The sequence below is a fragment of the Epithele typhae genome, assembly GCF_022376455.1.
Source record: "Epithele typhae strain CBS 203.58 chromosome Unknown BXZ73scaffold_29, whole genome shotgun sequence".
Lineage (NCBI taxonomy): Eukaryota > Fungi > Basidiomycota > Agaricomycetes > Polyporales > Epitheliaceae > Epithele > Epithele typhae.
In genome coordinates this window covers 1-130,110 of record NW_025954220.1, presented here as the reverse complement: position 1 = coordinate 130,110, position 130,110 = coordinate 1, and the positions used below count along the sequence as shown (strand labels likewise).

Below are 130,110 nucleotides of genomic sequence, written 5' to 3'. Positions count from 1 at the left end.
ACTTGAAAAACGCATAGGGTAATGGTAGAACAGTGTCTTATTTCATGGCGGAAGCATGAGCAAGGAGACGGCTCACTCTCGTGGGCCCGGGGCCCCAGCATCTAGGCCCAGGATGCGTCCAGGAGAGTACAGCGCCCGGGCCAGGCCGCGCGCTTGTGACACGTACCTCTTGCCCAGAGTCCGTGCGTCGACCTGCCCAGGTCTGGTCTGGTCCAGCCGGCACCTGACATCGATGCCTCCCAGCACCGACGAGCTCGACAGGGGCGCTTGCCGCTCTAAGTGCGCATATAACGTCTGCTCTCGCCACTCATCGAGCCATCACCACCATGGGCGTGCTGCACTCCACGCCCTCGAGGTTGGTCGACGATCTGGCTCGTTTGAATGGAACTCTCGTCACTTCAACCGCTGAAGACGCACTGGACCAAGACAAAGGCGGAGGCTACGATTATGTGATTGTCGGTGGTGGTCAGTCTCCATATTGAATATACGAGCTTCTGCTGAGACCTGAGGTCCTCCGAGCGCTGTAGGCACTGCGGGTTGCGTCCTAGCGTCCCGCATCTCCGAAGACCCTGGCGTTTCCGTTCTCCTGGTTGAGGCAGGCGCAAGGCAAGTCTTTGCCACAGTGACATCTGTTAGAGATTGGATTGACTCTGATACCCTCCTCCAGTCATGGGAAGAATATATTGAGTAACATGCCAATGGGCGCCACAATGCTCTGGCACACGGAGGCAGATTGGGACTTTCACACAACGTCAGTCGTTCTGTAACAGTTCTCCCGACATCGCAGAAGGCTAATATTTTGTTTCATGCTCCAGTCCCCAGCCTCAGCTAGACGACAGAAGCATCCACTGGCCCAGAGGCAAAATCCTAGGAGGATCGGGGTCCGTACATATGGCACATTTCACCTCTTTCGACGCCCTTGGATGCTTACAATGATGTGTTCCAGTTCAATCAACTACATGGTCTTCCACCACTGCGATCCAGCAGGTAAGCTCAACACCACCAAGCATCGGGCATATCTTCACACCTCTGGCCGCTGATGACAGATTTCGACGCTTGGGAGCGTCTGGGGGCAAAGGGGTGGGGATACGAATCTCTCGAGAAGTGTGGCCATGGATAGGGCTTGACCTACTTCTGTTCTGACAAACTGGCAGGTACTTCATCAAGTCGGAGAGACATATTCCCCGTCGTCCCGGAAGCACAGCTAAACGTGGGCAAGATGGCCCTATCGTCTGTCGAACACCCCTATACCCTGTAAGCGGCTTCCATGCATTCAACGAACGGTGTGAGAGCTCCGATTGATATTTCCCAGCCGATCCAAGATGTTATTGTTAATGCCGGCGCAAACATGGGCATATCTCCTAACCAGTAAGTAGAGCGGCAAGATTGTCCGCATCGTATTCGATGTCGTCCTTGTCAGGTGTTTCAACACATCCGAGGGTACTTCCGGCGCGGGAAACTTCGAGGGCTGTGTTGACGAGAGAGGTGTTCGTGAGTGTCGACCATACTTCAGTCTCTAGGTGGCTAGAAACTGACTTCCGATGGAAATCAGGACACTCGACCGCAGCTGCCTATCTCACTCCCGAAGTTATGCAACGTCCAAATCTCACGGTAGCTATTCAAGCGATGACGGAGAAGATCCTCTTCGCGGCGACTGCCGACGAACTACCCACGGCGGTTGGAGTGCTGCTTTGCAAAGACGCAAATGGACCTCGCTACATGGTGAGGGCACGCAAAGAGGTGATCATCACGTCGGGCGCCATAGGAACTCCCCATCTCCTGCTGCTGTCAGGCGTAGGACCGCGCTCCCAGCTGTCTCAGTTTGGCATTCCACTCGTCTGTGACCTCCCTCAAGTCGGAGAACATCTACTGGATGTAAGTGGTCCTCCCGCTAGTCATGATTTGAGTCTGATGTCCTTGCGCTCCAACCAGCATTTCCTGCCAGGCTCCATGAACTTCCGGATGAAGCCCGGCCATTCCTGGGATCCTCACTACTACGAGTCCTTGCCAAGTCTGTTGGCATTAATTCGGTACCAGATGTTTGGTACGGGCCCCTTGGCAGGTCTGCCAGTTCCAACCGCAATTTTCGTACGTTCAGGCGACCCCAAGTCAGTCCAAGCTCGTCTAGCACTTCCTTGCGATAAATCTCAACGACAATTTTCTCAGGCTCAGCTCCTTGTTCGGCACTCCTCTTCCAGTCGCAGATATGGCATCCGGCCCGCGCGCACCAGATATGGAATTAGGCAACGGTTCTGCATGTGCGACGGAGAACGGCACGAAGCCACCCTACGGAGCGCGTGGGATCGCTACAGTACGCATATATATATTGCTCTCAAAAACTTACTGATGCTGCGATTACTATAGGGCTGCGTGGTACTCAAACCGCAGAGCAAGGGCACTGTCAAATTACGCTCTGGGAGGATTTTCGATCATCCCGAGATCAACCCCAAGTGAGTCTGTGCGTGGCCACGATCGGCGAATCTTGCTTCTGAGTTAACCTTGCAGCTACCTTTCCACGGAGAGCGATTGGAACATGGCCATTATGATGAACAAACTACTCCTTCGACTTTTCCGGACGTCCCCTCTATCAGAACTCGCAGATCTGCGCAACAGCGAGGAGTCTGTCGACGATTTCTTCTGGCCGGGAGACGCCAATCCGGACAAGGTATACGCAACTCTGGCGCAGTATCTAGGGACTCGGCCGCTCACCGGTAACATATTCTAGTTTTCCGACGACGACATGCGAGACTTTATCCGCAAGCATGGTCGTACGGCGTGGCACCCGGTGAGGCCTGCGGAGTTGAGTGCATTTAGGCAGTCTTCTGATCACATCACTTAGACTTCCACTGCGCGGATCGGCACGACGGCGGACAACAGCGTGGTGGACTCCAACCTACGAGTGCACGGGGTTCGCAATCTGCGAGTCTGTGACGCTTCAGTGTTTCCAGACCAAGTGTCAGGCCATCCTTTTGCTGTAATTGTCGCGATGGCGGAGAGGGCAGCGGATTTGATCAAGGGGATGTCATAATGTGCGCTCGTGTAATAGAGATCCGGCGTGCACAACATCTCCGACCCCACTACGTTAAATGATTCCTGGGCTCACTACGCCGCGTCGCCGGTGGAGTAGTCCTCCTGGCGTCCGCCCTCCTGCAAGAAGAGCTCCCAGCGTGCCTTGGCCGACGCCGGGGCGTCGGGGCTGATCATCGCCTCCATGTTGTCCTCCGCCACCTTCGCCCACTGCGCCGCCGCGGCGAACATCCTCTTCTCCCAGTTCGCCACCGCAGTCTCCCGCTCCGCGTCCGACGCCCCCTCGTTGACCGCCTTCGAGATCACGAGCCCGAGCTCAAGCCCGTCGAGCATCGAGATGTTCGCGCCCGCGCCCGCGTACGGCGTCATGACGTGCGCCGCGTCCCCAATGAGCGTCACCCCGCGGACGTGCGCCCAGCTGTGTCCGACGGGGAGCTGGTACAGCGGCCGGCGGTCGGTCAGGTCCGGCTCGCAGTGCTCGATGAGCTTCACGAGCACGGGCGACCAGCCCTTGTACACCTCGCGCAGCTCCTCGCGGAGCGCCTCGATGCCCCCAGGCGGCGCCGTCCAGAGCTCGGGCGCGCGGAAGTGCGCGTTCCCGCGCACGCGCCCGTCGCTCGTCAGCTGCGCGTTCAGCTCCCGGTCGTCGTCCTGCGCGACCATGAGGCCCTTGCCGATGAGCGCGCGGAGGTCCGCCATGTCCTCGCGCTCGATTACCCCTGGGGCGAGCGAGAGGTCGGGGCCGTTGAGGCCGACGTAGCGCGCGCGCTCGGTGGAGACGAGTGGGCGGACGCGCGAGTGCGCGCCGTCGGCGCCGATGAGGATGTCGACGACAGCTGTCGTGCCGTTTCCGAAGGCGAGCTGGTGCGTACCGTCGCCGAGGGACTTGGCGGAGGTGAGGGTGTACCTCCACTTGATGAGCTCCGAGGGGACGGCGTCGAGCATGATCTGCCGGAGGCGAGGGCGGTCGATCTCGGGGCGGAGGTCGTCCTTGGGAACGTCCTCGAAGTTGCTGTAGACGAGGAGGTTTCCTTGGGAGTCGAGCATGCGGTACTCGTGACCTTCGACGCGGGAGTTGGCTGTGAACGCGTCCTGCAGGCCGTTCTCGCGCAGGGCACGCTGGCCTGAGGTCCAGCCGAGGTCGAGAGGGCCGGAGGGGAGGCCCCGTTCGGAGGCATGGGAATCGCGTTCGTAAATCGTGGCGGGGATGCCGCGATTGTGAAGAGTGAGGAGGAGAACAAGCCCTGCAGGACCTGCGCCGATGATGGCAATGCGGGGCTGAGTTGTGGCCATGAGAGAAGTCCGCTGCTGCTGAACACCAAGAATGAAGGTCAAGTACTGCAAATAGCATACCGGATATGTGGCTCTCACCTGATGGGAGAGACGAGGGGGGAATTGGGGTCGCTGATCCACTCGGTGAATGACACATCCTTCATATGACCGCCCCCTCCGTACCAGCGACTCGCACTGTTTACCGTTCGTCGGCCGATACACCGCTCGGAGCCACCACCGAGTGAGTAACAAGGTCCGACAGCTCTGACGAGAACTTGTAAGCCATGAACATAGCGCTGCATACATTATAATTTTTAGTCGGATGTTCGCTGGCTCACCAAGAACTGAAGCACCGACGTTGGAGGGCAATGTGCGCTTGATGGCCGCCTCGAATGGCAGTGAGGTGGTAAGAAGGATATCGTTGCATCTGCTCCTCCGAGTTGCCGAGATTTTTCGCATATTAGGGATGCTGGGCGTGTTGAATACGGTGCCGATTCCAAACTTGTTGCTCCACTGCTGGGCACGGAGTTTGTGTAAGGCGAAATAAAGATGACGTCAAATTATGGTGCAGACCTGTGAACATCGGATCTCAGTCGACGTTCGCCGTTCCAAATCGCAGAGACTCAGTGGTTGATAAAAGCCTGCAGCGCCTACTCCAAAAGGAAAATGAGCCGGGCTCGGCCGCGGCGGCGCGCGCTCCGGAAGCGTTCACCAATTCCCTCGTCGGACATGTTACCCGTGCAGCAAGAGATCAAGGTCAACCTCGATATGGACGTAGACGTCAACGGAATCGTCGAGCAAGGCTATGCGCTCGTCGACGCGATTCTTTCTCGACGGTCGCTGCCCGAGATCAAAGCCCTAGTCGCGGACGGCGCTCCAGTCTGGTATCAGGACGACGAAGGGACTTCACCGTTGCACGCTGCGGCATACGTTGAGAACAATGAACTGGTCAAGTTCCTCATCGGAGAGGGCGCGCTATGGAACGCTGGTGAGTTTCTTTCTACTCTGAAGCGAGCAAGTCCGGCGAACGTTCCTCTTTGCGGATGCTCAGTGGACAAACTGCACAACACCGCCGGAGACATCGCACTGTCTCTGAACAACGAAACGGCTTACACCATCATTCGCGACGCCGGCATTCGCTCTGGTGAGCACTTACTCACGTCCCACTCCACATCCATCTGTCCCGCGTACCTTTGCTTTGTGGTGTTGATGACAGTTTGCATCGCTTCAGAACTTTTGCTGAGAGTGCTTGCTAAACATTCGCCGGCTGCCAACTCTCCCCTGGCCCTGATTCTTAAAGCGACCGACAATACGGCGGCAGGCTCGACGGACACCTTTTTGGCCACGAAGCTGCAGTACGTCACCGACGAGCAGGGGCAGGAGATTTGCGTGGTAAAAGTTGGCGATGAAGAAGAGGTCGGAGTTATGATGGGATGGGAGAGGGGCATCAGTGAGTTTCGTAATCTCTGTTGGTCTCCGTGGATATATGGGCTTAGTGAGCTAGTGTCAAGTGCAAGACACCGTGCGTAACTTGTGCACCGGTCACCCAGAACTAGCCAACGGCTTGAAGATTCTCAATGTTGGATTTGGGCTTGGGATTGTGAGTATTATTTTCACGCTGCGTATGCGTATGGTCCTGATAGTATGCTCCCAGGTGGATACTCTTTTCCAGGAGATCACATCCAAACCGGCGGTGCATGTGATCATTGAACCACATCCTGATGTTTTGCATCACATGCGAGAACAAGGGTGGTATGACAAGGAAGGCGTCAAGATCCTTGAGGGCAAATGGCAAGACTTTGTGGAAAGCGACGAGCTGTTGAGCGTCGGCGGCTTCGATGTCATCTACACAGACACATTCTCCGAGGACTATGCCGGTGGGTTGCACCCGCGCGTTTACAGTCAGAGACAGGTTGCTCACGGCTCATTCGACCAGAGTTGCACCGATTCTTTGGTCATATGCCGGACCTACTTGCGGGTCCCGATTCACGCTTTGGCTTCTTCAATGGGCTGGGCGCCACCAGTACGTCTTGCGCTGCGTCCATTAATTCAGGTGGAGCTGACAAGGCCAACTACAGATGCTCTGTTCTACGACGTCTACACCCACGTCTCGGAGTTGCATCTGGCAGATGTGGGTATGGATGTTGGGTGGAGCGACGTTGATGTCTTTGAGGGCGACGCGGACAGATGGGGGAAGACCCGGGAGTACTTCGCGATGCGGACCTATCGCCTCCCCATCGCCAAAATGAGGGCACTGTGAGTGCTAGTTATTCATAGTTGTTTGTACGCCGCCATCGTGGTCTGAGAGTATGTATGATGCACCACCTCGGCAAGACTGACATTGTCCATTAGTGTCGGTGACTGCGCAACTGACGAGAATAAGTACGGGGCGGTTGTAATAATAGTAAGGCTGCGCCCGTGGGCCAGGCGAAGGGCGCGGAGAAGACGGTCACCATGGAGGCCACGGCCGTGCCCGTCGTGCCCGTCGTAGGCGCCGTCCCCTTCCGCTGGAGACGCCGGTCGAGGCTGTGGATATACGCTCTTGCCCTGCGCCCCTGCGTTTCTTCGCCCTCTTCCAGCTCCTCCTCCGTGTCCGCGACGCTTCCTCCCTTCCCGTCGACAGGCTCGACGTCTTGTACTGTCCGCTCTTCTTCACTGTATTCTTACTCGTCCGCTTGCTGCTTGACGCACACTTGCCACTTGTCTCCCTTATCCACCCGTTCTACCCACACGCTTTCACTCGCTTGAAGCCGTTCCCGGTGAACTCCTTTAGAGCCGCAAGCACGGTCACCAGTCCAAGAACACGCTATTCACGATGTCCGGACCAGCACCGCTGTACCTCGTTCAGGGCAATCCGATGCAGACGATGGCTCTGGTGCGTCCTTTCTCGTCTGCTGATCACGCAATCTCACATTACCTTTGCTTGCTTGCGTAGCGTTTGAACCCAGACCACGGCCCCAGTGACTCTATCCCTCACGAGCTTCAGAAATACGTGAGTAGTGCTGCTCTTTGTGGCGCATCTACCTGCCCTGTGCCGCCGAATCGGCGTTGATCGTGCTCCTCGACTCTACAGTACTCGCCCGATGTTTGGGTCGCCCGGCAGCGCGCCGTCATGACCAAGGGTGGTCGCTACCTCAAGCCCCGCTTCGATATCGCTTTCGCTGTCTTCATGTTCATGTGAGTAGATTCCGAGCGACCTCTACTTCGTGAGCACGTACAAGACGCTCACCTGCTACCATGTTCCCGCAGCGGTGCCCTTGCTCTTCCCATCGCCATCTACTATGTTGCTCTTCATGCCCTCCCGAACAAGGAAAAGGTCTTCCAAGAGGCCAACGGCCGCGTGCTCGTCGAAGATGACAGGTTCTGGGAGGCTCGTGCAATTAGCGGCGCGTCGTTGATCGGGTTCCTCCTGCTTGGCTGGGGGCCATTCTTCTTCTGGAAAGCACAGGTGTGTAATTTCCTTGTAACGCCTTTGATGAAGACCGTCTGAGTCATAAGTGCAGGGCAAGCGTCAGGTCAATCAGATGCTCCAGAGGTTCCGTGCTGAGGACGCAGCTATGGCTGGGCCCAACGCGACCATTCCCGAGTGGACAATGAATATGCCTAGCATGGGAAGCAAGGCCCTCGTATGTCCATCGCTATCGCCCTCCGGGTCTCATACATCTGACATGTGGTTCACAGCACGTCATGATCACCTACCCTCGCCCACCGATGATGACTGCCTTCCAAGTTGGTGTCCAGCTTCCTCCCTACATCGTCAACCAGCCCGTCGACCCCAACGGGGCTCGGTACTACCAGCAGTATGCGCCCCCCGCTGGTGCGCCCCCCGGCCGCCGCACGTCCACTGGCTCCGCGGGCTCGATCCCACTGTACGGTTCGCACAACGAGAAGATCCCCGACTACTCGGGCCCGACCTCGAACGCGTACATGCCGCGCGACGAGAAGGACGGCTTCGACGACATCCGCGTCTAAGTCCGCATACCCGTTCGGGACGCAGGATGAGGCCCGCCGGTGCACGAGGCCTCCATGTCCTAGACGGGTGCTGGTCCCCTCCCTGACCGTGACGACAACCCGAGCGTATGTGCTGGTGTTCGCAGTGCTCGACTCCCTCCCTTCTTTTCCATACCTTTTCAAGTGCCGCCCTACGAACTGTGTTTGTCTGGCCCGGCAAGCGGACCTTTGCTGTTTCCATTCTGTGCACAAGGACTGTTCTACGTCCCTCTCGATAAGCAGTGTAGCTATTGTAACCGCAGCGAACCGTACAAGATGTCTTTCCTACGGCGGAATAGAGGAGTTTTTGGAGCTGGAGCCATTGGTTGTGTGTTGTGTGCTGCGAGTTCTGCATCTCTGCTGTCGTCAACGAAGACCGTCTCCAATAGGGGGCGTCCCCAGTGGCTTAACCATGTGTGACTGTAATTCATGTTCCAGTGCTGGACAATGCAGATGATACAAGTGATAGGGGTTGCGTGCAACAATACTCCCAAGAGCAGTGTGGAGTCTACGAATAAAAAGGATCTTGTTATGGTACGTGTGCGAATGCGCGAGAGAGGTGCAAGATGGACAGAAAGCAGTGGCACAGATCGAGAGGAGGAGGGACGGGGTGATGCTGGTGTGGTCGGAGATGAAACCGTATAATGGGAGTATCAGTGGAACGGCGGACCAAAGAGCGCTGCAGAAGACTGGACCATGTGTACATCCGCCGAGCGTGGAGACGAGCGCGTGCACGACCCCAATGGCGCGAACACGACACCAACAACCTCCTCTAAAGCTTCGGCCGCTTGGAGTCTGGGGAGTCTGGGGGAGAAGTGGGCGAGGTCGCCGCGGTCAAAGCCTGAGTGTCGGCCGCGCCCGGGGTTCTAGGACGCGGAACCCTGGAACTGCGTTCCCCCTTGCGCTTCCTCGAATCCTTCGGCGTGCTGCTCTGTCCGACCGCGTCGTCCTGCGGGACGTCACGCGCAAGTGGTGACGGCGCGCCCGACCCCGCCCGACTGCCTTTTGGTGTCAACCGCTTGCCAGGAACAAGGACGGCGTGGTCCAAATTCACCCTAAGGCTCCTCAAGCTGTCTTTCTCGCGTTGTTTGAGAGCCAGCTTGAATTGATCGTCTGACTTCTGTGACTCTAGGTCTGTGGTTCCACCGTGCAACAACAAAACCTCCACCAGTTGTTCAGGACTGGCGAGGAAACCTGTCACTATAGAAGGATCGTCACTAGATGCAGGATTGGTGTCCACGGCGGTCGAAGAGGGATCGGTGGTGGTAGAGCGACTTCCTGAGGCGGGGAGCGGCTCGGTAGGGCTTGGATGAGGAGGGGCTGTCAGCTGCGAATCTTCATGAATCTGGGCTTTCGTGGCGTCCAGGCTCATCAATCTGGAAGGCTTCACGGTCTTCTGTGTTAAGGCGGTGTTGGACTGCTTGTTTCCGGCAGGTGAGCTCTTTATACCGTAAGCGGCTTTCATGCGAGCCTCGTCGATGACTCGGTAGGATTCGTAGCAGCCCTTCGCAAGGGCCTTGAGTAGGTTCTTCAGTCCGTCGTCACCGACATCATCCGGCCGCGGTTCTCCTTTTGGCATCTGGTGGCCTTTCATTTTCCGCCTACCGCCGACAGAAATGCCGTCTACCAGCTTCGATACCTCATAGATGTCTTTGACGGTTGCAATGAGGCTGTCCTCCTCGACAGGGTGATACCGGTAAACGAGATAACGATAGGCGTGGACGAAGGATTCGAGGTCGTCCGAAAACCTATACGGCTTGAAGGGATACAGCAACGACAGAGCGGATCGGAAGTACCACGTCCCCTGCGCGAGCCAGTTCAGAACGTGAGCTACACACAAGCTTGACGCACTCACCGTACGATCAGGTTCCACCTTCCCTTTTTCCAACTCACACACAAATAGGCAGAGGTCAAAATCGATCAGGTACCCCCTCCTGGTCTCGGGATGTATCATGATATTCGCTACGCTGATATCCCGATGAAGGACCTGTCCGGTGCTGTACGCAAACCAGTGTGCTAACACAAACAACAGTCAGTATTGTGCAAATACGCGTGCAAAGGCAGGACATACTCATGATCGTGTTCGCCATCACTACGGAAAGCTCGTTGAAGCTCGTGAAATCTGTAAGCGGTAACAGCACTTCCTCGAGCACGATGCGGTAGTGCACTCGTGGAGCCGGCACCCAATCACCACCGTCCGAATGGGCCGTCCGAAGATAGTCCTGAACGATGGTCTTCTGAGCGAGCGAGCCGCCCACGTCACCACCGCACACCAGGGTTGGAATGCCACTAGAGATGTTCTCGTCCTCGAGGCCGTGAAGATGCAAGTAGACAGAATGCTCTGGCCGAGTGCGCCCAGGCACGAGCGGCCGCCACGACGTCTTGACTATGACCAGCCGGCCTGTTTTGACGTCTTGAGCCAAGTGCGTCTTCGTCGCCCTCCCCGTGATATCGTTCGACGTGGACATCGGTGCACCGACCAAGAACTGGCGTGGATCTTCCAGGTTACTCGCTGGCTGGTCTGTATCGCAGTACGGCATCGTATCGGAGCAGTGACCGGCGGGGGTGACGACGAGCTTATAGACGGGATAGTCGGCCTTGGTCGCCTGCACAATGAGCGATTTCAAGCTGGCGGTCGCGCCGGTCGCGAGATCCCTGAACTGCTTCTCGTCGTCGTCGGAGGCGAACGTTGCCGTCGGATCCAACCCCAATGCCGCGAGGTCGCCGCTTCGAGCGATCCTCCAGATGAAGTCATGAAGGTGGGAATCCTTGTTGAGCCACTGGAACGGCCGTGTCACCAACACCCCGACGCGATCGAAGTAGAGAATGCGGGCGACGTCGTGGACGATGTAGATCATGTAGGCGAAAAGGCGGTGTTGGTAGTTGAAGATGTTCAGCATGTACTCCAGGAGTTGGGCGAGGTGAGGCATTCCTTCTTTGGAATTCCGTATGAAAGGAGGGACCGTGGTGGGAATGGCCATTTGTACAGCTGGAGAATTCGGTGTCCCTGCATGAGAGCTCGACGACTCGGCCAGAGTAAAGGTTGAATCCGCTTCAGTCGACTGGGCACCTGAGCCCTCCGTCCCTGCGACGGAATCAGAGACGGGTTCGTCCTCCGTCGCGGAGCCTTCCTTGCTATAGAAAGCTGACCGCTCATACTTGAGTTTGACTTCGATCGGGATTAATTGATGGTGCCACGAGCAACGATCCTCGTCAATTTTATCGAGCTTGGTAGCCTTTTTGGATCGCTCTTCGGAAAGGTAGATGCCGAGGTCACAGCGTGTGGCGTGGCGATTTTCCGATGACTCATTTTGAGTTGGTGTCGTCAGAACACGGAGGCTCAGAGGCGTAGCTGCCGAGGATGAGGATGAGGAAGGAGGTGCGGGGTCTGGGATAGGAGGACGTGATGAGGCCAGCGAGATAGGTTCGAGGGCGGATGCTGTAGAGTTGGAAGTGAATGAAGTGGAATTGGAGGTAGACGCAGCCGGAGGCGAGTGTGCGGCCAGAAGCACGGATCTTATCACTTCATTCTGGACGATACAGGGCGTGAGAATGGGCCACGAGTACATTGCACCAACTTACCACGACAGGATACATGTCTTTCTCCTTTTGCATCGGTTTGCCTTCGGGGCCCGTCAAGTTTCCTTCCAGAAAGCTTTGTCTCTGGTCTGCTGAGGGTGCTTCCCCGCCGACAATGTTCAAGAGTCTCTTTGGATCGATGAGACACATGCGGGTCATGGTCGGCGTTTGTCTGTTCACGCACTCAGCAATGTGCGTGCCGCGCTGCCCCCCTATGGACGGTACGAATGTTCACTGGAGTTTTTCCTCGGAGATTCGCGGAGGACTCACCGTGAGGCGACACTAGTAGGCCGCAGGTGTGTGGGGTGCGGCAGGGCGCGGGCGGCACTGGGCTGGGATCGTTGATCGTCAGCGACGCAAGCTGACTGCGGACTCTGTCACTGGCTGTGGGTGGTGGGTGGCGTCCACATATGGCAATGAGAGGGGACGCGGGGAGGGCGAGGCCGGAGTGAACGAGTAGGCTTCTTCAACGATAGTCGAGCGGCAGCGAAACGCGGTTTTCGCGGGGGTGAACACAAGCCGAGGCTAGCCTCAAACGTATCACAAGGAATGCAGAGTGAGAAGTCGTCGTCTCCGTCGGATAAGATTACAGCTCACCGGTACCTGTGACCGCGCCGACCGTACTATGGCGCACTCGGCCCTATCCTGTCGAAATCAATTGCGGCGAGTGGAATAGAGTGGCGTCAAGTCGGCCGAGGGGTAAGTGTGAGGGTGAGTACTTGAGTGTGAGGAGTGAGTGTGAGGTTGAGTGCGATCCAGCCCACATGAGACCGGGCCGGAGGGGGCCAATTAGGAGATTACCCCACATTAATATCATTCCATGCATCCACATACCATCGGCTCCTTAGAGTCAGTGTGACAGTGAAGGTCTGGGAAATCACAAGGGTTCAAATTCCGATGAACACGAACACTTTCATGCTCAATCCAGAATATCAGTGATAAAGGCCGGTTTCTCCCAGTGTGAACAACGAGTCTAATATTGTCGGATGAAAAGTCCCCAGATACGCATGGCGGGAAAGAGGGCCGTGTTGCCGTGCTGAGCACTGAGTCCTGGTAAGAACATGCAGAAGTTCTCCCCTTGGGTTACAAGGACTGGGCAATTCACAGTGTATGTACGTACTGTTCATGAACACGCGCGTTTCCATCTCCCCCCATCCGCTACATCTGCCTCTGGGACACGCTACTGGAATATAGTGAGCCCGCGGACAAGCCGGTCGGTGGTAAGCCGGAAGTACTCGTTATCGATCCCCCGCTCCCGCGAGTCCATGTCCACGAGTGGATTGCGCACGACGTACTCCAGGAACGGGCCAGCGTAAAGTTGGCGGAGGACAAAACGGAGGGAGTCGGCAGTGGGGTCGGAGAGCATGACGAACTTGTAACCAGACAGGGTTTCGTATAGATGGAGCTTGTAAGTCGAGGTCTGGTAGTTGACAAACTGTTCGTCTCTGCCGGCGAGGGGAAGGGAGGAGGTGAACAAGCGCATGCGTGCGCGAAGGGTAGATGGACGCATGGGTATAGATAATGGTGGAGCCAGATGTCGGCACAGAGAAGGATTTCGAAGGAGATGGTTGCATGAGCAGCAGCAGAGCGGAAAGAGCATGGAGACAGCAGCACATGGCAACAGAAAGACAAAGAACGCACTTTCCGGACAACTTCTTGACCATATTCCGCAACGAAAGTACGACACCGTAAACTAGCTTGGCCTCCTCGTCGAACGGCAGTGCCGCGGTGGGCGGTGGAGGCATCGGGGCAATCGGGCTTGGGGCATGCTGCAGAAGCGGGGTCTGGGCTGGGGCGGTTGAATCGCCCGACTCATTGACGGCAACGACGACGCCCGAGGTCGCGAGGGATCCGCGCTGGTTATAAAGCGAGTCGGGAGTCGCAGCGGGGTAGACGGCGGCGTAGACGGCGGGGAGCATACCGCCTTCAACGGCGCCTTTGGGGCGCACGGTTCGATGCCAGTCCTGATAGTACACGCAGGCGCAATGTCTGTAAGCACGGCGCGCAGCCTCAGTGACGATCCGGAAAACGGCATTAGCAGTGAAGGCGTACCTATCGAAGATGTACAAGCTGTAGATCGTCATGGCCGCCGAGATCCAAGGATAGGGCAAGATGCTGGACTACCGCGCAGCGATGTGCAGTGGGAGACAGTCTGGGACGGTGTGATGGGTGCGGAATGGGGTTGGAGGACGGGTATGTATGTGGCTCGCGTCGAAAGAGAGAGACAAGGCGGGACTTGGGCGCCCGTTGCACAACTTTGCTCCTCTCGCTCTCCTCCATTCACTCTGGACAAAATCCGACAGGGTGCATTCCAAGAATATGTATGTGAGAAATGGAAGGTGAATATGAAAGAATACAGGATATGTGTTGCACATCCCCAGTCTCGTCTATGCCCACACAATCATCGCCCAGGTGCACATTTCAGTGCGTTCGACCGTAGCCTGATTCCTACACTTTACTACGTCTCACTTGCTTCTTCGCCCCAATGCGTATTCGCCCGGCTTGATCTACAGAGGTTTGAACGCTTTAGTTTGTGTCCTGTCTGTCTTTTCTGCCTGCACTCTACCAGTTATATTGGGACGACCCGTCTTCCCCCAGCTCTTCGCCTCATTTGCGATGTCTCAGGGCGCCACTGGGCCCTGCGACTCGCACTCCTCTGCTTCTTGCTCGGCGGTGCTATCGGCACTGGTGACCAAAGTATGGCCGCAGTTCTTGCCGCTGGTATCGGTGCAGCGGGGATGAGGACCTTACGTTTAGCTCAGTGATCTGCCCGATTTAGACCCCCAGCTTCTCATATGTGCTCTTCAGATGGTTCGTTGGCCCACTCACCATCCATTGCCCCTTCTCCCAGCCCACCTCGCGCGTCGCCGTCGCCTCCGCGCTCGCCATCTTCTCTAGTTCGCTCTGCGGCACGGTCGACCTCGCACAGTGCGGCGCGACACCCAACACCGGGTGGAAAGTGGTGGGGATATCGATATGCATGGAGAACCCTGGCGGTCCCGCGCACCAGACTGAGTGGGGCCTCACTGGGAGGGCCGCAAGGTGGCTATATGGGATCTAGGAGACATACATTCGAGACTCTGATAGACTTGGAGAAACCACGTAGCAACACGCTCGATTTCGCACCAAAAGCACCAGGCTCTATCTACCGTACAACCTTGCAAGTCTACGCCAATCTACGGTGAACCCAGTTCGCGCGCGTCAGAGTTCGTCTCCCCGCACCCCGTCGCGCGCCCTCAGTTTGTCCAAGTCCTCAATCGCCTTGATCGCCATCGCCGTCGTGTACCCCTGCTCCCGATCTTCATCCCCGAGATCCCATACCTGTATATCCAGCCGATCTCCCACCCCCCGTCCTCCTCCTGCAGCGGCAGCAGCGCGCGCATGTCCATCTCGTTCCGCACCCCGAGGCTCGCGCACGTCACGACCCGGAACGCGAGCGCGATCGCGTCCCCGGGCGCGCCGACGAGCTCGCGCACGCGGTCCACGAGCAGCTCGCGCAGGGTGCCCTGGAGGTGCGCGTCCCCGGGCGCGGCCTCGAGCAGGCGCGCGACGAAGAAGAGGAAGCACTCGCGGAAGTAGTAGCGCGTGCCGTCGAAGTAGGCGCGGTGGAGGAGCATGCGGTGCACGGAGGCGAGCGCGCCGGGGAGCTCGTGCCCGCGGCCGTGGGTGTAGAAGAGGTGGAGGACGTTTATGGCCACGACGGGGTCGAGGCGCGGGCACTCGCGGTCGAAGTAGGTCTGCGGGGAAGGGACGTCAGGCCTCCAGGTGCGAGGGCACCGGGGCACCAGGGGGCGGAGGAGAGGGGGACGTACGTAGGGGAGGCCGTCGTCGCTGAGGAGGGTGAGCATCTCGTCCATGATGGAGTGGACGTGCTCCTTTGGGGGCTTCATGGTGACGAGGCCGAGCGAGGTCGTGTCGAGGTCGTCGGGGAAGTTCTCGTGCGTGAGGATGCCCTTGCCTTGGAAGTAGTTCCAGTACCGTTCGGGCTCCTTGAGCGTGACGAGACTCCTGCGACGGTCGTCAGAAACATGCACGCAGAGCAACTCTGAGCTCACTCGCCTGTCCCCAGTCGCTTCCAAGATCAGAAGCTGGCCGAAGTTCTCCATGATGGACACCCCAGGCCTGTCCGCATCGCACGCAAGCTTGCCAGCGTTCGCGCGCAGGTACTCCCACCCGCGCTTCACGGGGTCACCGACGAGGTTCCGCAGCTCCCTCCGCGCCGCCTTGAAGTCCGCAAGCAAGATCCCGTGTGCGCCAAACGACTTCGCCGTCACGACGTCGTCCGCGTCGTGGCCCACGTACACCGTGTCGCGCGCCGCGAGCCCCGCGTTCGCGTCCTCGAACACGCGCCGGAAGAACCCAGGGTGGGGCATGCGGATCCCGAGCTCGTGCGAGGCGAACACCCCGTCGAGCGCGTCCCACGCGTCCCCGCCCGCGGCGCGGAACGCGGCGTAGTCCTCGCGCGGGACGTTGAACGCGCCGAAGACGCGCACGCCGGGGTGCGCACGGAGCTCGCGCACGAGCGCGAGCATCTCCGCGTCCGGCTTGAGCTGGGCGGTGACGTACGCCCACGCGGCCTCGAGCACGGCGGGGTCCGTGTTGAACTGCGCGCCGAGCGCGGCGAAGCACTCGGCGCGGGAGGTGTGGCCGGACTCGTGCTCGAACCAGTTGCGGGAGACGAGGCAGGCGCGGAGCGCCTTGCGGTCGATGGGACAGGTGAGGTCCTTGGGCCAGGTGGCAAGCACGTCGGAGAGATCGAAGACGTAGTCCTTGTAGCCGCGTTTCATGAACATGGTCGCGATTCGTGCGGGGGAGAGGTAGAGGGAGGTGTGCTGGATTTCGGCGGCGCATGCTCGCCTAGAGTGCTTTATAGCATTGCGAGACGGGCTCGTACCACTTGGGAAGGCTGCGTTGCGATGTTGTCACCTTCGGACAAGGCGCTCCGAACAGTGTGCCAGAGAAGAGTATGGATGACTGGTCGCCATACCCGTATGAGACAAGCAATCCATCAGGTAGACCCATGCACCCACCATGGATGGAACCGAGAGCTCGCATGGCGTATTCCCGAGGAGTTATGGGTTTCTTCATTCCCCCAGGGCTTGGAGGCTCACAGCACGACCACGGTTCGAGATGAGTCGTGCGAGCCTCCTGCGCGCTTATACGGCCATGGTACGATGCGAGGGCCGGAAGCTGACGACGATGTCCAACTCGTAGGCGTCCGCGCGTGGAGCCCGACGACGACCGGCGACGCTCACTCAAGCCAACGAGTCAGATTGGAGGTCTTGCACGAGTGACCATGCGAAAGATAGCGATCACAGCTAGGACAGTGGATACTACAGTGCATGAATAGATACAAGCGACACCGATGCGAACCTTTGCTGTTTCCATTCTGTACACCTCCGTCCCTCTCGATCAGCAGTGTAGCTATTGTAACCGCAGTGAACCGTACAAGATGTCTTTCCTACGGCGGAATACAGGAGTTTTTGACGCTGGAGCCGTTGGTTGTGTGTTGTGTGCTGCGAGTTCTGGATCTCTGCGCTGTCGTCAACGAAGGCCGTCTCCAATAGGAGGCGTCCCCAGTGGCTTAACCATGTGTGACTGTAATCCATGTTCCAGTGTTGGACAATGCGGATGATACAAGTGATATGGGTTGCGTGCAACAATACTCCCAAGAGCAGTGTGGAGTCTACGAGTAAAAAGGATCTTGTTATGGTACGTGTGCGAATGCGCGAGAGAGGTACAAGATGGACAGAAAGCAGTGGCCCGGATCGAGAGGAAGAGGGACGGGGTGATGCTGGTGTGGTCGGAGATGAAACCGTATACTGGGGGTATCGGCGGAACGGCGGGCCAAAGAGCGCTGCAGAAGACTGGTCCATGTGTACATCCGCCGACCGCGGAGACGAGCGCGTGCACGACCCCAATGGCGCGAACACGACACCAACAACTCCTCTAAAGCTTCGGCCGCTTGGGGTCTGGGGAGTCTGGGGGAGAAGTGGGCGAGGTCGCCGCGGTCAAAGCCTGAGTGTCGGCCGCGCCCGGGGTTCTAGGACGCGCGATCCTGGAACGCGTCCCCCTTGCGCTTTCTCGAATCCTTCGGCGTGCTGCTCTGTCCGACCGCGTCGTCCTGCGGGACGTCACGCGCAAGTGGTGACGGCGCGCCCGACCCCGCCCGACTGCCTTCCGGTGTCAACCCCTTGCCAGGAACAAGGACGGCGTGGTCCGAATTCACGCCAAGGCTCCTCGAGCTGTCTTTCTCGCATTCTTTGAGAGCCAGCTTGAATTGATCGTCTGACTTCTGTGACTCTAGGTCTGTGGTTCCACCGTGCAACAACAAAACCTCCACCAGTTGTTCAGGGCTGGCGAGGAAACCTGTCACTATAGAAGGATCGTCACTGGATGCAGGATTGGTGTCCACGGCGGTCGAAGAGGGATCGGTGGTCGTAGAGTGATTCCCGGAGGCGGGGACCGGCTCGGTGGGACTTGAATGGAGAGGGGCCGTCAGGTGCGTATCTTCATGAATCTGGGCTTCATGGCGTTCAGTCTCATCAATCGGAAGCGAGCATGGCCTTGTGTGTTTCTACGAAGGCGGTGTTGGATCGCTTGTTCCCGGCGGGTGAGCTCTTTATACCGTAAGCGGCTTTCATGCGAGCCTCGTCGATGACTCGGTAGGATTCGTAGCAGCCCTTCGCAAGGGCCTTGAGTAGGTTCTTCAGTCCGTCGTCACCGACATCATCCGGCCGCGGTTCTCCTTTTGGCATCTGGTGACTTTCATCTTTCGCTCGCCGACAGATGCCGCCATGTGCCACGAAGTCTCATAGATTCTTGACGGTGGAATGAGGTCGTTCTCTCGATGGGTGATACCGGTAAACGAGATAACGATAGGCGTGGACGAAGGATTCGAGATCGTCCGAAAACCTATACGGCTTGAAGGGATACAGCAACGACAGAGCGGATCGGAAGTACCACGTCCCCTGCACGAGCCATTCAGAACGTGAGCTAGACATAAGCTTGACGCACTCACCGTACGATCAGGTTCCACCTTCCCTTTTTCCAACTCACACACAAATCGGCAGAGGTCAAAATCGATCAGGTACCCCTCCTTGTGTCGGGATGTATCATGATATTCGCTACGCTGATATCCCGATGAAGGACCTGTCCGGTCCTGTACGCAAACCAGTGTGCTAACACAAACAACAGTCAGTATTGTGCAAATACGCATGCAAAGGCAGGACATACTCATGATCGCGTTCGCCATCACTACGGAAAGCTCGTTGAAGCTCGTGAAATCTGTAAGCGGTAACACACTTCCTCGAGCACGATGCGTAGTGCACTCGTGGAGCCGGCACCCAATCACCACCGTCCGAATGGGCCGTCCGAAGATAGTCCTGAACGATGGTCTTTTGAGCGAGCGAGCCGCCCACATCGCCACCGCACACCAGGGTTGGAATGCCCCAGAGATGTTCTCGTCCTCGAGGTCGCGAAGATGCAGGTAGACAGAATGCTCTGGCCGAGTGCGCCCAGGTACGAGCGGCCGCCACGACGTCTTGACTATGACCAGCCGGCCTGTTTTAACGTCTTGAGCCAAGTGCGTCTTCGTCGCCCTCCCCGTGATATCGTTCGACGTGGACATCGGTGCACCGACCAAGAACTGGCGTGGCTCTTCCAGGTTACTCGCTGGCTGGTCTGTATCGCAGTACGGCATCGTATCGGAGTAGTGACCGGCGGGGGTGACGACGAGCTTATAGACGGGATAGTCGGCCTTGGTCGCCTGCACAATGAGCGATTTCAAGCTGGCGGTCGCACGGTCGCGAGATCCCTGAACTGCTTCTCTCGTCGTCGGAGGCGAACGTTGCCGTCGGATCCAACCCCAGCGCCGCTCTGTCGCCGCTTCGAGTGATCCTCCAGATGAAGTCGTGAAGGTGGGAATCCTTCTTGAGCCACTGGAACGGCCGTGTCACCAACACCCCGACGTGATCGAAGTAGAGAATGCGGGCAACATCTGGACGATGTAGATCATGTAGGCGAAAAGGCGGTGTTGGTGGTTGAAGATGTTCGGCATGTACTCCAGGAGTTGGGCGAGGTGAGGCATTCCTTCTTTGGAATTCCGTATGAAAGGAGGGACCGTGGTGGGAATGGCCATTTGTACAGCTGGAGAATTCGGTGTCCCTGCATGAGAGCTCGACGACCGGCCAGAGTAAAGGTTGAATCCGCTTCAGTCGACTGGGCACCTGAGCCCTCCGTCCTGCGACGGAATCAGAGATGGGTTCGTCCTCCGTCGCGGAGCTTTCTTTGCTATAGAAAGGGACCTCTCCTCGTGGAGTTTGACCTCGATAGGAATCATTTGATGGTGCCACGAGCAACGATCCTCGTCCTTTTTGTTCAGGTAGGTAGCCTTTTTGGACCGCTCGTCTGAGAGGTAGATGCCGAGGTCACAGCGTGTGGCGTGGCGATTTGCCGATGACTCATTTTGAGTTGGTGTCGTCAGAACACGGAGGTTTAGAGGCGTAGCTACCGAGGATGAGGAGAGTGAGGAGGAGGTGCTGAGTCTGGGACAGGAGAAGGACTTGACGAGGCCAGCAAGATGGGTTCGGAAGGGGAGTCGGAAGTGAGTGGAAGTGGGATTGGAGGTAGACGCAGCTGGAGGTGAGTGTGCGGCTAGAAGCACTGATCTTATTACTTCATTCTGGATGATGCAGGATGTGAGAATGGGCCATGAGTTCAATGCACCAACTTACCACGACAGGATACATGTCTTCCTCCTTTTGCATCGGTTTGCCTTCGGGGTCCGTCAAGCTCCTTCCAGGAAGCTTTGTCTCTGGTCTGCCGAGGGTGCTTCGCCGCCAACCAGTTCAAGAGTTTTTCCGGTTCGACGAGACATATACGGGTCATGGCCGGCTTTTGTTTGTTCATGACTCAGCTATGTGCGTCCCGCGCTGCTTCCCTACGTCTGGCTGTGTGCGAAGGTGATCTTGGGTAGCGGTGCTGTTCACTGGAGTGTTCCTACGGAGATTCGCGGAGGACTCGTCGTGAGGCGACGCTGTAGGGGGGGGGCGCAGATGACGCGGGCGCGGGTGGCACTGGACCGGGATCGTCGATCGTCAGCGACGCGAGCTGACCGCGGACTCCGTCACTGGCCGTGGGCGGTGGGTTGGCGTCCATAGCAATAAAAGGGGGAGCAGGGAGGGCGAGCGGGAGGGAAAGGGTAGGCTTCTTCAACGACAGTCAAGCGACAGCGAAACGCGGTTTCCCGAGGACAAACACGAGCCGAGGCTATGCCGCGAGCGCATCACAAGGACCGCAGGGTGAAAAGTCGTCTTCTCCATCGAACAAGATTATGGCTTACCGGTACCTGTGATCGCGCCGGACTCAGTGCTAGTACGTCGCGAACGGCCCTATGCTGTCGAAATCAATGCACCAGTTGCGGCGAGTGGAATCGAGTGGGTCGGGTCGGCCTTGGGTGAGTGGGAGGGGTGAGTACTGAAGGTGAAGTCTGAAGTGGCGGAGTTGACAGTTTCAACAAGCTCTCGGAGGGTTGTGGAAGCACATGCCCACGTGACACCGGGCCGGATTCTTGAATGTGGCATTCCATACACCCACCTACAATAGACTCCTTAAGTAGGCCTTATATAAGGGCCACAGTCAGAGCGCAGACATCTGGAATACGAACATAGAGCATTGATAAGGACCGATTTCTCTTGTGAACAATGAATCTAATATTGTCGAATGAGAGTCTTCAGGTACATGCATGGTGCACCAGGAAAAAGCGTCATGTCGCCTTGCTGGGTACTGACTCCGAAGAATATGCAGAAGGGAAAAAAGTTTCTTATTGGTTACGCTCGTTTCCATCTCCCCCCGAGGGCTGTGGATTTCTTCATTTCCCCAGGGCTTGGAGGGGATCACAACACGACCACGGTTCGAGATGAGTCGTGCGAGCCTCCTGCGCGCTTATACGGCCATGGTATGATGCGAGGGCCGGAAGCTGACGACGACGACCGGCGAAGCTCACTCAAGCCAACGAGTCAGATTGGAGGTCTTGCACGAGTGATGATGCGAAAGATAGCGATGACAGCTAGGACAGTGGGTTCTACAGTACATGAATAGATACAAGCGACACCGATGCGACTAGGAGGGAGGGAACTGGATGATTACTACTAACAAGCGGGTATACTCTAGAGGGCGAGATATATCCGTATACGGAACCCAAAAGCCATGAATGCGTATAGCCTGCGGCCTTCCGATGTACTGCCAAGCCGAGTCTGTGATTAAAGCCCACTTCTTCACGCAGCGGCAGGCGTAGCAGTGGCTGAAGTGGCGGCACAGTCCTTCATGTCGACGTCGCCGTCCGTTGTGAGCTTCTTCCGGACCGCACTCATCAGCGACATCTGGACTTCTCGTTCGACGCGCTCGCCCTCTTCTCCCGCGACAGCTTCGTCCAGGGCAAGCTTCATCTGACCAAGAGCAAGCATGTCTTCTTCAATCGAGCCCTTGGTGATGAGCTTGATCACGTCGACGTCTCGCTTCTGCCCTATCCGATATGCGCGATCCTGAGCCTGTTTGTCGTTGTGAGGATTGAAGTCCTGATCATACCTGCAACCGATGGAAACGTCAGCTCGGCCTCCCAGACAGTCTGACATCGAGGAGGCTCACATGATGACAACACTCGCCGCAGTCAGGTTGATACCCATACCACCCGCTTTAGTCGAGAGAAGGAAGACCGAGATGCTCTCATCCTCATTGAACTCATCAACCAGAGACTGTCGGACGTCGACAGGTGTGGTTCCTGTAAGCAGGGTGTACTTGATCTTCTTGAGCTCGAAGATTTTCTCGAGAATATCCAAAAGTTGTGTGAACTGCACGATATGCTATCAGTCACAACATCGACAAAGTGTCAGAACACATACCTGCGAGAAGATAAGTATCCGACGACCCTCGTTCTTGTATTGTTCAAGAAGATTCATGAGGACCTTAATCTTGCCAGCCTCAAGATAACAGTCCTCATCCTGCACGAATCTCCGCAGAGACTAAAGCCCGTTTCAGTATAGACCCACGCGATCTGGAGACAGACACACCTTGTAGGTCTTGCAGTACTCCTGCAACTCGGCGTCGGACATGACCTCCAGATCCTCCTTGACATAGTCGTAGATCGCCCCCCGCTTCTTGAAGTCTGGCTCCTTCAAAAGCATCCTGGCCATGGAGGCAAGTGTTTCTTCCGAGAAGCGCCGGCGGAAAAGCATGGGATGTGATGACGCTTTGCGGAGATCCATGAGAACGTTGGAGCTGTTCTCGAGGTACATCTTGTCCTTGGTCCGAGCTTTGCACGGGTCTTCTTCGCCGGTTTGCCACGCCCGTTAGCTGCAGCGTCAGACGTCTCCGCCGAGTTGGAGTTCTCCTCGAGGTCGAAGACAGTCTTTCGTGACCGAAGCAGCGCTTCGTTGTAGATGGACTTCTGGAGCGAAGTCATATCACACCACTCGATGCGTTCTGTCTTCTTGGGCAGGTCCGAGAGCACCTGACCGAGAGTATGAGCATACAGTACACATGCATCAGAGTCGTCGGAACATACTTGGTCTTTGCGCCGCCGCAGAACAAAAGGTGTCATCATCTTCTTGGCTCTTGATACACGCTGCTGAGCAAGTAAGGTGACCTTGGAGTCTCCCTTGGTCTTGAAGACTGCGCGTAGAGAGTCGAAGCTGTCGGCAAAATGATCCGGGAGAATGAAGTTCATCAGAGACTAGAACGTGAAGTTAGCAATGAAATTTCAAGCACACGTCAAATACACACCACAAGTTCTTGCAAGTTGTTTTGGAGAGGCGTGCCGGTGAGCAATAATCGCCATCGGCACTTGTACCGGAGCAGAGCTTGATAGCGTTGAGACTGGAAGTTCTTGAGCATGTGGCCCTCGTCGTACACACACGTCTGTCAAGGTGGATGAGCGAACGCATTCTGCGTCGTCCTCGGATATACATACGTCCCAATCCATCTTCCGGAAGAACTTGCGGTCATGGTCGTCGCCAGTGGCCAGCTGATAGGTTGTTACGAGTACATTCCATCCCCCTGTCTTCTGGGTTGCAACAGTGTCGTTCAACCTCTCTCTGAGGCGTGGCCGCTCATTCTTGTCAGCGTAATATGTTTCGACGGTGATGCCGTCTCCAACAAACTTCTGGAATTCTCTACACCAATTCTCCAGAGTAGAAGATCTGTGGGCCGTTCAGCCCGCATGTATGAAGAATATGAGGATCAGCTTACGGAACGATCACAAGGTGAGGGCCATTCCGGCCACGTTCCTTGAGATGAGCGAAGAAGCTAATGACTTGCACAGTCTTGCCCAATCCTGAAACAACCGGTCAACTTCAAAAAGGAGGTCAAGAAATGAAGTCACTCACCCATTTCATCAGCAAGAATGCAGCTCAAACTCTTCTGATACAATAGACTAAGCCAATTCACGCCAATCATCTGGTAGTCCTTGAGGAGGACGCCCTCTTGAAGTAGGGCTGGCGGGTTGTTCATATAGTACTTCGGCTTGTCCAATGAACCTTCGATGTGGGTGAGCGAGATAACGCCATCGTTGTCCAACACCGAGGAAGCACGGGATCCCTCGCGCTCCTTCCCCTTGCTATGGGTCCACGACGCGATCTCCGTCCTCAGCGAAGTACCAATCTTCTCGCAATCCTCGAGAATGCTGTCGACCTTGTGATATCCCTTGAAGATCGCCGCGCTGTCTTCGAACATTCTAGAGCTGACACCGGCGGGGCCTGCCTTCTTCTTCCCTTGGCTCAACTTGGAGTTTAGGTCCTCGATGGAGACGTAAGGTCGGAGTTCGATGATCTTGGTGGCCTGCTCGGGTGTGCAGCCTGCTCGGGCATGTGAGTCCAGCAGTGAGAAGACAAGGGCAGCCGGCTTACCCGTCAACTCTTGCAAACCTTCTGCCGACGTTTCGTTGAAATAGTCGAGAGCACGCTGCTGATCCAGACTTGCGCGTTCATGAATGTCCGAGCTGGCATCGCTGTCCTCATAGCCATCCTCGGAATCCGACGTGACTACCTTGCGCTTTAGCCGCTTGCGCGGACGCATAAGCTCGGGACTCATGGGAGAGTCCACGACCATAAGTGGCGCCTTCGAAGCAGGGGGGGTTTCGGGGACGGCATCGCCGACCGGCTTGCCGTCCAGGGTGCGGTTTCGGTAGATCATCGACTTTTTGCCCTTCTCTCTGACTGCGAGACGCTGCGCCTTGTTCGCTTCCACAACCTCTTTCACGCGTCCTGTTTCGGCGACCGAATCGCGCTCCTTAGGCGGAGGCGTCTCCACAGGTGGCTTCCAGTAAGGATTCTTGAGCAGGGCGGAGGCCTTCGACTCGTCGCCGCCCGCCACTCGCCATGCCGCACGCACGTCCGACGGCTCGCGTTCGATATGCGTGAGACGAAAAGTCGTGAAGCGGGGATCGTCGTCGGGTGTGGTTTTGGAGGAGGGCGAAGGCTGACTTGCCGTGGAAGGAGGGACGGCGGCACGGCGAATGATGCGAGTCCTGGACGTACCGTTGACCGACTCTCTCGGATCGACCATGGACTCGTCGGAAGAGAGAGACATAGACGAAAGTGAAGGGGTACCAGCATGGCGACGATTCGCAGAGGTCTGGACTTCTGGAGAGGCGGGGGAAAGGAAGTCGATGGGGTCCCGCGACGTAGTCGGCCCAGTGTTAAGCCTCTTCCTTGGGCGATCGCCATCCTCCGCATCGTCCATCTGAGACATCTTCCGGCTCGACGAGGACGAAGGACGCGTGGACGACGCGCTTGACACGCCGTTCGGTACGCGGAAGCCACTGGACATGGCAAGCGGGTCGGAGGCTAGGGATCCAGGACGCGTAGGAGAGTTGGATTGCGACAGACCGGGAACGTCATCTTTGAACAGATCCCATGCGCTGGCAGTAGCCACGGGTGCATCTTGGGGATCGGTGCGAAGAGGACTGGAGTTGGGTACAAGTATCTTCGCCGAGGAGGATGGAGGAGGAGGGAAGTAGCGCGATGTGGCTGTAGCATCCCGGGACTGGGTTGGCGCAGGGACCGCGGTGTTGGCAATGGCCCCCGAGCTCGTCCACGACGGGGATGAGGGGGCAGCTAAGTTGGACAGAGACGTGCCCTGTTTCTTTTGTACCTTTTTGAACTTCAGCTGCTCTAAAGCTGCTTTCTGTGGGGACAGGACGGTGGAGCGCAGCCAGGTGGGTGCGGTCAGTCCACCGCGACTCTGCTTGTTCAGGACGACAATGTCTTACCCTCGCAGCTGCAGCTTCAGGGCCAAGGGACATTGTGCTAGATGTCAGCCAGGGCCGAAGGTGAATATGAGGGGGGAGGGGAAGGCCAAGGCGGCCGGCCGGGAGGTGGGAGATAGACAACAAGGCAGAGAACCCTAATGATGTGGCTCCCGTCGGAGAGTCAAACTGGTGTGGCGGCGGACGCTCACAGAACGTCGTCCGACTGTACCCAAGTTGCATGCACACGACCGACAGACATGAGCATGAATGACTGCTACTTTTCGGCTGACAGTAGCCGACATCCTGACCTCAGACGTTGGTGAACGATGCATGAGGCACTGAACACTTCGAACAACGTACAGACCGTCACACTAGTACATGGACGCACGTATAAGAGGGCAGGATGAAATATATTGCGGTACGACTGGGCACAAATACCAACCACTTTTATACAAAGAACTAATGGACACTGACCAACGTCAGTGGCCAAGTACCGGACACCGTCGGTTCAGAGACAATTGCAGGAGAAGAACAAGCATAGGATACGATGGAAATGCAGAAGCTATACAGTGCGTTGAGGAGAGTCGGCACACCTTCGTCCATAGACCTAGCCCATGCATCGTTCGGGAACTCGAACTCCCGATCGGTTGGCGTCGTCTTCATACTGAACTTGAACGTCGGGTAATAGTGGAGAAACGAAGTCGACTTTCCCAAGGGGTTGTCCAGATTTCTCCGCAATACCGGCGGACGATCGAAAGCACCTGATTGTCCACTTCCTGCCCTAGCGGTATGGCGATTCTCAAGGGATCCAGCCATGAGGTCCAACGCCTGCTGAATCATGATCTGAAACGAGAACATCTTCCTGTGAGAAACAAGTCTGCCGAAGTAGGTACGGGGCATACGCTTACCGATATAAAATATGAATGAGCGAAAAACAGCAACCCCGACGGGGATGTGCTGAGAACAGGGTCGCATCAAGCGTCCGCGCACGCTCAGAGTCTGGAGAGCAAAACGATCTGCGACAACATGATAAAGACGTGACCAGAGTAGTGATTGGCGTCCCACCTACCTGAACATCCACATTGATGACCAGGCCGTATAAGCGTATTGGTGGCATGCACATCCAGTGTGTGCGTCGACTGCAACCGTTGCAGTCGCTTCGGTTACTGTAAACCAAAATCGTGCTGGGGAGCTTCGCATTCGCACCAGCAGAGAATTATGCGAATCTTGACGAACACTTCCGCCACGTCAGCGACTGTAACATCACCACGGCTCACCAAGTGTGATGTGCCAGTGGTACCAGTCAATGTTCGTTGAAGTATCGCCATCGAGGTGAGTTTGAAGCCCATGCGGCAATACGACGATGGGCGAAAAAACAGCGGAGGGAGCCATCGATGGGGAGAGATGGTGGTTGTGGAGAGAGCGGCCTGAGAAAGCCTGGGTCCCAGTTTCGGCGGCTTTGGCTGGCGGTGCCGGGTGGCTGTGGGCCGGCACGCCGCTGCGGCGCGCAGTCCAGAGACCCGAGCTCATCGCCAGAGACGCGCTCGACGACGTGCGTCACCCTCGTCTCATACCACCATCTGCTCGCCATGGCCGGAATCGGGGACTTCTTTCTCCTCTTGATCTGGCTTCCCGTTTCTCTCGCACTCTCGCTCACGGTGTCAGTCCCTCTTACGGGAGCTTTGGTTAGGCTCCGAGGTACGTATTCCGTTCGCCCTCTCGCGCTACCCGCAGCCCCTGCTGACGTTGGTCAACACAGCGAACTACAACCCCAAAGCGCTTCAACTCGACACAGAGGGGAATGTCAGTGTGCATACAGGCCCAGTCGTCACTTCGTTCTTCGGAATGCTGAGGCGTGTATACCGCATTGAGGCGAGTTCTCCACGGGCTCTGTTACGACTGGCAGCTTATCAGTTGCGTACAGGGTTGGGCCGGCTTGTACAAGGGCCTCAGTGAGTCTTCTTGTTCTGGTGGAATTGTCAACACTTCCAACTTTACATTCAGTGCCCACCGCTCTATCCACGTCGGTGGTCACTTTGTTCGCCGTCCTTACGCTGGACAGCCGCCAAATTGCCCGCCATGGGCGCGTTGACCCCGGTCCCGAGTCCAGTCTGCTTGCGATGTTTATGTTCGCCGTCTTCGGCATGATCATCGCTCTACCGGCTGCTATAATCACCTACCGGTATGTAGCGCTCTTAAATTATCCCTACGATAGCCTGACTCCTTTCTAGAGCCATTGTAACGCCGTACCGACTCCCATACCTCCGACCCATGTTTTCTCTCCGCATCCTCCTTACGCCAACGGAGCGCCGTCGTCCATGGGTGTTGTACTTCACTCCCGGGCTTCTTTTGACCGAAGTTTTCCACATCGCCTACACCGTGATCATACTGCAAGGATCCCGAGCTCTGCTGCTAGGCGGCGAGACGTTTTCGCCGTTCAAGTTCGGTGTATACGTCGCCATTGAGATGCTCAGCGTTGCTATCATCTGCCCCTTGGAAGTCATGGCCACGAAGCTCGCTATCCAACGCAATCACTCGGCGTCCGAGTATAACTCTGTGGAGCAAGAAGTGGAAGATGATGCCATTGAGGCGCCGGAGTATGCCGAGTACTCCGGACAAGAGGAGGATGTGATTGGGTAAGTTACCGCGCCTTAACGTCACCTCACTTACTGAGCAACAAACACTAGGCTTCGTCACGAGAAGGACCCTTACGTCGGGTTCGTGGACTGCGTCAAGTGCATCATAGACGAGGAAGGATGGCAGACGCTGTATCGCGCTTGGTGGGTTTCGATGGCTGCCGCGATCCTGTCCGCGGTGGCGGCGGGTGTGGTGGCCGTAGACCCATATGGCACAGGTGCAGGTGCCGGCAACTAATGTCAGTGAGTATGAGTTGTTTCGTACCATACTTCGCTGAAGTATAACTTTAAGCAACGGACTCGAGTATGTTCATGTACAAAGGATCAGGACCAATTGTAACTCGTCATATTTATGTGATCGTTGCGTGATCGTCAGAAGCGCTATACGCCCCCGTGTTGTGGTCGGTGGTTTTGAAGTTTGCCGTGTCATGACGCTGTCTCATATGTTGATACAGGACTACGCGCCTTGATAGCTGTCACTCGTGCCCTAGTGTTGGTACTTCTCGGCGTTCATGCGCGTAGCGGGTGTCACAATGTTCACCGATACCGGGAGCGCTGTCTTGTGAAGAGTAACTGAAGAGCGTTCCGAGTACATAACGCTCCCTCGCGATTTGACAAAAATTGCGCCATCGGGGGAGGGGGCTCGCAAGCATCAGAAGGACCGCACAGGGCCGTAAGCCATGCAGGTACGTCACGCTCGATCTTTAGGAAGTCCCGCCGGTCGTCATCGTCATTATTGACTCTCAGGCTTTATCCACCGCCGAATCCGTCGATCTCTGCGAGAGACACATGAATGCACGCTCATGGAGCTGACGCGGGCCACGGATGGTCGCGCGCACCGCAGGGCTGTGAGTGCTTCCTGACCGCCCGAGCACCCTCGAGCCAATCCCGAAATGTAGTTGTCTATGCCAGGTCGGGGCACGCACAGAGCTCGATCCAGTTCGCTCTGTCCCACCGCCGCCCGACTCCCGACGCCCATAGAACGTTCTCCCGCCTCTCGATGCGCCGCGCGCCGCCCGAGCTGTCGCGTCGCCCGACAATGCATGGGTCGCTCTGAGAATCCCCTTTCCTCCGGGCGAGTCGCAAACTTTGTCAGCAGTCACGAACGTACTTCTCCTCGCCTTCTGAGGTGAGCGGCTGTTGTCCTCCTGCTGGATGACGTGTTGCAGCACGGTGGTGGTGCCAAGCACAAGCCCGGCGCTCGGGGGCCACTCCGATGTCGTTGCTCCCTGTTAGCCTTCAGCTTCGCCAGCCTTTCGCGCGAAGTCGTCCGGCCCTACGACCCGTGCCCGCCGCTCGCCCCGGGGTCTCCGCGTCCATTCAGCGAAGTGCGGGCCCTCGGCAGCCCCGCTGCGTCCGCGGGCGGGGTTGAGGGCAGAGCGCGCCTTCTATCGGACGGCCGACTATCGCGCCCCGGGCGGGTTTGCGGTCCATGTGGGTGTCGTGAAGACTTCGGAAGTCCTCTTCCTACGCGGTCGAGTGCGTGCACCAGCGCCCGAGCGGTATCGAGGACGCCGGGGTCACTCGAACGCGCACCCTGCCCCTGGCTCAGGGCAATCCTCCGTGGATGATTCAACTCCCCCACTATCGTAGCGCCTTTGCAGCTCTTCGTGCCGCTTTCACTGACGTGTTTTTTGTGGGCAGCCGTCCGCGTGATCCTGGAAGCCCGGTCGAGTAGCAGCCATGCGGCGCCGTGGACGTACTCAATGGCAGCTCTGAACCCGACGCCGGCGAGGGCCAGTCCTGCAGCTGGCAGGATGGGTCCATGCGGCTCCCCCGATCCGGTAGGAGCCATACGTTCGGTGCGTCTGAGCGACTCCATTGTTCACGGTCAGAATTGCCCAATTGATGCGCCAAGGACTTTCTCGTAGAAAGCTTCGTTGACGCGCGCCTTTCTGACGGGTTCACACCCTCCACAGCCTCGCTCCCACCGCCGGCAGAGATGGCTCCGAACATACGTCGTCCGGGAGAGCGGGAGGGGAGGGCGCGCAGGCTGGCCTGCGCCCCTGGCCTGCTGACCCGCCCTCGAATTTCCTTCTGGACTGCGACACACAGACCGCAGTCGACCTCGACGTCTGCCGGCACCCCGACGACCTTGTCTCGACCCCCGGTGAACAAACCCAGCTGCAGTTTGCCGGTCGACCAGGGTCAACGACGCCACATACCACGGTCGACAACAGTCGACAACCAGCCCCCTCCTCGCCCTGATTCTCCCGCGGCACTTCACTAGTCTCAAGGCTTGCCTTGGACCTTCGGCCAGCTCTCGACCACGGCGACTTCTCCAGCCGTGCGCTTGCGACGCCGAGCCCAAGAGACGGGTATACAGCACATCCGCCGCCCAATCATCGACCTCAGCGTCAGGGAACCGGCGCGAGCGTGGCTCTCCGCCGTCTTCGCCTTCCGACCTCGGACCACTCGACCGCCATGCCCTGATTCGAAATCGCCTCCTGCTCGCGGACAAATCGGGGCAGCGATGTCAAGAGATCTATCCGGGGAGATGTCAAACAGAACGCACACGCCGTTGCACGTTATCTCATCATTATCTCGGTGCGCAACTGTTCGCTTCTTGGATGGCAATGGCCCAGTGAGTCGGAAAAACTCCCGTCCAACTGCAGTCTCGTATTCTCTCCGACGTTGTCCCCTGAAATCTGGGCATCGAACTCTTTCATCACAGGTCTGATGGGATTTGGCAGTGGAAGGATGGAGGCACGCATGCTGGACATCTGCAACGATACCACCTGCAGCGATCTGCAGTGAGGCTTCACATGGACGCGCGGATCAGCGTGGTGAAGCCGACGTCGTCATGTATGGCTGGCGGATGCATTCAATGTTGAGGATGTCGGCACCTATTCTGCCAAGCCGTAGAATAAACGCTTCAGCATGTATGGGTAACGAGAGGCCAAGCATTTCCTCCCAGACCACGAGATCCTCGGTACTAGATTGTACCCATGTAAAGAACAGGTATATTGCAAAGTTACTGCGCGTAAGGGTCGTTAACGATGTATGATCCCCGCGGCAACAAAGATCCGCCGCAGACGATAGAATATCCCCATATGGCGCTGAGGGCATCCGGGTTGAGACGGGGTGCATGCGAGACGTAGAAGCATGTATTAAATTTGAGGATATATTAATAGATATGCTGAGGAAGGCGTTGGCGGTTACACGGCTTTCTCTGCATGATTGTGGGGGCGGTTGAGCAGTCTACGCCAGAGGCGCGCGGGAGAAGATCAGTTCAAACTCCGACTTCACAGGTTTGAGATCCGACGCAGCCGGGCGGCGGAGTACGATTCTGGGTTTGGCTTGGCGACGGCGGCGATCCCGTTGCGAACGGCCTCTGCGGAACTCGGACACGCTTTCACAGCGTCTGCGACGGTCCCATCCTGTGCTTCCTCGGTGATGGCTTGGCTGCTCGCTGTCTGAGGCATCGCATCGCCAAAGGTCGCATCCGATGAAGTGAGTAGCCAGCGTCCGTTCCGGTGGCTCCTTGGTCATCGTGCACTGACCAGCCCATTACTTGCTCGGCGCACGCGATTGGCATTCCTTCAGCCAAGGCAGATAGCCGGGTCCCCGCATAGCGTCCGGGACGTTGGTGGGAAATCCGTTTGCTTAACTCGTTCGCGCGCGGGTACGTGGGGCCTTCCGTTTGCCTCCAATGGGGAGTGCCAAGCGCATAGGCTATCGTCCGCCCGAACGTCGGTCTACAAGGCACTGACAATGCTCCTCTGCAGGATTCGCGTGCATCGTGCCCGTGCCTCGTCGGAGCACACTCGATTTAGGCCGCCGATGAATTGAACATCAGCATTCGCGGCCCGCGGAGGGCACCCTCGCGTCGCATCGGTAGGCATGCGCCGATGTCCCTGGAGAAGTGCTCGGGACGCCCTATCTTCCTGCGGTACGGCCTTTCCTTCGCGCGCCAAGACGTCCACGGCTCTGATGAGCGTCCCGGTGTTCATGGACAACTCAAAGGCCGGGGAAAGACCGCGTGCTGGCACGCTACGACAGTGGTGTGAACACCCGCGCTCGCACAGGCCTTGGTCTTCGCCCAGCGTCGTCGGCGCTCCCCTGTGGATACGGGCTGCGGAGCACGTTGGAGTCAATCCGGGGGAAAGGTCTGTCGCGTAGTTTCCGCCCGTACTCTTCCTTTTCGAGCACTCATGATGATCCAGGTGGAATTGCCAGCGGCGCTGCGCTGCGCTGGTCTCGCGCCTTACGTACGACAACAAGGGAGAATGGCCGGCGGAGCGTCGAGCTTGACATGGCACAGACGCCCCGGGCGCGGTGGGTGCGCCCATGCATCGCGCCAGCTTATTCGGCGCCGTGGGGACCGGGGTGGGCGCAGCCGCGTTGTCTGGACTCGATCTGCGTCGGGGCTGATATGCGCGCGGGCGCTGGAAGGGGGCCTGAGCCAGGTTCTCAACGTCCGAGACGGTCCAGAAAAGGCGGCGGCGTGGGCGGGTGGGACGGGCGCCAGGGAAGGGGAACGTTGATTGTCGCGTCTACCGGCGTTCTCCACGGGGCTCTCGCACGCTGCTGTTTCCCATGGCCCGGCGGATTGGTTTCTGGGGTTTCCCACTCCGCCTGCTCCCGACTCCAGCGCGCGTCAATCGTGAACGTCCTTCGGCTCGCCTGCGCGATCTCCGTGCGACGCTGGGGAGCTTCCCAGTCACGCCGACCTTGCCAATCCGAGCTTCCGTCTCGAACTCTCCCCGGTGCCATCCATGCCAAGCCCAGGCAATCACCGTCTCTATAAAGCCCCCCACCCGAAGGCCTCGCCATTTCATTTCCGCTCCCCCCAGTCCATTCAACATGTCCTCCGAATCCTCCACCACGGCGTCCAAGAAGAGAGCCGCCGCCTCCGAGAAGCGCACCTCCGGCGAGGACGACCACCGCCGTGAGTCTCTTCCCCACCATCCTGCCACCCACGGCTCACGTTCGCCATACAGGCAAGCGTCGCAACCGGCCCACGCAGTCATGCCTCAACTGCCACACCTCCAAGCGCATGGTGGGTAATCGTCTTCCCGCTACCATCATTCCGACCCTCACGGCCTTCTTCCTACAGTGCGACCGTCAGCGGCCGTGCGGCCGGTGCACCCAACTCGGTCTGGTGAGTGCCACTCTGGGCCTCGATGTCGTCCGCGCTCATTCATACCATCTAGACCGGTCTCTGTGTATACGAAGTGGATAACCCCTCGCACAGGTGAACCCCTTTGTGTATCGGTGCATTTCTATGCAGCTGACCATCGTCCAGGGCCAACGCTCAAGACGAAGCCGAGCGTTTGAAGAAGCGGGTCGCAGAATTGGAGAGCATCATTCGAGAGGTACATTCGTGGTTTTCCACCCGAGCTCTCCTGCTGACAACATACTGTAGCTGAAGAACAAGCCCCATCCTCGGTGGGCTCACTCGGGGCAGGGTCCCGCAAGCAGCGAAGCGGGATCTCCTCCGCACGACAGCGACGTTAAAGCCGGTCCCTCGACCAGCGGATCATCTTCACCCTCTTCACCGAAGTCGCCTCGCGCACAGCGAAGGGGAACATCATCGCCATCCACTCAGTACTTGGAACCACGAGCTCTGAGCTCTGCTGTACCTTCCCCACTCCTCACCCCATCCCCCGGACCTCACTCTCCCGTCGAGGTCTACATGCCGCCAGGCGGGGACCCCATGCCTTCACTCCTCACCCCAGAATACGATTTCTCCTCACTCTTGGCGTCATACCATGCCACCGGTGGCGGGCCTCCCATGGACGACGGCTTCTTCGGAGATATGCTACACCCCCTCCTGTCCTCAACAGCGGAGAGTTGCTCCGTTCACAGCGACGGCGAGCACTGTGGGTGTCTCCACGACCACGCAAGCTATAACACCGTTCTCGAACTCTCTTTGCGCCTGCGGCGCGCGACCGACATTCTCTCCGGGTACGCCAAGCACGGCGCACGGTCTGAATGCAAGATCCACAAGAGCATCACCGACCTGGACCGGTTCACAACGTGTGTCACACACCTTCGTCCGCACTATTCTCATCCGCTGATTGACTTTGGCTTCCCGGCACGCAGGTCTGCCCTTGGCAACATCGTCACACCACCCGAAGTCGGAGGTCCTCATGCCCAGTCGCGAACAGGCTCCGCAGCGTTCCCTCGCGCGCCGTTCGCGGGCAGTCGACCGGCGGTCGCAATACCCGCCGCGCAGATGGCCTCGCAGTCCATCCAATCTCCACGCGCCTGGGACTTCAAGCAGGGCCGTGGTGGGTCGTATCCCAGCCCTCCCTGGGACGACTCCTTCATGTCGTGGGAGCCACTGAGGCACTAACAAGCGCCGTCTGGGCTTCGAGGGGCGATATAGATAGTCGACGGATTGACATGCGACCGTCGGGGGACATTGATTTTGCATGAGTATATCCAGTGTATTTGGTTAACAGGACTCCAGCATTGTTGTATCATCGCGGCCCTGCGTGCTATGCGTGCGTTGGCGGAGCGTCGCGGCAACATTTCCGCTCCTCAGATCGCGCGTGAAAGATACCATCAAATCGCAATCTTGTACCGATCGGGCGATCGTCCGTGCTAGCCCGCCTGGGCTGCCTCGCAAATAGTCCTTTCTAACTCTCCCGGGCCGGCGATCGGCGCCTGGAGAGGTGGTTCACTGCTCTGCTGACTGCATCAGGAAGGGTGCATTGTCCGCTATATCCCCGCCTAGTGGCCCACCTGCCACCGCTCAAGTCAAAGAGGCTTCCAAGATCCAGCGCGTAATGGAAAGGCCGCACTCTACGTGCATCCATTCGTACTAGAACTGAGCATACACCTAGGTGCCCACGAAAATCACGGCGGAAGCAGGACTGGCGAAACGGCCGTTTAGATCCCGCCTTCTCTTCATGGCCACCCCGCTATTCATCCGGTAAATCAACCGCCAAGCGTCCCGGAGGTTGTAGCCATTTTCTCCGAGGCCCGCGGCCAGCTTCCTTTTGAGTGATGCGTCCGCTCGAGGAGCATCGTATCGGCACCATTGCCCTTGCCTGCCAAGGTTCATGCGTCTACTATATTGTTTTTTGTTAACCTCAGAATGGGCTTTGCTCTGTGAATTTGCCCCAGTCACGCCGCAGGGGCCCCAGCAGCTCGGTGGGCTGCCGGCCGCCCCCTCCGGTGAGACGCGAAGCCCAGAGGAACGGTTGTCGTCCATATCCTTCTTTCCGATCTCTTCCTGCGCGCCTGAACCGACGAGGCTGTACGCTTTATCTGATATACGTGAGAGCGCGATGCGGCTCACCCTCGCCCGCGCTCCCAGCGACGAACCTCTGGATAGGTGGATCCCTCTCGGGCGCAGCTGCAGCGCGTGCATCCTCGCTCGAAGCCGCCGCGCGCACCCCACTGCGCCCACGCGAGCGTCCGCCCTGTCTCCCCCTTGCTCGTCCCCGGGGATCGGAACGCTCGCGAACATGCGGAGAACCGCCCTAGGCGCCTGAGATGATAGATTGGCTTTGCGGTGGCAACAAAGAGTCGTATCCGGCCGAACGTTGGTGGCCGCTTTCGCATGCCAAGGCTACCAGCCAAGTGCGCCCGAGCACGCCGAGCCTAGGCTTCCTTCCGGGCAGACCTCGTCGGCGCCGCCGGTGAATCAGTTGGGTGGACGTGGACGTGACGGGCCGCTCTCCCTGGCGCACTCCACAAGGGGGAGGGAATGACCGAACTGTGATGCAACTCGACGTGAGGCGCGATGATGGAGGGGGGCCGTGTGGGGCCGTGATCTTGGACGGACCGCCTGCAACCTGAGAACCCGCGGTAGCGCGTTGTACAGTTCAGCGTCGAAAGTTTCCGCCTGCTCGCGCCCAGGAAGGTTTCCCCAACGTCGATGCTGCAAAGACGATCGTCTGCACCAAAGCGTATCGCGCGCGCGCTCTGGGTTTACGCCAACGTGATGGGGTGTCCTGTCAATGTCGGGCGCTGAGACAGGCTCACATGGCGAGGGGGGAGGGGCTCCAGACGTTTCTTTTTGAGATCGTGAAACTCCGCCGATGGAGACATTGTGAGTCAAAGATTGGTTTGCGTTGTTCACCTGAGAATGATGCGGGGCGACGCCGCTTGTTAGCGAGCAGTCCGCAAAAGGCGACAGCATTCCACAGCAGAACGCAAGGGCGAGAATCTCCGCACGCGTGTGTGGAACGGAAGTCGGTCCCGGAGGGATGCGAGTTAACGAAAGTCCGGACGAGACAGTTTGAAAACCTAAGAAGATCTTAAGCGTGGGTCAGACCACTGGGTGAGCGCCAAGGCCGACCTGGCAGAGACGCAGTTTGTTATCAAGATTCCCCTTTCACTGTACAGTCTGGAGATGTGAACAGTTGTAACAGTTGGGGTATGCAGGGTGGGCGATATGCTTACGAAATTCCGGGCTTCACGTGGTCAGTCACAGATCCTCGAGGATTCCGACTTTGCGTTGGGCCGCTTCGCCGCCGCGTCAACCAGGCAGCCCAACCTGCGATAGTTTTACGTCTGGCTGCCATGCATGCGAAGACATTGGCGCCGGTAGAGAACCAACGATGTCGCAGAAGAGTCGGTCCATTGAATTCGTAGGACGAATTGGAAGCATACACAGCCTACATCAAGTCAGATGAATTAGTTCAGTTCAGTCTGCGAGTTCACCGTGCCCAGCGGATGGTCTGCGTGAGAACAATGCGGCATATTCACCGGATGGCGTGCTACACACCCCGCCGCTGGAGCATAAGGGTGGTCATAGGCACAGAGTGTGTGGGTACCCCTGCGCACTGCCTCGTTCTTCTCCCGCAACGCTTGACGATTGACCGGACCTTCCAGCTACCGTGGTGTCCGTGGAGCCGGCAATGCAGCGGAAAGGCCCATCGCTGTGGATCGTATTCAAGCAGGCGACGTAATCGGCCGGCGGGCAACGGGGGCAGTAAGGTCAGAAGAACATCTTTTAGAGGCATTCTAGCACTTCACCAGAGTACGCACCATGCAGACGTCGATGACGACAAGGGGGAGGCAAGGGGCACGTCGGCGTGACTCCTAAGCTCGAGGGCCGAACGATGCCAACTTTCTCTAGCCACCCTCGAGAGTCCTGGAAAAGGCAGGCACTGCTGACTCAGCTCTCGCAAGCGCTGCGTTCACGCTGACCGCGGACTTCCAGCGTCTGTCCCGTGTCCCGCCACTGCGTTTGCACGTCTGCCCCACTCCCCCACCATGGCCTCACATTTGGTACGTCTTCAGCTGGGATTTGGCCTGATCGCATGCTTACCAGATTGTCAGGCAAACATTTTCGGTACTGAGCAGGACCGAGTCAACTGCTCGTTCTACTACAAAGTGCGTAAGCGTACGCTCTCCAGGTTGCTGCTTTTGCCGACGACTTATCCCACAGATTGGCGCATGCCGCCACGGCGACCGCTGCTCACGCAAACACATCAAGCCCGCTTTCTCTCAGACCATTCTCCTTCCAAATGTATATCACAACCCGGCTCACGACCCCGTATGCAACAAGACCGAGAAGGAGCTTCAGGAGGGCTTTGACGCGGTCTATGAAGACCTGTACTGTGAGCTTGCGAAGTTCGGTCATTTGTTGGAACTCCACGTAGGTTTCCTGCCATATGACGCGTGGTATGATGCGCTGACCCCTTCGGACGTTGCAAGGTCTGCGACAACGTAGGAGACCATCTTATTGGCAACGTGTATGCGCGGTATGAGTGGGAAACCGAGGCTCAGAATGCGGTGGATGGTCTGAACGACCGCTGGTATGCAGGTACGTCCCGTTATTCCTCGACCCCAAAAGCATTTTCTCAGTGCATCCTTCCTGTTGCCTGAACCAGGACGCCCCCTCTACGCTGAGCTGTCGCCTGTCACCGACTTCCGTGAGGCTTGTTGCCGTCAAAATGAAAACGGGGAGTGCAACCGTGGAGGGTTTTGCAACTTCATGCATCTCCGCCTAGCATCCCCAGACCTCGTCCGTTCTCTCCGACACGGACAGCGTTTGGAGCGACGCCTGCACCCCCCAACCACGACCGGCGGCGGAGGCTGGGAACCTACGAAGCGAGAGGGCGGGCGTGGACGAAGCGCCAGTCCTAGCAAGCGCGGGGGTCGGCACGATGGCGAAGACAGGTGGACACGCAAGTGAGCTTGCTCCGGCTTCTGCGCTACGCCTTTCTGCTTAGTCGCTGTACATCCCTGCGTAGTGTACATCATCATTGTTGGCCATTGAGGACAGTATGCGAATCGCGTGTGCTACGTGTCATCTACATTTGTAGTGCTCGCGCTAAAATCCTAGGGTTATATTCGAGCGTCAGACTAACCAACCGCGGCATTCGCCTCTGCCACCGTCACCAAGCAACTGTGGCCATTGCACAATGAATCTGGTCAGCTGCGTTAGTGAGCCCATTGCTGACATGTGTGCGCCGGAAATTACCTGTCTACCAGAGGTCTCAGCAGCTTCCCAGACAAAGACAAATGTTGCACCCGGGCGAATGACTCGACGTAAATTAACTTCGGAGCCTTCAGCCCAAGCACCTGTGGCGTTTGAGTAAGCGAAGTTCTTGAAAACTGCACGCCAACGGTCGGAATGCGCACTTTGTTCACGTAGGCTGCAATGCACAGCACAAAGCATGTTCCCGGCCCATTGAGCAGGAGTACGTCCGGGGCGGTGGTCCGAACCCCAGCGGAGCGAGCGTGAGGTGCCATACAGCTGCCGCGAGTGAAATTGCTGCGCTCAATGGTGTCGTGAGCAGGCTCTGGTGGACACGCCGGGCGCGGGGTATGATGACGAATGAGTACGGCGGGGTCGGGGGGCCTTCCCCGTGTTTCTGATCAGCACAGGGACGGTCAGTCGTTCGCGCACCGAAAGCAGGCGCGAGACGTCCGAGAGAACGGGCGGGCACGCACATGTGGCGAGGCGCGGGCGGCTTTCTCCGACTCGAGATCGACGGCTTTCTGCATGCTGAGAGTGTCGCCCTCGCTCAGGATGTACGTTCGCGGGGAATAGCGGGTGAAGTCGAGCGTCGACAGGAGTCCAAGGGCCTCACTAGTGTGCCCACCTGTGCGCGAACTCGTTCAGCGGTTGTGTGAGAGGGGAAGGAGGGGCGGAAGAACGGACCTGACCCGAGGAAGACGGCGAAGCTGCATGGACCCGAGGCTTCGCGGCGCCCGGAGGGCTTGGCACTCCCCTCGATTGGGAGAACACCGTACAAGCGCACAAGGAGGAGGACAGAAGACAGCGATAGAACGAGAGCGAGAAAGACAACGGTGTCCTGAAGCAGTCAGATGAGTCTCACAGACTATTGACGGGTGATTGCGGTTCGCTCACCATGTCGACGAAATGGTTCGTGAGGGCGTGCGAGGATACGAGCAAGATGCGGGCGTCCAATCGTTTGGTGTGGCTCAGGTGGGAACCAGTCCGGCCTCCATGGTCGCGACCGCAAGCGAGGCTGTGGCAGCTGTATCGTCGCCGGATGCGCGTGGGGTGCGAGAGATGCGCGGGCTTGGCGTGACGTGACACCTACGCCGGCGGCAGGCGCCCGCGTTGAGGGACGCGTGCAGCCCGTGCCTGCCCGGACCGGCGACGGCGCGCGTCCCTCTCTCTCCTCCGCGTCCCTCCCTCGCCAGTGGCGACCTTCAATCTGATCTCTCTTGTTCGCCATTGTTTTGTCTGAATACCGCAGAAGCTCGTGCAACCACCGATGCCGGCCGCCATGGCTTCCAACGCCGCGGACAACGAGATTGTATTCGCACTCCGGAACGCCGTTCACGATTGCTCGAAGAGGGGGCTCTTGTATGCAGCCAAATGGTGAGTGCTCTCGCCGCTGGGCACTTTTTGTGGCCTGACGCGTCCATCAGGGCGGCCGAGCTCTTGTGTTCGCTCCCGCCGTCCAAAAGACAGCCCCCACTTGTCTCGGTGGCGCAGCCTTCCTTCCATACCTCCACCCCAGCCCGCCACAAAGCCCCTCCATCTGCTCCATTCCTCCCTCAAACTCCTGCGCCAGCGGGAACGTCGAACGCTACGGCACCGTTCCCGCCTCATTTCGCTTCACCACTCGGTGGCCAGTCCGCGGAAACTTTGAGACGAGAAGCTGAATGGGAGGCTCAAGACGCCGATCATCTAGCGATGGCCAAAACGTTTCTCGACGCGAAGGAGTACTCTAGGGTAGTACACTGGCTGGAGCCCTGTCAGAGCTCTAAGGCCGTGTTCCTCCGTGTATATAGCCAGTATTTGGTAGGTAAATGCGCTTTGTTCGTCTATCTACACCAGTTGAACGAGGCCCTTAAACCAGGAAAGTGAAAAGAAAGCGCAAAGAGAGTGGTATAGACTAGACAGTGAGTACAACACTGTGTTACGCGTCCTGCGTTGAATTGAAGTCGCGGTTGCAGAAACTCGTGAACAGCCCGCCGAGCCTGTCAACCTCGCTCTTCACAATCTATTGGGGTCCGTGACCAACGCAACGGATCCATGGTTACTGTTCTTGTGAGTATGGTTTGGGGGCTCTGGAGTGAGTCATCTGACAAAGTTCTCAGGAAAGCCGTATTCTTGTGTCGCTTGTCTAGGCGAGAAGAGGCTATCGAGAGCGCCATCCTCTCGTTAACTACGTATCCCTGGAACTGGTCAACCTGGGTTGTTTTAGGGGAATGTTTGAGCGACGGAGACGAGGTAATGTCGTCATCGATTCTGCCATAATCAGCGGCTGATAACCGTGCGCAGCTATCTTCTTTGCTGCCATTGCTCCCTGTCCCTGCCACGCACCCCCTTGTACTCATGTTTCAGGTCAAGACCCTGAACAGTTTGAACAGTCCGACAGACAATGAACTGTCCGTGTGCGACCGATTGCTGGGCGAAGACTACTTCCCACGGAGCATGTGGATCATGGGCCTTCGAGGAAACGTTCTGTACTATCTTCACGGTAAGCCCCGCCGCCGTGACCTTTTGTGGAAGCGCCCGACTAAGGGCCGATGCTCCCTTCTCAACAGACTTTGCAGCTGCCGAGGCCGAGTTCCGGAGAATTCTCTCAATCGACCCTTACCGCATTGACGACATCGACATTCTGTCGAATATCCTCTACGTGACAAATAACAACACCGCCTTATCGAAGCTGGCCCACGACTTCTTAGCCATTGAGAAAGACCGGCCGGAAATTTGCTGTATCATCGGTGTGGCGGTTTTATGGGAGAGCCTGGTTGCAAATGGCTCATTTTTACACGAATCTCCCAGGAAATTATTACTCGCTTCGGGGGGAGCATGAAAGGGCGGTGAAATATTTCAGAAGAGCCACGCAGCTCGACCGAACGTACCTGGCGGCCTGGACGTTGATGGGTCATGAGTATGTTGAGATGAAGAACTCGCATGCCGCTATCGAAGCGTACCGTAAGGCTGTGGGTGAGTACTTCGGAACGCATTCCGACAAGTTCTCAACGGCCTCGGAACCGACATTCTAGATGTCAATAGGAAAGACTATCGGGCTTGGTACGGCCTTGCACAAGCCTACGAACTGCTGAGCATGCACCAGTATGCCCTGTACTACTATCAGCATGCGACGGCCCTCCGGTGAGCCAGATGCATTTCCGTCTTTATTCCTAGGTTGTTGCTCATCAGTTTTCCATCAGCCCGTACGACGTGCGCATCTGGCAGGCTCAAGGCATGTGCTACGAAGAGATGGGGCGGTAAGCGTGTCTGCGTTGTGTGCGCACTATTTCCGCTGCTGTGCTGACAGGTCCGCTTTCTCCCCTCGTGTGTATGTGCCCTCTTGCTTCTCCGACGTATTCCCTCTAGATTGAGGGAAGCCGTCGAGTGCCTTAGACGCGCACTGATTGGGGCCGACCCTCAAGAGACCCTGATCCATTCGAAACTCGCGAAGCTGCACAATGATCTCGAAGAGTTCGCTGAGGCCGCAGCGTATCATAGACGCATCGTCGAGGTCTGTCGAGCAGCCCGTACGTACCCCTTCTTCCCCTCCTCCCCCTTCTCTCCTGCCAAGTCACAAAGTGCGAGTGCTGGGCCTCTTGGCACCTTCAACCTTTTACCTGCGCTACGCGGGCGCAGCGAGCGAGTCTTCATGCGCATCACTGACGTCGCACATCGCTCCACAGAGAAGCCCGTGCCTGAGTGGGCCAAGTCTGCCATCTACGTCGCCCGCTACCACGTCCAGCACGGCGGTGGGGACCTGACCTTGGCGCGCCAGTACCTCGAGTTCGTCTCTGGCTCTAACGCCGAAGAGGTGACCCAGGCGACGGAGATGCTCAGGCGCCAGCTTCCCGCGGCCATCATGCGCACGCAGCAGGCCGCGCTTGCTGCGGTCGCGGCCGAGGTGGGCTCGGCGTGAACACTGAATACGGCGGAGGGTGTTTGGACACCGGCCCAGGCTTGGTGGTCTTGGACAGTCTTGGACGCAGATTCCGATATGTCCGCGTTGCTTGTACGGTATTTACTGCGCCAAGCAGTTCCGAACGTCGGTTTTGCTGCTGCCCAACTTTGTCGCATCTGACCTCCCGCCCAGCGTACATGAGCACTTCCCTGGTGGAGGGTGGTGCCGCCATCGGGCCGCGCTTCCGAGACAGGGCGACCCATGTCTGCAGACGTAGGTATTCTCTACACGCAGCATGCAGCCCTCGCACTCCAGCCCAACGTTCATATCTCCGGTTACCTGTCTTGGGAAGTACTATAAGCGACAATGACCCTGTGACGCAATAGCAGTGAGAGTGACCTGTGACCGTAATGCGGGTGCCACCTCACGCCGTGACGCGTCTCGAGGAGCGCCTGCGAAGGCCAGCGTGACGGCGTCAACGCGACAAAACAAACAAACCCGCTGCAGGGCTCGAGATGTCAGGCATCGCAGGCTCGAGCTCGCATGCGTTCTCCACCTTCACCATCGACCCCAGGCAGCTCTCGACCCTCAACACAAGCCCGAGCACCACCGCCGCCGCCCACGGCCCCCAGGATGGCGCGGATTTCACCCCGTCCACGCCGAGGACGCCCGCCCCGGGCACCCCCGCGACGGCGACGGCGAGCTCCCTAGGGCTGGGCACCGCGATCGGCACCCCGGCGTGGGCGACCGCGCCGCCGACGCCCGTCGTGCGCAGCGCGTCGAGCGCGACGGACAGGGACCGGCGGGAGGGCAGCAGGGGCGCGAGCGCGGCGCCCCCCGCCTCCGCCCCCAAGGACGCCACGGTCTCCGTAAACCCCAGGGCCGCGCTCGCCGTCGACCTTGATGCGGTGAGGACGCGGGTCGCGGCGGCGGGCCGGAAGCACGGACGGGATGCGGAGGAGGAGGATGCGATGGTGCAGACGGCCTCCCGGTGAGTTTTTTTCTTCTTCTTTTCTGTGGCCCTTTTTTGGCGGTTGCAGGGCACCGCTGCTGCTGCTGCTCCTTTTTTTAAAAAAAATTTGCCCGTCCGCAGTGCGCTGATTGCTCTTCCGTGGCTTTGTGTTCCGCAGGATCGCGTCGAGGCTGGCGGAAGACCAGCGCCTTGCGCTTTTTCCGGACACCGAGACACCGTTCGAAGACGAGTTTGACGTGGTCAGACGACTGCTCCCGTTTCATGTGTTCCAACAACCGAAGGAAGATCTGGACGCTCTCGTCCTCCATGGACCACTGCAAACTTCACGGAAGGGCAAGCGGAAGGCCACGGAGGAGGATTTGCTCCGGGAAGAAATTGCAGGTGTGCCCTTTGCGATGTTTCTGTGATGCGCCCCACGGCCTCATGTGCACCTCCGCAGACACCAAATTTGCTCTGGAGTGTTGGAAGAGGAAACGTGCGCTGGAGAGGCGATACAAGAAGGCACGAATGGAGACTGACAAGGTCCGTTCCACTCGCTCTCGGACGAGGGCTCGCCGCTGATATGCTTTGGATGGTGCAGAGAGCGTCGCCGGACGATCAGTCGTACATTCTTGCGCAAGCCGTGTTGGAGATTGAAAAGACAGAGACCGCAGCCCTGAATGCAGAGCTGCGAGCTGCCCGGGCGGAACTCGACAAGCTGGAACGGGAGAAACGTGCGGCTGCTCCTCCAGCCGCAACGTCCAGCTCGACGCCGAAACCGACACCAACCGTTCGGACATCGACGACGTCAAGCTACTATTCTGCGTCCAACACTGCGGCTTCTACTCCGACGACGACGACGTTCATGCCTCCATACCGACCACCTCAGTACTCGTACACGCAATATCCAACGACGCAATACACGTACAACCCATACGCCTATCAAACGTATTCGCCCTCTACCACGGCCCCTTACCCAGTAACGACCCCACAGACACCCGGGTCGACGACGACCTACAATCCTCCGAGCGGGGCAGCAGCCAACTCGCCAGCGACGTCGGCGGCCTCTGCGCAAGTGCAACAAGCGGCGACGCAGCCGTCAGCAGTAAGCAACACAGCGATCCCGGTGCAGCTGCCGGTAAGCTCACTCCCGGCGCTAGCGGCGCTAGGTATCGTGCCGGTGTCGTCGGGGTCGGTACCAGCGGCGGGGCAGAAACAGCCGCAGGCAGTGATCAAGTCAACGAACGGGAGCATGCTGAGCCTGGAAATCAACCTATCGCTGTTGCAGTCGGCGCAGATGAGCGGACTGGTGCTTATCCTGAACGCGCTCACGTCGACGGGCGTGAACGTGGACGGCTCGCTGCGGAGCGGAACGGGCGCCGCGCTCGCGTCCACGACGGCGAATGGCTCTAAAGGCGCAGCGTCGATGGCCGCTGGGGCTTCAACGTCAACGACCACGCCCGTGGTTTCGGGGAGCGCGCCCCCGCCTGGATCGGGGGCTTCTGCTGCTGCTTCTGGCTCGGGCACAGGTTCGTCCGGCTGCTCGGCACCAGCATCTGCGGGAGCATAAGACAAGCGGGTCGAGGTCGGAGGATGTGTCGGAGGACGGGAGAAGTGGAGAAGGCGATGAACGTGCAGGACGCGCAGCGGGGTGTGCACGGACGACGGGAGCATGTAGTACGTCGAGCTATCGTTATTGGTCTATCTCTCACCCTCAGAACCCTAAGCCGCGCCGTGGCCGGCATTACACCCTTGCACGCGCGGGGATGCCGTCGGGGCCACTCTTCTTGAGCCGCTCGCCCACTTCGAGGGGACTGATCGCGTACGATACTGCTGTGGCCCCTTCCTTTTTCGGCGACAATGGCCTAGCGCCCGTTCATGGGCCGTGCGATGACGTCACCGACACGGCGGGCGCGCTCGATTTGGGCCTCTCGCGCCCGCCCACAACGGTCACAGGCACCAACGCGGGCACCTTGGCTGCCCGCCATTTGTGCAGACGCCTGTCGTCGTCGCCACGAGCCCGTCGGGGGACGCGAGGCCGTCGAGCGCAGGCGGGGAAGCTGCGCTCCTGCGAAAATGACGACAGCTTCTTGAGACGTGCCGAGCACCCCAAATCTCTGCAGCCACTCCACTCGCTATGCCGACGGCTCGTGTCGACGTTGCACGATACGCACCCCATCCACGCGGCGGATACATATATGCGCCAGTTGGCCACGTCGTGCGCTTTCTCCTACCCACCACCGCACGGCACTCTGCAGAGCGCGTCCACCACCACCACTGCGTATATCCCCTGGCTAGAGCAAGCACACACCAAGCTCCCCTAGTCAAACACATACCCCTACACTCGCGACCTACTTCGTCGAACACTACAATGATGACGCCCTTTGTGTTCGCCAACCTCCCCGTCGAGCTCGTGCGCGACATCTTCGAGCACGCCGCCCGCGACGACCTCGCCACCGCGCGCGACCTCACCCTTGTCTCCTCCGCAGTCCGCCGCTGGACGGACCCGCTCCTCTACCACACCGTCATCCTCGCCTCCGCGCGCGCGCTCAAGGCATTTGCCGCCGCGCTGGCCCTGAAGCCCGCCTCGTTCGCCGCCGCGCACGTCCGCACCCTCGGCGTGCTCACCGTCGGACCCGCGCCGACCGTCGCGCGCATCCTCGGCGCGTGCACCGGCGCGACGAACGTCGCGTGCGCATGCGCGCTCCCCACTCCCGCCCCCGCCCCTCCGTCCCTACCACCACAAATCCTCCCCGGCCCTCGCGAGCGGCATCTGCTCGGACCCGCGCTGCGCGACGCAGCCGGGTGGGATGCCGCGCTGGCGCCCGCCGCGGCCCGCGCTTCGACGACGACGCACCTCCGCCTCCACCTCCCCTCCTTCGACGCCGCACGGCCCGACTCCCCCTTCTCCTTCGGTGCCGGTGCCGGCGCCGACGCGGCCCCGGGCGCGGGCTGGGCGCGCCTGCGCGCTCTCCCCGCGCTCACCCACCTCGCGCTCGTCTACCGCCCCTCCGGCGAGGCCCCTGCGGGCACGATCGTGCCCCACCTCGCGCGCCTCCTCGCTCCCGCCGTGCCTGCGGTGCCCACACCCACACCCACGGAGGCCGCAGAAGGAGAAGCAACAGGGGCAGAGAGTACGGCAGACGCGGACGCGCTGCCGCTCGCCCGGCTGCAGCTCGTGCTCGTGCAGATCGTCGGCGCGAAGAAGGACGCGGGGTTCGCGGCGGCGGCGGTCGACGCGCTCAACGCCGCCGCGATCGCCCAGGGCGGCGCGGCGCTCCGCGTCGTGGCGGAGCACGCGCCGATGTCGGCGGCGCGCCAGTGGGCGGACGCCGTCCGCGCGGGGCGGGGGGTGTGGGAGGAGGCGGAGGCGGTCGTGCGGGCGCGGACGCGCGCGAAGTCGTCGGCGTGCACGGGCAGTCGATCCGTTTGACGGCCTGGCACTCGTGCGCTTGCCCAAAGGATCCCCCGCGCGGTGCTGCTCATAATGTCGTGCTCAGTGAATCGGTGACAATTCTGACATATGGTTCTGCCATCGAACGCCGTCTGCCGTTAACGCACTACTCCAATTTTCGTGCCAGCCCATCTCCGCCGACGACTGTCGTTCTTGTCGGAAAGCCGAACAGAGCACATGTTCGTGTGCGCACGAGCGACCGCCGCGGCCTAGTGGCGCGTGGCTACCTACCTTCAGATGGAAGACGGAGCGATCCAGACGTCGTTCTTCGCAGGGCTTCGCGCGCGGTGCGCGTAGCGCTTGTACTACGCCTAGCCCGACCTCCAGTCTCCCGCCGTGTCAGCTGCCTCCGCGCCCTCCACGTCCTGCGAACGGGGACCGGCTCAGGAGTCGAGGTACCCTCCTTGAGCGCTTTGGACGGCTGGAGGAGCGTCGTGTCCGGCACCGTCTGAGCGTCGTTGTATGGGCGTGGGTGCCCTGCGCTGGACTGACCGCGAGCTCCCCGGAGGGCTCTGGGCATATCGGTCCGGCCGTCGTCCACCCTCGTGTCTGTGGGTGCGTCGTAGAGCGCCGCGAGGTGAGGCGGGTGTCCTACCCGCAAGCGGGACCGCATGGGCGCGTGAACCATGAGCCCCAGCGCGGGCTCGGCGAGCAGAGGAGGGGTGCTGGGCGCGACGTCCACCACGTGAGGTTGCGCCGTGAGGGAAGGGGGTCCACTGGAGTGTCGTCGCCGAGACCCGACTTCGCTACCGTTGATTTGCAGGCTACCTGTGATATAGTAGTCCAGAGTCATCTCTATAGATCACACACGCTAGGTCCAGCCGTTCACACTAGCTGCATGCACGGAGGAAAGAGAGCATGTTGTCTGAGCTCACGTTGGGTCGCCTGATATCCGTCCAAGCCGTGACAATCGTCCCTTTGTGAGTCATCAATGCAATCTATCCAGGAAGATGGAAGTAATATGGGCGAGGATGATGTGCCTCCAGCGTCTGTAATTGTTTTCTAAGGTGAACAGACTCTTGAGTTGGCTCGGATCCGATGACAAGTATCTCCACCGCCTTTCCTGTGAAAGACAGGTGTAGGAGGACCGATTGAAAGATCGCCGACAGTACCTCTTCGGGCTCCGTCGCAGTTTTCGAGTGAAAGTCGAGTCGCTCATTGACATCGACGAGCAAGGGCGTGAAGTGAACCGAGGCCAATTTGAGCCAGTCGAATCATCACGTCCAGTCGATAGGCAACTCATGGACTCGCAGTTAGAACGATTTTCCAGTCGGTCGGATGAATCAACTTTCTGCGAAGGTGTGGAAATCGAGTCTCCTCATAGACATCAAGATCCCTCGATGCGCACTGACCAGAGAGTCGATATGAACGTTCGGGCACTGGTGTTTATCGCTAGACCGCTTCAACATCACGATAGCGAGGCTTCACTGAATTTGTGTATAAGCACCAGACTTGAACAAGACTTGAATATGAGGTCTCACCCTGACTGTGAACTTGGATGAACAAGTGCGCTGGACGAGTGCTGATAGGGTTTCAAGTGCAACGCTGCTCTTACCTCGCGGTGTACGACGCCACGGAGAGAACCAAAGTTTTTGTTATTCGCATGGTGCAAGTACCAGGACCTTGAGGCGACAATCGAGCTAGCGCCCAACCAGGCATGTCGGTTCCGAGCGACCACCACGCGACGAACAGCGAACCCCGTCACATCGCACATCGCATCGCGCCGAGTCCACGGAAATGAAGCGACGTGAGAGGCGTCGAGGCGCATATGGGTGCGATGCGAAGTGCCCATTGTGATGGGCACTGGGGCCACAGCACAGCGTTCGCGGAGGAGGTTCGGATCTGTGCGCGACGGCGGAGCCGTGGCTACCGCGGGACCCGGGTGGGATGGGTTGAGTAAAAGAGCTACTTTGTGCAGGTAGAGTTGTATGATAGCAGGGGTGGACATATATATTACAGTACGGATACAGTTCAACGTACAGTATGCATCACAGCGAAAGCGAGGGGATTAGGATTATACTAGGTAGACGGCCAGGGGGGTGGGATACAGATGAGAATCGAGTCGTCGGGAATTAGTGTTGACACATCATGAGAAGGATCGCAAACGAAGGCTGGAGGAGAGGATGGGCAGCGAGACATCGACCGACTTTGGAAACTTCCAGGTTGTGCGACGATTCCCCTATGTCGGGTCCTCGCCTATTGCGCTCGGAGACACGACGCAGTCGGGATCAAGACCATCTGTAGCCGATCATCCCGTTAGCCATCTATCTCAAACAGCATCGCCACCGGCTATAAGCACTTGCCTGGTCGCAGCCTGTGCATGGCCGTCGTGCACCCATTGATTAGGCGGCGGTTGACGCGGCGTGGGCGCTTGGTCCCTTCCGAAGGGATTTGGGTTCGAGTGCGAGTGCGGCAGCCCGTGCGGATGCGACGGGAGTGGCTGCGACTGGACGATGTAGCCCCCGCTAGGGACTCCCGCGGGCGGTGCGCTCATTGGCCCGGAGCGATTGAGAATAGGGGTCGCGTATTCCTCCATGAGTCTGAGCCGGAGGCACTCTTGGTCGCCCCGCTCGCTGTCTTCATTCTTGCAGAAGGACGCGCGATATTCGGGAGGGAGTGGCCCAGAAGGACTCAGACCGGGGGCAGGGTAAGCCGAGTGTGAGTGATAGCCGTGTGCCGGACTAACATTAGTGCGGATGGGAGGGGGAGGCATGGGACGAGTCGGTTGTTGAAAACCGGAGGCGCTTCGGCGCATCGGCGCGGAGATAGGCTGCGTAGGGCCCATACGAGGATGTGAAGCATGAGGATGGGTTCGCGAGTGAGAATACCCTGAAGTGTGGGCTCGGGCCTTGGGAGGTTGATGAGGCACGTAGTGTTGTGGTGGTTGTGGGGCAGGAGCGAAGTACTGGAAGTCTGGAAGTGGAGGGGGGGAAGCGGGGGCACCATCCATACTCCAGAGCTGTGCACCCTCAAACGAGAAAGTTGCGTCTCCAGGCTGGGCGACGAACGGTGTAATCGGGGGACGAGGAATTCCCGGGTGTGGAGTACGGATGGCTTCCGGTTGACGATATCCGCGGAGATCATAATGCTCTGGGGGCGTTAACGGAGGGTAAGCGTGGCCAGAGGGTGAGCCGTTGTGTTCTGCCATCGGATGTCCCGAGGGAGCATCATACATCGGGATGGTCGCCTGCACGTCGGAGAAGACACTATGGCCTTCGGCCGGGCTATCAGGCAACGCATCCCTGATCTCGTTACTGTCGTTAACGAACGGCAGCGCCAAGGGTGATTGGTACACGGTATCGCCTGCAGAAGTGACGGAAACACTTACAGCATTTCCCGCGCAAGTTCCCACCGCTGTGCGACGTCTTCAAGCCTCGCTATCATAGCCGAGATTTCGCCCATGGCCGTAGAGGCCTCGTGCGAAATAAGCGCACGCACTTCTTGCGAGCGGTGAGACGAGAACTGTCGGACCAGATCCCAGAAATGCACCAAAAGCACGCCGGCGTTGAAGAAGGACACGTGTAGGACGTTGGTGACGTTGAGCATGCCGCGGCGGGTTTGCACATCCATGATGAAATTGCTGGCGCGAACCGAGTTCAGGCATATTGACATCGCTTTCGACGACATCGGCGAATGGTGCACAAGGCGTCCACGGGACGGGGCGTGAGGTACCCGGATGAATGGCCGGTAAATCAGGATCTGGATCATGTGGTACGTTGTATGGAGGGTCGCGGCCTGACTTGCAAAGGCGCGGTCCTGCATGTCTGATTTCCACCTTACTAAGAGAGGGGCCGGTGTGAGGAGGAACAACGCGCCCCGACAGGATGTGAAACTTACAATGTGCCGGCACTTCTTCGGCCCACTTGAGCAGTGCGTCGTTGAGCTTCTCAATGGTCTGCTCTTTCCATCGTGCGCCTGTCAGACCCAACCCAGCCTTGGTCTTGCTCGATGTGTACTACGATTAATCGTTGAGCCGACAAGGTACCCAAATCACGAGAAACTGATGCTCACCAGTGTTTTCAGCGCATACGCAATGATGTGACTGAGCTTTATCCATTCTAAGAAGCTTGAGATAAGAGCAGGCTTTCCCTCCGGTTGCCGGAAGGCAAGCTCAGGGTCATCGTTCTCCCAGTACTCATCATCGACCTCAATCGGAAGGTCAAGATCGAGGCTAGAGAGAGCACGAGAACACGCGTCAGAAAGTTCCACGGCAGTGGAGGCCGAAGCTCGCAGGAACCACGTGAGGGTACGGGATCTGTGCGAGGGAAACTCACTCTTCTTCACGGGAGCAACACGGACGTCCCAGGAGCATGCTCCCAACGCGATCGAACGCCACCAAGTGCCAGTACGCTCGCTTCCAGAGCTCTTCTTCCACCGTAGGCTTGCAGCCGTAAATCTTTCGCCGATGTGCTCCCACGTCTTGCGCTTTGATAAGGCCAACGCTGAGGTAAAACCACGACCCGGCTTGAACTACGCTGCCTCGGAAGTATTGAGCGATGAGCTATTCAATCAACCGAGCGACGACGGGGAAGCCATGTTGGGCAAGTCACACGGGTGATGGGCAGGAACGAGCGATTGAGATCAGTGGATAGGAATACGCCGTACAATCTTCATCACTCACCACAAAACTTTGAATCTCGAACAACTCCGGTGGGCATAGTACACTTCTCCTCGATTCGTGGATCTCTACGGATTGAGCATGTTAGTAACAGAGGAAAGCGGACATTATCGATCATGAAACGTACTCGCGCCAAGGATCACAAACCTCCAACCTGCCAAAGACCATAGGTCTTGCTCCTTGTCGTCCACGACTTTATTCACAACGCCGTCGGGCAGAACGCGAGGGTCAGAGCTCCATCGGCTTGCGATACCGAATATGCCTAAGCAGACACAGGCAAACCATACGTTCTTCGTATGGATTTGATCGCGCCAATGTCGCTCGAACGTAGGTCGGTGGAGTAGCTGCTAAACATCAGATTCTGTATAGAAGCTATCCTATTGACGACGTACAGGAAAAGTGTTGGAATTGAGCTCGAAGTAGTCCCTGATGAGCTTGTCCGCTAGGTCCGGTGGCGGAAAGCCAGGTAGCAGCCAGTCGGGGATCCGCGTCGGATCGTCGGCGTTCTCGAACGCCTGTTCCCACTGTCGGAGCAAGAATGTATGAGCGATTACCGCGAGATGGAAAATAGAACGACACTCGCCGTCGGAATCTGCCAAAACTGCGGTCGCTTGCGGCTCGGAGGCGGAGGAAGTGGGATGTCCCCGGGAGAATTCGATTGACGACCCTCGCTAGAAGTTTCGTTGATGTGCTGCTGTATTAGTCCCCGGGTCGTAGAGATGAGCTTGAAGCTGCTGCTCTTCCCGTGGAAGCGCAACTGATTGTCAACGACGTGTCGCTCTGGGGAGACCTCTGCCGGCTCCAGGCCGCGCATTGTTAGACGCTTCATCCCGCTCACAATGCTAAGCTCTCCCGCCTCGTCTTCCTCGGAAGAGTCGGAGAGGGACGAACACGACGCATCGTGGTCGGAGTCGGACGCGTCGTCGCTACGCTTGCGAGGCTGCGAGCTGCGGGTGGCTCTATCCCCTCGCCCATTGCGCGTTCGCATATTCCCGCCGAGCGCGGACGGATTGACGCGAGCGCGATTAGGAGGGGGAGCCGTAAGCGAGGCCAGAGATCCTTTGGTGGAGATGGTCGGGGAATGCTCTGGCTTTGGCGAAGACGAGAGCGCCTTGTCAGTTGCTTCGAGTAGAGGGGTTCCTTCGGTCTTCCATGAGTCTCGGACGATTGGAGGACCGATTTCCTCAGAAAAGTCGGTCTCGGGACGGAGCTGGATGCCAGGGGTTAAGGGCCAAGACATCTTTGGGGGTGCGCAGAAAGGGGAGAAAGCAAGCTACTAACCCGTTTGAGCAACGCTTCCATTCTCTCAACACGGTCTTCCAGCCCAACGACATAGCTGCGGGAGGAGAGACATGAATGAGAATCGAGGGTCCCAAGACGCCCGACTCACGCCTTAGGTGGGCCTCTGGGCTTGGAACTTTCGCTTTACACAAGGAATAAGGACGATGCTTGCGGGTGTGAGGAGGAACGGATGATACTCACACATATGTGCACGAGCGGGAGTTTGTGATGCAATTGCTGCAAATGTTGTCGGGCATACGAGGACCATCACAGCGGGCTTTACGTCTTCTGCAGAAATCACAAGCGCGCTCGACCTTGCGTTTCTTGGAGCCGTTGCCCTCGGCAGATGAATCAACTGCGTAGTAGGCGGCCGAGAACTGGAGGGCGGCGGTGGAGGCGTTGGACGGATCAGGGGCGAACTCTTCCCCGAGGTCGATGACGGCTGTGGGCTGGCCAGGCATCCAGCCTGCGATGCCGGCGGGATGCATGGTCGGGGGGCGGGGGAGGAGGGGCGGGGGAGGGGGCGGGATGGGCGCGAGGGGGACGTCGGGAGACGGAGAGACATGGACGTACAGTTCTTATTCACAGAGGGGATCTTCCAGGGCGCTGGAAGCCAAAGCCGCAATCAACTTTCCCAGTCCACGCCAGAGCCCCCGCCCCGCTCCCACTTTCCCACGTGGCCCCTCCCTCGGCTCGCGATGCCGGCGCTCTCCGACTCTCGCCACCGATCCCGCCTCGTCCCGCCCCAGCCCGCCTCCTGCCCGTTTGGGGCCTTCCCGCCCTCGTCTGTGCCGCCGCGCCGGCCCCTCCCCTGCCGCGCCGGCCCCGCCCACGCAGAGCCGCCCAGCGGCCGGCCCTCCGTCGGTGCGCACACCTGACCGCGCGCAGTCCCTGTCGGGATTACATCCTGTTGCCGTTGCACTCCTTCCTCTAGCCCCGTGCGTGGACCCGGCCAGCCACACGACGCACTACTTGCGACCCTACGACCACCTTCGCGCCATCGCCTGCCGTGCCTCTGCCGGACGTCGTCTGATCGATCAGCTCATGTGTTTCGCGTCGTCGAACGCTAGATCCGTCCAGATTCGACCGACCCAGTCCATCTCAACATCCAAACCCTCATCTCGCATCACAAAACACTAAATTCCCGACGCGGGCCTGCATGATGTCGCCCGATGGTCCTCCTCGCGCTCCCCGCACGGGACAACCTCGGAGACCGCGGGGTGGACTCTGGTGGAGTGCCCCCACCGATCGACGCGGACCATGATACATATTCTTCGGGCTCAGAGGCGCGTTGTCCCTGTTCGGCACTGTTGGCCAGACTGTTCGAACTGGGTAGTGCGCACTGCGTTCCGCTAGATTGATTGTGGACGAACGAGTGCGCGGTTGCTTCCGCGCGGCCGACTCGGGGGTTAAATTCCCTAGACGACGACAACATACGTACGTCAAGAGATCGAGCATAGAGACGAACTAGTACTCTCGAACCAATGTGCCCACTAACTGAAAAGGCATCCCGAGCCGACCAGAGCTGCTCACCTCCTGGGCCTGTGAGGCCTGAGTCCTGGAGCGCTTATCCGGCATCCCAACCGAAGCGCCTGATGCCCGAGCCCAGGAAAGAGGCCGGGAGAAACCGGCAGTGGCCGACACGGACTTGAGACCCTTCTCTCCGTCGACCGTCATCATCCACGACCACTTCGGTGCTTGTACCCTTCAAGCTTCAGGCCGAGAACTACATCATCTCCTGCGCGACCACCCCGCCAACTTTGTACGTCTTCCCTAACGACCATGCGTTCTCCCATGTGCGTGGATCCTCTGGCAACCAAGTCTAATGTTTTGATCCCGACAGCCGACGCCTCGCCTGGCGAATACCTCCTCCGTCCTTGTGCGTGATCCAGCCTTCCTGCTTCCCCGATACCCTGACGCCCACCACGGCGCGCTCACCACGACCCTTGCCCAGAATTCGCTGGTCCGCGCGATGCGTCCAGCTGCGATCATCCCCGCCCTGCGTCGCATGCACGAGCCGCACACGAGCTCCATCCGCGCCTTCGCACGCACATTCTGCGCCACGTCCCCCTTTTCAGCCGGTGGTGGTTCGGGACTGGTTCGCCCCGCACCCCCGCCCCTGCCTCGCGAGGCGCAGCGCGAATTCGAGGAGCTCGTCCGTGCAGCCCAGGCGCCCCTGTCTGCCTCCTCGTCTGTCCGCGAGGAGGAGGCGCAGATGGCGATGCACCCCGACGCTCGCGCGCCGCTCAAGGCCGAGTTCGAGGGGGACGTCAACCCGATGACGGGAGAGCAGGGCGGACCCAGACGAGAGCCAGTTGGGAAATGGGGCGAGGACGAAGGCGATTGGAGTTTCAAGGGCCGAGTATCGGATTTCTAGGGTCTCTACAACAACATTGACGAAGATTTTAGGAGCTTCGAGTACTTATACATAGCAGTGGTTTCGACTGACTACGGAATGTTTTGCCGCGTCATTCTGATTGACACATCATATTTGTAGGATGTCAGCATCCACGGCAATTTGCCTCTTTTAGCCTGTTCCTCTCACCTCTTCATAGCGCTTCGCGCGGTCATACATAACAAGGCAGATCGATTCGCCAGACCACTTCATTCACCTTGGACATTCCTCCCCTCCCCGACATATATTCGTGACCAGACGTGCGACGTTGACGACAAGATTCCACATCGCCGCATCCCCCGTCGCCAAGCCGGGCTCGTCGGAATTCAGCTCGACTTCGAAGTCAGGCTCTCTCCAAGTCCGCCGGCGCAAAAAAATTCCTCTTTGCATGCTTTGGCGCCTCTTAATCTCTATCCCTTCGCTTCGCCGTATCGCAACACGGACCCGCCCACGGTCGAAACCGATCGTCATTAATCACTCGAAGCATAGGTACAGTATGTCGACCCAGTCGTATGAGGAGCACCGCTGGAACCGCGTGAGTGCGCCGTTCTGCGAAGAACCGCACAATTCATGCCGAGCTGATGGTCGAATATATCGATGCGCCTGACTGAATAGCTTTCCGACGGCATGTCCTACTTCCACGATCACTTCAAGCATGAGTGTGCGTGCCTCGTGTCCAGGATCATGATGGCGCCCCGCTGATCTGCTTCCTTCGTCTAGTCAATGCGCTATACGAAGTCCGTCCACGCTTGCTGCCGGCTCCTGATTAATTCTGCCTGGCTAATGCGCGCGCGGCGCCCCTGCAGATGGCAGATGGTTCGTTCACAAAGCGCGGCCTCTCGCTGCCCATGTACCTCCGTATGGCCACGAGCCTCTGCAAGAGTGCGTCCTGCTGAATTCCGCGCGTGCGCTCGGAAGCGCGAATCGACGCTGACTGGGGGCGCTCCCCGCGGCAGGCCTGACGGTGCACCACACCATCGAGGAGAGGCACATCTTCCCCTTCCTCGCCAAGCGCATGACCTCGTTTCAGGACGACGAGGTCCACCTCAAGTCGCACGAAGGCATCCACCACGGTGCGCGGCCTGCCGTCTCGTCGCGTCTGATGATCGGGCTTGCTTACCCGTCGGACCGGGGCCGAGCAGGAGTTGACGCGCTGACGAAGCTCGTGCGGAGGTACCTCGACGAGCCGTCGACGTACAAGCCGGACGAAATGCGCGAGTGCTTGGATAGCTGGCGCAAGGTGCTATTTGATCATCTGGACCAGGAGGTGCGTCATGCGCGGGTCATGTCGGACCGCGTTTACATAACGATTTGCCGGTCGGACGTGCTTACAGGTTGCGGATCTACGCGGGGAGAACATGAAGAAATATTGGACCTTGGAGGAGATCGAACGCATACCGTTTTGAGGTGTTACCCGGAGTATTCCTTTGTCGTATGTGACTCGGAACCCTGGGGCTCAATTCATGTCTCCCTTTGTGATGCTGAAACGTCGCTACTGTGATCCATGATGGATTTTCTTGCCCTGGGCGCTTTCTTCGATGACACTTTCAGACGCCATGACTCACCCCCATTCCGTGTTCATTGAGGATGGTCATGCATTTCACGAAACGCAATTACATGACGGCTTCCCGCTTTGCTTGTTGCCACGACTCATGTGAAAGGAATACTGACGAGAACCAGAGTGGTCAAGCACGCGCGCAGCACACAAGCGAGCTTGAAGAGGCTCAAGGCTAGCAACCAGTAAGTAGTAGATTTGACGAGTGGCAATGGCAAGCGCCCACAAGCGCCTATCTCCCGCGATAGCCCGCAGCCGCGGCCGCGCCGCATACTCCTCGCCGCACCGCCGCCACCTGTTCCCTCACCTCCCACTCCCCGTCCTCTCCCTACCCATACCCCTCGTCGACGCCTAGTGAAACGCCAACAAGATGAGCTGGACGGGGTACGATGCGTCTCTCCTCTGTCCCGCGCTCTCCCGCGCTGACCGGAGGCCCACAGCTTCAAGAAGGGCATCTCGCGTGCGGGGACGACGGTACGCCTGCTCCACGTCGTGGCGCGCGACCCCGCTGACGGACGTGCCTTTTCGGCGTTTCGTGTGCAGATCATGCAGAAGACGGGCCAGATCGAGCGCACCGTCGACCGCGAGTTCGTCGATGAGGAAACAAAGTATAAGACGTGCGTTCCCTTCGCACCGGGACATGTCAGCGGGCGGCGAGACTGACGGGTCGCCGTACGCAGGTTCGAGAAGGAGTGTCAGACGCTGCAGAAGGCGGCGAAGGGGTACTCGGATGCCATGAAGGGTGAGTGCCCTGCCCGGGTGTGCGCGGGCGAGCAGGCGAAGTACTTACGAAGGCCGGCAGCGATGACTGGCACGCAGGGCCGCTTGGCGGACACCATCGATGTGTTCTACAGTGCGCGGACAAGGCGTCGGAGAGCGCGATGGCGGCGCATGCCTACAAGCGGGCTGTGGACGACTTGGACACTGGGGTTGGGCGAGAACTGGTGCGTGCAAACCATGCCCTTTCTGTTCCTATGCCCATGCGTCTGTCCACTGTGATAGGAAGCCCCTTACCGCACGACCATCATGGACCTCTCGGGAAGATGAACGCTATATTTCCCGTGGTGAACGAGCAGATCGGCAAACGGAACAAGAAGGTCAGCTTCGCATCCCGTCCTAGTCCGGCGTAATCCCGGCTGATGATCTCCCCGTCCCCAGCTCCTCGATTACGACTCAGCGCGGAGCAGGATGAACAAACTCATCCAGAAGCCGAGTGACGACCCGACCAAGCTGCCAAGAGTATGTCTCGTCTCTCGCTCATTTCCCCACATCCCCTCTTCTGCGTGACGCCGCATGCTTCCGCAGTGGCTCCCTTTCATGCTGCTCGCCGTGCCATCGTGCATGCATATGCTGACACTCCATTCTAGGCGCAACAGGAGCACGACGAAACGAAAGAGGTGTTCGACCTACTCAACGAACAGCTGATTTCGGAGCTCCCGCAACTGCTCGACCTCCGCATCCCATACTTCGACCCGAGCTTCGAGGCGATGATCCGCATGCAGTGCAAATTTGCCGAGGAGGGGTACGAGAAGCTCGGCGGCGTGCAGCGCTACTTCGCGGACCAGGTCCGAGACGACTACGCCGCGGGTCAGCTTGACGCGCAGGTCGAGGGGATTCTGCAGGAGATGAGGGAGCTCACGATCTGCGGTGCGAGCTGAGCAGACTATACCACCCCCTGTAGACCGCAGTGTATCATACACAATGTAGCACTACATCCAGGATTTCTTCACCGGCGGAACTTACGCTTGATCCATCACGAGGGATGTGGGACGTCGGAATGGTGCATTACGACACAGGAGCGTAACGATTAGCGATACAACCAAGGGTCATTGAATGCAGAGTGCGAAAGGTTGCGGCAACGGATGCTCTCGATACAGTAAGAGGAACGGGGACGAAACGGAAGGGAGAAAAGAGCAAAGGGGAACAAGGACCCAAATTGTCACTCGCGCGACCCGCACCGAATGACATTGACTAAGTCATGGGCCTTCGTAATCGCCCATTCGACTCATGAGAGACACCCCTGGCTTTTGCTTGGGGTCCGTGAGCCGACTCTGCAACGATGGACCAGGTCCGGAGCCACTTGCGCCTTCGTACGGATGCTGACCTTGACGACGTGATATTTGCCCCCTCTCCCTCCGCGGTTCGTCCCTTGCGCGCCCTGCCTCTGAGTTTGCCAAGACCCAGACGACGCTGCGCCCTCCTGTGTGCCTTCGCCTTCGCCAGACCCGCTCGCATGCGCTTGCGAACCCATGCGCGTCAATAGGGACTTGGAGGCCGCGGCGTGCGACGAGGTATCCAGTTGCTGACCGCGTCCCCTCCCGCTGCGCCGGCGCGAAACCTTGCTGGCGGAGGCGGGCGGCTGGGGCGGCGACGCGGAGGCGGAGGGCTGCGCCGCGGTGGCGGGCGGCTCGGTGGGCGACGCGGATGAGGCGGGCGGCGGTCCCAGTCGCGGTCCCAGCTCCGGCTCCGGCTGCGGTTGTACGCGTGGTCCCTGTTCCACCTGGGGAGGGGGGAGAGGTCTTCCTTCAGTCTCGTTGTATGGATGCATTTGAAGGCCGTGTAGTGCATACCCGGAGGAGGGGCCCGGGGGGGTGTGGCCTCGCGAGAGTTCGTGTTCGCGTCCGTACGGCGGGGGAGATCTGTATGAGTAGCGTCCTGAGACGTAACGTCTATCCTCGTTGTCGTAGCGTAATGGCGATTCAGGTCGATACGCGTTGGGCTGTCGACGAGGAGAAGGTGACCGTGGGGGTGAAGGCTGGCGTACCTCGCCAGATACCCTCCGGCGGCACGCTTGGTTGTTCTCGATATAGTCGTCATCCTCCCGGGTACGTTTATGGCGGACAGGCGGGGAGAAACGATCGCCTCGGTCAACTTGCAAAGTCTCTTGAGAGGGTGGGCATTCTTGCTGGCGAGCCAAAAGCGGTCGTTGATCTCGATCCACAGGCTGACGATTCACGTCGACTTGCAACGGAGGTGCACGTGTATCACGAGGTGATTGTGAGTGAGCTTCAGAGCGTGCGAGGGAAGGATTCGAGGTATGTCCGATTTTAGGGTTGGGGAGCCGGATTTTTGGTTTCCGGTTCGATTGAGCACCGACTGGCTTCGGGGGCAGACAGGAGGGAAGCGGAGCAGCAGGCAAAGAAGTGACGTGACGAACACGGCTAGTCTGTTTTGGAATATGGATCGCGGAGGACACGCCACTGGGAGCGGGGTCTGTTGAGGGGCATTGAAGCTCTTCCGATCCTCCGAACATGGAATGGTACTCCGGGGAATACCCCATTGACATGACCCCCGGGAGCGAAGTGCCAGTTGACGTATGTGTGCCCACGGAGGCCGTTGCCGAAGCAGAGGAAAACTGGCCCGAAGCAGATGTCGAGGCGATAGCCGAATTCGCTACTGGAGGATGAGAAGCGTTGCCATGGGATGACAGAGTATGGGCGGCCGGAAATATCTGGGCTTGTTGTAGCGGCTTCACAGGTGTGACGTCGGGCACGGGAGGCAAGGGTGCCCTTGGGGGAGATCTGATCTTGGTGGGAGAGACGAGTTCCATCTTGACTGCGGCATCGACATTTTCGGCCTTTACAACAGGCAGCGGCTCGTGCTCTTCGAGAATGCTGGGGAGAGTGTTGTGGGCAAGAGCATCCGTTTGCGGACGGTTGGAGGGACCATCGTGGGTTGAACCAGTGGGAGGTCGTCCGGCAACGGTGGAGGTGTGAGAAGGGGTGACATCACCATTGAGATGCGGCGTCTTCCCACGATTAGTTCCGGGTAGAGTTGCGGACTGAATGGGAGGGATATCGAGTGCTGCTGACGACACAACAGGCTGAGTGGACGAAGAAGGCTGCGGAGGACAGGCGGCGGCCGGGGACGTCTGCGAAAAGCCCGCTTGAACAGGCCTGCCGCGGCCGCGAGAAACACTGTCGTGTACATTCTCAGTGTCGTAGGTGTCGGATGAAGGACGAGAAGCAAGGATCTGTTGTTCGCGCCGCACCAACCTACGTTTCTCCTCTGCAAGATCCTCCATTCGTAGCTGCTTCTCCAGGTCCAGATCGCGAAGGAGTCGAGCGTTCTCATCCCGCAACCTCTGGTTCTCGGTTGACAACTCGATTTGCAGCGCGGCCTCCCGTGCGTCTATCGCCGCCAGTGTCTCGCGATTTCTAGCCTCCCAGCGGCTTCGTTCCTCTTCATGCGCTTTGACTGCGGCAGCCAACTCGTCACTGCGGTCGGACGCCAGTTGTTCCGCCTGTGCCACCTTAGTGTGCAGCGCATCCACATTGACCTTCGTCCACATGGTCTTGTAATGGTCTACCTCCTTCTCCCGCTCCACGGCTTGCGCGAGACGCTGCTCCGCAAGAGAATAGAGTGACGCGAGGCTTTCCGCGACGGTGTTGGCCTGGGCGCTCCATGTGGTAGCTTGCTCTTGCTGCCTGGCCATCGCGCGCTGTGTCTCCTCTTGCAAATGTTTCTGCGATGCCGCGTCGGCAATGAGTTGCTGGAGATCCCGTTGCACGAGCGCGGCTCTGGAACTGGGGCTGGAAGTGGAGGCTGAGTCTCGTGCCGTGGACCTGACGAGGACTCGAGTGGAAGGAGGGGTTGAGTCGGTCGCGTCTGCTGATGGGGAGCGACTGTCGATGTCATCGTCGCGCGAAACCCGTCCCTGCTAGCCGAAGGAGGCGAAGGGTAGTGGACTGATCCATTGGCGCTATTCGCTCCAGAAAGGGCGTTGGGTGGGGCGGAAGCGCTGGGAGGCAAGGAGGCGGGAACAAAGACAGGTTCTCGGGGACGAGTCGAGCTCGGTCCCACGTGAGAGTTGCCCGCCTGTGAAGGGTTCAACTGAGGGTTCGTTGGAGCGAAAGTAACATCGAATATGCGTTCTTTGCCGTTGGGCCTCCCATTTGGATGGGTGGACGAGGAGGGCGGCGTCTGGGGGCCAGATAGGGAATGCATACTTGGTGATGCGTACTGGGGCACACGCGACGGGGGGAGCGTCAGACGTGAATAAGGTGCTTTCGACTCTGCTCCAGGCATGGACATCGGGGAAGAAAGGGGTGATGATGATGATGATGATGTGTCTGGAGATCCGGTCGGAGTGGTAAGGCGCGCTAGCAGCGTAGGGGGTGAAGGAGACCGGCCGATGAGGTTGAATTGGAAACCGACAGGAAGCCCCCGACCCTCTTCGGGCATATCGCGGGAGAAAGGGGGAAGCAAGAAGCACACCAAATGTCCTCTGGCGGAGGGCGATTGAGAGGGGCCGAGCCGAGATGAAAGTGATACAAGACCTTGAGGATCACGTAGGCGCGAAGGAGCCGTAGTCTTGACGGGGGAAGTCTCTCTTGGGGAGTCGTGAAGTGCGGCCGAGCTGCGTGCGGCCCGATTCTTTGTGGACGTCAGTGTATCGCACGCTATGTCCGCGCTGCGACCTACTGATTGGGGTGATGGTGATTCTCGCCCTGTGTGGTGCGAGGGCAGTCAACCTGGCGAAGATGTTTCAATGAGGGGATGGGGGAGAGGGGAGGGTAGTAGAGCGGATGGAGGCTGTGGTCAAGGAAGAAAGGGGGCGAGCCGTCTTCGTTGCTCTGGTGGCAGACCTGAGCGGCTCCTCCCGAAACGACACTGCCACGCGCAGGAGGCGTGCCGCAAGCATGAGAGGGGCCCCGACACAAACAACAGTCACAAATCCGCGCAGCTCTCGGTCAAATACGCAGTCTGATCTTCTCCCGCGTTCGATATTCGGCGCCGACTGGGCTTCGGACTCGTATTACAGTACATCTCCACTGGAGCTCCTTCTCAGCTTCCCCCGTGCTAGTCGGGGACTATCATAGCACTAGGACGTAATGGAAGGCGTGGACTAGAGTATAGGATATCGGACGCTCTGGCGCATGGGCGATCAGTCGACCTCCGATCTGCGGGGAAGATAAAGACTCACCGGGTGGGCTAAAACTTCAGCTCCGAAGAGAATTCCAAGCGGTGAGCCTAAAAGGAAAACCTGACCTGTCGCAACCATCAAAAAGCGTACAGAATGAGAGCAAAAAATTGACCACCCACGGCAAGCTTAGCAACTCACGGCGCCAAGCTCTTGTAATGGCCAAATCCATGGCATTCTAAGCATCTGCGTTCGCGCAAGGGAGATCCAGGTTCCCCCGCGAATGACCCAACCGTGCCACCGCAGCTCCATACGGACAAGCTGATCTAGCCCGTTTTCTGCGAGCAGGCGCTCCGCCAGGGTCTTAGTCACGGCTTCCCTGAGTTGGTCACCAGCCGTTACTCCGGCTTGCAAAGGGATTATGGGATCCGGACGGACGACGAGGCCTAAGGCCTGCAGCTGTGTAAGCCTCCGTAGAGAGGGTCCCATTTCAATGACGGTGTCCTGTGAAAGGATGCACAAAAAGAGAGAAACGGGTCCGTGAGTTACGGGTGCGGAGATACAGCATAGGAGAGTACAGATCCGATGTCGGACGTACCTCGAATTCTGCCCATGACACGGGGCCAGGGCTATCAAGGACAAATTGAAGACCGAGGGAGCATAGCGGCGCTGCTTCGAGGGCCGAGGCGAGCGATGCTACCGAAGTCACGACGTTTGAGCAGTCGGCAACGGCGATGACCAACTGGAGGCGCTGAAGCGCGGTGACCAACGGCGACGTTGGAAGCACGAGCATCCGCAAGGGTGGCTCGTCGATTGGATGGTGTATGCGGATCATGGAAAGGCGGCGAATGCCGCAAAGACTCGAATAGAGCTGTACGGAGTGAACATTGAGCGCCATGAGGTTCGGGAGAAACGCCGATGATGTGCAGCAGTCTGGAGGGATATGTAACTCGCCCTGTGGAAGCCGGAGTTCGTGTACGTCTAATGATCGGATAGCGGTTGCACGCTCCAGGATAGTCAGGATAAGGCTCTGGACGTCGAAGGAGGTGATTCCGGAGATAGATAGATGGTGAATGAGGTGGGCCGTCGACAGTGTTGAAGCGACAAGGCGTTTCATGAAGATGATGATAGTGTCGGAAGAACTGGTGGTAAGACCAGGAGAGAGTCTGAGTTTGACGCGATGGTGAAGGTTGCGAGCTCCATGGATGTACCAGTGCGTGTTGACGAGCATGGCGTTGGAGAGGGCTGAAGGGGCATGTATGAAGTCAAAGATGTAGGAGATGAGCTCGCTAGGGAGAGCGTCCATAGCCGGCATCTCGGGTGGGTTGGGGGGATTGCATGGGGATGTGCCGCCGCTGTGCAGAATTATAAGAAGGGGGAGGCTGATCGGAGGCAGCGGATCGGTTTGGAAGGAGTGAGAGGGAAGAGTGTCCGACAGACGAGGACAGTTTGCAGCTCATGCGCTTACCGGGCCTGCACGGGACCGTTAAGCCCGGCGGAGCCAACGTCTGTTCGGGATCGGGGGAGCGGTCTGGTGGGAGATGCTCATACGGTCTGAATGCTTGCCCGGGGTCGCCGGGGTCGAGATGGGTGATGGAAATTGGAGAATGGACGAGCAGAGCCAGTGACTCCATCGGGGCATGTCCGCACACCGACTTCAGACGCTAGCCGGCTGTGGCCCCAGCGAGGGAAGGTCGAGAGAAGCCTAGAAAAGCACGGGCACATGGCGTTGCTCGCAGAGGCGGGCCCACCGTTGGCGCTTACCGCCATCCCCGGCCTGCGCGGACCGCGGGTGCCAGTCGGCGCGTCCACAGTCTTGCTCGCCACTGCTGCGCACGTCGACAGGCTATCTCCTGCCTCCCTCCGCCCACTCGCTCTTGTTGCTGTCACAATCGTTCCAGCCGGTGGCATCCTCTGCACGTATGTCTCGCACATTGCGTGGGCTCTGGCTTCTTGCTGGTGCCTTTGTCTCGCTACTCCCATCCGCCCACGGTTTCTACCTACCAGGTGCCGCACCACACGACTATCTCAAGGATGAGAAGGTCAACATCTTTGTGAACGCGCTGACGCCTATGATTGCGGGCGATGACCATGCGAAATTGGTAAGCCATGGCCACAGCTTCGGGTACGGTCTGCTCACGCGATGTGACCAGAAATCTCTCATAAATTGTATGCTGCTCCACCGCACCCCGGTTTCTGACCACTTACGTGTCCACGGAAGATGACTATTATAACGAGGGTTTTAACTTCTGCAAGCCAGAGGGTGGACCGAAGAAGGAGCCTGAGAGCCTTGGATCCATCCTGTTTGGAGACCGCATATTCAACTCTCCTTACGAGGTATGTTCTACTCATTATATGCGCCGCGTTTGAAACCAAGATGGAGTACAGGTCTCCATGCTGCAAGACAATTCCACTTGCAAAGCCCTCTGTACACAGACAGTGACCCCCACGGAGGCTAAATTCATCAACGAACGCATACGGGAAGACTACGCCATCAACTGGCTCGTAGATGGTCTTCCCGCCGCAGAGATGAAAGAAGACAAGAAGACCGGCGAGGTCTTTTTTGACATGGGTTTCAATCTTGGCAACGACGAGGGGGTGTTTGAGTACATGCCGGCTCTGTACAACCACTATGACATAGTGCTGAGGTCCGTCTATGCGTTTAACCTATTAATCTTGACAAGAGTCCAATGGTATTTCCAGATATCACAAGCCGGCGCCGGATTCAGAAGTGTATCGCGTCGTCGGCGTTCTTGTCTGGCCTATGAGGTCAGTTTTCTTCGCTTTCAGCGCTGTACAGCACATCTAATGATCACTCGCAACCGCAGCCGTGGTGGCCCACAAGCGATACCAGGGTCAGGACAGGTGCAATGCAGTGAAACCGAAACTTCCCTTGTTCTTAGCGAGACCGAGAACAACACGGTCACTTACACATATAGGGTAATGTGGCAGGTGAGCGTCCACGGCGTCCTTGCAGCGAGTACTACCCCTCATGATGGAGAAGGAATCGGAGACTCCATGGGCAACTCGATGGGACAACTATCTGCACATATTCGATCCTGTCAGTCATCATGGCTTTCCTTATCCGGTGACGACCCATTCATCGGTTGCCCTTGCAGCGCATTCACTGGTTCAGCCTCATCAACTCCATAATTGTGGTAGTCTTCCTGTGCCTAATGGTGTCCATGATTCTAGTGCGCACTGTGTCCAGAGATGTCAGTTCAGAGTTCAGTATAATCCTGGCATGACCCCTGACTTGGTTGTATAGATCTCGCGCTATAACGCGATAGACTTGAGCGTAAGATCGACCGTTCACACCCTCATCCTGCAGGTGGTTGACAGTGCACACAGGAAGACGTCCAAGAAGATTGGGGGTGGAAGCTCGTACACGGTGAAGTGTTTCGCATGCCGGGCAATCCCATGGCGCTGTCCGTCATTGTGGGCAACGGTGCGCAGCTCTGTGCCATGGTCGGCGTTACCCTTGGTATGCCTCCTTTTTGCCTCACATTCATGGGTGGTTCTGACGCCTGATCGATGCGCATGCCAGTCTTTGCGCTTCTCGGCTTCTTGTCGCCGTCAAACCGCGGGTCTCTTGCCACGGTAATGGTGGTATGCTGGACTTTCTTCGGCGGGTAAGTGCAGTGCGTTCAAACCATTGAGCGTTGTGTCACGTCAGACGGCCATTCACAGCATCGCGGGTTACATCTCGTCCCGGGTTTACGCGTCTCTTGGTGGAACGAACAAGCGCAGGAACTCGTTCTTCACTGCCACCATCATGCCAACGTTAGTGTTCGTCGTATCATATATTTGTATTGGACTAACCGGTGTATCCCTGGGTTCGTCCAGCTTTGTGTTCGCAGTCGTCTTCCTGCTCAACCTATTCCTGATCGCGGCCGGCTCCTCAGGCGCCGTTCCGTTTGGCAAGTCACGAACTATTTTCTACCTTCGCAATTACGTTTGACGAGGACTCCTTGGATAGGCACAATGTTGCTAATCGTGGTCCTTTGGTTTGGTATCTCCGCACCCTTGTCCGCTGTGGGCTCGTACTATGGTTCGAAACATGGTGTCAGTGTTTCATACCTGCGCTTCATGACATTCTTCTGAAATTCCTTCCTCGGGCGTCCCACTAGGCTGTCACACATCCAGTTCGTGTCAACCAGATTCCCCGGCAGATTCCTCCCCAACCCAAATATCTCCGTCCTTGGGTAAGTGACCATCATGGATGATCGAGTTTCCATTAACGGGTGTCCCGCCAGGCTGCTACGATTCTCGCGGGCATTTTGCCGTTCGGTACGCCATTGTGTTTGCGTTGCCCCTGAACTTCTCTTGCTAACCTTGGTGGCATTGACAGGTGCGGCCTTCATTGAGCTCTATTTCGTGCTCTCCAGCCTGTTCGCCTCTCGCGCCTACTACGCCTTCGGCTTCCTGGCACTCACCGCGGGCGTTGTCGCGCTGACGACGGCCACGGTCACCATCCTGTTCACTTACTTCATCCTCTGCGCTGAGGACTATCGGTACGCGCCTCTAGTGGCCTCACGTTCAAGGATTTCGCTCATACACCTCGTCTATATCCAGATGGCACTGGCGCGCGTTCCTCACCGGTGGCGGCAGCGCATTCTGGCTGCTCGCGTACGGCATAGTCTACTGGGCGATGCGCCTCAACCTGCACTCGGTCACGAGCGCAGTCCTCTATATCGGCTATCTCCTCCTTCTCGCACTCTTCGACTTCCTCATCACCGGTACGTATCTGCTCTTCGGCTTATCGCCCTTGTTCTCCTTCTATCCCGTTGCTGGATCCAGTCACCGGTGTGGCGTCTTCATGATGCTTGCGGCGACGCTGGAACCGTGTGTGAGAACGCCGCTGATCATATCGCTGTTTACAGGGACCATCGGCTTCCTCGCAACATACTGGGCGGTCCGACGGCTATACGGCGCCATTCGTGTGGACTGAGTCGCTTCCTGCGTTCGGGGTGGCTAGTTGCGGACGTCCGCGGTGCGGGCATCGGGAAAAGGAAGGGGATGTGGATCGTGATTAGGTTGTTCTACGATAATTATTCGACAGTTGGATATCCAATAGCCTTCTAATCGCCACGAGCCCGCGGTACGACCTAGTCGCGCAGAAGACGCTACCGCAAGGCGATCACCGCCACCTTCTGGCTCCCAGCGCGCAGGAAGGCGATCCGCCCGTCGAGAAGATCACCTGGCGTGAGCTTCCGGTGGACGTCGGCCACCGGGACGTTATTCAAGTAGAGTCCCTTCGAGGACACGAGCTGGCGTGCGGCACCTGTCACACCAAGAAGGGAGGTCAGAATGCGCTGCGCACAGTCATCGACGAACACGCACTGTTGGAGGCCACGACGCCGAACGTGCTCGCGAGCTTCGTGATCGGAACGTTGAGGGCTTGTGACGCGTCGCACAGGCGCAAAACGGGGTGCCCCGCGAGCGCGGAAACGACGTCCGCTGCCGTCGCGGACGAGATGTCCCGTTCGAAGAGGATTTTGGTGGCGGTTTCCGCGCGCGACACGCCGTCGACTGGTCGGGTTACACGTGTACGGGCGGGAGCGAGGCCGCAGAGGGCCACGAAGGAAGCGAGACGGTGAGCACACACACCTAGTGACGACAGAAGCTAGAAGCTCACCTCCGTGCACTAATTCCGTCACCTCCTCGGCGAGCCGGCGCTGGGCATAACGTTCGTGCGGTGCTTCCTGTCAAGTGCCAGACTTCAGCGAGCGCGATGCACGCCCAAACGCGGGACGACATACTGCATGCTTCTGCATGACGCCCTCTACTTCCTCAAGAGGCAGCAGGGTGAACATCTTGAGGTACCGCCCGACGTCCGCGTCGGACGACCGCAGGAAGAACTTACGCAGCGCTACCCGTCAGCCTCAACACAACGCGGAGAGCGAAGAAGGGAAGCTGGAGTGCTTACCTGATAGAAGTCGAGCACGCTGGTGTCCGCCTCGTTGAGCGAGACCGCGTTCCCGGCGCTCTTGCCAAACTTCTGCCCGGAGGCGGTGGTGAGCAAGGGCGTAGTGATGCCGTAGCCCTTCTCCGTGGGGATTTGTGTGTCCACCGCGCCCGGGACCGCATTTGCGCGATTAATGAGCTCGAGGCCGGCGATGATGTTGCCCCATTGGTCGGAACCGCCGAGTTGGATCGTGCACCCAAACGTCCTATGCAGGGTCAAGAAGTCGTACCCCTGCAACAGCTGGTATGTGAACTCCGTGAAGGAGATGCCTTGTTGTGAAGAGAGGCGAGCCTGGACGCTGGAAGACGTCAGCCGGGAGTAATGGATCGAAGGCGGAGACTATGGACCTTTCGCGTGCAAGCATAGAGTTCACCCTGCTGTGGAAGCCAACGGTGCGGAGGAATTCGAGCAGGTTGAGGTTCTTTAGCCAATCTAGATTGTTCTGGATATTCGGTCGATGTATCGAGGTAGCAGACGTCGGCGTGCGCTTGACGGCATATTCCGTGGCTCGCTCGAAGAAGCGATGGATGGCTTCAGTGAGCTGGCCGACGTTGTACTCTATCGTCTCTTTTGAGGAGAGCGGACGTTCTGTTGAGCGGCCGGACGGGTCTCCAATCAGCCCCGTAGCCCCTCCTATCTTTCCTTCACTTCCAGCAACAACAAAAAAGTAATAAGGATGAGCCGTACCAGAGGGATGATTTTGTGACCATGCAGCTGGAATTGCAGCAGACATAGGAAGGGGACAAGGTGCCCGACGTGAAGCGACCGTGCGGTTGGGTCTACGCCCAAGTAGACCGTCTGTGGTTCCTTACCCAGCTCAGCCTCCAGACGTTCGGGCCTGTGGCGCATTAGACGACGGTCGTAAGCACAGATGGGACAAGGGAGCGTACTTTGTGATATCTGCCACCAATCCACGCGACCTCAAGTTGTCCAATAGCCCGGCCTGCAGATGGGAGCTCCGGCATTGGCGGTGAAGAGGTCGCCACGTCGCGCGTGAAACAGCCGAGAGTCGCCGCAGACTAGATGCGGAGAGCATGGCCGAAGCGGCGAGGTAGAGACGAGCAGGCAGCACTAGTAGAGGACGCGTCCAAGACGCGACGCTCGCCGACGCGCTCGGAGTCCTCCGCGCTGTCCGGTGGCCGCGCTCCGGGTGATCGCCGCTGGCGGGTTCCTCTGCTCTCACTCCGACTCGCACGCTAGTCGAGGTGCTGCTTTTTTCAGCCCGTCTCAGCTAGCTCTACTCTGGCTCTGCTCGTTTCAGGACTGCCTGCGATGCAGTTTGAAGTCATCGCTAAGTGCCACACGACCCGTGCAAGGGTATCTCGGATGTGCCTGGCTCGTAAGTGAGGACACCCATTTCCAGCTGCTCGAGTGTCTCACTGTAGCCAAGGCAGATGGGACAACGATGCTACCAACATTCATGCCCGTGGCCACACAGGCTGCCATCAAGGGGCTCACTCCCCAACAGTTGAAGCCATGGGCATCAACCTCATCTTGAACAATACGTACCATCTCAATCTCCGCCCCGGGATCCAAGTCCTCAAGGAAGTCGGAGGAGCGCACAAATTTCAAGGATGGAACCACAACCTTCTCACTGTTTGCGTGCCTCTCCGACGAGATCAACGGGTCTGTTCGACTGACTCAACGAATGGCAGGACAGCGGCGGCTTCCAGCTCGTGTCTTTGAGCAAGTTCACAAAGATTACCGAGGAAGGCGCTTTGTTCTCAAGCCCGTTCGACGGCGAGCCAACAATGCTGACTGTCCGTAAGATTGGGCTTTGCCGAGAAAATTATTTTGACCGTTTGCTGACATGCCGATTCAGCCGGAGGAGAGCATTTCAATACAACATGCCATCGGGGCTGACATCATGATGCAGCTCGACGACGTGGGCATGTCACTGTTCTTCACTCACCGAGCCCGTCTCAGGCTGACGTTGAGTCTAGTATCAAGTCTCACGGTGGGCCTCGAGTGGAGGAGGCTATGTGGAGAACTGTCCGATGGCTGGACCGATGCATAGACTTCCACAAGCAATCCGGCCGGGATGACGTCAGAATCTCTTCGCCATTGTACAGGGAGGCCTCGAGGAAGATCTCAGAGACAAGTGCCTAGATGAGATGATAGCTCGCAAAGACAAGGTGGCTGGGTACGCCATCGGTGGGCTTAGCGGGGGCGAGGAAAAAGGTGCGCATATTTGCCATTATCCTTGATGTCACCATATACTGATGTGCGTCACAGATGTTTTTTGGAGGGTGTGAGTGAATCAGAATTTTTATCCATACACTCTGACAGAACGCACGACATCATAGGATCAAACAGTGTGCGGACAAGCTGCCGAAGACCGTATGTGACCATAGTCACACCTTGATGGTTTCTACCTGTCTAACTCTTTGGTTCATAGGGCCACGATACTCGATGGGTATAGGCTTTGCAGAAGGTCCATTCAGACTCGCTGTACGCGAGCTATGCTGATCCGATTCTTAGACCTATTGGTCTGTGTTGCATTGGGGGTTGACATGGTATGCGGCGAAATCTGTTCAACAAGCTTCCTGTGGCTGAAACTCGTGCAGGCGGATTGCGTTTTTCCAACACGAACAGCACGTTTTGGGGTTGCGTTAACCTCCAAGGGTCCGCTCAATCTACGTATGTGGCCACATGTGAAACTCTATTTTTACCGCTCACTCAGCCGGCCCAGGCCTAGGGAAACACGCCAAGGAGATGTGTCCGATCGAAGACGGCTGTCCTTGTCCATCATGCTCGAGCGGTGTGTCTCGAGCATTCATCCACCATACAATCACCTTGGAGACTTCGGCTGCCCATGGTGTTTTTTTACGCGAAACCTCAGACCATTGAATGCTAACTCCAATTGGCAGCCATTTCACAACACAATCTCGTTTTCCAAGCGCGAGTGATGGGCGGGGCGCGAGGCGCGATTGTCAATGGCACATTCCCGATCTACCTGAAAGAGTTCTTTGCAAATTACTTCGGCGATGCAGGCTACCCCGAGTGGTGCGTCAACGCCCTTCGCAGCGTGGGCGTAGACCTGCTCGACGATCGACCGGACACGAAAGTCATTTCCGGCGGTGGTGCGAAGTGGGAGTATTCAGACGCGGCGTGAGTGTCAATTCGCAGCTCAGTTCATGGAGAACCACCTTCTCCGTGGGGATGGAGATATATCACAGAGGCATCTGAGAGCGTAGAAGACACGAATGTACGTAGCGTTACAATCTATCGCTTCCCCTTTCTCTTCGTCGACCGCGCGTTCTTCGCCCTCTTGTGCTCCACGACCTTCCGCGCCTTGCGGATCTGGTCCACCGTTTTGAGCTCGGTCTTGACCCTGCCCAGAGGCTTCCCACCGGACCGCCCGCCCTTCCTCCCTGTGCTTTTTTTGCCAGGCAGCTGTGGTCTCGATGACCCTCCACGCGAAGGCCCAGGGTCGTCGCCGCCGCCACCCTGGTTCTGCACCGCCTTGCTCGCCCGCCGGACCTTGCGCTCGTAGTCGCCCCGCAGCTTGTCGAGCGGCTTCGCCGCCGTGGCCTGCTTGTGCTTCCACTTACGCCCACCCGCACCGCCGCCTCCGCCGTACGCGCGTGCGTTCTCGGGCTCGGCCTCACCTACCCTGGGCAGGCTCACGCGCGCCTTTGACTTCCACTCGTCAAACCGGCCGGAGCGGTACGTCGCGGGGAGCTTCACGCCAGACTCGGTCTTGACCATTCGGACGTTGTCGGCGCCTTCGCCGGTGCCCTTCACGAAGCGCTTTTTCTTCTTGTCCCACTTCATCTCCCGCCGCTGGCGCTCTCGGGCGGTGGCCTCGTCCCCGGTGAGATCGAACGCGACGTTGCGCGCCTGCTCGACGAACGAGGCGCCGTCACGTAGCGAGTACCTGGTCGCAAATGCTGTGAGTCGGCGTGGACACACTAGGAAACCGGAACCGTGGACAAGGAAAAAAAACGCACCCCTTTTCGGTGTCAGCGTCTTTTTGGTAATGCGACATGTAGAACTCCTCGTCGCGGAAATTAGATTTTGACGACTTGCCCTTCTTGCTGGAAGTCTCGAACACAGCCTGTGCGGACCAAATGAGCACACAACCACCACCGCACGCACGGGAGCACACCGGGCTTACCGCAATCTCGGCCTCATCCGCCATCTCGGGGCCCTCAGCTTCCACGCCCGACTCTCCCCCGACGTCCTCCTTTTCCTCATCTGAGGCCACCGTCGCCGCGGTGTGCGTCGACGCCAGCGACACACGCTTGACGGCTTTGCTCAGCGCCTTGCGCCGCTGCTTCATCAGCGCCGCCGTCTCAGAGTTCCCTCGCGTTCCCATCTCGATGATCGTCTCCGCCGGGCGGAACGCGTCGACGACCTTGAGCAGCGCGCGGCGTTTCGCCTCCTCCTCCACCCGCCCCACGACGTCCGGCCGCGCCGGCGGAAGACGGGGTGCACGCCCGAGTCGGTGCCCGCGTAGCCCCAGCGGCCGTCCTTGAGCATCTCCTTCGCCTTGTGGTACGATGCGGGGGACGCCTTGCCCTTGCTGCGCTCGTACATGCCCTGGCCCTTGCGCATCACGTCCCGGAGCGTGTTCAGGTTGTGGTTCTCCTCGTGGAACTTCTTGACGTAGTCCGCCTCCTCGTCAAGCCCGTCGCGGTCGAAAGGCCCTAGGACGAGCGACTCCGAGTATGCGGCGTCGCTGCCCGCCCCGGACCCGGACCCGGGCACTTCGTCTTTGATCGGACGGCCGAGGAAGAGTTGCAGGTCGACGAGGTACGGCACTTCGGCCGCGGTGACGAACGACCACGCCCAGCCCTGGCGGCCGGCGCGGGCGGTGCGGCCGACGCGGTGGATGAAGACGCGCGCGCCCTGGGGGAAATCGTAGTTGACGACGTTCTCGAGCACGGGGATGTCGATTCCGCGCGCGGCGACGTCCGTGACGACGAGGACGCTCGTGCGGCCCCTCCGGAACGCGTCCATCTGCTGCGTGCGTGCAACCTGGTCGAGCGCGCCGTAAATGTGCGAGACCGCGTAGCCGACGGCGGAGAGCAGGTTCGTGAGGTACTCGACGTGATGCTTCGTCGCTGCGAAGACGAGCGTCTGGTGCGGGGCGGCAGGCTGGTCCGCGTGCTTCGCCTTTCCCTTGCCTTTGCCCTGCTTGTCTGTCGATTCGTCCTCTCCGCGGGCCGTAGTCCCCAGAGGGACTCCGATGACGTCGCGTAGGAGGAGGAGGAGACAGGCCTCTTTCTCCGCTTTCTTAACAGAGAAGAAAGCCATCTTGAGGTCCCCGCTGATTTTCGTCTCCGCATCAAGACGGACAAGTTTGGGGTTCTGGAGGCCGGCCTTCGCGAACTCTACCAAGGATTTCGGAAGTGTGGCGGAAAACAAAAGGGTCTGACGGCTAGAGGGGAGGCGGTGGAGGATCTCGTTGAGCGCGATTTGGAAGCCCATCTCGAACAATCGATCCGCCTCGTCGAAGACAACATATTGCACCGACTTGAGGTCGAGGTTCATCTCAACGATGAGATGGAGGAGACGACCCGGGGTCGCGATGATGCTGGAGATGGCCGGATGAGTGCGAAGCAGGATTTATTGGCATCGGTAACATACATGTCTGGATTACTGGAGATCATCTCGAATTGTTCGTCGAGGCTCTCGCCGCCGACAACAAGCCCCCATCGCAAGCTCTGACCCTTCTTTCCGACATCGGCGTCTTGTACATCACCGGCATGGTCTCCTTCTCCAGCGTGCCATCCTCGTGCGAGCTCCTTTCCAACTTTGAGTATTTGGAGTGCGAGCTCACGAGCGGGGAGCAGGATGAGAGCCCGAGCGCCGAAGGACGCGGAATGACGGCCTCCAAGGCGCTGCACCAACGGCACCATGTATGCAAGAGACTTGCCGGAACCCGTGCGCGCCATACCAACCAGGTCGCGAGGAGGATTCGTGAGGAGCGCGGGGATGGAGAGACGTTGGATTGGAGTGGGAATCCGGAATCCCTGCAGCGTGAGCGATCGAAGCAGCCATGGGTACAGACCTACGCGAAGACAAGTGTAAGCAGCATATGCATGAACACACAGCCAGCCTACCCACCCATGCTTTGGAAACTGCCTCCGCCGACCTCTCCCTTGATAATCTTCGACTTCCCTTTCGTCTTCTTAAGCAACTCCGTGCCTTCCTTCACATCTCGCTTGATGATGGACTCGCGAATGAACTTTTCCAGGTCTTCGTCACCATCGTCGTCTGTCTGGGTGAGTTTGACGCGTTTTCCCGTTAATGCAGACGAGATGTCGATCTCCTCATCCGAGTCAGCGCTGACGATGGAAAAGTCCGAGTCTTCGGGTTCGGGTTCATCAACGGCTGTTCTTTTCCTCTTGCCCGAGACCATGGCAGCGAAGTAGATGCAGCGAAGTGTAGAGAAGCAGTGGTAGACACCGAAACTGACCGCCACTGCGGCCCGCCACAACTCTCGAAAAAATGGCTTACCTAAGATGGTGTCTAGCGCTTGATCTCTGACACTAGGCTCCAGGAGCCATTCCTTCCTTCTCGCCACCTTCCTCATTCTGGTCCCGCCCCCTTAATGCTGTTGTCGACGCCGATCATTGCTCCAAAAATGTCGGTTGAACATGGTCTGTGTTTGACTATATGCTAATGCGTTATTTGTAACGCGACCAGGCTTTCAACTGCAACTCCAAAAGGCTTCCCCTCTGAGGCGGAAGTTGAAGGCACATTGGTGTTCGCTGTACCCATCTATCTCGAGATCGGCGGCAAATATATCTCGTCGGTTGCTTTCTCTAGCGAAGAGAGTGCCTACGAAATTGAGACAACGGCCCGGGGGGCCTCAAACGATCGCGTCAGTCAACCTACCCACATCATCTCATGATCACTCTACCACCATCATATGAGTCGGTTAGTTTTGTGTTCCTGGACTTGTAGGTGTTTGCCGTCAAAAATTCTGGTCTCGTGGTTAGCCTAAAACCGCAAGGCTCAGAAACAGCTCCTGAATTTTAGGCCTGTGGGAGAACGCCACACGCAGAAAGGCAAGCTCGTCGTTCCAGAAGCGGGGACGACGTCGCAGATGACCTGGAAAACGTACGCGCGTGGGTCGGCCCCGCGTGTGCTACTTATACCAGTGACATGATGCTCGTAAAGAAGCCGGCCCGCACTTCAACGACCACCCCCTCCGCCCGGCTGCCATGTCCCACGACGTCGAAGCAGCGTTCGATGCGCGCGAATCAATCGAAAAAGAGAAGCAAGAGTCCATCATCCAGCTGGAAGATGCAAAATCTCCGGACAATGCCGGTTTCGTGATTGATCCTCACGCGGAGCGGAGGTGGGTCCGCTACTCACCTGTGCTCAGTGCCCGCTCATCAGATGTCGTTGCAGGCTCGTACGGAAGATCGACATGAGGATGTTGAGCGTGGCCACAATCATCTATTTGTTCTCATTCATTGACCGCAATAACGTGGTCAGTCAGTCAGTTCCATGATCACCATTATGCGCTCACCGTTGGTGTCAGGGCAACGCCAGAATCCTGAACAAGAATACTGGCGATGATCTCCTCCAAACACTCCACCTCAGCGACAACCAATATCTCATCGGTCTCATGGTTTTCTTCATCGCCTACACCCTCTTCGAAGTCCCGTCAACGTACTACCTCAAGAAGTTTCGCCCAAGTCGATGGTTCTCCCTCCTCATGCTTCTTTGGGGCGCAATGACCATGACCATCGCCGCCACCCAGAACTTCGCCGGGTTGATCGTGACCCGTTTTTTGCTAGGTGCCTTCGAAGCCGGCCTCTTTCCCGGCATCGTCTACTGCCTCACCTTTTGGTACAAGCCCTCCGAGCGCGCAGCCCGGATCGCCTTCATCCTTGCCGGCGCCACGCTTGGAGGTGCGTTCGGCTCAGCGATCGCTTTCGGGATCGGCCAAATCAACGGCGCGGGTGGGCTGCAAGCATGGCGTTGGCTCATGATCATCGAGGGCGCGCCCTCCGTGCTCGCCGTCCCGCTCATCTACTTCTTCTACCCGGACTATCCCGAGTCTGTCCGCTGGCTCTCCCAGGAAGAGCGGGAGCTTGCCGCGGCGCGCATCGCCGGGGTCGCCTCGCTCGGACACGCCAAGCTCACCTGGGCCGACGCACGCGCGGCGCTTACCGACTGGCGCATCTACCTCCACCACGCGCTCTGGGTGTGCTACTCGGTCGCGTTCTCCAGCATCTCGCTCTTCGCTCCGACGATCGTCCAGGGCCTCGGCTTCGAGGGTCTCTCCGCGCAGCTGTTCACCGTGCCGCCGTACGCGATCGCGTTCGTCGTCGTGCTCTCCGTCGCCCGCCTCGCGGACCGCTTCGAGGCGCGCGCGTGGGCCGTCTGCGGCTCCTTCCTCATCTGTGGCATCAGCTTCGCCATCCAGGGTGAGCTCCTTCGGAACCCCGCACACGCCGTCCCGTGCTTACGCGAACCGCTTCCCCCCAGGCGCGCTGTCCCCGACGGCGTTCACCGCGCGCTACGCCCTCCTCTGCGTCTCCGTCTCGTTCGCGTTCTCGATCGCGGGCCCGCAGCTGTCGTGGTTCTCCGGCAACCTCCGGAACACGAGCCAGACGACGCTCGGCATCCCCCTCCACGTGTCCATCGCGACCTTTGGCCAAATCATCGGTGCGTCCGAATCCCTCGCTCCGGAGGTGGCCTTGGGCTGACCGCGGCGCTGTCGGTATTGCGCGGACGAACCCGCTTCCCCGCCTGGACACACAGGGCTGTTCATCTACAAGAGCAACGAGTCCCCGAGCTTCCCGACCGGCCACTTCACGAACGCCGCGGTGATGTTCACCGGGGCCATCCTCACCTTCATCCTGCGCGCCGTGTACGTCCGGCGGAACGGCCGGCTCGCACGCGGCGAGCCCCCGTGGAAGCTCTGAGCGCCGTACCGCGGACGTGGGCCAGCGGAGTGCTGCGCGGGGGTGTATGGCGCCCGGCCTCCGCATTGGGAAGAAGGAGGTCGAGCGCGAGAATTACAGGGGGGCGCGCTACGCCTGTCGAGGCCATTCCGGATGTAGACGGTTTTGTACTCGTGCGTTTAGCGGCCTGGAAGTGCTCTGCTGATGATACTTGCGGACGACTGCTGCCCGCGGTGGATCGGACCAGGATGCCAGCCAGTGCGGCTACTATATAGTACGTCCTGCCCGCGGACTTCCGCACCAACATCGGATTGGCTTCGAAGAGCGAGCTTTTGCGTGCTTATGGTACGGTGACGTCGGGGCCCGGCGGCGTATAGGTGTGGACTCGGAGCTGTGAGATTATTCGGAGGACGTGACTGATGGAGGGGGACTCGGGCACGGCGCCCGGAGCGGACAGAGCGTGCAGGGTCTTGCGCTCTGAGCCCACACGACGCATGGATGTCGAGAAGCTTCTGCTAGTGTGTTTTGACATTCAGACGGATGCTCCGTTTTCTGTCAAGGCGGGGCCGGTCCCGCCTGGCGCGAACATGGGCGCCGTCTACACACATCGAACGGAAAGCGCGTGTGAGGTAATGCGTACGTCCAGCGGAGCAACCCTCCCGCTCAACTCCGTCTTTCATCCTCGCTTTTGTTCCGTGTGTGAGCGCAAACGAACAGTGCCTCGATGATCAAAAACGAGCAACCGCAGATTTGGGACTGACGGACATGGCTTACCAGCTCTTGGGGCCACGGCGGCGTCGCTTGCAGGGTGCGGAACCGATACCTTGATTCGCAGGTCAGTTCAGCAATGAATGGATCGGTTGCTTCAGGAATAGGCTTTAGGCGAGAGACTGGATGAAGTGTGGTTAGGGGGACCCAGGCACGGATCGACGGCGCAAGGAACATGAAAGGCTTGCCACGAGGCGGACGAAGACGTCGTGATCGGACCGGAGGGAATGACAGGATAATTGATTGCTTGAATGAGTGTGCAGCTTGGCCACCCAAGCGGGCAAGGGGGCGGACTTGGCGACGAGGTGGCAGAAGCGCGCTCTCCGCGATGCAGAAGCCGGTCGTCGGAGGGAGACCCAGGACTCGCCCAGGGTCTGATGTGAAGAGGGCCCCAGGCGGAAATTCTCGGAATGGGGGGCCAACACGAGGCGCGGGATGCTGGCATCTCAACATAGACCACGTATGTCTGCGAGGAAGATGGACGAGGTGCAGCTGCGAGGGCATGCACGTGGCGAGAAGGCAAATGGAAGGCTATCAGGGGCCGTTGCGCACATGGACTGCGGCGATGGTTGAGAGGCCGGCAAAGACGAAGCCCGCCGTCCCGATCTGGCGGGCCACACGTGGCGGCGGACCACGCGAGACCGGCGTGGCATCCACAGGCGCCCGCGCCGGGCCCCGTCCTGCTCCGTCGGGCGTCGGCCAAGCAACCTGCGCGCCCAGCCCTCCCCCGTGAGCTCCTGGGCCTGCTCAGTGCTGCAGCCTGCCGATGGCCGATGGACGCCGCTGGGCGGATAGCAGAGGCGCCGGGATGACGCCATACGCTCGCCATCAGCAGCAGGCGCTCGTGGCTCCGCCGCGGGCACGATTCGGATCAGTTGGGCACGGCAAGGACTGGCAAGCTGGCAACCAGGCCGCTGCGCCAGGCGCTGTCCCCGTCCTTTGGCCCTTGGCCACTCGCCCGGGCGGAGGGCGCGCGGCGGAGTGTGGGCGCGATGGCCGATGGGTCGTGGGGAGTGACAGGCCGTCGTGTGGGAGTGCGATGGGCCCGGGGAGCGGGAGAAATAAAATCCGGCGTCGTTGCTGAAACAACGACCAGCGCCCCCAAATCGGGCACAAGCGCGACCCTCCACGTGGGACTGCCCGCCCATTGTCCTCCTCCTCCTCCTCCTCCTCCTCCTCCTCCTCCTCCTCCTCCTCCTCCTTGCCAACTGCCCTCCTCCCCCTGCATGCCTCTCCTCTAGGCCGTCCGCCCGCCCAGCCCCCCTTCCGTCTTCCCCTGGCCCCAGCCTCTCTCATGTTCCACTTCCGTCTCCTCAACCAATCCCGCCAACACGAAAAGTCCGCTACCCAATCCCCCAATATTACACCCAACCCGTCCACCGCAAACGACGCCCTCCTCCGCCGCATACCACTCACCCCACTTGATCCCCAATACACCCACCCACCCACTGTCGATATCCACGATCAGATGTTGTCGACTAGTGCCTCATCTGCGTTCCCTGGTTACAATCCTTCCGACATCTTGCAAGATTCCGACTCGACTCGCGTCCTCCCCGGCCGTCCAATCGTCTCTCGTACAGCGCTCGATGACCTCGTAGCTGCTGCTCCGCCCACTAGACGAAGGTCTATTCCAAGCCAGTGAGTCTCATCCATCCCACCTTCTCCCCCGGTCTCATTTCCGCCTAAGCACCTCCACTGGCTCTCGCCCTCCTCATCTGCCGTCTCTCCGCCCACCCCGACGCTCTGTTCATTCACCGACTTCTTCCGTCAGTTCCTCGTCCCGAACATCCGTGTCATCCGACCTTTCGCTGCCCTCGGCTCTATCATCCCCTGCACCGCCCACCATCCTTAACCTGGCTGGCGATGCCGGCTTGCTAGGTCCTTCCGACGATATATACTCCGGTCTCTCTGCATTCTCCTTCGGCACCGCTCCCGTCCAGCAGTCCCGGAGTGTTGAGCCTGTCAGCCCCTTTACCGTACCCACTCCCTCCACCGCCGATCACACTCCTCGTCCTTCCTTCTCGAGCACCAGCACCCGAAAGCGTACCCCGCGCGTTCAGACCCAGGAGATTGACCAGGTGGAAGGGGCTGGCGACGACGACGAAGACGAAGAGGAAATGGCGAGACAGACTCGCGCAAAGATGCGGGCCATCGACGACGGTACGCGCAGACCATCGCTACCTATCAACGCGCTCCCCGGCGTTTCAGATGCCCCATCTCCTCCACGTACGACGGCCGAGGGCGACACTGACGTGGACTTGGACACCGATGTTGAGTTCGAGGGAGCGCAGGAGATGGACACCGCGTCGGTGCATACCTTCGGGGGCAGGACGGAGTACTATCCGCTCAAAGGACTGTCGCAGCCAAGACCGGCTGAAGACCGGGAAGACGAGGACGTCAGTCAGACGGTCGATCGTCCGTGTTCCCCTGTGACCTTCGCACACGAAGAACAAGAGGAGTACGACGATGGCTTCGTCTCGTCGCCCCCACCTTCACGGCAGGCAAGCGTTCCTGCCTCCACCGGCACTCGCGCCCGAGAAGACAGCGAAATCACCATCACTGCAAGGAGACGAGTGAGTCGTGCAAGCGATATTGGCGACATTGCAGAAGAACACGTCCCACCACCCGTTCCCGAAATTACCCTCCAGTGTCCTCCTCCAGCCGAGACACTGGAGAGCCGCGATGATGCTGGACAACCCGCAACTTCCACCGCCTATGACGGCTTCAATCTGGACTACATTCTCGAACAGCCAGACGATTCTGACCCGCAGCCTTGGGGCGATTTTAGTTCAAGACGACTGAGCGAGTCGATCACTCCTTGGGATCGCAACTCGGTGTCCAGCGGTCGTCGCTCAAGCCAGACGACGATGAGCGAGGACGCCTTCACCCGGCACTATAAGAAGGTCGACCACATAGCGGAAGTGTCTGCTAAAAAGTTCATGATCGCGAAGGAGAAAGCGGATAGCCCCACCCCTACCCTTTCGACTACTCGTACTGGACGTGCCGCCATCCACGAGATCTGGAGGTCGCCATGCATAGGACGGTTCAAGGTCGAAAAACAGTGGACAAAACGTGCGGGTACGCCCCCCTCGTTAATCCTTGACACCTGCTCATCGTCTCATATGATTCTCAGATCCCGACAAGCCCATCTCGCAGCGCATAAATGTCCGTCACCAGCCAGACCCATTCCTCAACCGCATGGTCTCAGGGCCGCATTCAATCGTCCACCGGCATTCTCGGACCATCGCGTTCAGCATCTATCGCAGATACAACCTCTTCGGATGACCAACGCGAACAACAGGAGACCCGCATCATGACAACTCCTTCCAGGTCGACTCAAAGGGTACTATACTCCTCGCTCCGCATAGGGTTCAAGCCCACTACTACAGCACAAGGACAACGAGCCAGCTCAACGCCCATGGCCACCTGAGCGATCGCTCTGAACGAGAGCGGAACCGCCCAGAGGAAAAGTCGAGGTGGAAGTCATCAAAGCGCCCTACGACTGCTGACTCCGGCCAGACCACGAGTGGGAGCACTGTGGCATCGTCCTCGAAACAAACGCTAGAGTCAGACGTTCCTCGGAAGCACCGAGTGGGACCGTCTCCCCCTACCCCTGTTTCCCCCACGTCGGGTACTACGGCCTTCTCCGCCACGTCGACGTCGAATTATGCCCCCTCCATCTCAACGGCGACGCTCTCCGTCAGGGAGTCCATGGACTCGCGCTCTCCTGCCACGTCGCTAGAAAAGGAGCGACCATCGTCGCCATATCCGGCCACCAAGGATGAGGAGGATGATGAGTCCGACGACCTCGACGACTACGATATGACAAGGCCCAAGCCCGCGTATCAGCGTGCCTCTCACGAGGAGGCGTTCGGGACGATGGACACGACCGCTATCGACTCTTACCACCGGCACAACGATCACCACTCCAAACGGGGGATCTTCTTCGCTGGTATCGGCAAGCTGCGCAAACCGACCTCGACTGCACCGCACAGCACTCAGGCGATAACTCCAGTCCCTTGGGTAACCATGAACCATAGGGACCAACTAGAGGTTCATGAACGGACCGTCGGCTCGATCAACGACTCCTTCTCCGGTGTCGGCCTCCTTCCTATGCAGAAGTCGTCGCACACGAAGCAGTCCAAGAGCAAGGTGCCTACTATGACCGAGGAGGCTCAGGCGATCTTCGACAACATCCCTGCGGACTCTCTATACATGATCCTCCCCTTGTGGGCAGACTCGACGGACCCCGAATCCACCAAGGCGGACTGGGGCTTGCAGTACACCCCTGAAACCATCGCGCTGGAAGATCGCCGGTTCCTCATCGTCCACTTCCTGGACCATCACGAAGGGGAGGACGGCCAGAAGCACAGATCCAACAAGAGCCGCAGCAAGTCGTCATCGGCGAAGTCCAGCACTCCAGGCATCCCTCAGCAGGGCTTCCGACTTATCGCGCAGTACGCTTCTTACAGCGCGTTCGCCGGTTCAGGCGTGCGCCTTCCTAGTGAGGGTCTCGCCGTTCTTGGTTCCATGTCGGAGGCGGTTGCGTACCCTGCCAGCCAACAGCATTCAGGCCCGATATCCCTCGGACGGTACTCGGGGAAAAGCAACAGCGTCTTACTCGACCCACAAGGCCTGGCGGCGTTCAAACTTGTTCATTGCCCGAAGGAAGCAGACTTGCCGCCCCCTGATCAGGAAGAGGTGGCGGACCAGTCGCATTCGGAGATGTTCCCCACTCCCCTTGGCGCCGCTGTGATGGAGCTCATCTGCCTCGCCTGCTTTGCGCTCACGTTCGCGCGCGCAGACCCTCCCTCGAACCTGTGAGCCTACGTCGTCCTGGACTTTCCGCCCCGCCTCTCCGTTATCTGTGTATCATACATACACTGGCGGCCAAAAGTAATGCCCGGTCCGGCTTGGGCGTCTAGTGCGCGTCATAACTGACTCGTTTTCTATCCGTTCCCCATGATTCTTGTATGTACATGTAGAGACGTTTGAGATCAATCCACGGGTGCTTGTTTGGTGCGGATCGGCCAGGTATTGGGAGAGCTAGAAGGCCAACATGAAGAGTCACCCTGTCACACAGTGTCACACAAGCCAGGCAGCGAACGACAAAAATCATGATAGAAGCTAAACTAGAAGGACTGGTAACTAGTAGTGAGTGTGGTGACCCCGAGCAGCCTTGAGCTCTGCTACACGTGCGGGGAGGGAGTTGTACAAACTGTGTATGTAAGCGAGGTCAATCCGGTACCACTCCTCCTGCAGTGCCACCCAAAGTTGCTCCTGGTTTTGAGGAAGAGGGCTCCGCCGGCGCACTTGACGGTCTAGATAGTCCCAGACATGCTCAATGATGTTCATGTCAGGCGAAGAGGCTGGCCAGGGCATTGTGGTGATGTTGTTAGAGGTGAACCAGTGTTGTGCTCGACGTGATGTGTGTTTCGGATCGTTGTCTTGCACAAGAAAGATTTGACGGGGGGACATACCAAGGTCACGGAGAGTCCCTAGAAGGGACTCCTCCAAGACACCACAGTAGACTTCGGCATTCATTGTCCCCCTGATCCGGTGGAGGCGTCCAACGCCTTTCGAAGTGATACATCCCCACACCATCACACTCCCTCCACCGTGCTTGACTGCCTTTTTCACGTTCCGGTCCAGGAAAGCCTCCCCATCCCTCCTCCTGCAGTACTGCTTCCCGTCTGAGCCGAAGATGTTGAACTTGGACTCATCGGAGAAGATAACCAGGTCCCATCTTTCCTGCTCCCACTTCGCAAACTCCGTTGCCCACATCTTGCGCTGTCTCACATTGAGACAAGTAAGCAGGGGCTTCCGTCGCCGTACCCGTCCATGGAGACCGACCTCAGCGAGAGCACGGCGCATTGTTCGGTCGCTGATACGAGGGAAGTACTTGCGAGCAACGTCGGTCGCGTTTTGAGCATGACCTCGGGCGAGGGCAAGTTTAGCTTGCATCAAGTCTCCACTAGTGAGAACTCGAGGTCGTCCAGGTTTATGTGGTCGGAAATAAGGGTCTTGGGATTGCTCAATGAGTGCTGCATTGCGGGAGACTGTACGACGATCCATGCCGAGGATACGGCCGATTTGAGTGTAGGACTTGGGTGTACCGAGAGCAGGATTAAGGAAGTCACGAATACGAGCGAGTTTGGTAGGGGTGCAGACCACCATAGTGGGGAATAGAAGCTATAGATAGGGCGAAGATAAATCCAAAGTGTCGTGAGGTTTTGTGAAAGCGTCGTGGAGGAATGAGAGAATCAATGCAGGCAATGCGGCGCGAGTGTCCTGTCAGAATAGGCGCCCATCGCCTATCGCGCCCGTTTCTCACCCAGCTTCCCCCGCATTTGCACAAGTCAGGTATGAATCGTTTGCATTACAAGAGGTCTGTACTACGGGCCAACCAATATCTCGCTGGCCCCTCCCGATGCGCCTAGAGAAATAGGTGGCAGGGGGTGGGCATTATTTTTGGCCGCCAGTGTACAATCCCGTCTCTCTCCGTGCGCATGTACTCTACCGATCCCCGGTTTCGTCTCAACAGTTCTGGTAGACAGGCGCCAGTCTCGCACAACCCCCGCTATACCATGTATCCATGATCTGAGTGTATGCCCGTATGTCGCTCTCCGCCTGCTGATCTCGCATGTACCCTTGACTATTTCCACCCGGGCCCCGTTCGCCACACACTTCGCCTTCTCCATCGAGTCAGATACCCGACTTGACAGCTAGTACTACCCTCCGCTTCGATCTGTACACACCTTGTCCATCTCCTCTCCTCCTTTCGCTGTCGTCTCGTCCTCTCTTCCTCTCTCGCAATGTCTCCGGGCGGCTCGCGCTCTCTAATTCATATCCGCACGCACACACGGATGCTGCCCCGCGTCCCACACGTCCTCTGGGGACCCTAACTCGTCCGCCACCATTGGACGTCCGCTCGAGCCCTCGGAACGTAGATCCCACGTCTCGTGTATCCCCTCCTTGTACGGATCGGGCGCGTGTACGTGCGCATTCGGTCCCAGCTCCCACGGCTTCTTTGAAATCCAGTGGAATTCTCTCCTCAATGTCGGTGCGGACAGACGGCGTGCAACCCTGCAGGCCTGAAGGCCTGAGGTCAGACCCGGACCTTGCACGCCCTTCGGTCCTAGGTTCGACGGTGCTCAGCGGCGATTACAGAGTACTCATCCTCGGGTCCGGCGGCGGGTCCTCCGCCGCCTGGCGCGGCCGCGGTCGACGACGAGTACAACATGACATGGTTGGCCCGTCAGCCGCATCCACATCCACGTCGGACCCGAGGGCCGAGCCCAAGCCCGAGCCCGTAATCACAATGACGTCCTTCGTGGGCCGCAATCCCCGTCCATTGATCGGACGCTTGCATGACCCGGACGCTGCAATCAGACCTTCGCGGTGGACGGTCATTCATCCACTTGATTCACTACTTAGTACCAAGCGACGGAGGCTGCCAAGGGGACGCCGTGGTATATGCGCACTCCAGGGTTCCAAAGTACTTACATGGTATATAACGGCGCGGGGCGCCGGAGGGGAGCGAGCATCTACTTGCGTATGTATGTACGTATGGCGTGTGGTCGTGATTGGGACTGCAGCGCGTGCAAGTATGGGGGTGATCAACGGATCCGACGAGGCGGTAAATACGGCGAATCAGCAGAGCGAAGAGGTAAGCACGAAGAGCGGGAGACGCACAGCAACCCCAGGCCGCTGCACAGTTCCCAGGTGATTACAGTGAGACAAAATGAGCCGAGCGTGTCACAAGGAGAACAAAGATATTAGAAAAGCGCGGGGTACCATAACGCATGTAGCGTCCACGACGTAAGTGAGCTTGACGAGGTTGCAAACGTTCCAAGTGGTCAGTTCATCCGATGACTTGACCATCAACCCGCGAGCCCCCAAGGCCCCAGCAGAGCTCGCGCACCGCACAAGCTCGGCCCGGGCTCCGGATCATGAACGAGAGCCAGTTCGAAGCTAAGGCCGCAACGCCTTGCTCGCCAGCGCCCACACCGTGAGCCCAAGGAGGCCCAGGCAGAACACCATCAGCCGCGCCTCCTCGCCCGCCGGGCTGCGCTCGACAAAGAGCTCGCCCAAGCCCTTCTGGCGCACATCTGGGTGCCCGCTCGGCCGCAGGTCGTGCACCCACCGCCGCACCGCGACCCGGTCCCGCCCACCCTCGCTCGCAGCGCCCCAGCCGAGCTTGAAGCCGAAGCCCCGCGCGGCCCGCGCGACGGTCCCCGGCTCCGGGGCCGGGGCCGGTACCGCACCGCCGACGTCGAACCCAATGTGCGCCGCGCCCGCGAGCGCGGCGGCGTTGAGCCCGAAGCGGAAGCGGAGCGTGCTTCGCGCCCGCGCAGCGCTCTCGAGCAGCGTGAGCGGGCCGTCGATGCCGAGCGCGCTCGCCGCGGCCGCGAACCACTCTGCGAGCCCGGCGGCAGGACCGACTCCCGCCGCGCGCTGCCACGGCCAGCAACGGGCACGCTTCTGGACGACGTGGAGGCAGACAGGGATACCGTGCGGGTCGGACGTGAGCTCGAAAGTGCCGCACTCGAGCGCGGACTCGGCCGCGTCTTGCGCGTCGTGCGCGTGGATTGGGATGAAGGCGATCGAGAACGTCTTCAGGCGCGGGTTGGCGAGGGCGATGCGGGCGGCACCGAGGTGCATGGGCTCTTCACCGGGCATGCGGACGAGCGCGAGGGAAAGTGAGCGGAGGCGGGAGAGACCACGGAGCGAGTTTGCGAAGGCGTCCTGAGATGCAATTTAGTCATCGGTGGCCGCGAGCCGGGTATATGTGTGCATACACTCACGAGGAAGAACGAAGGGCGAGTGGTACAGGTTATGTCTAGGTCCAGCAAGTGCGGGCAGCTGGATACGATCGTGCGGAACACGCCGTTGCTATCGTACCCTCCCTGGATCGAGAACGTCGCCTTGATGGATGTTAGCGAGTGCAATCCGACGAGCACCCGTGACACGGCGAGAGGCGTCAAGTCACGGAGATGCATTGCATGTGGGAAGCTGACTCGCTCCAGCGTCTTGGCAAGGGGAGTGTCGACCGGGGGCAGCGCAGGATTCATGTTGGGGAGCGCATTCTGCACTGGTGGGTGGACAAGAGGGGGGATCGGAGGCTGGGCATTCGGATCTGGTGGAGGAGGCTGGCGGTCGACGAGCATTCGCAGATGGCTGAACGATCCGCTGAACTCCTTCAGACTCGGCAATGCGTCTATGGAGAGTGTGGAGAGATCGATCAAGTTTGTATGCGGGCGTCCCAAGAGGTGCAGCGTCTCGATTCCCTCGTGACGTTCGAGGAACACCTTAAGGTCCGGTGCTTGAGGCAGGTGTCCTAGCGGCGTCGTGTTCCACACGAGGGCAGAGAGACACAGGTGGCGGAGCTTCGGCCAGTGCGCCCCATACAAGCGTGTGACATCCCCGGGCTCAGTCGAGTTGCCAACGATGCGGAGAGTCTCGAGGTCTGGGCAGCGGAGGACGAGCATGTCCCAAAGACGGGTAAAGACAGGCTCACTCTCTGACTCGGGGTCAGCGAGATCGAGGACGTGCTGAAGACTCTTGCCGGCATCGGACACACCTCGAGAGGGCAAGTGCAGCGAATGGGCGTAGAAGCCATCTTTTAATGCGAGGGAGAACCCGGTTAGGCCCGTGAACTGGAGGAGCTGCTCGGCGGCCGGGGGAGGAGGAAGGATGGGGCGTTAGCGACGGCTGAACTCATGGTGATGACGTCATTGACCACATACCGAGGTGCCCGGTCGAGGCAAGAAACAGCCAAAGGTCGTCCCAATGTGCGCCAGACGAGGGCACCTGACGGAACTCTGGTCAGCCCGATGTCGGATGTATTGGCATTAGCGCGAGCGCGCTCCTCGGAGATGGCATAAGCGCTCCGCCTGGACCGGCAGCTGGAGGCATGGCACGGCACTACGATGCAAGAAGGCGGAAGACGGTGGGCCCGGACAGAGAAGCGGTGAAAACGCGTTGCAAATGCGAGCGCATGCCAAGAGCGATGAAAGAGCGACGACCACTCACCGGAGGCGGAGCTCGGACCACATGCGGTCGTCGGGGAGCATGTCCTCGCCAACCCAGTCGAAGTGCGAGAGGGCGTCGAGGTGCTTCGCGACCTTGACGATGGCGCGCGACACGACGCCGGCGTTGTCCCATGCGCGCAGTGTCGAGCCGTGCGCGCGCGGCGAAACGTCGTCTTCGGGGTGCACGGCGAGGCGACGGATGTGGCGGGCGACGTCAGGGCGGCATTCGAGCATGGCGAGAGTGCGCCCGCACTGTATGACTCCGTGGAGCTCGACGTCGCTGTAAAGAGCGGGGAGAACCTTTGCGAATATTGACGCAGACTGCGAGGACCGTCAGAGGTGGAGGAGAGCAGGTGGTCGTACGACCAGACGCGAGAAGAAAGAACGTGAGCGCACCACTCGGCTCAATTGTAGGACATCCTCGCGAGATTTGAGGTAGTTCGCGATCTCGAGCAGGATCTCGGCGGGTAGGCTGTCAAGAGTGGGCTGTATGCTTGCCGGAGACGGTCGATGAAAGGCGTAGGGCTGGGTGCGCGCAGGCATGTTGAAGAGCGCGTCGGAGGCAACGGGGATTGGTGGTATGACGGGATTTCGCGGCCGATGGGGTCCTCAAAGTCCTCACTGGGGTATGACCGGGTGAGGGTGCGCGATCGGGGAGATGGGAGGGAGGAGGGGGGACGGGGGTCGGAGTCGGGGCTATATAGCGTGGGGGACCGAGAGGGAAGGCCGTCGCTCGAGATCAAGCGGGAGGGGAAGCCGGATGTACAGACCCCCGCCGTGGCGCTCGCAGTCAGTTCGAGCGCCCTGGAGCGCTTCCCCACAAAACCTCCCGCGATGCCGCCGGCAGCCGACATTAATTGCCAACCTTAGTCGCATCTTCTCGGCACCCAATCCCGCTCACATGCCCAAGCAGGTCGTCTGGAGTCCACCATGGGCTCCGGGGCGGCACAAGACGAGGCTTGCCAGGTGCCATCGCTCGTCTTCAGCTATAGTTCGCGCTACCACTTATTTTGTGATCCGTGTCGGGAGCGTCTGGGGCTCTGACAGGCAAAGCCCCAAACGCCCACGGCAACGAGGCCGTCCGGCTTTGATCCCCCCTGACCAGAGCAGTATGTGTGCTCGCACAGGATCGTATCCACTGCAACCGACAACGCAACGGTACAACAGCGTCCATTTTCGTAGCGTTACATGACTTCTTTCTCCACATCCGCGCACTCGCTCCTCACTCACCACCCTCGCGGGAGCGCGCCCCCTGAGTCCGTGTGCTCGTGCAAGAGAACATCGGAAGAACGCCCCACCCTCGACGCCCACCCTCCGTTCGATCGCCACACGGCGCTCAGTACCTGCAGCACCGAACACGGACCGGTCGAGAAGGCGCAATTCCGGTTCAGTGCGCGCGTTCGTTTTGTTCATTCGTTTTGTTCCGGGCAGGCGGCACGCGTGGCGAAGAATCACAGCCAGTCGACCCAGACACGGATGCGGGTGCGGCGACGGAATTTGTCCCAAGCGAGATTATGACCTGACAAACGGTCAGCGTACGTTCTCGCCTGCGTCCTTCAAGGGGTGAAGTTGTCCGGCGCCGTTCGCGACAGAAGCCCGCTCGGCGCATACCGAGCAAGACGCCGCCCCGTCCGCGGGTTGGGAACAAAACGGCGTGAAAGGAAAGAAGCACGCACATCTTGTAGTGGAACTCTGTCTCAAGCTCGCCCTCGGTCTGGTACGCGATCGTGATATCCAAGTCACGGTTGTTCCGCGCGTTGGGGGCGCATGACAGTCTACCCTTGATCTCCTGGCCTGCAGACAGGGTGATAGTGGCTGGGGTGTAGAACACGGTCTGCCTGAATGAGCCGACAAGTACGTCAGTGGATGCACCTTGTTAGGAACGAGGATGTCATATCGGCGAAAGCAGTGACTCACTTCCAGTGTGTGTACTTCGCATGGGGGCCCGTCGAGAACCTAACCTTGGTATGCGTGCATTCGAAGAGGATGTCGAACCACGCCAGGAACGCATGTACGTCTGAGGCGACACGGAGATGAGCCAACGTAGGCATGAGGGTGTCGTGAAGATACGCACAGTCGTTTCTTGTCGCCTTGAGCGAGAAGTCGTTAGTAAAGGTGAGCTCTTCCTTCGTCACCGTTCTCAAGTCTATGTGCTGCACGGGGAAGACGGTCAATGAGGGGTTGCAACTATCAGGGCTAGACACGTACCTTGATGAGGCATGGGTCTGTAACAACGGCCTTGATCTCTACGGTGTCTACTAGTGGTTCACGAAGCGCGATTTCCTTGATACACGAGTAGTCGAAGCCGTACACGTTGTCCCAGACTAGCGGATATGAGGGCATCGCTTGAGTTCACGTCGCCAAATGAGAAGACTTTTCACGCACAGTTGATCTTCTCCTCCTTGTAATCAGAGTCCTCAATCGCCGCAATGTAGAGGGTTGCGACGTCTGGGAAGATCAGACCGTCTGGCTTCAGGTACTTGTCGCGAGCAAGAAGGACGGTGTCGAGCATGGACTCGTAGAGGAGGAAGTAGCCCATCCACTCAGAGATGATGATGTCGAACTTATCGAAAGGGAGCGTAACCTCTTCAAGCTTGCCCTTCACGAGCGTGATCTCTGTGGCCGACAGGGTTAGATGTCGTAATTGCACTGAAGACGCAGCCGAGGCGCGTAGATCACAGGCGCCGACACTTACTGTCCTTCAGACCGTTCGCCTCCACGATCTTGGTTGCTTGGTCGATGATGTTGGACATATCGACCTGTGCCGCGGGTGAGACTCAAGACGCGAACCAAGTTCAGATCGAAGACGAAGGACGTACACCGACAACGTGCTTCGCGCCCGCATTCGCCGCGAACATGCTGAGAATGCCCGTGCCACAGCCGACGTCGAGCACAACCTTGTCCTTGAACAAGTGTGGGTTGTTGACGATTGCGTTGCGGTACGAGCCAGTCCGAACCGTGTCCTTGAGCATCTCTTCATGAATGCCTGTGTGCCCGTCCCGCGAAGTTAGCAGCGGCTGGGGCACACGAGATGCAGCCTAGCCGAGACCCACCGAAGTGCGCGTAGGAATCCGCGTAGCTGCGGTAAGCAGTAAATGATGTGTATGAGGGATACAAAGAAGAGGACACACTAGTCTTTGGAGGTCATGTTGTCTGGGGAGACCTGATCTTGCTGCATCGGCTCTCCGTCGGGTGTAGAAGGACCTGCGCTCGCCATTGGGAAACTGGAAGAAGGGGGAGGGGTGGGTATGCTACACTGGGTGACTTGTGAGCTGATTAGAGGATACAGCGCCGTGTTCGGACGAGAGGAGTAGTACAAGCACTAGCAAGAAGCAGAGAGAAGGAAAGCGAGGATGTTGGGAGCAGGACAGACCGGCGCAGAAGACAGATATGAGCAGGCGCCGGCAGCCACCGCGCAGAAAAACGCGGGCGAGGAAAATCGTCCCTCCAGATCCAGCCTTTGAATTTCCTCGATCGTCGGCCAGGCGTCTGATCGTGACACCCGCGACGCGTCTGAGGTCACAATCGCGATGACGCATCACGTCCACCGGGCCTGTCGGCCGGCGGGCCGGCGAGCACCGCCGCGGTGTGGCGCAGCCCCGCAGCCCGTCCTCGACGCCGCGCCGCAGCTCGGACTCGGAGCCAGCCATTACAAAACCAGGCTTCACGGGCCACGGACCATCTTTGGCTCCGCCGCCACGTACCCCCTTCGCTTGCCTACAAAAGCCAGTCATCCATGATCGTCGACCCCACCTCTTCATACTCATCCATGGTGAGCAGTGCACACTCTATCGCCGTCCCTGCGCTTTGCTCATCTCCGCCGTCTCATGACGCAGGCCAACACGAATGAATTCGACGAGCAGGCCCCTCCCTCATACGATACCGCTGTAGGCGATCGTTCAGAACGTGCGTTTTATCTACTCCCTCACTTGCTTCACAATCTAACCGACATGCAGCGCAGGGCCCGTTCGTGCCCGAGAGCTCTCACAAGGGGCGAGATATCAAAGTCAACCCCTTTCCCCCTTCACTCCCCAACCCCGCACCCTACGACGGACATCCAGGTCCCTCGCGGACAGTCGTCTACAACTATGTGAACCCACGCACTGGTGAACGAGTTGTTTCTCTCCTTCCACCAGATCACCCCCAGATGGTCTGTCTCCAGGAGGGTGGCCATGTTCCGGCGACCAAGTACGGCTTGCTGGGTGAGTAAACAGTGTCCTTGGGTTTTCCACCCTGTTCTCTTGGAAATTCCGGGCGTCGCATCCTCAAGTGACTCGAATTCCCCTTCTTCTCCGCTTCTCCGTGATCAATGCCGTATATTCATCACTGCGCTCCTCAGGTGTGCTTGCCGCGGTCTTCTGGTTTCCGCTAGGGATCGGCCTCTGCTTGCTTGACCGCAAGGTCTACTGCAAGCGCTGCGGGATGTCAATCGACGAGGGACTCTGCTGAGGTCGAGTAACCTTTGCGAATTCTCCTCTCCACACCCCTCTTCATCGCATCGCCTATATCTGTCTTGGTATTACCCTTGGCTTCGAACTTTCCATACCATATTGTTGGACACATCCCTTTAGTGTGCTCTATGCAATCGTCTGTAATTGTACTCAGTTTATGACAGTCACGACATCGGCTCAGGGAGAACATATATGCATACATTGTACACGGTGAACTACATCGATCCTGGGAGTAGAGTGAGAGGCTTGCGTACTTCATTCAGAGGTGATAGGGCAGAGCGCATGAGGTTGTTATTCCGGAAAACCAAGCACTAGTAAACACAAAGAACAAACACCCTGTCTCTCATCCGATCCTTAGTGATTCATTCTCGTCATACATCCTCCTCGTTGGACAGAACTCGCCGGATCCGTGCGTCGCCGTGCACGCATTTTGTCGCCCGACTTCACCGGTGCTTCGACGAAGCCCGGTCCGCTTCGGCGTGCCTCTCTTCCTCCAATACTGGAATCTGCGCGATTGCCGGCGTAGGTAGTACGTGTCCAACGCGTCCAAAAGCCCGCTTCAGCCATGAGTTAGACCACGGCGCCCCTTTCGGCAGGGTGCGCATATGAGCGGGATTTGCGGACGTGAAACCGTCTTGGGAGGAGAGAGGAACGAAGGAGGACTTGTAGTCGTTGGACTTCGGGAGCGTCGACTTTGATGCGGCTGTGGACGTGCTCGCGAGGGATGTGGCGGACGGCGAGGCCTCGAAGAAGAACGGGGTCATGCTTGCGGACATAGCGGTGGGATGTAGGGTGTGTGGAGATTTTTGAGCCTGATATGGCGGACGCGGAGAAGAGGATAGAGGACTGGTTCTCGAGTGAAGAAGCAGATGCAGTCTTTCGTCGTGACGCTGGAGGTAGGGTGGTGGATCCGTGGGGCTTTATATCGGCATGCACGACGCACATATTGGCCAGGCATTGTGCTTGCGTCTCCCAAGTGACTCGGAAACGGCGGTTATCTGGGCATCGGAGCGCCGTCCGGGAGTGGTGCAGCCAAGCTTGATGCGTAAGAGATGGTTTGTCGATCACGGAACGACTCGAGCAGCACACCAACGAAACCTCCGCTGACGCAGCGTGGCCCTGGGATGGACGTCTGGACCAGGATCTGCCTGCAGGACAGGTCAACGATTCGATTATTTTCACAAATATGAAACGTGACACAGACATCCTTACCTGTTGAGCTTCGATGATGAATTCAATTCTACCCACTGCACCTAAGAGAAGTGACAGACGACCGCTCCGGCCATTCCTAAGTCCTGACCGCCTCAGCAGTGGGAGGCTACATTCCCGTGGTGCAATCTACGGATTGCAAAGACCTTCCGCACAAGCCCATTTCGTACAGCGTGATACACGAGCCGTAGTGTTGTTGTGATTTCACCACAATTCACAAGTTGAGCGGGTACGTGAACTGAAGCCTTGAGACTGTCGTTGAAGCTGTCGGGGTGACATAACTGAGGTTCTTGGATGTTTAAAGCAGAGGAAGCCCGGCAAGAACAAACATGGGAAGCAGACGGGTTCTCGGCTTTCAAGGCCAGCGGGGAAAGCAAGATAGAGGAGAGGGCCGAGAGTATATTGAAAGCTAGACTAACTAAATTCTAGGCGCCATGGGCTTACCTAACGTATTAGCGGGCAGCTTGGAAGGGCGCCCGCATGCCTTCCCTTGTCTGCTCCGCTCAGGCGTCCTACAAGAAGCTCCCCGGGCTCCTCGAGCTCACAGACTCCCATCTCCAATGGACCAAGACTGGTGACAACATCCCCGCGGTGAAGGTTGTCCATGCAGAGGCAGCCTGTAAGTCCCAGAGCACGACCCGTTCCCCGAGAGTGGCTCATGACGTTTCCCCGCGTCCCCGGCCCTCTTCCATCCTTCCCCGACGCACGCGACGGCCGCCTCGCAGCCCTTTCGCGCAGCAAGGTCGGCGCAGCGCAGGTCCGGCTCAAGATCGGGCTCGTGAGCGATGAGGCCGGGCACAACTTCACCTTCACGTCCCCACAGGCCGTCGCGCTCGCGGAACGCGACAAGTTCGAGGCCGAGCTCACAAACATCATTGCACGCAACCGCTCTGCAGGTACCGCCCCCGCCCCCGTGCCCGCGTCCGCCCCCACCCCCGTCGTCGCGAAGTCCATCCCCCCACATGTCGCCGCCATGCCCGCGCCACATTCGCCAAGCGCGACTCCGACCCCCCGCCGGTCGACGTCGGGCATTGCGCGCCCTTCGGCGGCGGGCTCGCGGGCCCCGTCGGTGGCGAGCGAGTCGCAAAGGTCGGGCACACCGGTGAATGACCCGACAAACGACTTCCGGCTGCGGAAGAAGGTGCTACTGAGCACCCCGGAGCTTGCGCAGCTCCACCGCGAGTTGGTTATGGGAGGCCACATATCTGAGGCTGAGTTTTGGGAGGGCAGAGAAGTACGCGTCGCGTAGAGGGGTTGTTGCGACTGCGTGGCTGACGGCTTTGCCCGTTCGGCAGCATCTGCTCTGGGCCCAGGCTGCGGCAGAAGGCCAGAAACGCGGGAAACCGGGGCAGCTCGTCGACCCTCGACCGCAGTCTGTCAATGGGGAGGTCAAGATTGTCATCACACCGCAGCTGGTGCACGATATCTTTGAGGAATTCCCCATCGTTGCGAAGGCGTACAGTGACACTGTCCCGACTAAGGTAATGTTGGTCCAATAGTATCTTGTCCTCGGCTGATCCCAAACAGTTGTCTGAAGCAGAGTTCTGGAGTCGATATTTCCAGTCCAAGTTGTTCAATGCCCACCGAGCCTCTATTCGTTCCTCCGCAGCTCAGCACGTAGTCAAAGATGATCCTATCTTTGACAAATACCTAGAGAAGGATGACGACGGTGAGTCCTCCAAGACGACCAGCGTGTGTAAGCTCTCATACTGGTACGCAGAGCTTGAGCCACGTCGTATACGAGATGAGCGGGTAGACACCTTCATCGACCTTGGTGCTACATACGTGGACCATGACGAGGTAGAGTTCAGTTGACAGGGGCAAATGGTCAACTGACTTTTTGGTAGACCGGCAACGAAAAAGATATCACGATGCAAGCAGGGAAACAGAGAGCTGTTCTGCCGCTCATCCGCAAGTTCAATGAGCATTCTACTCGATTGCTTGACACGGCATTGTAAGTCACTTCACATCACTTCGCGCTCTTTTCGAAGTTGACTCTTGGCAGGGGTGGACCAGCCACAAAACGAAGACGACTAGACAGCGATGATTCAGAGGTATGATGGACTGCCTATTTGATGCTGGTAAAGATTTTCACGCCTCTGGTAGCGTTACATGCAAATAGACCTAGAGGATCTACACGACAACCAATCGTCCGCAGGAATCATTCTGGATATGAAAGACAGCCAGCGATACTTCGATGGAAGGGCAAGCGGTGCAGGCGGTGAAAGAGACAATACGTTGGTAAGCTGGTAGCTTACCCTTGAATTTTCGGTGACTGACCTCTCCACCAGCGAGTCGACTTTCAAGAGGCGATACGACAATTGAAGGACGGTACTCAGGACTGGGCATCAAATCTCGTGCAGGTCGGGTTCACGTCTTTGCCATTCGCTCTCCTATACCCACTCACACCCCTCGTCACAGGTCAAAGTAGATAAGAAAGCCGGAGAGACAGCGCTTATCGCCATGACACAGAACGTCTCTTGTCGATTAGATGTCAAGTCCCGTAAACGTATGAGCTTCAACAACTGCTATACGTAACGCTTATCCACGCGCTTTTCCTTTCCCTCCAGATGACATACCAGATACTCTGTTCCGACAGATGACAACGTGTCAAACGGCTGCAAACGAGTTCTTGCGGCAATTCTGGCTCGCCATGTACCCACCTCCGAATGAGTCTCAGGCACTTTCTGTCGCAACGCCATCCCAGAAGGCTGCGAAAGCGGCAAAGATGGCTGGATACCTCGGGAAGACGCACGAGAAGGTGGTCGCCTTGATCGCCGCAGCTCGACAGGAAAGCATTGACGCAGCGCGAGTGCAGGTGGTAAGATGTCCATGCTCATTCATGCGTTTCATGCATCTCAAACCTTCCTTCCAGGCCATGAAGCCCATCCTCGATGCTGTCGACAAGGCGTTGGAGTTTTGGAAGCTGAAGAACGCGAAGGCTTCAGGACTACGGTGACGTGCGGCATGTATGTTGCAGACATTGTGGATTGTCATATTATAGCATTTATATTACTGGTAGTTCGCCACGCTTTTGCGGCGTTAATTCATAGTCCTCGGGGTAGGCCCGATGAACCCCTGGCGACCCGTTGTCTCGAATCAGGCGCCCTGGATTCCAGTCGTCTGCGGACGGGTGCGCTTAAGTATGTCCTTGCTGCCAAGTGACGTGAAGCAACACCAGGCAAACGCGCCAGACACGTCGTGTTTTAGAACCGGTGACTGGCGTTGCCTCTTGTGTCGTCCAACGACGACGCACGCCCTACACCCGCTCTAGCCTTCAAGCGACGACGATGGCGCGTTCAAGATCATCCAATACAACAGCTCCAAAACGTCGCCGAGATCAAAGCGACGGTCAGCATTCATCCAAATTGCCTCCAGACGATGTCCTTTTGCTCGTCTTCCTCTCGTGCTCAACGGAAGATGTGGTCTCTTGCATGGCAGTATGCCTCTTTTCCACCTAGGTGGGATGCTCCTGAACTTTGTGCGCTTCTATGTTGCAGGTCTGCAAATCCTTTGAACGCATCATCAGAACCAGTGTCGCCCTTCAGTACAAAATAGAGCTGTCTCTCAACGGCATGGTCGATGGGCCAGGCAATCGGGTGGGCATATCCGAGAAACTTGACATGCTGCGCAAATACCGCGAGCGCGTTCGCAGCGGCACATTCCAGAGCACTGGGACTCAATTCGTACGGAACAAGGACTCACCGGATAGCGACGCTCACAGGAGCGCCTTCACGGCCTTTGGGGGCTCGATATCTGTGGTCTACCAAGATTCCGCAAAGAAGATAATCGAAGTGTTTACTCCACTTGGCCGTCAAGTACAAGTCATGCAGAGCAAGTGCGTCAGTGGAAGATTCCTTATGCCCTTATCAACAAGGATGTGGCTTCGTTCCAGTTCTTGACTGTGGACGTGGGACAAGATTTGCTTGTAGCTGTTGAATTGTCGATGCCAAACACTGAGTAGGTATCGCCCCCATACAGTGTTTGACGATTGCTGATGGGACATAGACATGGGGCTAGAAAAATACATTTGCGATCACTGGCTCATCCCTCTACTCCTCATCCACGCGCTCTGCAATCCGTCCTTTACTCTCCTCTCGAACCTGCTGGTTTTAATACGATCGCAAGCGTCCAGATCCATGAACAATATTTTGCCTGGATGCCACAGCAGCAAATCCCGTATAACTTTGGTACAATCGAAGTCTATGTCTGGAGAGCCGGGTATGCTCTCATCTTTGCTGCAATTTACAGCTCGTTGACCTCACAACTTTCCCATGTCCTAGAGGCGTCGAATTGAGTTCGGATTCAGGAGCTCGTTTTCATTCGCACTGCTGGATCCCGCCTACCTCCTCGTCGGCGGGCCATCCAATAGGCTACACGTCTTCCGCTTTGCCCCGCGCGTCGGCGAGGAGGGAGGCGGAGACGGCACTCACGACTCCTCGCGACCCGTCCTCCACCTGGACCTCCTAGTGGGCGCACGGGCATGCTGCGTCCGGGAATCTAGCATCCCCGTGCCGTTGCCCTCCGCCCCATTCTGGCCCGACCCCGCTTTGAGGGTTCATGTCATCTCTTTCTCAAGGAAAGATGCCTCCGGGAATTTCTCCGGCGCTATTCTCGCCGTTCCGTATGCCACGTTCGCCTCCCTCATCGACTGGGCCGAGTCCAAGAACAGCAAGACCGTCCCGGTCGTCGAGTGGAATAGGTGGGCGCAGCGGGACGCGCTGCTGCTCGCGGCTGGAAGAGGAGGCCCACGCGAGCTCTATCGCGCCTGGGCGTACGGGTGCCGGCTAGTCATCAGCACGCACTATCACGGCTGGTTCTGGGCACACCCGTCTGACCGTCTGGTCACGTTAGACCTCAACCCCCTGGCCGCGCGGTATACAAAGTTGCACCCACCGTCCAATTCGGACAGCGCCGGGCACACGCCGGAGAGATTCAAAGAAACATTCTGTCTCCAGTACGAGCTTCTTCCATGCACGTTCTATTGCGGACCTCAACCTACGCTCGAGAAAGTGCTGTACACATCAGTTGAAGTTCTCGCTACACACAACGGTTGCATGGTCTTGGTATGTATCAACCTCCACCAACAAAATACATTGCTGCTAACGCTTGCGTCCACAAGCGGCACGGCCGGTATCAGTTGACGGGATTCCTACATATGCTCCATTAGGTTTCCAGGCCCATTTGGCTTGAGGACGCCCGCTTTTGGACCGATATCGAGGCGTCGTACGAAGCGATCTATTAACAGCGAATAGTGTCCTACATAGCATAACATAATATGATGAACATCTACCAACCAATCAACCACCATATGGGCTTGGTTTCCGTTCTAACTTTGAGCTTGATGAGCTCGAGCACTCATAGAGGGTGAACACAACGAGTAGGTGCAACGCAATGGCGTATAATATGAACGCTGTTCTCGTTCGCCGGTTGCCAAGGATCGCGCGTGTGAGGACGAGTGCGCCTCTCTCTAGCACGTTGAGCGACTCGTATGCTCGCGTCGCTTCCTATGGCGACAAAGGCGGGTCAGACAATGCTCCCCCTACGATGGAGTTAGAACCTACTCGGCCGCGGAAAGCCTGGAACGGATTCATAGCTTCCTCACTGCAGTGTCATGTCAACGTTTTGTCATGAGGACGCTCGAGAGTTTGACGTACTATCTTGCTCGATACTTGCTCATATCGTCAGAGCGGCCTGCCACATTCGACGGGATTGGATCAAGCGTAGACGGCCGCGTGGAAACATCTTCGCGGTAGCTCTGCATGTAGCGAACCTTTTCGTATAATTTGAGGTTGTCGGCTTGCAAGCTTTTGACCTCCGCTCGGAGCTCGGAGATGATGTTGAATTGTTTCCGCAATTCCTACATTGCTCTAGGATAAGCCCAAGGAACGGTGCAGGAAATCTGATTGTACCTCTTCCAATTCGGCGTTTCGTTGTCTGAAGCGATCTCGCTGGCTGGTCACAATGGGCAGGATGGATGTATCTGCTGAAGGTGCGAATGGAATCGGAGTGCTCCGAGTCAAAGAGTCCTAATAGCGAAGAGTCAAGTGATATGCGGAAACGGAAGCAGCAGCATAACCTACGTTCTTCCTGCCTAAATCGAGGTCCGCCAACACGTCAGATGTTGACGAGCCGTTGGCAGGTGCGACGCCGCCGTTGATCCCACTGTCGCCCTTCCGCTGGTCCATATGCAGCAGGTCGGTTTCGAGCTTCTCGTTGAGGGTGCGCTGCCTCTCCAACTCGGATTCTGTTGCGTCGAGTTGAGACTGCACAGACTGCAAGGCGGTCTCGAGCTCTCCGTGCAAAACCTGTGTCAATTTCATCCAATCAACAAGAGAAGACAACGCCGTGAAGTGCAAGGCATACTCGGAACCTGGTCAGCTCTTCCAGAATCCTCTTGTTCTTTGTCGCTAGAAGAACCTCGAGAGATTTACCCTGCTGCGCGCGCATGCTGGTAGAATTGGGGTTTGGGCTAGGTAAATGCAGACCAAGGGCATCGCCGTTCAAGGTGATGTCGTCTACATCGTCGTCACCTTCAAGCCCGGCGAACTCGACGTACTGGAGAAACGAGGCATTAATCACACGAACGCTTAAAAGATAAGTCGACGTACTTTCATGATGTCAAGCTCACGCTTGATCTCATCGTAGTCTGCGAATTGTTTCAGTTTGGTTTTCAGCTGATCGACTTCAGCGGACTGTCAATTAGTCCTGTCAGCAGCTTGTACAAGCAGGCGGCGATGATCATTGCCTTCTTTTGGATATCTCTGCCAAGCTCTTCGACCTTTCTTGTTGCAGCTGCTTGCGCGGTCCCCGTGGCAGTTTTCTGCACCTCCAGCGCTTGGGACAAGCGATCGGTCTCAGACTCGAGATCAGCAATCTTGGATTCGTATTCCTTGATCCTGAGTGGACTGCGTCAGAGTCGGGAGATTTAAGGCATCAGCACTATGACCGCACTGAGCTGTACCCTCATGACCACTTTTCATAGCCTCGATCTCGGCACGCAGCAGTTCCTGAAACTCTCGTCAAGAACTCAACATATGCGGCGAAGTAAGACCAACGTACGTTCCGGCGTTCAACTGTAGCCACACGACTGTTCGCATGTTCCAAGTCTGCCACCATCATGTCCAGCTCCGCGAGCTTAGCCACAGTTTCGTGATCTTTGAAACAGTTACTACTTGAACAGAACACTGGAACCGAATACGTGGATGCGCATACCTTGGCGCTGAGTGTGGTCGAGCAGCTTCGCCTGATTGGAGTCATGCGACATCCTGAGATCGCGCAGCTGATTCTTCGTCAGGGCGAGCTGGCGTTGGAGATCTTGCTCTCTAATTATCCGCATAAATCACCGAACCAGTTAGAGTGGTGCACACTCACCGCTCCTCGTAGTTCCGCATCTTCTCATCGTACGTGGCGTTCAATTCATTCTCCTTTTGGTTGACCTTCTCTTGAATGAGGTCATCCATCTGTACCACGTCATTAAATGCGCTTCAACAATCACCAACGGGCACACCTTCTGTTCAAGTTGCTCCACACGCGAGTCGGCCTTCTTCTTCGCGTTCTCGAGAGATGTATTTTCATTCAAGCGTTTCCGCAGCTCGGCGTTCTCTTCCCGGGCGCGCTGCAACTCAGCTTCAAGTTCACGGGCCTCTGCCACCTTGACAGTTTGGTCCTAACGCAGAAAGGTTGCAGACGCAGCTGGGCACTAGATCCATAGTATGACGTACCACAGCAGCCTCAAGGAGAGGGTAAGGGTCCGGAGCTTCGGCGAGAACCTTGTACACATTCAAGAAGGCATTCTCCGCGGTCTTTGACCGTTTTGTGAGACTGTCTATCTCGGTCTGGTATGCTGCAGTAACAAATTAAACGCAAACATGCGACAGATGTCCAAGAGACGTACCTTTCAACAAACCCTTGTAGGCTGTGAGCTTCTCTTCATCCGACATCTTCTTGAACTCTTTGAGGCACCCTATAAGGCAATGCCATAACATGAACAACGCCCTACTCACCCTTGGTCCGATCTGCAAGGGCTTTACGCCCTACTACGCTCTCCTTCTGGTTCTCGACAAGTTCTATGCCCTGGGCATCGAGTGTCTTTTGCAGCTCAGAGAGATTAATATCTGCTGTTCATGAGAGCCACTACGGTATATGTAGCAGAGTGTAACGAACCCTTCCAGGTTGCCAATGCTCCAGAGAAGTTCTGTTCCGGGGCCGCCATGACGGGCAAGTGGTACTAGATCCGTGATAGTCCAAGAGCTCCAAGAAGTTTTAACGTGTTTTAGCAGAGGGAAGAGACCGGGTCCGAGATGGTAGGGATTCCAGAGGGAGAGTTACACGTCGAGGACGGTGGCTGGGGCGCGTTCAGGCGCAGGGGATGACACCCTCGCAGTAGGGGCTCGAACGCGGCAGGTCCTTCCCACGGCTATGAAGACGTCGCGGGCGCTCGGACGCGCCTGCTCATCGTATCCGACAGCGAGCTCTGCCTGGCACGCGGACTCGGACGTCGCGGAGCTTGTTTCTCTCCTCCCCTCTTCCTCGCTCTTTCTGTTTATTTGCCATGCTTCCCATTCGCGCGGCCGTGCGCTCCACGTGCGGTGCGCGCACCTACGCGTCGATGCCAGCTACATCCTCAGTCTCGAGAACGGTGACCTACAAGGATTTCGTCAAACCGAAGCCGAATCCCTCCTCTCCCTTGTTCTTCACTGGCCGCTCTGCGTACATGGAGGTCTTCAACTCTCTCCAGGCGACCACCAAAACGACTCGGAATATCATGCAGCAGCTCGAGCTCGTGCCTCTCCCCGCGTTCGCGCAGCAAAATCTCCCCCCACTGGAGGCGTTCTGGAAGGACAAGACCGCTGTGGAGAAGGACTTGAACGTAAAGCTGTCGACGACGAGATACGCCCGTATCATATCCGCCCTCGACGAGCTGAACAACTATCGCCGTATCGCTCAAGCCGCCGGCCACGGCGAACTCGTGCAAATGCTGGAGAGGCTCATGTCAGCCTGGGAGCGACCTTCGAAGGCGGCCATCCTCGCGCAGCGGCAGAAGAAGCCCGTGCAAATGGACGAACACGGCCGGTCGTACACCATTGGCAGGAGAAAGGAGAGCACGGCGCGCGTGTGGATGATCCCGACGCAAGCGGCGCGCGAGGCAGCTTTGGCTCCCTCCCCTTCCATCACCCCCTCCGCCTCCGCCGCAAGCCCTGACGCGCCTCTTCAAAGCGACGCGGATGCATTGGCGGACGTGTTGGCCGCTGCTCCGGCCGTGCCCATCCCTGGGTTCGAGACTGGTCCGCTTTCGCAGGCCCCAGCCGCCCCGGTGGAGGTTCCTGTGACAAACATCCTCGTCAACAATGTCCCGTTCGCGGAGTTCTTGTGAGTTGCGTCCAGCTAGACCTCAGTGGGGCATGCTCTTGATGACCCTGTGTCAGCCCCAATGCGTCAGACCGTGAACGTATTGTCCGACCGTTCCGTGTAACGGGTCTCTTCGGTGCTTTCAACGTTTTCGCGATCGTTCGAGGTGGTGGTACGACCGGTCAGAGCGGAGCTGTTACTCTGGGCATTGCCAAAGCTATTGCCGCGCACGTGCCCGACGTAGAGCCACTGCTCCGGAAAGGTGGGCTTAACAAATGAGCTTGGGCGCACTCAACGTACTAATGGGCATCGTTGTTCCAGCAAAACTGCTCAAGCGGGATCCGCGTATGGTTGAACGCAAGAAGCCTGGTCGCGCAAAGGCTCGCAAGGGGGTAAGTACTCGACTTGTCCTGCAGCGAATCCTATCGTCTAACACATCGCTTGCAGTACACTTGGGTCAAGCGTTGATCGAGACTTCGCACAGGTCCTTGCATTGCTACAGTCGTATAATAGCTCACATCCTTGCCGTAATCTATGCTTGCCATGTCCCCTCACTGCCGACCAATCATCGGTCCTCAAACCCACATAGCATTGTCAAGTCGCCTACGACGAGTATGAGTTCACCTTCAAAGCGAAATTTTGGATGCAATTGAATCTTTGTGCTCTACACATGTACATGCACTATTTCTCAACTACACAACTACGAGGTAAGGAAAAGACCTGATAGTGAGATGGTCGTCAGCTTGGTCGTTCTCAAGTAGGGAGTAAAGAAAATGTAAACGAAAGTAAGGAGTCAGCATTGCAGAAGTAGAGTCATCAACTGGCCTGAGCCATTAGACTGTTGAGCTTGAAAATGTGATAGATGTTCATCATAGGAGGAGCACGACGACGGCGATCCCGAAAAGGCAGGAACAAATAACGGAAAACTCACCATGTACGTTGCCCCGCCTGTGTCCTTCAAGATCCAGGCCGTCCAAGCGATGAAGCACGTCCACGACGCGTTGAGGACAAGGATGGACGGAGTCGAAAAGCAAGACGCGAAAAAACTGGACGCGGCAAACCGGGCGCTTTTGAATTAAATCTTCGTATTCCCACGGCTCGGCATCCACCGACTCCCTCTTCGTGCTAAGTACAAGCTTGACTCTACCTTCGGCCAGTCTTTCACTCATTATGCAGCGCAGTATTGCTTACAGGTGCGTTGCAAGGGTAAAATTTCCAGGATGCCTTCTTTCAGAAATCATTTGGCACTATCCTGCCCCGACTCAGGGGGACACTCAAACATACGGCAACATCTTACATAAATATCCGCTTCCCATGGTTTCAGAGTCATGTTGAGGACAAAAATAATAAATAGAAGCGTTGATACAGAAACAGAGGAAGCATTGTTACACCATTAGAGGAGGCGTCGATAAGTACCTACTCAGCCGGTGCGTAGCGGTACCCAGGACAAGCATGCGGTCCGTTCAAAAACGAGAGGTTGTAAGCCCACAGGCCTGACATACTGGACACGGCGTCACGAAGGTGCTCTCGACGCTATGGGCTGAATTCATCGGGACATATGAAAAAGACTCAGACGCCGTAGAAGCAAGCAATGTACCGGAATTCCGAAGCGTCCTCTCCCCAGAGAGTCGGATCCTGTTTCAAACCGAGTAATGGCAGCACTATAGCCGTGCCCTCTAGTACACCAACCACATCCGTCGTTAGTATAAATGTCTGTAATTTAATAAACGCACGAGGTCTGGTCATGGCTGCAACCGTTAATCTTGACGGGCTCGCGGAGAGGAATCGTGTCGTCCGCCTTGGTAACGCAAATAGACGAAAGGGTGCGCCCGAACGTGCCCACCCACTCATCGTGCAGGCCGGTCGGGTAGGTGTTCCAGATTTGCCTTGCCCAGCCGAGGAGGATGGAGAAGGAGGGCCGGGGAGTTGATGAAGCTGGCTGTGCTGTGCGCTAACGAACACCTGCAAGACCTTCCGGCACGCTACAACCAACGCACCCACAACGAGAGGAAAAAAGAGGGTATAAGTTGACATTGACTTAGAAGAGAGGGAAGAGAGGTCGAGCGCAATGTGATTGAGGATAGACGAAGCGGAGACACTAAAATATCAGTGCTGGCGCTTCACAAATCAGATTCAGTATTTGTTCGGCCAAGTGTTCTCAATCCGCTCGTGCACATGGTGTCGCAGACACCGTCGGGACTGAGGCCTGAGGCCTGAGGTCTCAGGTAGAACTTCTTCTGGGGTCAGAACCCACAGGTACCCTCAAAGGCGTGCTCTCTGCACACCCCATCCCTCCTCGGCACTAGGCTGCTAAGCCCATAATGGTACGCCCCACAATGTTGGCCTCCAAGAATCCGCGATCCTGCTTCATTTTCGGCGAAGACTCGCCATTTGCGCAGCTGTGAGAGCGGGGGCTGGTCCTGTGACACCGCTGATAGACAGCCCGACGAATGGTGAGTAAGACAATAGAAACAAGGTAATAAGGTACACAAAACGCAAAGATCCGCGACTCCATAAGGGAGGTCCACTCGTATGGGCGACGTCGAAAAAATCATTGGAAGAACAACGTATGAACTTCGCCCTGGGAGAAGGCGACATTGCAAGCCGGACACTTGCGCTGTCGCGTCGCCACCCGCGCATCTACGCAGTCCCTACAGAAAGCTGAAGCGGTACATTTAGCGAATCGGTAGATGACGAGATAAAGGTTAACTCACTGTGCAGACATTTTGTGATCACTGTGTTGCGCATGTTCATCTGACACGTGGAGCACTTGAGCAAAAGCTGTCGTTACAGACTCAGTTTCATCGGGTAAAACATCTGATGGGCGACAACTACGAACCATGCACTTCGTGACCTCTTCTTGGAGTTCTGCTTCTCGCGCGTCCGTTCCTGACGTCGTCGACATGGACTTCAGCTTCGCTGTCTGTTTGTCGGCCTCCTTCTTCGACTTCAGAAGGCTCTCCTCGAACTTGCGGAGCTCTGCGCGTTTCCGCTCGGCAGATTGGGAGTGCTCTTGAAACGCTGCGCGTATCTGCCAGTCATGAAGTCAATTTTGTCGCCCCAACGCGATGCAACCCTATCACTGTACCTCCTCGACCTGTTTGCGTTCACCTTGAGCACGGATCTTCCATTCGGCGGACTCCATCTCGAGAGTAGCGGTCTTATCCCTGAGTGTGTCGACAACTTTCTTCACTAGTGAAAGTTCTTTCTCAAGGTCCATCTGTATAGCATTTCAATGGCATTCTAATTTGGAAGACCATGAATGAGGAAAACTCACAGCTCGATACATGAGGTTTTTCTCTGAATCTGTGAGCTTCTCGATGGCCTTCGCTGCTTTCTCCAGGTTGACCGACAGCTTCTTGCGCTCTGTTTCAGTAGCTTCCTTGTCGCGCATGCATTGATAGAACTTGTTTTCCGATTTGGCTCGCTGCGAAGCGCGGACAAATGATCAGCTATCACATGTGATCAGCAATCTGTCAACAAACCTCCGTGTTGAGTTTGTTCAGACGCTCTTCCATCGCGGCCAGATCAAGTACCTTGCTCTTCACTTGTCGATCCAAAGCTTCCCACGCGGAGGAGAGCTTGTCCAGTTCATCGTAGAGGGCGGACTCGGTCTGATGCAATCATGAGCTATGGTAAAGTCGCAACTCCAAAAACTTACCTGCTCGCGATTCTTCTCCTGGAGCTGAAGCCTTTCAACCTCACTCTGCTTGTGCTGCAGTTGCGCCGACAACTGTGCGGTCTCAGGCGGCATCGATGAAGCATCGCCATAGACGACTTGGTACTTCTCCAACTGCTTCTGGACCTGAGCCAACTGTCTCCGTAGGTCGGCCTCACCTTTCAAGGAATCTGAGCGCTCGGCGAGCGTCTTCTCGAGTGCGGCCTTCTCCTCCTCGGTAGCACTAGAGGAAAGTGGCACGTCAATCAATCACAAGAACAAAATTACTGTATTAAAGCACGCACGTCAACCGGCGCTTGAGGTCTTCGACGTAGGACGGACCGTCGGCAGTGCTCTGCCACAGGAACGACACGAGGTCCGCATCATCAGCGTTCGCCGCGAGGCGCGTCTTCAGTCGCTTGATCTCGGACTGGAGGACAATTATGCGTTCCTGTTACCTGACGTCAGTTGCCTGCCATTATTGACGCACCGGGCCGGACATACGGCTCGCGTTTCGGCGAGAGCTTTAAACTCCTGCGCAGACGTGAGCCTGGCCTGCTCACGCGCCTTCCGCTCGGTGATTTCTGCTTGATACTGGTCTCGCTGTTCGCGCAAACGTGTCACCTCTAAATCTCGCTTCGCCAACGATGTCTTCATCTCTGCGATACAGGCATCCTGTGCAAACTAAAACATGACATGAGTGGGCATTCTACCACTCCGTGATGTACAATTACCTTCAAGCCACGTTCGAAGTCTGTGTGCCGAGCACACAAGCCGTCGTACTGTTTCTTCAATTCGATGACCTGAGTTTGTGCTTCTGTCGCATCATGTTCGAACTTCGATGCTCGCTCGAGTAGAACCTTATAATACATCGACTCAGATACAAGGTTCTCGGGGGACTCTTGAGCTGTGCGGGAAGATTGACGAAAGCACGATACCGAGGGATAGAATCACATACCTGTATTTGGGCGTCCTGAAGCTGGTCTTGCAATGCTTGGCGCTCTCGTGAAAGCTCTTGAATCTTCGTTTCGCGTAACGTGGCAATATGTTCCCATGTATCCAGGTCTGTGCCATGATTTCCATTGACAGCTTGCGGCTGCTCCATCCATAAAAGTATGCACATAAACAGCGGAACTAGACAGGCCAAGAAGTTTACTCACTGCTGGGGAGCCGCCCTCCGCCGGTGTGCCCTCGCCACGATCTTCACCCACTACGGCAAGTTTCTGTGACGCAGGCCTGCATTGTAGACGGTCCGCTCGCATCTCAGCTGAAATGAGTTTCTCATGGACTTCGTCTCTCTGTGCTTCCGAATCCCGAAGTTGGGACTGTACTAGAGATAGTTCAGACCGCAAGGCAGAACACTGAAGAGACGATCAGGTTACGGTCACGTGTTGAGGACTTGGGGCATACCTTGGTGTCTGCGGCTTGACATCGCCGCAACAAATCCTCGTTAGAAGGACCTGACTGGCGTTGGGATGCGAGGTCAACGAACGCCTTGACAATATCTGTTGTGGTGTGCATCTTGTCGCGAACGGCCTCGATGTACTCGGGGTCGGTGACGGTGTCTTTGTCGTCGTCGCCGTCGGAAGAGAGGTGCAGAGCCAGGTTGTAAATACCTGGATAACGAAGACATGTTAGAACGCCGCTCAGTGTACGCAACCGGAGAACGACTCGCCTTCCGACTCTTTCTCAAGAGAAGGGAGGTCCTCCGGCTTGACAAGGGTACGGATAGTGCCCAGCAACTGCGCACGGTATGAGGGCGGGCGGAACTCGGACGCGTGTCGCTCGAGACTTACCTGCGTCCAGCACGCCTCTATGGCAGCCACCCCCACCCGACACGTATGGATCTGCTTCTCTAACTCTTGCACTCGTGCCTGTTTCCTATCCGCTTCGCGTGAATAGTGCTTCATGCGTCTGAAGATAGCCTCCTTGCGGAACAGCTGTGCACGAGCAGGTAAGATACACTTGCAAAAGCACTGAGATCAAACACACGGTACCTCGATGGGGTCGTCGTCCTTGGGTTCGTCAGCATGAGAGGTGGACGCGCCGTTCAGGTGACTAGGCGAGTCATTCTCGTTCGAGACCGCCCGCTTCTTGGATCGCGAGTGCTCTCCGTCATCAGCGTGAGGACGCTTCTTCGACTCCATGGCTGGGTGGCGAGAGCGGGTGGTAGCGGGGGGCGAGGATAAACAAGACCAGCCACCGTGAAGTCGAGCAGGAGGTCGACAGCAAGGGACGCTCGCCAATTTCGAGCTCCGCCACCCTCTTTGGCGCGCCTCGTCCTGAGCGCCCTCCTTGCCCTTCTTGTTCCCCTCCAGTCCTCGCTGTACCTGTGGCCTGTGCTTTCTCATAACCGCGTGTTCTGTTTGTGTGCCCCGCCCCCTCATGCTTCACTCCTGTTTTGTTCTTGCGTTGACCGTGTTGACCACATTCATCTGTCGATCTTCATCATTTGTGTCTGATGACAGTGTATACCTCGGACGGTCTTAACGGCAGCTGCGCCACGCATATCCCAAACCATACTTTGAAGGGAGAAATACAGGATCGTATAGCCCGTGAGTACACATACTAGTCTTTAACTACCTTGTCTATCCAGCCAGGAGATCTGCAATCAAGCATGAGTTCAACCGTCTCGTATTGCTGCTCACATTGTCCGAATAGCGTCTCAACATGACTACTACATGAAGAATCTAAGCTCAAGCATGTGCATGACCGTTGATCACCGTGAGTGCGTAAGGCTCCTCCAAATACTTGATTTTTTCCTCCGTCAATTGCACGTCCAGGGCCCCTGTGCGATTCTTTTTCAGTACCGTCGTGTCATCATGTATGAAAATACTTGCCAAGATGTCCTCGAGGTTGCTGAAGCTGGTGGTGTCGACAACGGGGGCAGAGACGTGGGGCGTCGAACGGAATCATGCGAGAGCTGCCTGGCCCATGCTGACGCCCTTCTTCGATATCTCTTCCACGACATGTATCATGAGTTAGTGCTTTCAAATTTCCTTCCAGTCGGCGAGGCGCTCACCGGTTGACGATGGTCACAGTGTTCTGGTTTTTGTTCCGTCCGATGATCCTATTGTCGACTACAGTTGATTTGCACCATACCAATCCCGTATGCTGACAAGTCGATGTCACCCCTCTTGGATCCCGTGTCGACAGGCTGCCAAGTGAGCAGACCTCTGGCCATCGGCGACAGTGGAATCGAACCAGAGTCGATAGCATCTCTCGTTCCTCCCCGTGGTACACGAGATTATGGTGCTTCATGAACGGCAGGAGGTGGTGGGTAATGGCTTAGTCTGTATTTTGTCAGGCAAGCAAAACAAGCCGTTCTCGTACAACTCACTTTACAATTGCTGGACTGCGGATGCCTTACGGTGAGCCATCCGTTTCGTTGACCGTGACTTGTACACATATATAATAAAGTAGATGTCGAGCTGCAACCGCTTCAATTGATCGAGTCGAAAGTGCGCTATCTTCTCGCTTGCTTTGAGATTCATCAAGCTTGGGCATGGACTGGTAACGTGCCTTCCGGCTCAGACCGTACTGATTAATTATGCCCAAGTCCTCCCGCTTCTCGTCCGACCCAAGGAGATATATAGCATTCACGAACATGGCTTCGGACATTCCATTGAAGTATCATCGGGTGAGTACTTGGACACCATCAAAACATTGCAAGTTTCTCTCGCGTCTGCGGTATCGAACGTTGCGACGCCCTTTTCCTAGCTGTTTACATGGTCAGTACCAGTTGTTTGACGTCACCACGAGGGAGGTAGTTATCCCGTCAATCTAGTCAGTTCCGCAGGGCACTGCATATGCCCGAACCAGTTACGTTCTGACGCATGCGCACGCGGGATGTGGTGAGCTGAAGGCAGGGAGTGCACTGTGGCGCCGGCGTCCGCGCGAGAAGGGAAGTTGTCGCGTGGGGTCGGCCTCGTATTTAAACTCGGCCAAGCGGCGCCGCTCCCCCGTACTGCACGTACCGCACGAAGTCTCTCAAGTGTTGGCGCTCATACTCGACCCCTGAACGCTGGGGCGCTGAGCTCATGGACATGACCTATCTCTCGGTGCGTGGCCCGAGATACGACCATAGGAAAGCTATCCCCGCTCAGGGAAACCTAGGTCAGCAACTCTGTTTTGCTCTCGTGATATTTGAACTTGCGGCGCAGCGGCCGACGGCGATGGGCGCGTTGGAACCGAACTGAGGACGGGAAACGAGCTAGCGAAATCTGAAAGGCGTAATGTGTCATCGCTTCATACTGACAATGGCCTTCAGCTCACCGCTGTGCCTTTTTTGACACAGGTGCGGCGTTTTCTCATGGGTTACACTTAGTGGGCGAGCGTTCTCAGCCTGTGGGCCTGCTTCTAAGGGCTGATCGCACCTTTGGCTTTGGGTGCTCGTCACAGGTCGTCTGTGCGCCATAAGTAAGTGTACGGGGAAGGCGCGCGATTTAGAGAGGCTCATCCCGTATAACCGCTGGGGCGGGAGGCCAAAGAGAGGGCCCCGCCAATGCCGAACACACCAGACCCGGACCATCAGCCATGCAAAGGGTGTTTTGACATGTCAAGTATGTAGCCTGGTGTGTATGCTCCATCTATATGCGTGACTCCGGCAGGCATCGTTTTGCAAATTCCAGTCCGCAGCTGGCGAGCGTGCTGTGCCGATGCAGAGCTGCGCCTCGGCGCCTCTCCCAAAAGATTGGAGAGCCGGGTCCGGGACCCGGCAACCTCAATCACCGAGCTCTCATAGAGGAACTCTTATACGTGGGTTCGACCGCTCGAGACTGAGAGTTCTGTCACCATGCTAGAGCGACTTATACCTCCAGGTCCTCGGGCTATTCTCGCCAATGCGCACTACCTCCTAGGACCTCCCCTCCTCACCTACTCTGCCTTCCGGCTTCTACACAGCTCCGCGGCCGTACTATCGCTCCCAAACTGGGCGATCTCCTTCGCTTGCCTGCTCGCCCTTCCTCTCGCTTTCACTCTCCAGTCGGCATGGTTTTTCTTCCATATGAAACGGCGCGCTGCAGCTCAAGGTGCCAGCATTCCGATTGTAGCTGCGATGAGCAAGGGCCGGGTAAACTGGAAGAAGACCCAAGACAAGTATCCTCGTGCGTACATTTCCCTAGCTGTACCCGTAGTTGACTCTAACCAGTCTTCGTGATAGGCGACGTGCAGTTCAGATTGAGCGCCCATTACGGGCACTCCTTCATGATGCGGCCCTTCAACGTCTTTTGGCTGGTTCGTCCCCGTTGTCTACCCGATTCCCTCGAAGCTAATTCGTGGGCAGTTCTACACCGACGAGCCGGAGCATATTAAGGTATGTTCGCCAACATTTTTTGGATCCTCAGCATGAACCGCCTTCTCAGACAATTCTGGCCACCAAATTCACGAACTTCGAGAAAGGTCTGTTTTGTCCAAAGGATGTACTCTACATATGGAAACAGAGTCTCACATTACTGCTCCAGGGCCCGTGTTCCGCGAACAGCTTAAATCACTCCTCGGCTCTGGTGTATTCAATGCAGATGGTACGCAACACCGAGTCTGAGCCCGACTTGTGCTCATGATCGTTTGTGTCAGGCGATTTGTGGAAATTTCATCGGTCGATGACCAGGCCATTCTTCAGCAAGGAGAGGATTACTCACTTTGATATCTTCGACCGGTAAGTGCACCGCCTAATAAGATGCTCTTGTCTCTGATGATATACAGGCATGCCCTAGATGCAATCGAGCAGATGAAGGCACGATGCAGGGAGGGGTTCTCCGTCGATTGGCAGGCAAGTCTTGCTCGCTTTCCTCGTCCACCGTACGTGCGGTAATCAACGATGTTAAATCACGACACAGGATCTTGCTTCGCGATTCACAATGGACTCTGCTACAGAGTTCCTTTTTGGCAAGGACGTCTGTTCACTTGCTGTAGGACTGAAGTATCCTCCCACCTCAGAGAAGGGCCAAGTGCAGACCATCCAAGCCGACTCAGACGAGTTTACGATCGCATTCGCCGAGGCTCAGACCGCCGCCGCGGACCGCTCAGACTTCCCGGGCATCTGGGGTCTGTTCGAGTTCTGGAAGGATGAAGTCGAAGCCCGACGGGACTCAATTGACAAGTTCATCAATCCCATCATCGAAGACGCTCTCAAGAGGAAGTCTGGGGCGGATATGGACTACGGCGACAAGTCAGCTGAGGAAGACACCATGCTTACCCAGATGGTGCGGACCACAGATGGTGGGATTGACGGTTTGTTTGCAAATGAATTACCCTCATGCATAACACCTTAGATGCCCAGCTCATCCATGACGAAACCATCAATATTTTGCTTGCTGGCCGCGACACTACCGCGAACACCTTAACTTTCGCCGTGTACAGTCTCGCGGAACATCCGAACGTTCTGCGCCGGCTTCGACGGGAGATTCTAGATGTCGTTGGACCTACCCGTCGCCCGACTTATGACGATATTCGCTCCATGAAGTACTTGCGAGCCGTCATCAACGAAACCCTGCGCCTGTACCCACCTGTGTGCGTACAGTCTACTCCCGTGGCGAACACAGACACTCATTTATATTTTTTTACAACAGCCCTACGAACATTCGGTGCGTCACTCGGCATCTTGTGTGTTGTACATCACTGAGCATCTCGTAGCACTGCGGTAAATGACACGGTCATCCCGTCGTCGAGCCTTGGTGGAAAGGGGCTGTTCATCCCTGCGGGGATGCCATGCGTCTATTCCGTCTTCTGTATGCACCGCAGGAAGGATCTCTGGGGCCCGGATGGTAAGTCTCCGTCCTATCCTCCGCAGTCATCTCTCAGTTTAACCCCTCCTCCGTGCCTCCACAGCCTTGAGCTTCGACCCGGACCGCTTCATCGACGAACGCCTGCAGAAGTACCTCTCCCCAAACCCGTTCATCTTCCTCCCCTTCAACGCCGGCCCGCGGATCTGCCTCGGTCAACAGGCGAGAGTCCCCCGCGTTGCCCTACGTCCCTCACCCACTAAATAATACCCCTATGCACAACAGTTTGCGTACAACGAGACGTCGTTCATGCTCGTCCGCCTCCTCCAGCAGATCTCTGCGATTGAGTTCACGCCCGAGGTCGCTCCTGGTTCGCGGATCCCCGATGGGTACAACGACTCCCCGGGATCGGATGGCACGGACCGTGTTTGGTTCGGAACCCACCTCACGGCGTTTGCTAGGGTGCGTATGCCCTCTCGGTGTAGTGGTTAACCGGTGTTGATTTTTCTCGCAGGGCGGTTTATGGATCAAGGTCACAGAGGCCGAAACTACTGCCACGACCGAAGAATGATCGGTAGGAACATGTGAATGAGGACTGTGGACCAGGGTTTGGTAGGGCTTGCTAATGCAGATACGGCCAGAGTGGTGTCAGGATGTACATCAATAATATACAATGGTAATATCGCTACAATGTTGTCGGCGTTGAAGCATCGAAAAGTGTCGAGCATCCAAGCTGGGCCAAGGAGACTGAAAAGGAGTGTCGACATTCCGTCCCCTTCTCTGAGAACATCTCCTATTCTGAAGCAATCCTTCGCGCAATTTGTTTGGTGGCGGATAACTTGCATGCCAGACCGCACACGGTGCATGCTGTGGTGTCCCTCGTTCTAAGTAGTCCCAGCACCAATAGGGGGGACAGATGCGGCGATGATCAAGGAGTAGCTGTAAATGCATTGAGATGGTTTCAACCACGACGATAGGATGGATTCACTTATTGAAAAAAATATGTCCGGTCTTATCTTCGTTGTGTGCTCAATGCTCATGTTCTCCGGGGTATTCCTCCTCTTGAGGTCGTCGTGGTCCCTCTGACAGAGGTTCCGCGCCTTACACCAGGAAGGCCGCTAGTTGTTGAAGCAGTTCCACGATTCGAACTCGTGGTTGGCGCGACTGGAGGATCATCAACTTCAAATACACTCTAGTCAAACACCAAACTCACCGCGTCCTCGCGTCGCTCCCCCTGTTGCCCGCATCGACGCTCGCGTTCCCCGTACCCCTCGTACTCCGCTTCCCCGAGGGCTTTGGCCGCCGCCTCGGCCCGTTCGCGTTCCTGCTGCTCGCGAAGTGCGCGCTCTTCACGTTCGCGCTGCTCTCGCTCGAGCCTCTCCTTCTCTCTTTGCAAGGCGAGCTGACGTTCTTCCTCTTCGCGCTGCGCACGTTCGCGTGCCTCAGCTTCTTCACGGTCCAACTGTTCTTCGTCCTATCAAACAGAAATGCCGCCGGATTTTCTGTTAGAGACCCCTTCAGGAGCACTGGCCAAGACGGGGGACTCACAGCGTCCGCACCGTACCATCGCTCGTCCAGCATAAGCTTCGTGATCTTCTCCGACTTCGACAGCATCCGGACATACTTGTCCAGCAGCGCGTTCGTGTGATCCAGCCTCACAGCGACCCTCTACACCAAACGGGCCGCGCCTATGAGATCGCGCCGGACCGCAGAATCGAGGAAGCCACTCACGTCCGTGCTCGACTTCGTCGCCCGCAGCGCGTCCTTGTACACGTCAAACGCGGCGTTCAGCTTCCTCAGCAGGAACAGGTCCTGCTGCAGCCGCTCCTCGCGCGTCCGCGTCGCCGCGCGCCGCGCCTTCTCCTGCTCCTCCTGCGTCATCGTCGCCTCCCCGCCCGCCCCGTCCTCGCCGTCGTGCGCGAACGCGCTCTCGTCCGGCTCTGGCGTCTGCGGCTGCGCGAGCAAGCTGAACGGCCGGCGAAGCGTGAGCTTGGGCTCTGGGCGGGTGGACAGGGAGAGCTCGGAGAGGGATAGGTCGGCGCCGCCGGGGCCGGTGCGCGAGGCGGAGCTTGAGCTGATGTCGGGCGTGGGCTCGGAGAGGAGGCGGAGGCCGCTGGAAGGCATGTCCACATTTGAGAGGTCGAAAGAATCCATGATGAAGAGGTGTTGACGGGAGTGAGTAGTGGTATACAGGTCTGCCAATCAGCGATCGGTCGGCTCAACGCGTCGCGTAAACATATTTCTGTGGCGCGGTCACGTGGAAACGCTAAACAAGTAGTAGCATAGTAAAACAAAAAGGTCGTATTGTAGAAGCAGTACTTTGAGCATACATGGCATGTGTATAGATAATGGAACGTATGCCGTCAGCCATTTGGAGTTCGGAGACGTTGGTGAAGACAAGGTAGCTGCCGCTTATGTCTGTGACTCCCGTATAAGTGCTTCAGCACCTGGTGAGCGAGCCTTGATCACGCATGTGAAGCCCGAAGGGTATCTAACGGAAGGCGTTTGTGCATCTGCATCAGTGCGATAATGTCGTAAGCTCTGCCGACTTACGACAGGAACCCAGTGGACACCTTGACTTTGACATTTTTAGGCGTACCATCGGCTTCCAGAGGCGGCGTGATTCTGAACACATGTAGAGCGCAGGCGATATTGATGAACAAAGCTGCATCCGCTAGATTCTTCCCGAGGCATACTCTGAGCAATCATGACTCATCAGCCTGTTGGAGAAGGAAAAGTCACTGAGTGCTCACCGCCGGCCAAAGCCAAAGACAATGTCTGCGGGGTCGGGAGCATCCCGATTAAGAGCGCCATCCTTGAGGTAACGTTCTGGCTTAAAACGCTCGGGGTCTGGGTATTCCTTGGGATTGTGCATCATTGCCCTATTGCAAAGAAGTCAGATGAGTCCACAAACACTACGGGCGCGCCTACCAGATGTTAGCGAAGACGAGTGACCCTTGAGGAATGAAGTATCCTTCGTACTCGTCGTCTTCCGTGGACCTATGGACTACACCGAGAGGAACGATGTTCTGCCACCGGAGGGCCTCTTTGACAACTGCATTGATGTAAGGCAACTTTGCGCGATCAGTGAACTCGGGAAGCCTGTCGAGACCGATGACAGCGTCAAGTTCTGCTTGCGCCTTGACCTGAACCTCCGGATGCAAGGCCATTGCCATGTAGAAAGACAAAAGTGTGGAGAAAGTCTGTGTGATGTAGTTAGCATCAATGACACCTCGAGCAAGATATCGGAGCTGACAGTGTCGGAGCCCGCTGAAGTTAATGTCAGTACAAAAATGACCTTCACGGGTACATGTACTCACCCGCATAGACGTTGGCAGCTCCGATTTTGGCTACACGCTCCTCGTCGGCTGTCTCCTCAGACGTGAGGTTCGACTGAGAGATGTGGTCCAGCATTTGGTGCGTCGCGGAGTGGTATCCCTCGCCCTTTAACTATGCGATCATCGGCAAAGCCATATGGACGCGAACTGAGCACACGCACCCACGCTTCTTTGGCGACATTGAACGGCATGTTGAGCATCTCGTCGACTAGCTTTCTCCATTTTGCGAATTTCCTCTGGAAACCCGCACCAGGTATCCAAGCAGGCACATACTGTAGTATCGGAATATGCTCGACAAGGAAGCTCCCTGCCATGAGCCCTTCCGTAGGACCTTCAAGAGCAGCATGGAGCAGAGGAGAGTATGTCGTATCGTCCGAGGGAATCTCGATGCCATACATGGTCTTGAGTGTAGTCGCGGCAAATGAACTGATATCGTGAAATCTGAATCAACCAGCGGCACGAGACGCGGCGAAATTCGCGGCGGACACTCACAACTCAAGCAATTCTCGCAGACGATCAGGATCGGCACGGACGATGCGAAGAAGTCGACGTGACTCTTCCTCCAGCACGGGTAGATGGTCCAACATCGCTTTCGGGGTGAAGTGCTGTGAAGACGCACGACGTGTGCGCCGCCACTCTTCGCCGTAAGGAACAAGCGGTGTATTCCAACTCCAACCCATTCTGTCGGGATTTGTCAGCGGGGTGGCATGCGAACTGCGCGTCCTCTCACTGACAGTTCGACAATTAGGGACTTCGGGCGGTCGGAGTAGATATTGGAGCGCTTGTCGAGGAGCTCATATGCAGCAGTGGGTGAGTTGAGGACAATCATAGTCTGGTTCCCGGGCAGCTGGAGGCCGATGATATCGCCTACAAGCCATGTCAGCAGCGAGGCTTTATTCAGATAAACAAAGCTCACCATAGAGCAAACCCCAATCACGATAGACGACCCACGGAAGTTCCTTCGGAATATCACCCAAGTTCCCTAAAAACCAGCTTGGTTTGGGCCCAGGAGGTAGACGGCCGCGTTTTTGACCGGACTGTGAGCGGAATAGGGCGAAAACGAAGCCGGCTACAAGGAGAGAGCCCGCGATGATCTGACTTTGAGACATGGTGGGTGCTTCCAAAGATAAGTCGAAAGGCGGCGCACCTTATATCTGCAAATTGTCCGTAGCCAAGGCCCCTCCTCGTGCCAACCCGCATTCGACTCCAAGCGAGACGCCCGCCCGGAGTCTCACCGGTCTTTTTACACTGGAGACAGAATGCGGAACATAAGGCCTGAGACCTAGGCGCACTGGTTGGGATAGAACGAATCATGTACGACATGCTCGCGCTTCTGATTGGCAATAGTTAGCTGAAAACTCTGTGCTAGAGTGACGAGCTTCTTACCAATGAGCTCGTGCCTGGTCACTTGGTGCTAGAGCTCGGCTCTGACGCCGTGCCGGCTCCTGTTGTAGTCTATACCAAGTTTGACATTCTCAACTACCCGTGAATGACCGGAAGGTTTCCCTGTGTGCCGCCAGACATTGCAAATACTGCTCCCGCCCAACCTCAGCAATCGCTTCAAGGAAACATAGTACATGCGAGGCCGCTGGAAAGACAATTGCGATCAGATCGCAAGCAGGCCGCAATACTAGCTTACCTTTGTTCACTGAAGCAACCCCAAGACCTCCGCTATAAAGTTAGCTCATCTCAGTGCGACGACTCGGACTTCTTGTGCGAGCTCATTCTAGGTGCACTTGAATCCAATGTGAGGGTAGGCGGAGATGTTGGATGGTCAAAGAGCGAACTCGTGCTGACGTTGAGCGGAATTTCAGGCTTCAACGATGGTGAAGTTTGATAGCTAGGACTTTAAGCGCCGGCCACTGGTGCTCGTTGGCGTGGGGGGGCGGGCCGGTGGGCAGTGGCTGTGAGGGCAGGATTTATCGGACGACGAACGTTCGAATTCGCTGCTCTCAGCCACGACGACCATGTTCCCCCCTGTAGAGCGCCAGCTGATCGTCTTTGATTTCGACTGGTAGCTGAGATCGCCGCAGTTCGCTCTCATAAATGCTGAACACGCATATTCGCAGGTCCCTGGCTGACCAGGACACCGACAGATGGGTACTCGAGGTTCTGGCGCCGAAACTTCGCAGGAAGATGAAGGACCTCAAGAAGGATGTTCAGTGGACCGACCTCGTGTAAGATTTTTGCCTCTATCTGTATGCGCTATTATCTGATCCCTTGAAAGCGCTCAGAGCATGAAAGAGCTTTTTGAGCTAGGCGGGACGAAGGAACAAGTCGAAGATGCCCTACGCGCAATGCCATTCGTACGTAAATCACGGACATGATAGTGCTACCGCAGATCTCAGACATCTTGCTGCAGCACCCGGCGATGGTTCGCGGAGTGACTGGTCTCAAGTCTAGGGGGAAAACGACCTTCTTTTGTCTGTCCAACTCCAACATCATCTACATCTCTACCATCCTCAAGGCGCGTGTCCCTTCGCCGCACATTCGATGCCGCTATGCTGAGCCTGACGCTCTTCTTTCCGAATGCAGTCCAAGGGCCTCGACGATCTCTTCGATGAGATCGTCACCAACCCCGCCGAGTGGGAGCCTTCCGGGATGCTCAACGTCCGTCGACGGATCGACCCGGCCGGGCCTCAGCACGAGTGCAAAGTCGGCTGCAGCCCCAACATGTGCAAGGGTGCGCCCACCTCGCGAGCCTGGCGCGCGACTTCATCTTCCCTCGCTGACCGGCATCGCGCTCACCACAGGCGATGAGTTCGAGGCTTTCCTGAAGCGGAATGGGCCCGGCTTCGACCGCGTCATCTACGTTGGCGACGGCTCGAACGACTTCTGCCCCGTCCTCCGCATGCGCAAGTCAGTACCTCGCTCCATGTCATCTTCGCTTTGCTGACTGTGAAGTGGATGCCGCCCGCAATCAACCAACAGGCAAGACGTGCTCTTCTGCCGCCGCTACCGAGGTCTCTACGATCTCGTCAAGCGGTATGAGAAGAGGGCCGCCTCGAGCCCAGGGTCGAGTACTGGACCGGCGCGTGGGAGGCTGAAGAGCTCCTCGATAAGCTCTGAGGCAGCCTCACGGCAGCGACGGATGCGCAGTCGGTCGAGTCTCAAAGAAGCGACCTTGTTCTTGTACGTCGGACCATAGAAGCAAGTCATGTAGAGCACGGAAAGCCTCGTTCAACCGGGCCAATAACCTGTATCGATACCATTGGAAGCTGTCACCACCATTTCGCGCATCCATCCGAGATAGACAGCTGAGCGCTGAGCGTTCGCGCGGGGTGCGTGGCACTGTGGACTCCGATACGTGTCGGAAGAACATGATCGGCGGACAGATTGAATGGAGTTTGGGGTGCCTGGGCCGTCACCTGGCCGAACCCCAGAGTAAAGCTGCGAGGCAGAGCGAGGGAAAAACATGTTCGGCAATATTGTGAGATCAGCGCATAGAGCGACGGGCATTGAGAGAGGATCGTGAAAGTATCATTGGTGGGAGCTGCGCGGATGTATATATCGAGAGCGGGTCGGAGAGGCGCAAGCAGGCTACACGTTTATGTACGATGTACGGGGGGACGAGGTGTGAGATCAGCTGGGAGAAACAATACTGCGAGGCATTGGGAAGGCCGAGAGCGGAAACAGGAGGACGTTGCGGGGTGCGGATTGGGGGATGTAGAGAGGGAGCGAGGGAAAGTTGAGAGATATAACCGAGGTCAAGGAATGAGCAAGCATGTAATACACGCGTCGTAGACGATCGGAGTAGCGTCCGATGTGCGAGAAAGAGAAAGACGGGGCAGGGCAAGGGGCCACAGTCAATGGGGCGCACGCGCCAGAGGAAGAATTGTGCGAGCCTCGTCCGACGAAGCGCCGCTTCTTGGTTATCGAACTGACAACCATTTCACCTACGCGGTTTGCCCCTGGTGGCAAGGGCGAGACATGCGATCCGAGATTAGGCCGCTCACTGGGTCCAGAGCTCCATCCCGCTCTTCCGACGGGACTCCTTCGTGCTTGCCTGGGATTGGCTGTCCGCCCCACCGAAGGGGTTCCGCTGCTGCGAACCCATTGCGTGCCCGGCGGGGACAACTCCGGCGCCATAGAACGATGGCGCAACGGCCTGCTGCGGAGGGGCAACCTGGCGCGGGCCACCACCACCAGAGGAGCCTGGAGGATTGTATGGGCCGTACTGGTCGGGCTGGAGAGGGACGAACATGTTACTCAGGTCACCGCGGCGATCGAGCGCTCCGTCAAACGGGGACGTAGGCGTTTGGTTCGACGCCTGGGAGTATGTGGCTGCATAGCGGTTGCCGGTCGTCGTTGCGTTGCTTGTGTAGGCTTGCGGGGGACTTGGGATCAGGTTGCCTGCGGCGGAGGTGTAGAGCGGCTGGTCGCTAGCGTGCGCCGCATTGCGCGCGCTGTTGATGATCACGTCCCGGCGGTCTTCGTCGACGAGCATCGCGTTCGGCTGGTACGAATGTGCAAGCCCCGAGGTCGGCGGAGGGTACCGGCCCGACGCGCCGGCACCGTGACCCCAGTTGGTGAGACCTTGCGCGGCCGCCATCTCTGCCTGCTGCTGAAGGAATTCGAGCTGCGGGTATGGCTGCGCAGCAGCTGCCTTGCCTTGCTGCCTTCGTTCCCATTCTTTCATTGCGTCATCGCGCTTCAGCACCGGTGTGAGCGCCTTCCGACCCCCGATGACGTCTTGGTTCATATGTTGCAACCGCGCCAGGGCCGGGGGGATGTTGTCCGCCATGTTGTGGATGGTGTTGGAGCGATTGCGTGTCGACGAGTAGTAGGACTGACCGGGTGGAGCGGGGTTCAAGTGTTGAGGGACAGTGAACCCGCCAGTTCCAGCAGTGGCCTGGCCTGGGAACTGTGGCACGTTGGTGTTGACGTTCAGATGCCCATGCGAACTTTGGTGCGCGAGAGTGCGGTGCGATGACGTCTGCGAGCTGGGTGGGTTGAATGATGGAGCAGAGAAGTTGGGATTGGTGGTCTCTTGAGTGCCTCCGTACGATGACGATTGAGATTGAGAACTTTGGGGCTGAAGGTAGGGGTTCCGGTACGCATTCTGCGCCGCCTGGGATGCCGCCTGAGCTTGCGCTGTGTATGCTTGGTGCTGCGCGAGATGCTGGTTGTACGCTGCAGCGTCCTGGTACGCTCGGGTACCCTTTGGTTGGGAAGGGACCAACCCTCCGTATGGCCTCTTGGGATCGACGGGTGCGGCATTGGAGGATGAGCTCGGCGTCCCGGATGGCGCTGGGTGGCCAGACGTCGCGCCGGTAGGCTGAAAAGCATATGTCAACCAGCCGTACACTCACATAGATATCGATACACTGACTGTCCATGGTTTGGTCCACTTTTCTCCCGTAATGAAAGGATGTAACCGTGCCTGCTGAGGTGACCAGCGCTCAATGGGATTCATGTTCAAAAGTCCCTGGACGAAATCGATGAAGGAAGCGCGATTGTTCATCTCTGTCCTGGGCATCAGAAATTACAATGAGGCCAGGTCGAAGCAACGCACCCTTCTCGACTTCTGCTTGATGAGACTGTTGTCGTGACGAGGTCTTGAAGCTGGGCATCGGGGCTTGCTTGATGATCTCCGGAAGTGTGGTCGCTTTGAAGTACTGCTTTCCAGGCTGCTCGTTTGTGTTGTGTTCACGAGAGTACTGTTCGAGACTCTTGAGCCTGTACTTCTTGTGTCCGTAGTGGTCGACGAAGGAGTCGAAGAACTGGCCGGTTTGCTTCCCCATATCCAGCATATACTGCGGTGGCATCCTGTAAATCAATGGTTCAGAGACCAACCATCGTGTGCACAGAACAAACACGTACCCAAGCATCTCGACTATCCGCGTAATCTGGTTGTACTCGCTGGTGCCGGGGAAGAGCGGGAGACCAAGGAACAATTCCACAGCGATGCATCCCAGTGACCACATGTCAATTGCCGCTGTGTACGGAATTCCCAGCAGAACCTCAGGTGAGCGATAGAAACGCGACTGAATGTAGGTGTACACCGTTTGACGTTCATGGCAGGCAGACCCAAAGTCGATCACTTTGATTTGTGGCGACTGTAGACTGGGTTACGGCCAAACCGTGAGAAAGCGGGCGCATACATGGGTAACTCCAGACTTACGACTTCAGGAGGATATTTTCTGGTTTCAGGTCGCAATGGATCAATCGTGCCTCCTTCAGAATTGTGAGAGCGTCCAAGAGTTGAGCTGTGAAAACCTTGACAAGCTGGGTGCTGAGACCTTGAAACTGGTTCTGCTTGATCAACTCGTACAAGTTCGAGGAAAGTAGCTCGAAGACCAGGCACAGATGGCTTTTGTGGATGAAGGAATCACGCAGTCGGAGGATGTGATGCTCATCATGGGGATCACATTGTTGGTTCAACTGGAGACGTTTTAGTGAGAAAAAAACAAGCGTTACAGAATAAGCCACTGACCAGCTCCAGTATCGTGACCTCCATCATACTCTGGTTGAAGTAAGCTGGCTTGTTCTTGACGACCTTCACTGCGACGACCTCATGCGTCTTCATGTTTTGGCATTTCACCACTTGACCAAATGTTCCTTGGCCGAGGATGTCGAGGATGAGGTACCTGGAGATGTAATCGATGCTTAGGGAGCATCACAAAGGCAGGAGTAAAACGGGCGCACTTGTGACCATCATCCGTGCCTAACCAATCATTGACGTAGAGGATGTAGTCGTAGTCCTCATTATCGTATCCATCGTTGTGCACTGGCTTACTCGGCTTCGTCAGGACGCGCCGTGGGTTGTGGGTTGACTCATATTTGAACTGCGGGTTGCAAATGTGGTAGGTTTCGACCAAATTTGTCGTCAACTGCTTCAGCGGCTAGAGGCATGCGGTGCGGAGTGAGCCCCGACCTTGGCGCAAGCAGGATGCCGAAGCCATATTTGAAACACGCACCGACAGTGGCATTCCCGAGGAGTCTACTCTCCGACCTCCTGGCTGAGGATTCACAAATGGCCGCAAATCTCGTTGATCGCGTACGCGACGTAACCCAGAGGCGCGGCGCTTGAGAGTGTGGGGCTCCACAGCCATGGGCTGATGCTCTTGCGCAAAGTACTGAGTGGAAGACGGTGCAGGGGAATGGTGGGCGTTGCTAAACGACAACGGCGTTGTAGGCTGAGATATCGAAGTTTGCCGAGGATGCCTTGCCGACAGAGCATTGTTTGAGGGCGCAGGACTGGTCGTGTCCATTGGATATGGGCCGGTGTAATGTCCGGACGTTTGGGGAGAGTACGACGGAGGAGGAACGCGAGGAGACATGGGCTCGCCTTTTGCCTGAGATTGCGACCGAGAATGCGTCTGCGACGAGTATCCACCACCTCCTCCTCCTCCAGCGAACGGCTTGACGTCTCCGGTAGGGGAATACGGGTAGTTGTTTGTGGAGGAATAGTTATTCTGGGGTGGCGAGTACGGGTCCAGATAGCTGTTTCCGCCCTGCGACCTTTGAGGGGATCGTGGAGCTCTGGAAGACCCGGACTCGTGTTGGGTTTGACTCCTCTTGGGAGTGTGCACGCCTGGCCCGGTGAAGTAAGCGTCTTGGTATGGATCGCCACCGGTCGCCGCCGCTGAGGGGTTGGGGCCGGCTCCAGTCTGTTGTGAGTGGTACGCAACGCTGGACGGATACAAGGAAGCAGGCGTCTGCCTCTGCGCCCCGTCTCCTTCCACATGGAAGGCACCCTCCAGATCGTCCTGCATGTGGTGGCGGCGTCCCCTCGAAGAATTGGTTGCGGCGCTTCCACCGAGGGAGAGACTGCGTGCGAGGCCTGAGGTGGTATACGGAGACTGGTTCACGCCGAACTGGTGATCCTCGTCCAGAAGCTGGTTGATGCGAGGCTGCCTTGAAGAGCCGGAGGGCGGTTGCTGAATGGGCGGGAGACGGTTCGCAGCTTGAGGTGGCGGGCCTGCATTGTAGAGATAGGGAGCTTGAGCGGCGGCCTGAGCGGCCTGAGCGGACGAGGATAGCGGGTCGTGGATGGATTGGGTGTGCCAACGGGGGAGATCAAAGTCTTCGTTTGTGCCAGCCATGTATGGAAGCAGTTCAGGTTCCGGCATGTAAAGGGGGGAGATGCAAGCGGAAGGATCTGGCGCAGAGGCTGGCGCGGAGTGAGCACGACCTGGCGGGAGGTGAAAGGGTTTGGCGCTGAGGAAGACGACGAGGACGGGACGATGGGCGATGAGGAAAGGGCAGGTCCGATCATGGAAAGCGCCGAGGCGCGGCGCAGCGGCCCAAGATCCATCTCAGACGTCTCCTCCTCCAGGCTCCCGCGTACGCAGATCGATTTCTTATCGCTTATTACATGCGCTGCGCTCGCCCACTGCGTCTCCAGTGCTGTCTATTCCCGCCCAGATCACTACTGCGTGCCCCCCTGCGCCTCGTGCGACCGCAGGGTCTCGACGACTGCCCGCTCGACCGCCAGCAACAGCTTCCCCTCCTGGCCCATGGACCCAAGCGAAGGCGGCACATCAATGGACAAAAAGATCTGCTTCTTGAAACGGCGGGCTGCACCGGAGGCCGAAGGGCGCAACACGGCGACGACGGCCACTGGTTAGTGCAAGTGTCGCATGCAAGACAGTCGGAATATCACCGAGACGCTGTGCCATCGTCAAAGCCGCATCCGACGCCGAGGACCTGTAGAGCGACGTTCCCGCCGCTGGGGTGCCTAGCTGCGAGATGGCAGTCAGTCACGTCGATCAAGACGGCAATGTGGTCCGGCACCGCTACACTTTCGTGCGCACATGCTCCCACCCGGACACCCACTCACCGTTTCTCTCGTCGGCATGGCGCATGCCCAGTCCTTCGAGAGACTGCCCTGCAGAGGTGCATTCCGAACGTTCTCCGGATCCGAATCCGTGGTGCCCACCCAGAGCATGTATGTGTCCACCAGGCGAGTCGTCTGGACGGCAAGAGCGGGAACCGAAGGTTCCGCCGAGGGAATATATCGAGTGTCGACATGAATCCGCGGCTGCATCGTTGACGAGTTTTCCGAGATTGCTGTAGACATCGCGTTCGTGATGAAACAGGAGGCAGCGAGGAATGAATCAGTGAAGGATCCATTCGTGCTTGAACCGGCCCGCTCGCCCAATGCTGAGCGCTGAGCGCTGGTCCACCAGGCCTCATGCTTTCCTCCTGCCTCCATGTCTCAGGTCCATGTCCCTCTCGCTCACTAGATCTGAATCACCTTTTTATCAAACAATGGCTCCCGTAAATGACCAAGGGGAGATTGTCTGTTACTGCCGACAGCGCGCCGGATTTTCCACCAGCCGCACTGAAGCCAATCCAGACCGGTGAGTAGTATTACCCACCTCAGCCTACTACCACAAGAGTCCGGGTGTATGCGGGCGCGGTTACTCGGAATACAGCGTCAGATGCGTTTTGCATGTGACACCTTCTGGTCATTTTCTGGTAGTCGCTTGTATGCGAGATGGAGTGGGTTCATGTGAGCTATAATCTTCAGCACGTCTCCTTCGTTGTGGTTGGTCCCATAGCGAGACACTATCGCGAGAGGATTACGGTCTATGTCCGGATGCTTACTCATATCCCCCGTACTTGGGGTGATTCCCCGTGCCTTTTTGCATTGCAGAATACCATAGCACAAAGCTAACTGCGGTCTGAAAACAGCAATTTCTATGCGTGTGCCAAGAGCCGGGATGATCCAAAGAGGTGTAAATTCTTCGGTAAGCCGGTCATTCGTATTTCTAGTGACTGGTGCCCTCATCTCGTCACAAATAGAATGGGCCGATGACCCGTTAATGGTCCAAATCAGAGCCTTGCAGGCAGGCAACAGACCACATGGGCGAAGACAAAACCCCCAAGCTCAAACTGTTCTCTCATCTGATTGGTCCTCCCCAAACAAACGGCCACGGTCCTCTAGTCCTACATTCAACGTCTCGATTTTCGAATCGCCAACGAAGCAGCAGAAGATGACAGCCAGGTCATCGCCTGCCACGACAACACCGTGGGCCTCACCATCTGGCAGAGCACGCACCGAAGCCGGAAGGCTAGCCCGTTTGCAGAACATACAAGCCGAGGTGGAAGCTGTACAACGCGAGAACTCACCACTGTTTTCTGGCCTCGGCACACACGCTCCTTCCTCTCCTTCCACTCGACGATCTGCATCTGAACCTAGCCACGTCGAGGCCGCTGACCGCCATCCCACTCGATCAGATGTTCGACGGTCTCTGACCGCCTCTTCGCCGTCACAGAAGAGCATCGTGGCATCACACAGAGCGCGGACGCCCACCTCTTCCACGGATGCACACTCTGAGATTGAGGACGCAGATTTCGAAGAGATGGACGATAAGGGGGTTCAGACCGACCCCATCGAAGACGACGAAGAAGGCTTTTGGACTTCTCCCCCATCGCGCGGAGTGGTCAGTTTTTCGAACTCTGCTCTGCCTTCGCAAAATCAGTCGACAGGCACCGACGACGGCTCCGGGGCACACTGCGATCCCGAGTCCCGGGCGCCCGACGGTGCTCGCAATCGCTTCACACCGGACTACTCCTCATTTACCCCCGGCCGGAGTTCTACGCACGCATGGTCGCCCGGTGGGAACATGGGAAATAACGGCGCCAGCACCCTCCTCACCCCTCCCAGGAGCTCCCATACGGCCGCTGGATCTTTAGCCCAACGTGTTCGAGCACCTCTGCCCCCATCAGAAGAAGGACCGGACTCGCCCCCTTCGCCTTCCCCACGGAAAGCTAGGGGACAAGGATTCGCCCACTCGATTCCGGGCCCGGGCGTATCTCAATGGCAGATGATACAGAATGATTCGGTGCGCGTCCAGTTGTCAATTATACGCGGCTTATTCTGATTTTAAGCTCCTGGTTTCTTCTTTGTTGCTTCGTGGGCGATCATGGACCTGTCCGCGTGGTGCTGTCCGCGTCTGGTCATGCAGGAGAACCCATTCCATCAGCGAGTCGCAGACCTCAGGGCAAGCACCTCGGCCCTCACTGCCTCAACAAACCAAGAGAATTTTGCCGACCCACAAGCTGGGGAATGCTCAGCCGACTCTGTCGCTGCGCAGCTGGCCGCTCTGAGCGGTCTTCCTGACTATATCCGCAAGCTCGAACGAAGGGACCGTGCGGCGCAAAGAAGCCTGAAAAACAAGACGCAGAAGATTGGCCAGCTGGAGGGAGAGGTGCACTTGTGCGTATCTGTAGCATGCGTCGAGTGGAGTTCCCTCTTTGCTGACTGTCATGTCGTGAAGGCGAGACAACCATATCCGTACATTGGAGGCCACCGTCGCGCAGTTACAGGCCCGCCAGAAATGACTTGCCCTCGCCCACGCACCACCTTCGGTGCTTCCCTGCTTTCTCGACGCGATGAGCTTCGCATGCGGCAGGACGTGTCTGGAGCTGTCCACATCTCACGTGGACCTTTCGCGCCGTCTGCCTGGTTTTTTTATTTGGCTCCGGGATTACCTCGTGTCTCACCGATTACGCGGCAGGAATCCTAAACACGCTCGTCTTGACCCACGGTCTAAATTAACGGTCGGATAGTCGCGCCCTTTGCCTTTTCACAGTTTCCTCACCTTCGGGAATGCGGGGTAATAACAGTGGCAGTGGGGACCAGCGCCATGGACCAGGACCTCCCCCGGGCGCCGCGTGTGCGCCTGACGCCAGCGGTGTACCTGAGCCACTCACTCTTGCTCCTATTCTTGTGCCCTCGCTTGTAGTAAATCTCGCCTCGGCGGCCTGTATTGTATGTTGGTCTCAACTGGAGTTCCATGGGGGTTGTGGATGCTATGTCAAATCGGATTCGGTCTCTACATGCTCCGTACGTCGACTAGGATCATCTGCCAGAGACTCGTCGAAAACTTTGTGCCGGACCGTGAGCGTTGGTTTGCGTTGTGTTTTGTGCCGGCGGCGGCAATACGGTGCGGTTATCTGTGTACCGTTTCAGGAACGTAACGGCCACCGAGGCGAGGCTGGACGTCGGACATCGGTTATCCGGTAACAAGCAAGCCCACCATTTTCTTTGGAGCACTTAGTCAAGCAACCTTGCAACCGCTAACCCCTGGCAGAGCTTTACAACGGCATATTCAGTCTCTTGAGCAGCATTCGAATAGCATGAGCCTCATCATGTCAACAAAGCGACAACGAATCGAGTGACTGGGAGCTCCGATCTATCATTTATGGTTGCAATGCACCTCGATACATAGGAGCCCCACTCCCAAAATGTGTCCTCTCGCCCAGTAAAGCATGTTCGAAAATAACACAACACTGACGAAACGTTCTGCCTTCATGAAACCACAAAGCTTGCCGCCACTCCGCCGACGCGGGCCGACCCTCGGCACGCGCACCTTCACCACCTTAGCCCTGCCCTACTCCAGCTACCGACGCACCCGCGCAACGTCTGCCGGACCTAACCCGCTCCGCACTCGGTGCGCGGCGCACGCAGCGCCTCGGCGAGGAGCCGTGCAGTGTCCAAACTCCAAGTGTCCGACGCCCATCACCGTCTCGACGCGCAATCGCAACTTACGACACGCGCGTGCTCCGCGCGGCCCCCCGCAGCCCGTCGCGCACCCCACCCGCCACCCGCAACAGGCCCCGCGAAACAAGGACTGCAGCGGGGTGC

General features: G+C 57.7%; 41 protein-coding genes across 41 annotated transcripts; 21 read left to right on the top strand and 20 right to left on the bottom strand.

The window, feature by feature from the left end:
* Positions 1-326: 326 nt before the first annotated feature.
* BXZ73DRAFT_90385 (GMC oxidoreductase) lies at positions 327-3,028 on the top strand (the record flags this gene model as incomplete). The annotated part of the gene is made up of 16 exons (XM_048025616.1): positions 327-465; positions 528-610; positions 678-751; positions 816-881; positions 947-987; positions 1,047-1,104; positions 1,155-1,254; positions 1,313-1,368; positions 1,421-1,491; positions 1,553-1,875; positions 1,933-2,108; positions 2,167-2,311; positions 2,365-2,450; positions 2,506-2,665; positions 2,726-2,785; positions 2,840-3,028. The coding sequence occupies 16 exons, from the start codon at positions 327-329 to the stop codon at positions 3,026-3,028; spliced, it is 1,827 nt and encodes a 608-aa protein (XP_047877153.1).
* A 74-nt stretch (positions 3,029-3,102) lies between these two features.
* BXZ73DRAFT_48105 (monooxygenase) lies at positions 3,103-4,320 on the bottom strand (the record flags this gene model as incomplete). Its single annotated transcript, XM_048019990.1, has 1 exon — positions 3,103-4,320. The coding sequence occupies one exon, from the start codon at positions 4,318-4,320 to the stop codon at positions 3,103-3,105; it is 1,218 nt and encodes a 405-aa protein (XP_047877152.1).
* A 747-nt stretch (positions 4,321-5,067) lies between these two features.
* Positions 5,068-6,559, top strand: BXZ73DRAFT_48033 (uncharacterized protein; the record flags this gene model as incomplete). The annotated part of the gene is made up of 7 exons (XM_048019976.1): positions 5,068-5,287; positions 5,351-5,443; positions 5,531-5,749; positions 5,811-5,899; positions 5,954-6,176; positions 6,236-6,322; positions 6,378-6,559. The coding sequence occupies 7 exons, from the start codon at positions 5,068-5,070 to the stop codon at positions 6,557-6,559; spliced, it is 1,113 nt and encodes a 370-aa protein (XP_047877151.1).
* A 555-nt stretch (positions 6,560-7,114) lies between these two features.
* On the top strand, positions 7,115-8,271 carry BXZ73DRAFT_102053 (uncharacterized protein; the record flags this gene model as incomplete). The annotated part of the gene is made up of 6 exons (XM_048015095.1): positions 7,115-7,174; positions 7,235-7,291; positions 7,373-7,476; positions 7,549-7,747; positions 7,803-7,925; positions 7,981-8,271. 6 exons carry the CDS (start codon positions 7,115-7,117, stop codon positions 8,269-8,271), a joined length of 834 nt encoding a protein of 277 aa, XP_047877150.1.
* Positions 8,272-9,061: 790 nt separating this feature from the next.
* Positions 9,062-12,027, bottom strand: BXZ73DRAFT_102052 (uncharacterized protein; the record flags this gene model as incomplete). Its single annotated transcript, XM_048015094.1, has 4 exons — positions 9,062-10,093; positions 10,145-10,305; positions 10,361-11,819; positions 11,872-12,027. The coding sequence occupies 4 exons, from the start codon at positions 12,025-12,027 to the stop codon at positions 9,062-9,064; spliced, it is 2,808 nt and encodes a 935-aa protein (XP_047877149.1).
* Positions 12,028-13,048: 1,021 nt separating this feature from the next.
* Positions 13,049-13,952, bottom strand: BXZ73DRAFT_90382 (snare-like protein; the record flags this gene model as incomplete). Its single annotated transcript, XM_048025615.1, has 3 exons — positions 13,049-13,313; positions 13,510-13,857; positions 13,921-13,952. The coding sequence occupies 3 exons, from the start codon at positions 13,950-13,952 to the stop codon at positions 13,049-13,051; spliced, it is 645 nt and encodes a 214-aa protein (XP_047877148.1).
* A 1,152-nt stretch (positions 13,953-15,104) lies between these two features.
* Positions 15,105-16,655, bottom strand: BXZ73DRAFT_48114 (HAD-like domain-containing protein; the record flags this gene model as incomplete). The annotated part of the gene is made up of 2 exons (XM_048019992.1): positions 15,105-15,605; positions 15,681-16,655. The coding sequence occupies 2 exons, from the start codon at positions 16,653-16,655 to the stop codon at positions 15,105-15,107; spliced, it is 1,476 nt and encodes a 491-aa protein (XP_047877147.1).
* Positions 16,656-17,911: 1,256 nt separating this feature from the next.
* BXZ73DRAFT_102050 (uncharacterized protein) lies at positions 17,912-18,626 on the bottom strand (the record flags this gene model as incomplete). The annotated part of the gene is made up of 2 exons (XM_048015093.1): positions 17,912-18,388; positions 18,450-18,626. 2 exons carry the CDS (start codon positions 18,624-18,626, stop codon positions 17,912-17,914), a joined length of 654 nt encoding a protein of 217 aa, XP_047877146.1.
* Positions 18,627-18,995: 369 nt separating this feature from the next.
* BXZ73DRAFT_102049 (uncharacterized protein) lies at positions 18,996-19,957 on the bottom strand (the record flags this gene model as incomplete). The annotated part of the gene is made up of 5 exons (XM_048015092.1): positions 18,996-19,030; positions 19,105-19,145; positions 19,200-19,658; positions 19,717-19,808; positions 19,874-19,957. The coding sequence occupies 5 exons, from the start codon at positions 19,955-19,957 to the stop codon at positions 18,996-18,998; spliced, it is 711 nt and encodes a 236-aa protein (XP_047877145.1).
* A 2,188-nt stretch (positions 19,958-22,145) lies between these two features.
* Positions 22,146-26,167, bottom strand: BXZ73DRAFT_78088 (SNF2 family N-terminal domain-containing protein; the record flags this gene model as incomplete). The annotated part of the gene is made up of 12 exons (XM_048022809.1): positions 22,146-22,455; positions 22,516-22,730; positions 22,770-22,889; positions 22,938-23,116; positions 23,161-23,377; positions 23,432-23,599; positions 23,650-23,784; positions 23,837-24,065; positions 24,115-24,199; positions 24,252-24,719; positions 24,771-26,049; positions 26,135-26,167. 12 exons carry the CDS (start codon positions 26,165-26,167, stop codon positions 22,146-22,148), a joined length of 3,438 nt encoding a protein of 1,145 aa, XP_047877144.1.
* A 1,535-nt stretch (positions 26,168-27,702) lies between these two features.
* Positions 27,703-28,987, top strand: BXZ73DRAFT_90379 (mitochondrial carrier; the record flags this gene model as incomplete). The annotated part of the gene is made up of 6 exons (XM_048025614.1): positions 27,703-27,811; positions 27,873-27,985; positions 28,038-28,065; positions 28,118-28,295; positions 28,345-28,749; positions 28,801-28,987. The coding sequence occupies 6 exons, from the start codon at positions 27,703-27,705 to the stop codon at positions 28,985-28,987; spliced, it is 1,020 nt and encodes a 339-aa protein (XP_047877143.1).
* A 4,568-nt stretch (positions 28,988-33,555) lies between these two features.
* On the top strand, positions 33,556-35,050 carry BXZ73DRAFT_48132 (uncharacterized protein; the record flags this gene model as incomplete). Its single annotated transcript, XM_048019996.1, has 7 exons — positions 33,556-33,640; positions 33,693-33,751; positions 33,809-33,853; positions 33,906-33,946; positions 33,998-34,067; positions 34,118-34,731; positions 34,798-35,050. The coding sequence occupies 7 exons, from the start codon at positions 33,556-33,558 to the stop codon at positions 35,048-35,050; spliced, it is 1,167 nt and encodes a 388-aa protein (XP_047877142.1).
* A 2,876-nt stretch (positions 35,051-37,926) lies between these two features.
* Positions 37,927-38,851, top strand: BXZ73DRAFT_90377 (RNA-binding domain-containing protein; the record flags this gene model as incomplete). Its single annotated transcript, XM_048025613.1, has 5 exons — positions 37,927-37,941; positions 37,993-38,046; positions 38,102-38,311; positions 38,371-38,479; positions 38,547-38,851. The coding sequence occupies 5 exons, from the start codon at positions 37,927-37,929 to the stop codon at positions 38,849-38,851; spliced, it is 693 nt and encodes a 230-aa protein (XP_047877141.1).
* Positions 38,852-40,418: 1,567 nt separating this feature from the next.
* BXZ73DRAFT_48043 (TPR-like protein) lies at positions 40,419-43,037 on the top strand (the record flags this gene model as incomplete). Its single annotated transcript, XM_048019977.1, has 12 exons — positions 40,419-40,513; positions 40,564-40,939; positions 40,998-41,040; positions 41,095-41,188; positions 41,239-41,371; positions 41,423-41,621; positions 41,689-41,868; positions 41,930-42,094; positions 42,154-42,262; positions 42,322-42,378; positions 42,488-42,648; positions 42,805-43,037. The coding sequence occupies 12 exons, from the start codon at positions 40,419-40,421 to the stop codon at positions 43,035-43,037; spliced, it is 1,845 nt and encodes a 614-aa protein (XP_047877140.1).
* Positions 43,038-46,342: 3,305 nt separating this feature from the next.
* BXZ73DRAFT_47948 (uncharacterized protein) lies at positions 46,343-47,404 on the top strand (the record flags this gene model as incomplete). Its single annotated transcript, XM_048019962.1, has 2 exons — positions 46,343-47,041; positions 47,105-47,404. The coding sequence occupies 2 exons, from the start codon at positions 46,343-46,345 to the stop codon at positions 47,402-47,404; spliced, it is 999 nt and encodes a 332-aa protein (XP_047877139.1).
* Positions 47,405-50,749: 3,345 nt separating this feature from the next.
* Positions 50,750-53,812, bottom strand: BXZ73DRAFT_90374 (fungal-specific transcription factor domain-containing protein; the record flags this gene model as incomplete). The annotated part of the gene is made up of 11 exons (XM_048025612.1): positions 50,750-51,204; positions 51,263-51,380; positions 51,437-51,596; positions 51,700-51,926; positions 52,047-52,111; positions 52,171-52,387; positions 52,436-52,567; positions 52,627-53,253; positions 53,325-53,379; positions 53,434-53,466; positions 53,526-53,812. 11 exons carry the CDS (start codon positions 53,810-53,812, stop codon positions 50,750-50,752), a joined length of 2,376 nt encoding a protein of 791 aa, XP_047877138.1.
* A 1,520-nt stretch (positions 53,813-55,332) lies between these two features.
* Positions 55,333-55,701, top strand: BXZ73DRAFT_47929 (uncharacterized protein; the record flags this gene model as incomplete). Its single annotated transcript, XM_048019958.1, has 1 exon — positions 55,333-55,701. The coding sequence occupies one exon, from the start codon at positions 55,333-55,335 to the stop codon at positions 55,699-55,701; it is 369 nt and encodes a 122-aa protein (XP_047877137.1).
* Positions 55,702-56,215: 514 nt separating this feature from the next.
* BXZ73DRAFT_102040 (uncharacterized protein) lies at positions 56,216-57,125 on the top strand (the record flags this gene model as incomplete). The annotated part of the gene is made up of 7 exons (XM_048015091.1): positions 56,216-56,254; positions 56,335-56,380; positions 56,440-56,456; positions 56,526-56,601; positions 56,676-56,792; positions 56,862-56,986; positions 57,054-57,125. 7 exons carry the CDS (start codon positions 56,216-56,218, stop codon positions 57,123-57,125), a joined length of 492 nt encoding a protein of 163 aa, XP_047877136.1.
* A 519-nt stretch (positions 57,126-57,644) lies between these two features.
* Positions 57,645-58,932, top strand: BXZ73DRAFT_102039 (BAR-domain-containing protein; the record flags this gene model as incomplete). The annotated part of the gene is made up of 8 exons (XM_048015090.1): positions 57,645-57,658; positions 57,715-57,748; positions 57,818-57,891; positions 57,955-58,016; positions 58,077-58,127; positions 58,277-58,371; positions 58,433-58,513; positions 58,642-58,932. 8 exons carry the CDS (start codon positions 57,645-57,647, stop codon positions 58,930-58,932), a joined length of 702 nt encoding a protein of 233 aa, XP_047877135.1.
* Positions 58,933-63,326: 4,394 nt separating this feature from the next.
* Positions 63,327-64,443, bottom strand: BXZ73DRAFT_47962 (uncharacterized protein; the record flags this gene model as incomplete). Its single annotated transcript, XM_048019963.1, has 2 exons — positions 63,327-63,641; positions 63,736-64,443. 2 exons carry the CDS (start codon positions 64,441-64,443, stop codon positions 63,327-63,329), a joined length of 1,023 nt encoding a protein of 340 aa, XP_047877134.1.
* A 616-nt stretch (positions 64,444-65,059) lies between these two features.
* Positions 65,060-68,088, top strand: BXZ73DRAFT_47985 (endosomal P24A protein; the record flags this gene model as incomplete). The annotated part of the gene is made up of 19 exons (XM_048019969.1): positions 65,060-65,239; positions 65,291-65,306; positions 65,359-65,474; positions 65,526-65,785; positions 65,841-65,906; positions 65,966-66,089; positions 66,142-66,198; positions 66,257-66,352; positions 66,406-66,435; positions 66,489-66,621; positions 66,685-66,769; positions 66,828-66,920; positions 66,984-67,061; positions 67,103-67,202; positions 67,268-67,342; positions 67,394-67,427; positions 67,489-67,651; positions 67,713-67,876; positions 68,021-68,088. The coding sequence occupies 19 exons, from the start codon at positions 65,060-65,062 to the stop codon at positions 68,086-68,088; spliced, it is 1,938 nt and encodes a 645-aa protein (XP_047877133.1).
* Positions 68,089-68,263: 175 nt separating this feature from the next.
* On the bottom strand, positions 68,264-69,954 carry BXZ73DRAFT_47889 (uncharacterized protein; the record flags this gene model as incomplete). Its single annotated transcript, XM_048019953.1, has 7 exons — positions 68,264-68,421; positions 68,481-68,669; positions 68,776-68,842; positions 68,900-68,998; positions 69,067-69,403; positions 69,453-69,742; positions 69,793-69,954. The coding sequence occupies 7 exons, from the start codon at positions 69,952-69,954 to the stop codon at positions 68,264-68,266; spliced, it is 1,302 nt and encodes a 433-aa protein (XP_047877132.1).
* A 423-nt stretch (positions 69,955-70,377) lies between these two features.
* On the top strand, positions 70,378-72,220 carry BXZ73DRAFT_90369 (tRNA-guanine transglycosylase; the record flags this gene model as incomplete). The annotated part of the gene is made up of 13 exons (XM_048025610.1): positions 70,378-70,444; positions 70,574-70,701; positions 70,761-70,865; positions 70,928-71,004; positions 71,049-71,097; positions 71,157-71,286; positions 71,341-71,342; positions 71,422-71,458; positions 71,504-71,539; positions 71,587-71,621; positions 71,673-71,745; positions 71,798-71,923; positions 71,976-72,220. The coding sequence occupies 13 exons, from the start codon at positions 70,378-70,380 to the stop codon at positions 72,218-72,220; spliced, it is 1,110 nt and encodes a 369-aa protein (XP_047877131.1).
* A 110-nt stretch (positions 72,221-72,330) lies between these two features.
* Positions 72,331-75,475, bottom strand: BXZ73DRAFT_78076 (ATP-dependent RNA helicase DBP10; the record flags this gene model as incomplete). The annotated part of the gene is made up of 6 exons (XM_048022808.1): positions 72,331-72,985; positions 73,059-73,165; positions 73,226-73,495; positions 73,537-74,647; positions 74,701-75,124; positions 75,181-75,475. 6 exons carry the CDS (start codon positions 75,473-75,475, stop codon positions 72,331-72,333), a joined length of 2,862 nt encoding a protein of 953 aa, XP_047877130.1.
* Positions 75,476-76,283: 808 nt separating this feature from the next.
* On the top strand, positions 76,284-77,999 carry BXZ73DRAFT_102033 (MFS general substrate transporter; the record flags this gene model as incomplete). The annotated part of the gene is made up of 5 exons (XM_048015089.1): positions 76,284-76,420; positions 76,474-76,555; positions 76,607-77,498; positions 77,560-77,739; positions 77,836-77,999. 5 exons carry the CDS (start codon positions 76,284-76,286, stop codon positions 77,997-77,999), a joined length of 1,455 nt encoding a protein of 484 aa, XP_047877129.1.
* Positions 78,000-80,040: 2,041 nt separating this feature from the next.
* BXZ73DRAFT_90366 (uncharacterized protein) lies at positions 80,041-83,570 on the top strand (the record flags this gene model as incomplete). Its single annotated transcript, XM_048025609.1, has 4 exons — positions 80,041-80,384; positions 80,434-81,824; positions 81,880-81,994; positions 82,115-83,570. The coding sequence occupies 4 exons, from the start codon at positions 80,041-80,043 to the stop codon at positions 83,568-83,570; spliced, it is 3,306 nt and encodes a 1,101-aa protein (XP_047877128.1).
* A 3,150-nt stretch (positions 83,571-86,720) lies between these two features.
* BXZ73DRAFT_48097 (uncharacterized protein) lies at positions 86,721-89,323 on the bottom strand (the record flags this gene model as incomplete). The annotated part of the gene is made up of 7 exons (XM_048019989.1): positions 86,721-86,925; positions 87,163-87,494; positions 87,554-88,269; positions 88,330-88,414; positions 88,496-88,559; positions 88,782-89,101; positions 89,177-89,323. The coding sequence occupies 7 exons, from the start codon at positions 89,321-89,323 to the stop codon at positions 86,721-86,723; spliced, it is 1,869 nt and encodes a 622-aa protein (XP_047877127.1).
* A 908-nt stretch (positions 89,324-90,231) lies between these two features.
* Positions 90,232-91,997, bottom strand: BXZ73DRAFT_78072 (S-adenosyl-L-methionine-dependent methyltransferase; the record flags this gene model as incomplete). The annotated part of the gene is made up of 10 exons (XM_048022807.1): positions 90,232-90,334; positions 90,457-90,618; positions 90,698-90,797; positions 90,855-90,933; positions 90,989-91,104; positions 91,166-91,396; positions 91,476-91,539; positions 91,600-91,766; positions 91,834-91,859; positions 91,912-91,997. 10 exons carry the CDS (start codon positions 91,995-91,997, stop codon positions 90,232-90,234), a joined length of 1,134 nt encoding a protein of 377 aa, XP_047877126.1.
* Positions 91,998-92,516: 519 nt separating this feature from the next.
* On the top strand, positions 92,517-93,229 carry BXZ73DRAFT_102028 (uncharacterized protein; the record flags this gene model as incomplete). The annotated part of the gene is made up of 4 exons (XM_048015088.1): positions 92,517-92,552; positions 92,617-92,686; positions 92,737-92,982; positions 93,120-93,229. 4 exons carry the CDS (start codon positions 92,517-92,519, stop codon positions 93,227-93,229), a joined length of 462 nt encoding a protein of 153 aa, XP_047877125.1.
* A 1,691-nt stretch (positions 93,230-94,920) lies between these two features.
* On the top strand, positions 94,921-97,399 carry BXZ73DRAFT_48014 (uncharacterized protein; the record flags this gene model as incomplete). The annotated part of the gene is made up of 12 exons (XM_048019972.1): positions 94,921-95,059; positions 95,166-95,674; positions 95,736-95,921; positions 95,968-96,109; positions 96,161-96,240; positions 96,288-96,394; positions 96,446-96,494; positions 96,547-96,681; positions 96,732-96,803; positions 96,862-96,949; positions 97,011-97,261; positions 97,316-97,399. 12 exons carry the CDS (start codon positions 94,921-94,923, stop codon positions 97,397-97,399), a joined length of 1,842 nt encoding a protein of 613 aa, XP_047877124.1.
* Positions 97,400-99,740: 2,341 nt separating this feature from the next.
* On the bottom strand, positions 99,741-102,655 carry BXZ73DRAFT_48056 (CASP C terminal-domain-containing protein; the record flags this gene model as incomplete). The annotated part of the gene is made up of 17 exons (XM_048019980.1): positions 99,741-99,947; positions 100,005-100,044; positions 100,098-100,300; positions 100,353-100,469; positions 100,503-100,748; positions 100,807-100,998; positions 101,052-101,135; positions 101,222-101,339; positions 101,395-101,450; positions 101,503-101,597; positions 101,656-101,765; positions 101,815-101,903; positions 101,951-102,109; positions 102,165-102,286; positions 102,338-102,394; positions 102,447-102,557; positions 102,607-102,655. 17 exons carry the CDS (start codon positions 102,653-102,655, stop codon positions 99,741-99,743), a joined length of 2,055 nt encoding a protein of 684 aa, XP_047877123.1.
* Positions 102,656-103,051: 396 nt separating this feature from the next.
* Positions 103,052-104,259, top strand: BXZ73DRAFT_48130 (ribosomal protein S5 domain 2-like protein; the record flags this gene model as incomplete). The annotated part of the gene is made up of 4 exons (XM_048019995.1): positions 103,052-103,812; positions 103,869-104,053; positions 104,113-104,183; positions 104,239-104,259. The coding sequence occupies 4 exons, from the start codon at positions 103,052-103,054 to the stop codon at positions 104,257-104,259; spliced, it is 1,038 nt and encodes a 345-aa protein (XP_047877122.1).
* A 2,083-nt stretch (positions 104,260-106,342) lies between these two features.
* On the bottom strand, positions 106,343-109,596 carry BXZ73DRAFT_47981 (BRE1-domain-containing protein; the record flags this gene model as incomplete). The annotated part of the gene is made up of 16 exons (XM_048019966.1): positions 106,343-106,452; positions 106,506-106,572; positions 106,631-106,822; positions 106,880-107,011; positions 107,069-107,218; positions 107,277-107,405; positions 107,453-107,693; positions 107,755-107,900; positions 107,954-108,133; positions 108,184-108,356; positions 108,404-108,548; positions 108,610-108,810; positions 108,860-109,065; positions 109,110-109,191; positions 109,246-109,389; positions 109,447-109,596. The coding sequence occupies 16 exons, from the start codon at positions 109,594-109,596 to the stop codon at positions 106,343-106,345; spliced, it is 2,448 nt and encodes an 815-aa protein (XP_047877121.1).
* A 2,648-nt stretch (positions 109,597-112,244) lies between these two features.
* On the top strand, positions 112,245-114,742 carry BXZ73DRAFT_48096 (cytochrome P450; the record flags this gene model as incomplete). The annotated part of the gene is made up of 13 exons (XM_048019988.1): positions 112,245-112,554; positions 112,611-112,684; positions 112,719-112,763; positions 112,813-112,849; positions 112,912-112,971; positions 113,024-113,105; positions 113,153-113,252; positions 113,287-113,668; positions 113,722-113,968; positions 114,083-114,213; positions 114,278-114,399; positions 114,457-114,633; positions 114,686-114,742. 13 exons carry the CDS (start codon positions 112,245-112,247, stop codon positions 114,740-114,742), a joined length of 1,824 nt encoding a protein of 607 aa, XP_047877120.1.
* A 465-nt stretch (positions 114,743-115,207) lies between these two features.
* On the bottom strand, positions 115,208-116,325 carry BXZ73DRAFT_90357 (uncharacterized protein; the record flags this gene model as incomplete). Its single annotated transcript, XM_048025608.1, has 4 exons — positions 115,208-115,319; positions 115,440-115,645; positions 115,720-115,839; positions 115,903-116,325. 4 exons carry the CDS (start codon positions 116,323-116,325, stop codon positions 115,208-115,210), a joined length of 861 nt encoding a protein of 286 aa, XP_047877119.1.
* Positions 116,326-116,583: 258 nt separating this feature from the next.
* On the bottom strand, positions 116,584-118,618 carry BXZ73DRAFT_48053 (cytochrome P450; the record flags this gene model as incomplete). Its single annotated transcript, XM_048019978.1, has 10 exons — positions 116,584-116,662; positions 116,725-116,868; positions 116,925-117,053; positions 117,103-117,374; positions 117,428-117,441; positions 117,492-117,621; positions 117,671-117,935; positions 118,002-118,190; positions 118,244-118,376; positions 118,426-118,618. 10 exons carry the CDS (start codon positions 118,616-118,618, stop codon positions 116,584-116,586), a joined length of 1,548 nt encoding a protein of 515 aa, XP_047877118.1.
* An 858-nt stretch (positions 118,619-119,476) lies between these two features.
* Positions 119,477-120,578, top strand: BXZ73DRAFT_90355 (phosphatase phospho-type; the record flags this gene model as incomplete). The annotated part of the gene is made up of 8 exons (XM_048025607.1): positions 119,477-119,523; positions 119,579-119,686; positions 119,737-119,815; positions 119,872-119,976; positions 120,045-120,192; positions 120,263-120,368; positions 120,441-120,486; positions 120,507-120,578. The coding sequence occupies 8 exons, from the start codon at positions 119,477-119,479 to the stop codon at positions 120,576-120,578; spliced, it is 711 nt and encodes a 236-aa protein (XP_047877117.1).
* Positions 120,579-121,461: 883 nt separating this feature from the next.
* Positions 121,462-124,564, bottom strand: BXZ73DRAFT_47890 (kinase-like protein; the record flags this gene model as incomplete). Its single annotated transcript, XM_048019954.1, has 8 exons — positions 121,462-122,787; positions 122,842-122,975; positions 123,025-123,278; positions 123,333-123,575; positions 123,634-123,893; positions 123,946-124,099; positions 124,158-124,354; positions 124,430-124,564. The coding sequence occupies 8 exons, from the start codon at positions 124,562-124,564 to the stop codon at positions 121,462-121,464; spliced, it is 2,703 nt and encodes a 900-aa protein (XP_047877116.1).
* A 99-nt stretch (positions 124,565-124,663) lies between these two features.
* Positions 124,664-125,557, bottom strand: BXZ73DRAFT_24234 (uncharacterized protein; the record flags this gene model as incomplete). The annotated part of the gene is made up of 1 exon (XM_048017687.1): positions 124,664-125,557. A coding segment is annotated over one exon (894 nt), but the record flags the coding sequence as incomplete, so codon positions are not given.
* A 326-nt stretch (positions 125,558-125,883) lies between these two features.
* Positions 125,884-126,501, bottom strand: BXZ73DRAFT_90353 (uncharacterized protein; the record flags this gene model as incomplete). The annotated part of the gene is made up of 3 exons (XM_048025606.1): positions 125,884-126,032; positions 126,118-126,196; positions 126,295-126,501. The coding sequence occupies 3 exons, from the start codon at positions 126,499-126,501 to the stop codon at positions 125,884-125,886; spliced, it is 435 nt and encodes a 144-aa protein (XP_047877114.1).
* Positions 126,502-128,386: 1,885 nt separating this feature from the next.
* BXZ73DRAFT_78061 (uncharacterized protein) lies at positions 128,387-128,804 on the top strand (the record flags this gene model as incomplete). Its single annotated transcript, XM_048022806.1, has 2 exons — positions 128,387-128,679; positions 128,741-128,804. 2 exons carry the CDS (start codon positions 128,387-128,389, stop codon positions 128,802-128,804), a joined length of 357 nt encoding a protein of 118 aa, XP_047877113.1.
* Positions 128,805-130,110: the final 1,306 nt, after the last annotated feature.